This window comes from Fringilla coelebs, assembly GCF_963513975.1.
Source record: "Fringilla coelebs genome assembly, chromosome: 23".
Lineage (NCBI taxonomy): Eukaryota > Metazoa > Chordata > Aves > Passeriformes > Fringillidae > Fringilla > Fringilla coelebs.
This window is the reverse complement of record NC_140049.1, coordinates 2,378,115-2,512,054: the sequence shown is the minus strand read 5'-3', so window position 1 is coordinate 2,512,054 and position 133,940 is coordinate 2,378,115. Positions and strand designations below refer to the sequence as shown.

General features: G+C 56.5%; 11 protein-coding genes across 17 annotated transcripts in view; 7 read left to right on the top strand and 4 right to left on the bottom strand.

Moving 5' to 3' along the window:
- The window catches only part of TAF8 (TATA-box binding protein associated factor 8), an 11,059-nt gene extending 8,110 nt beyond the window's left edge, over positions 1-2,949 (bottom strand). The window contains exons 1-3 of the mRNA XM_084220734.1: positions 2,878-2,949; positions 1,620-1,773; positions 398-496 (exon numbers count right to left, since the gene is read on the bottom strand). Of these exons, the coding sequence (XP_084076860.1) occupies positions 398-496; positions 1,620-1,773; positions 2,878-2,937 (313 nt within the window). The 5' untranslated portion in view covers positions 2,938-2,949. The remainder of the gene's footprint in view (positions 1-397; positions 497-1,619; positions 1,774-2,877) is intronic.
- An 11,555-nt stretch (positions 2,950-14,504) lies between these two features.
- Positions 14,505-27,678, top strand: CCND3 (cyclin D3). Its single transcript, XM_084220534.1, has 5 exons — positions 14,505-14,746; positions 17,248-17,463; positions 21,633-21,792; positions 23,062-23,195; positions 26,220-27,678. The coding sequence occupies exons 1-5, from the start codon at positions 14,549-14,551 to the stop codon at positions 26,379-26,381; spliced, it is 870 nt and encodes a 289-aa protein (XP_084076660.1). The 5' UTR covers positions 14,505-14,548; the 3' UTR covers positions 26,382-27,678.
- A 544-nt stretch (positions 27,679-28,222) lies between these two features.
- BYSL (bystin like) lies at positions 28,223-32,265 on the bottom strand. Its single transcript, XM_084220560.1, has 7 exons — positions 31,922-32,265; positions 31,691-31,847; positions 30,940-31,078; positions 30,697-30,830; positions 30,438-30,598; positions 30,199-30,301; positions 28,223-29,070 (listed from the first exon to the last, which is right to left on the bottom strand). Exons 1-7 carry the CDS (start codon positions 32,199-32,201, stop codon positions 28,722-28,724), a joined length of 1,323 nt encoding a protein of 440 aa, XP_084076686.1. The 5' UTR covers positions 32,202-32,265; the 3' UTR covers positions 28,223-28,721.
- A 10-nt stretch (positions 32,266-32,275) lies between these two features.
- On the top strand, positions 32,276-36,702 carry MED20 (mediator complex subunit 20). The gene is made up of 4 exons (XM_084220561.1): positions 32,276-32,347; positions 32,744-32,895; positions 33,345-33,598; positions 34,939-36,702. The coding sequence occupies exons 1-4, from the start codon at positions 32,334-32,336 to the stop codon at positions 35,152-35,154; spliced, it is 636 nt and encodes a 211-aa protein (XP_084076687.1). The 5' UTR covers positions 32,276-32,333; the 3' UTR covers positions 35,155-36,702.
- Positions 36,703-38,912: 2,210 nt separating this feature from the next.
- USP49 (ubiquitin specific peptidase 49) lies at positions 38,913-58,381 on the top strand (the record flags this gene model as incomplete). 3 transcript variants are annotated; one of them, XM_084220454.1, is made up of 7 exons in its annotated part: positions 38,913-38,958; positions 50,824-50,951; positions 51,815-53,189; positions 54,501-54,705; positions 55,876-55,984; positions 57,200-57,405; positions 58,215-58,381. In XM_084220454.1, exons 3-7 carry the CDS (start codon positions 51,843-51,845, stop codon positions 58,379-58,381), a joined length of 2,034 nt encoding a protein of 677 aa, XP_084076580.1. In that variant the 5' UTR covers positions 38,913-38,958; positions 50,824-50,951; positions 51,815-51,842. The 3 variants fall into 3 exon arrangements, with proteins under 3 accessions (XP_084076580.1, XP_084076582.1, XP_084076581.1); XM_084220456.1 differs by having other exon boundaries at positions 57,200-57,254; positions 58,215-58,337; XM_084220455.1 differs by lacking the exons at positions 38,913-38,958; positions 50,824-50,951 and adding an exon at positions 51,294-51,307.
- Positions 58,382-59,408: 1,027 nt separating this feature from the next.
- On the bottom strand, positions 59,409-61,238 carry TOMM6 (translocase of outer mitochondrial membrane 6). Its single transcript, XM_084220627.1, has 3 exons — positions 61,085-61,238; positions 60,290-60,391; positions 59,409-59,813 (listed from the first exon to the last, which is right to left on the bottom strand). The coding sequence occupies exons 1-2, from the start codon at positions 61,213-61,215 to the stop codon at positions 60,295-60,297; spliced, it is 228 nt and encodes a 75-aa protein (XP_084076753.1). The 5' UTR covers positions 61,216-61,238; the 3' UTR covers positions 59,409-59,813; positions 60,290-60,294.
- Positions 61,239-63,054: 1,816 nt separating this feature from the next.
- LOC311162273 (uncharacterized protein) lies at positions 63,055-71,988 on the top strand. 4 transcript variants are annotated; one of them, XM_084220542.1, is made up of 14 exons: positions 63,409-63,424; positions 63,625-63,697; positions 65,164-65,238; positions 65,810-65,956; positions 67,282-67,440; positions 67,564-67,640; positions 67,765-67,886; positions 67,978-68,108; positions 68,193-68,291; positions 68,659-68,781; positions 69,518-69,718; positions 69,812-69,955; positions 70,391-70,498; positions 71,498-71,988. In XM_084220542.1, exons 2-14 carry the CDS (start codon positions 63,686-63,688, stop codon positions 71,681-71,683), a joined length of 1,584 nt encoding a protein of 527 aa, XP_084076668.1. In that variant the 5' UTR covers positions 63,409-63,424; positions 63,625-63,685; the 3' UTR covers positions 71,684-71,988. The 4 variants fall into 4 exon arrangements, with proteins under 4 accessions (XP_084076666.1, XP_084076668.1, XP_084076667.1 ...); XM_084220540.1 differs by lacking the exon at positions 67,564-67,640 and having other exon boundaries at positions 63,055-63,424; XM_084220541.1 differs by lacking the exon at positions 63,409-63,424 and having other exon boundaries at positions 63,511-63,697.
- Positions 71,989-72,251: 263 nt separating this feature from the next.
- PRICKLE4 (prickle planar cell polarity protein 4) lies at positions 72,252-80,080 on the bottom strand. Its single transcript, XM_084220685.1, has 9 exons — positions 79,745-80,080; positions 78,490-78,641; positions 75,748-75,882; positions 75,545-75,652; positions 74,909-75,046; positions 74,617-74,817; positions 74,221-74,407; positions 73,804-74,109; positions 72,252-73,003 (listed from the first exon to the last, which is right to left on the bottom strand). The coding sequence occupies exons 3-9, from the start codon at positions 75,877-75,879 to the stop codon at positions 72,528-72,530; spliced, it is 1,548 nt and encodes a 515-aa protein (XP_084076811.1). The 5' UTR covers positions 75,880-75,882; positions 78,490-78,641; positions 79,745-80,080; the 3' UTR covers positions 72,252-72,527.
- Positions 80,081-82,541: 2,461 nt separating this feature from the next.
- FRS3 (fibroblast growth factor receptor substrate 3) lies at positions 82,542-94,168 on the top strand. Its single transcript, XM_084220777.1, has 7 exons — positions 82,542-82,664; positions 86,157-86,275; positions 86,443-86,531; positions 88,053-88,239; positions 90,736-90,897; positions 91,431-91,582; positions 92,228-94,168. Exons 3-7 carry the CDS (start codon positions 86,466-86,468, stop codon positions 93,092-93,094), a joined length of 1,434 nt encoding a protein of 477 aa, XP_084076903.1. The 5' UTR covers positions 82,542-82,664; positions 86,157-86,275; positions 86,443-86,465; the 3' UTR covers positions 93,095-94,168.
- Positions 94,169-94,341: 173 nt separating this feature from the next.
- PGC (progastricsin) lies at positions 94,342-107,277 on the top strand (the record flags this gene model as incomplete). The annotated part of the gene is made up of 13 exons (XM_084220854.1): positions 94,342-94,467; positions 95,351-95,481; positions 96,005-96,081; positions 100,269-100,394; positions 100,466-100,535; positions 101,385-101,538; positions 102,032-102,149; positions 103,039-103,157; positions 103,418-103,617; positions 104,514-104,636; positions 104,761-104,905; positions 105,883-105,981; positions 107,125-107,277. 13 exons carry the CDS (start codon positions 94,342-94,344, stop codon positions 107,275-107,277), a joined length of 1,641 nt encoding a protein of 546 aa, XP_084076980.1.
- Positions 107,278-109,966: 2,689 nt separating this feature from the next.
- On the top strand, positions 109,967-126,901 carry TFEB (transcription factor EB). Of its 2 annotated transcripts, none has more exons than XM_084220710.1 (9): positions 109,967-110,104; positions 122,905-123,149; positions 123,606-123,860; positions 124,286-124,366; positions 124,922-125,042; positions 125,168-125,224; positions 125,863-125,938; positions 126,035-126,182; positions 126,454-126,901. In XM_084220710.1, the coding sequence occupies exons 2-9, from the start codon at positions 122,955-122,957 to the stop codon at positions 126,886-126,888; spliced, it is 1,368 nt and encodes a 455-aa protein (XP_084076836.1). In that variant the 5' UTR covers positions 109,967-110,104; positions 122,905-122,954; the 3' UTR covers positions 126,889-126,901. The 2 variants fall into 2 exon arrangements, with proteins under 2 accessions (XP_084076836.1, XP_084076837.1); XM_084220711.1 differs by lacking the exon at positions 109,967-110,104 and adding an exon at positions 114,090-114,189.
- Positions 126,902-133,940: the final 7,039 nt, after the last annotated feature.

Here is a 133,940-nt window from a genome sequence, read left to right as displayed (position 1 = left end):
CCAGAGAGTCCGAGACAGCTGGACTGTGATTAATTAAAAAAAAACATTAATTAAATGGCCATTAATTAAAAAGAACCAATCCCAGATCCACCTGCTGCATCCCACATTGCTGACATTTTGTTCCTGAGGCCTCTCAGGAGAAAAAATCCCCAAGGAAAGGATTTTTCATAAAATATCTTCATAAAATTATGACATTTTACGACAGGATTTTTCACAAAATATCACAAAAAAATATCAGAAAATATCACAAAATAATCAATCAGCCTTCTGAAATATGGGGCCAGACTCCCATCTCTCATCTGGTGTTTCCTTTCCTGGTGAACACCACCCCAATCCCAGATTTTGGGGGTGGATTTCCCATTCCAGAGGGGGAGGAGGGGGAGGAGGAGCTGCTCACCCATCTCCACCAGGGTGACCACGATGTCTGAGAGCGTGGGCTGGGTCCTGGCCGTGTGCTCGCAGTAGGATTTGGCACTCCTCCCGATTTCTGAGATGTCTGAGGGATAAAAAACCCACCAGGGATCCGTGGGGGGCGCCGGGGATGGGGAATTCTCAACGGGTTTAGCAGGGAATTTAAATAAATAAATAAAGAAAGAAAGTTCTGGAATGTTCTGCACAGGGAGGAGGGGGGGCACCATCCCCCCCCGGGGGGGGTTGAATAAAAGATTGGATGTGGGATTGGTGCCTTGGGTTGGGGATGAATTTTGGGATTTGGGGATGAATTTTGGGATTGGTGCCTTGGAATTGGGGCTGAATTTTGGGATTGGTGCCTTGGAATTGGGGCTGAATTTTGGGATTTGGGGATGATTCTGGGATTGGTGCCTTGGCCTGGGGCTCGTTCCAGGGATTTGGGGCTGATTTTGGGGATTGGTGCCTTGGAATTGGGGCTGATTTTTGGGATTGGTGCCTTGGATTTGGGGCTGATTTTTGGGATTGGTGCCTTGGAATTGGGGCTGAATTTTGGGATTGGTGCCTTGGATTTGGGGCTGAATTTTGGGATTTGGGGCTGAATTTGGGGATTGGTGCCTTGGATTGGGGCTGATTTTTGGGATTGGTGCCTTGGATTTGGGGCTGAATTTTGGGGATTTGTGCCTTGGAATTAGGGCTCATTCCAGAGATTTGGGGATGATTTTTGGGATTAGGGCCTTGGATTGGGGCTGATTGTAGAGATTTGTGCCTTGGATTTGGGGCTGATTTTTGGGGATTTGTGCCTTGCATTGAGGGCTGATTTTTGGGATTTGTGCCATAGACTGGGGCTTGTTCCAGGGACTTGGGACTGAATTTGGGGATTGGTGCCTTGGATTGGGGCTGATTTTTGGGATTGGTGCCTTGGATTGGGGCTGATTTTTGGGATTTGGGGCTGAATTTGGGGATTGGTGCCTTGGATTGGGGCTGATTTTTGGGACTGCTTCCATGAACTGGGGCTGATTGCAGGAACTGGGAGCTGATTTTTGGCATTGCTGCCTTGCACTGAGGGCTGACTTTTGGGATTGCTGCCACGAGCTGGGGCTGATTTTTGGGATCCAGCCCCACCAGGCAGGGCTGGGCTGCACCCCAGGGCCTGGCAGCTCTCTCCCCACCCCGTCCCCGTGGAGCAGCGGGCTGCAGGCAGCACTCACAGCTCTGGATCATCTCGGTGAGCGTCTCCACCGCCGCCTTCTCGGCGCTCTCGAAGCCGGCCTCGGTCAGCAGCGAGCTCACAACGACCTGCAGCGTGCGGCGCCGCGCCAGCTGGTAATTGTCAGCGGGGGTGCCCGCCTGCTTGCTGCCCCTCTGGGATGGGAATGGGAACAGTTATCCATGGGAAACACAGCCAGGGATCCGTGGGATCCATGGGAAACACAGCCAGGGATCCATGGGATCCATGGGAAACACAGTCAGTGATCCGTGGGAGCCATGGGATGGGATGGGATGGGATGGGATCCATTGGATGGGATGGGATGGGATCCATGGGATGGGATGGGATGGGATCCATTGGATGGGATCCATTGGATGGGATAGGATGGGATGGGATGGGATCCATGGGATGGGATCCATTGGATGGGATCCATGGGATGGGATCCATTGGATGGGATCCTTTGGATGGGATAGGATGGGATGGGATGGGATCCATGGGATGGGATCCATTGCCATTGGATGGGATCCACGGGATGGGATAGGATGGGACGGGATGGGATCCATGGGACGGGATTTGATTCGTGGGATGGGACCCATGGGATGCGATAGGATGGGACGGGATCCACGGAATAGGATGGGATCTTTGGGATGGGATGGGGCAGGGAGCAGGGAACTGAAGGGTTTGGAAGCAGGGACTGGGAAGGGTCACAGAGCAGGTGGAGGGAACATGGAGCAGGGACTGGGAAGGGTCTGGGAGCAAATAATGGGATGGGGCAGGGAGCAGGGAATGGAAGGGGTCAGGGAGAGGGACTGGGAAGGATTTGGGAGCAGGTAATGGGAAGGGCGACACAGCAGGAACACAGGAATACACACACAGACGTGTGTCCTATGCACATACATGGACATGTATGAATATAAATATAAATATAAATGTGTATATTGACACACGTGTCCTTATAGAACCTCCCAGACACTTTTTGGGACGCGGCCCCTTTAAGGACACCTCCACAAGCCCCGCCCCGTCCCCCACCAGCCAATTGGAGCGCGCCATCCTCAGCCAATCAAACCCCGCCTCCCCATGGCCCCTCCAGCCAATCAGCGCCTCCCTCTCTCCACCCGCCGCCTCCACGCTCCGCGACCTGGCCGCGGCCGCCTCCGCGCCCCGGAGGGATCGGGCGCTGCCGCCCCGCCCGGCCCCGCCGGGAACCCGCCGGGAGCCCGCCCTCACAGCCCCGAGCCCCGGGGATCAGGCGCCGTTACCGTGCCGGAGCCCCCCGACGCTGTGTCAGCCATCTTGGAGCCATATGGAGCTGTGCGCATGCGCCAGGTGGGGGCGGTGGGCGGGCGCGCGGGGCATTGTGGGAGTTGTAGTACAGGCGCAGCGACGCGCGGAGCACTGTGGGAGTTGTAGTGCGGAGGAGGGGCGACATCTGGATGCGCCCACCCTCCCCTCCCCCCGCACATCTGGATATCCCGAGGGGGTGGAACGAGATGGGATCGATGGTCCCGCCCATCCCAGACCGGACAGGACACGAGGAGCGCGAGGATTGTGCCGAGTCAGCAAAGTCTCCATTAAAACCTGATTTATGATCTCCCAATTAATGATCTCCCAGTTAATGATCTCCCAATTAATGATATCCCGAGCTATGATATCTCAATTTATTTATTATTATATATATGTATATGTGTATCTATATAAAATATATTCTTTATTATTATTTATTTATTTTATTTACTTATGACATCCCAATTTATGATATCCTGATTTATGGCATCATAATTTATTTATTATTTATATTTATATATTTATTTATTTATTTATTTATTTATTTATTTATTTATTTATTTATTTATTTATTATATCCCAATTTATTTCTAATTCTTATATAAATATATATTAGTTATTTTATTTATTTATAATATCCCAATTTATTTTATTATTTAAATATAAATACATATAGTTGATTATGGTTTGTTATTTAATCACATTTTGATTGTGATTTATCCCTCATTTTGATCAGGATTTATCGCGATTTTCCCCCCATTTTGATCGTGATTTATCCCCCATTTTCATCGTGATTTTCCCCCCATTTTGATCGTGATTTATCGCGATTTTCCCCCCATTTTGATCGTGATTTATCGCGATTTCCCCCGCATTCTGCGAGGAGCCCCGCTGCCAGCAGAGGGCGCAGCTGCGCGGGTATTTTTCGGTTGGGACCGAGAAATTCGGATTATTTCTTCACTCACAAACCAAATCAGCAGCGCCGAATGAATCCGTGGCCATTTTCACCACCCCTCGGCTGTGAAAAAACTCCCCCCTAAAAATCCATCCCCAAAAATCCACCCCAAAAATCCACCCCCAAAAAATCCATCCTAAAAAATCCACCCAAAAATCCGCCCCAAAAATCCACCCCAAAAAAATCCGCCTCAAAAACATCCACCCCAAAAAAATCCATCCTTAAAAATCCACTCCCAAAAAATCCACCCTAAAAAATCCACCCAAAAAAAATCCACCCCAAAAATCCCCCCAAAAAAACCCTTTTGGGACAAATCCCGCCCCTTTTTGGGACAAATCCCGCCCCTTTTTGAGAAATCCCGCCCCTTTTTGATAAGTCCCGCCCCTTTTTACAATCCCCGCCCCTTTTGGGGACAAGTCCCGCCCCTTTTGGAAATGGAGAGTCGGGAGTGGGGCAGGAGAGGGGACACAGTCCCAATAAAGTCCCCAAGGGAGGGGACACAGTCCCAGTAAAGTCCCCGGGGATGGCAGCAGCCCCAAATGGGGACAGTCCCAATAAAGTCCCCAAGGAGGGACAGCAAAGGAGGGGACAGTCCTTGATAAGGTCCCCAGGGATGGCAGCAGCCCCAAATGGGGACAATCCCTGATAAAGTCCCCAGGGATGGCAGGGATGGACAATCCAGGGATGGACAGTCCCTGATAAAGTCCCCCTGGGTGGCAGCAGCCCCAGAGGAGGGGACAATCCTTGATAAAGTCCCCAGGGATGGCAGCAGTCCCAAATGGGGACAATCCCGATAAAGTCCCCAGGGATGGCAGCCCCGGAGCCACAGCTGGAGCAGCAGCAGCAGCTGGCAGGCCATGATAGCTCCGGTGCTGTCACCCCCTGGGCCATTCTGTCACCTCCCTGTGCCATTCTGTCACCTCTCTGTGCCGTTCTGTCACCCCTCTGTGCCATGCTGTCACCTCCCTGTGCCATGCTGTCACCTCTCTGTGCCATTCTGTCACCCCCCTGTGCCATTCTGTCACCCCCTGTGCCATTCTGCCACCCCCTGTGCCATTCTGTCACCTCTCTGTGCCATTCTGTCACCTCCCTGTGCCATGCTGTCACCTCTCTGTGCCATTCTGTCACCCCCTGTGCCATGCTGTCACCTCCCTGTGCCATTCTGTCGCCTCTCTGTACCATGCTGTCACCTCTCTGTGCCATTCTGTCACCTCTCTGTGCCATTCTGTCACCCCCTGTGCCATGCTGTCACCTCCCTGTGCCATTCTGTCACCCCCCAGGCCATGCTGTCACCCCCTGTGCCATTCTGTCACCCCCTGGGCCATGCTGTCACCTCTCTGTGCCATGCTGTCACCACCCTGTGCCATGCTGTCACCTCTCTATGCTGTTCTGTCACCCCCTGTGCCATGCTGTCACCTCCCTGTGCCATTCTGTCACCCCCCAGGCCATGCTGTCACCTCCTGTGCCATTCTGTCACCCCCCTGTGCCATTCTGTCACCCCCTGGGCCATGCTGTCACCGGGGTGGTGGCAGCCCGGGGGTGGCAGGAGGCCACGCTCGGCGCGCGCAGCTGTCACCTGGTGTCACCTGGGGCTGCCACCACAGCTGGGGCGGCCGTTGGGGCTGGGGGGGGGGGAACAGGGACAGACAGACAGACAGGGGGAGGGGACAGGGACAGAGACAGGGGACAGGGACAGACAGGGGGACAGGGACAGACAGGGGACAGGGACAGACAGGGGGGGACAGGGACAGACAGACAGGGGGAGAGGGACAGACAGGGGACAGGGACAGACAGACAGGGGGAGAGGACAGACAGACAGGGGGATAGGGAGAGACAGGGGGACAGGGACAGGGGACAGGGACAGACAGGGGGAGAGGACAGACAGACAGGGGGATAGGGAGAGACAGGGGGACAGAGACAGGGGACAGGGACAGACAGACAGGGGGAGGGGACAGGGACAGACAGGGGGACAGGGAGAGTCAGACAGGGGACAGGGACAGACACAGGGGACAGGGACAGACAGGGGGACAGACACAGGGGACAGGGACAGACAGACGGGGGGACAGGGAGAGACAGGGGACAGGGACAGACCGGGGGTGACAGGGACAGACAGAGGGACAGGGAGAGACGGGGACAGAGACAGGGGACAGGGACAGACAGGGGGACAGGGAGAGACAGTTCAGAGGGATTTTGGGGGTTCAGAAGGGATTTTAGGGGATTTTGGGGGTGCAGAGGGGATTTGGGGGGTTCAGAAGGAATTTTGGGGGTGTAGAAGGGATTTTAGGGGATTTTGGGGGTTCAGAAGGGATTTTGGGGTGCAGATGTGCTCTGGGGGCACCCGGGGCTGCCAGCTGCGCTCCCAGCCCCGCAGGTGAGCGCAGATCGTTGCTTTGGGGTTTGTTTTTTGTTTTGTTTTGTTTTTCCCGCTCGATTTTTCGCTCCGCAGGAAGCGAAGAGAAAACCGCTCTCGGGTGCTCGGGGTAAAAATAAAATTGTGGGGCACAACGGGTTTGTGGGGACCCCTGAAATCTGTGGGGTGAAGGCAGCCTTGTGGTTTTGAGGCTTTTTTGGGGTTTTTTGTCGTCTCCGTGCCGTCACCATCACGGGGAAAGCCCTGAGGGCTGTTCTGGCTCTGTCAGGGTGGGAATCAGGCGGGATTTTGGTGCAAAAATTGGGATTTTGGGGTGTCCTGGAGCATTTCCCAGCTCTGTTTCACAGGAGAGCCCTGTGGGGTGATGTGCAGTCCCTGGTTTTGGTTTATTCCTTAGGATAGAATTTATTATTTAGGACACAATTTATAATTTATTTCCAGTTTATTAATTAGGATAATGTTCATCTCAAGCAGTGGATCCCCATTCCAGACTCTGCAGGGCTGAGGAAAAATTGTGGGATTTGCATTGAAACCCTGCAGGGCTGAGGGGAAATTTGGAATTTCCATTGAAACCCTGCAGGGGTGAAGAAAAATTTGGGATTTGCATTGAAGCCCTGCAGGGCTGAAGGGAAATTTGGGATTTCCATTCCAAACCCTGCAGGGCTGAGGAAAAATTTGGGATTCCATTCAAAAATTTGGGATTTTCATTCCAAACCCTGTAGGGCTGAGGAAAAATTTGGGATTTTAATTCCAAAACTTACAGGGCCATTGAAACCCTCCAGGGTTGAGGAAAAATTGTGGGATTTCCATTCCAAAATTTGGGATTTCCATTCCAGACCCTGCAGGGGTGAAGAAAAATTTGGAATATCTGTTCCAAACCCTGCAGGGCCGAGGGGAAATTTGGGATTTCCCTTCCAAAATTTGGGATTTCCCTTCCAAAATTTGGGATTTCCATTCCAAAATGTGGGATTTCCATTCCAGACCCTGCAGGGCTGAGGAAAAATTTGGGATTTCCATGGCAGCCCTGCAGTTTGGTGGCACAGCTGCCTCTGGCAGTGCAGGCAGCTCTTCCCCCTCAGCTGCAGGGTGCTGATAGCTCCAGGCAGGGACAGGGACAGGGACAGGGACAGGGACAGGGACAGGGACAGGGACAGGGCCAGCAGTGCTGTCACTCCCTGTCCCCATCCCTGTCTCATTTCTCCTTTTGGGGGGCAGCTGCGTTCTGAGAAACCCAAGGAGCTGCAGGAACACCAAAAAAAAAAAGGACTTTTTGTTTTATCTCTGCCTGGAGCACCCAAAAAAAAGAGAATTTTTTCTTTTATCTCTGCCTGGAGCTGCAGGAACACCAAAAAAAAAAAGGACTTTTTGTTTTATCTCTGCCCTTTCTGCCCTCGATAACTCCAGGCTGGGCTGGCAGGATTAGACACCAAGGTGCCACCTTTGGCTTTGGGGACATCCAGATGTGGCACAGCTTTGGGAGTTGAGGGAGTGAAATATCCAGTAAAGTTTGGGGTTCTAAGAGATGAATTCCCAGTGAAGTTTGGGGGTTCTGGGAGATGAACACTCTGTGAAGTTTTGGGGTTTTGAGAGATGAATATCTGGAGAAGTTTGGGGGTTTTGGAGATGAATACTGAGTAAAGTTTGGGGTTTGGGGAGTTGAGGGAGTGAAGTATCCAGTAAAGTTTGGGGTTTTGGGAGACAAATACCCAGTGAAATTTGGGGGTTCTGGAGGTGAACACCCTGTGAAGTTTGGGGTTTTGGGAGGCAAACATCCTCTGAAGTTTGGGGTTCTAAGAGATGAATTCCCAGTGAAGTTTGGGGTTTTGGAAGATGAGCACCCTGTGAAGTTTTGGGGTTTGGGGAGACAAATGTCCAGTGAAATTTGGGGGTTCTTGAGATGAACACCCTGTGAAGTTTTGGGGTTTTGGGAAACAAATATCCAGTGAAGTTTGGGGGTTTTGGAGATGAACACTCTGTGAAGTTTGGGGTTCTGGGAGATGGACAGCCTGTGAAGTTTTGGGAGATAAATATCTGGAGAAGTTTGGGGGTTTTGGAGATGAACACTGAGTGAAGTTTGGGGTTTTGGGAGACAAACATCCTCTGAAGTTTGGGGTTTTGGGAGGCAAATATCCAGTGAAATTTGGGGGTTCTGGAGATGAACACCCAGTGAAGTTTTGGGGTTTTGGGAGGCAAACATCCTCTGAAGTTTGGGGGTTGGGGAGACAAATATCCAGTGAAGTTTGGGGTTCGAAGAGATGAATTCCCAGTGAAGTTTGGGGTTTTGGAAGATGAGCACCCTGTGAAGTTTTGGGGTTTGGGGAGACAAATGTCCAGTGAAATTTGGGGGTTCTGGAGATGAACTCTCTGTGAAGTTTGGGGGTTTGGGATATGAACTCTCTGTGAAGTTTGGGGTTTGGGATATGAACTCTCTGTGAAGTTTGGGGTTTTGGGATATGAACTCTCTGTGAAGTTTGGGGTTTTGGGATATGAACTCTCTGTGAAGTTTGGGGTTTGGGATATGAACTCTCTGTGAAGTTTGGGGTCCTGCAGACCCCCCGAGCCCCCCCGGGCCGGCAGCGGAGCGGAGGAAGGGGAGCCGGGGGGGCTGAGCCGGGCTGGGGCCGGGGGAGGTTTCCTGGAGACCCCAGCACAGCCCCGGCAATGCCCGAGCCCGCCCCGGGCGCTGCCCCCGCTGCCAGCAGAGCTGGCACCGCCGCTTCCTGCGGGACCTGCCAGCCCCTGGCACCGCCACAGGGACACCGAGCCCGGGCTGTCCCCTGGGGGGGGCTCAGGGACAGGGACACCGAGCCCGGGGTGTCCCCTGGGGGGGGGGCTCAGGGACAGGGACACTCAGTCAGGGGACAGGGACACCGAGCCCGGGGTGTCCCCTGAGGGGGCTCAGGAACAGGGACACTCAGTCAGGGGACAGGGACACTGAGCCCGGGGTGTCCCGGGGGGGGCTCAGGGACAGGGACACCGAGCCCGGGGTGTCCCCTGGGGGCTCTCAGGGACAGGGACACTCAGGGGGTCTCAGGGGACAAGGACACTCAAGGGGTCTCAAAGGACGGGGACACACAGTCAGGGGACAGGGACACTCAGTCTAGGGGTGTCCCCTGGGGGGTCTCAGGGACAGGGACAGCAGCCTGGGGGTCTCAAAGGACAGGGACACTCGGTCAGGGGACAGGGACAGCAGCCTGGGGGGCTGAAAGGACAGGGACACTCAGGGGGTCTCAAAGCTCAAAGGACAGGGACATTCAGGGGGTCTCAATGGACAGGGACACTCAGTCAGGGGACAGGGACACTCAGCCTGGGGGGCTCTCAGGGACAGGGACACTCAGCCCGGGGGTGTCCCCTGGGGGGCTCTCAGGAACAGGGACAGCGGCCTGGGGGCTCAAAGGACAGGGACACACAGTCAGGGGACAGGGACACTCAGCCTGGGGGGCTCTCAGGGACAAGGACACTCAGTCTGGGGGTCTCAAAGGACAGGGACACTCGGTCAGGGGACAGGGACACACAGTATGGGGACAGGGACACTGAGCCTGGGGGTCTCAAAGGACAGGGACACTGAGCCTGGGGGTCTCAAAGGACAGGGACACTCAGTCAGGGGACAGAGACAGTCAGGGGACAGGGACACTCAGCCTGGGTGCCATCCCCTCTCAGGGACAGGGACACTCGGTCTGGGGGTCTCAAAGGACAGGGACACTCAGCCTGGGGGGTGTCCCCTGTCTGCAGAGCCTGGGGGACTCTCAGGGGACAGGGACACAAAGTCTGGAGGTGTCCCCTGGGGGATTTTCTGGGACAGGGACACAGAGCCTGGGGGTGTCCCCTGGGGGGCTCAAAGGACAGGGACATCAGCCTGGGGACAGGGACACTCAGCCTGGGTGCCATCCCCTCTCAGGGACAGGGACACAAAGTCTGGGGGCCGTCCCCTGTCCCTGGGGGCTCTCAGAGCTGAACCCACAACGGTTCTTGCAAATCATCCCCGGGCAGGTCCCGCTCCCCCCACCTCAGCTCTCACCCTTCCAGCAGCAAAGCAATCCCCTATTTTTATTTTTTTTTAATTTATTTTTATTTTTATTTTTTATTTTTTACTTTCCTAAATGAGTTTTTCCCCGAGAAATAGAAATCTACATACAAATATAAAGATACATACAGATACAAATATAAATCTACATATAAATAAAAATCTACATATAAATCTACATATAAATATAAATCTATATATAAATCTACATATAAATCTAAATCTAAAATATAAAATATAAATTATAAATATAAAACAGGGATAAGTAAATGCTCGTTAGTAGAAGAAACACTCAAAGTGAGGCTCCTGCAATTAATTAAAAAGGAGACCAGAGCTGCCTAAATATTGGGTGAGCTAAAAACCAAACTGGTGAGGGAAAAAATAAATAATAAAGTCCAGAACCCCAAATGTCAGCAAATGTTCACCTCCAGATCCCCAAATTCACCAAATTTTCACCTCCAGAACCCCAAAGTCACCAAATGTTCATCTCCAAATAAAAAATATTTATATATATATATTTATTTATTTATTTAAAAACCCAAAAAACCCATAAAAAATAACCTGCAACCCCAAATCCTCCTTCTTTTTATATTTTCAAAATATTTAAATATAGAAAATATTTGAAATATTTGAAGAACCCGAACCCATGGAATCTCCCTGGGCAGGAAGGATGGGCAGGGCAGGGGCGTGGAGAAAAAAGCTGAATTTTAGATGTAAAACATCAGGGCAGTGTTTTTGGGGTTTTTTTTCATAATGTTTGCCTAATTGGTGACCACAGATAATCCCCTGAAATGACCTAAATTTATCCCATGCGGGGGCTTTCCAAGCCTGTCTGAAATTCTGCTTTCAGCTTTGCTTTTGTCTATTTTATTTTATTTTATTTTATTTTATTTTATTTTATTTTATTTTATTTTATTTTATTTTATTTTATTTTATTTTATTTTATTTTATTTTATTTTATTTCATTTCATTTTAATTTTCTTTTCTTTCTTTCTTTCTTTCTTTCTTTCTTTCTTTCTTTCTTTCTTTCTTTCTTTCTTTCTTTCTTTCTTTCTTTCTTTCTTTCTTCCTTCCTTCCTTCCTTCCTTCCTTCCTTCTTTTCTTTCTTTCTTTATTCCTTAATTTTTCTTTTCTTTTCTTTTCTTTTCTTTTCTTTTCTTTTCTTTTCTTTTCTTTTCTTTTCTTTTCTTTTCTTTTCTTTTCTTTTCTTTTCTTTTCTTTTCTTTTCTTTTCTTTTCTTTTCTTTTCTTTTCTTTTCTTTTCTTTTCTTTTCTTTTCTTTTCTTTTCTTTTCTTTTTTCTTTTCCTTTCTTTTCTTTTCTTCCTCCCTTCCCCAGCTGTATTTTGGGTCTCAAACGCTGATTTGGGAGCAAATCAGGAATGACACAGAGGAACAGCAAGAATTCCCTATGGGATAAGGAGAAAATTCCCTATAGGATCAGGAGGAATTTCCTCATGGAATCAGGAATTTCCTTATAGGATCAGGAGGAAATTCCCTATGGGATCAGCAGGAATTTCTTCATGGAATCAGCAGGAATTTCACAGTGGAATTAGGAGGAATTTTCCTATGGGATCAGGAGGAATTTCCTCATTTAATTGGGAGGAATTTTGCTACAGGATCAGGAGAAATTTCCTCATGGAATCAGCGGGAATTTCCTATGGGATCAGGAGGAATTTCCCCATGGAATCAGGAGGATTTTCCTCATGGAATCATGAATTTCCTTATAGGATCAGCAGGAATTTCCTCATGGAATCAGGAAGAATTTCCTATGGGATCAAGAGGAATTTCCCCATGGAATCAGGAGGAATTTCCCGGTGGAAGCAGAAGGAATTTTCCTGTGGGATCAGCAGGAATTTTCCTAAGAGATCAGGAGGAATTTCCTCATCAAATCAGGAGGAATGTTCCTATGGAATCAGCAGGAATTTCTTCATGGAATCAGGAGGAATTTCACTGTGGAATTAGGAGGAATTTCCCTATGGGATCAGCAGGAATTTCCTCATGGAATCAGGATTTTCCTTATAGGATCAGGAGGAATTTCTTCATAGAATCATCAGGAATGTCTTCGTGGGATCAGCAGGAATTTCCCTATGGAATTAGCAGGAATTTTCCTACAGGATCAGGAGAAATTTTCCTCATGGGATCAGCAGGAATTTCCTCATGGAATCAGCATTTTCCTTATAGGATCAGGAGGAATATCCCCATGGAATCAGGAGGAATTTCCCCATGGAATCAGGAAGAATTTTCCTATGGAATCAGGAATTTGCTTTGGAATCAGCAGGAATTTCTTCATAGAATCAGGAGGAATTTTTCCTATGGGATCAGCAGGAATTTCCTCATGGAATCAGCAGGAATTTCCAGTCCCCACTCCCAGAGGAGTCCAAGGAATTCAGGAATTCCCAGACCTGGCACCCAGAGCTCAGGGCTGGGAGATCCTGGAGGGATTTTCCAGCCCCAGCAACTCCAGGAACACCCAGAAATGACCCCGGGCTCCCCCATCCCTTGGAAAATTCCCCCTTTTCCCCCATCCCAACATTCCAGACCAATAAAATCCCAATTTTACCATCAGCCAAGGGCAGCCTCGCCCTGCCCAGCTCCTGGAGGCCTCTGGGGATTTTTATTTTGTCATTTTCACTCCCAAGAATTTCCTTTTTTAACCCTGCCCAAGCCAGGAAGTCGCCTATCTACGGCCAGCAGGGACCAAAATTTGGTTTTCCTGGAATTTTCCCCCATTTCCCTATTGGTATTTTATGTAGTGATATATAAAATAAATATAAATATAGGAAATAAAATAATATATAAAAATAAATAGATAAAATGAAATATTTTCTATATTTTATATACATTTTATATATAAAATAATTTCCTATATAAAATATTTTATTTTGTTTTATTTTGTTTTATTTTATTTTATTTATTTTATTTTATTTTATTTTATTTTATTTTATTTTATTTTATTTTATTTCTATTTTTATTATATTTTATTTTATATATTTATTTGATATTTTTATATTAAACTGTTTTATTTCATATACTTATACGGAATAAGATAGTTTTATATTAAAACTTTATTTTATATATTTTATACTTATATAGAGTAAGATATTTTTACATTAACATTTAATTTATTTTTATATTTATATGGAATATTTTATATTAAAATATTTTATTTCATATACTTATACAGAATAAGATCTTTATCAAAATTATTTGTAAATTTCATATTTATATAGAATAAGATATTTTATATTAAAATTTAAATATATTATATATATAATATTTTATATTAAAATTTTATTCTATATATAAAATGTAAAAAATTTATATGGCTATAAAGATATAGATTTTTAGATATGAAATGTAAATTTTCTGTGCTGATTTCTTATCTCGGCAGCTCCCCCCGCGCTTTTATCTCCCGCAGAGCCGCGCCAGGCTGAGCTTTGGCAGGCAGCAGCTCCAAACGTGCGCACGGCTGATTGTCTGCGCGGCCCTGACAAAAACGCGCTGAAAAAGGAAAATATCAAAGGGAAAAAAGGAGAAAAAGGGAAAAAAGGAGAAAAAGGGAAAAAAGGGGGGAAAAAGGGAAAAAAAGGGGAAAAAAAGGAAAAAAATTATAGGACAAAATATTCAAGTGTCAGGGGTTGACAGACGCCTGGGAGCGGAGGGGTGTCTGTCCCCGTGTCCGTCCCCGGGTCTGTCCCTGTGTCTGTCCCCCTGTCTGTCCCCCTGTCCGTCCCCCCATCCGTCCCCGTGTCCCCGTGTCTGTCCCTATGTCTGTCCCCGGATCTGTCCCCGTGTCTGTCCCCCCGTCTGTCCCCCTGTCCGTCCCCCCGTCCGTCACCGTGTCTGTCCCTCCGTCTGTCCCCCTGTCTGTCCCCCTGTCTGTCCCCATGTCCGTCCCCCCGTCCGTCCCCACGTCCCCCCCCCAAGATGGCAGCAGCGCCCCACGTGCGCCCGTCCCGCCGGCGCGCCCCTGGCCCCGCCCCTCCGCGGCGCTACGCCCTGTGATTGGTGCATTCCCGTTATAACCACGCCCCCCAACTCGGCGGGCGCCGCGGTTCTCCTCTCTGATTGGCTGCGGCGCGGCGGCGCCGCTCGGTGATTGGCCGCGGCGCGGCGCGGGCACGCCCCCCCGGGAGCGCGGCGGTGCTCGGGGCCGGGGCGGGAGCGGCGCCAGTTCCCGGCGCTGCCCGCGGCGCCTCCGCGCGTCCCCTCCGCGTCCCCTCCGCCGTGTCCCCGCCGTGTCCCCGCCGTGTCCCCGCCGTGTCCCCGCAGTGTCCCCGCAGCCCCTGCCCGCCCCCCATGGAGCTGCTGTGCGTGGAATCCGCGCCCCGCGCCCCCCGCGCCGGGCGGGACCCGCATCTGCTGGGGGACCGGCGGGTGCTGCAGAATCTGCTGAGCCTGGAGGAGCGCTACAGCCCCCGCGTGTCCTACTTCCAGTGCGTGCAGCGCGACATCCAGCCCTACATGCGCAGGATGCTGGCCTTCTGGATGCTGGAGGTACCCGGTGCTGCGGGGCGGCCCCGAAAACCCGGGGGACGAGAGAGGGGACAAGCGGGGGAGAGCGGGGGAGAGCCGGGGGGACGAGCGGGGGACAGCCGGGGGACAGTGGGGGACAGCGGGAGAGAGCCGGGGGGAAGAGCGGGGGAAGAGCGGGGGAGAGCTGGGGGGAAGAGCGGGGTACAGCCGGAGGACAGCGGGGGGACAGTGGGGGACAGCCGGGGGACAAGCGGGGAAGAGCGGGGGACGAGAGGGGGACAGCCGGGGGGAAGAGCGGGGGACAGCCGGGGGGAAGAGCGGGGGACAGTGGGGGACAGCCGGGGGACAGCGGGGAAGAGCGGGGTAGAGCCGGGGGGACGAGCGGGGAACAAGCGGGGGACAGCCGGGAGAAAGCCGGGGGACAAGCAAGGGGACAGCCGGGGGACAGCCAGGGGACGAGAGGGGGACAGCCGGGGGGACAGCGGGGGACGAGCCGGGGGGACAAGCGGGGGACAGCCGGGGGACAGTGGGGGACAGCCGGGGGACAAGCGGGGACAGCCGGGAAGAGCGGGGGACAGCCGGGGGGACGAGCGGGGGACAAGCGGAGAAGAGCGGCGGACAGCCGGGATTCGAGCGGGGGACAGCCAGGGGACAGCCGGGGGACGAGCGGGGAAGAGCGGGGGACAAGCGGGGGAGAGCCGGGGGGACGAGCGGGGGACAAGCGGAGAAGAGCGGGGGACAGCCGGGGGACAGCCGGGGGACAGCCGGGGGACAGCGGGGGACAGCCGGGGGACAGCCGGGGGACAGCCGGGGCCGAGCCGGCGCTGCTGGTGTCGGGCTCGGGGCTGATGCCGGTGCGGACGGAGGGTGAAACTCGCTGGCTGCGCTAAAATCGGGATTTCCCCAAAATCAGGCGGGGAGAGACCCCCAAAGCTGCGGGCAGGGCTCGGCTCAGCCCCCGCGGTTCGAGGTTCGGGGGGGAAATGATAACGCTGCTGGTGACTTCCCTAAATTCAAAACGAACCTGCGGGAGGTTCGGGGCAGGGGGGATCCCCGAGTGGCAATAAATGACAATTCCGCCGGGCTCGCTCCTGCCCGTCCCCAGCGGGGAGCGCTGCCAAAGAAATCAGAAATATTTCAATTTTAAATGTCTTTTTTCCCCCCTGCTGCCGCTCCCTTCCCGCAATCCCTTTTCGAGGAAGGGTCGGTGGATAAACCCCGCTGCCCCGAAAGCAGCGAGGTGGCACTGGCGCTGTCACCAGCCGCGTGTCACTGTCCCCAAGGCTGCTGGCAGCAGCAGCAGGGCGGCGTTCGCTGCAGGAGGAGCAGAAACCGCGAGAGATTTTACGGTGGTGTCGAAAGAAGGAAGTTCAGTGTGACAAGTGTCGCCGTGCTGGTGGCAGATAAGAGCAGAGGGCTGAAATTTGGAGCCGCTGGGCTCGGCTGGTGGCCGAGGGAGGGGACTTTGGGTGCTGCCATCGATTCTCCTCCTGTCCCTGGAGAGCTCCAGGTAGAATTGGCAGCCTTGGATCCTCCAGCTGGAGCTGCTGCTTTGCTGCATTTTTTTGCTCCAAAGCTGCCCAGGGCAGGGCTGGCAGCTGGCAGGGGCATCCCCAGCAGGGCACTGCAGAAACGGGGCCAAATAGGGCAAATTCAGATTTTTCACGAGCTCTGTGGAGCTGCAGCTGCTCCCTCCCCGCAGGAAGGTGAAGCCTCAGGGTGACACCGCGGGGGCGCCGCCTGCAGCTCCCGGTGACAAGTGTGAGCAGCTCCTGGTGACAAGTGTGAGCAGCTCCTGGTGACAAGTGTGAGGTGACAAGTGTGAGCAGCTCCCAGTGACGAGTGTGAGGTGACAAGTGTGAGCAGCTCCTGGTGACGAGTGTGAGGTGACGAGTGTGAGCAGCTCCTGGTGACGAGTGTGAGCAGCCCCTGGTGACGAGTGTGAGGTGACAAGTGTGAGCAGCCCCTGGTGACGAGTGTGAGCAGCCCCTGGTGACGAGTGTGAGGTGACAAGTGTGAGCAGCTCCTGGTGACGAGTGTGAGCAGCCCCCGGTGACGAGTGTGAGGTGACAAGTGTGAGCAGCTCCTGGTGACAGGTGTGAGGTGACAAGTGTGAGCAGCTCCTGGTGACGAGTGTGAGGTGACAAGTGTGAGCAGCTCCTGGTGACGAGTGTGAGCAGCTCTTGGTGACGAGTGTGAGCAGCCCCTGGTGACAAGTGTGAGGTGACGAGTGTGAGCAACTCCTGGTGACGAGTGTGAGCAGCTCCTGGTGACGAGTGTGAGCAGCTCCTGGTGACGAGTGTGAGGTGACAAGTGTGAGCAGCCCCTGGTGACAAATGTGAGCAGCCCCTGGTGACAAGTGTGAGCAGCTCCCGGTGACAAGTGTGAGCAGCCCCTGGTGACAAGTGTGAGCAGCCCCTGGTGACAGGTGTGAGCAGCCCCTGGTGACGAGTGTGAGCAGCAGCTCCTCTGGAGCCGTGCTCACTCCCTCCCCTCTCCCTTTCCTCTCGCCGGCCCGGCAGGTGTGCGAGGAGCAGAAGTGTGAGGAGGAGGTGTTCCCGCTGGCCATGAACTACGTGGATCGCTTCCTGGCCTCGGTGGCCGTGCAGAAGAACCACCTGCAGCTGCTGGGGGCTGTGTGCATGCTGCTGGCCTCCAAGCTGAGGGAAACCATGCCCCTGACCGTGGAGAAGCTCTGCATCTACACCGACAACTCCGTCACGCCCCAGGAGCTGCTGGTAAGCACAGGGCCACCTCCCTGTGTCCCCTCCCTGTGCCCAGCTCCTCCTGGCGTCCCCTGGTCCCATCCCTCTGCTTTCCCTTTCTCCTTGCTGAAGGATTTTCCATTCTCTCCATGCTGGGCAGCAGAATTGTCCCCTCCTGGTTGTGCAGGAACTTTCCTGTGCCAGCTCTGGGCTGTCACTCTGGGCTGTCACTCCAGTGACATCTCCAAGGCTCCAGGCTCAGGGTCAGGCAGCTCTGGTGCCCTCCCTGTGTCCCCTCCCTGTGCCCAGCTCCTGCTGGCATCCCCTGGTCCCATCCCTCTGCATTCCCCTTCTCCTTGCTGAAGGATTTTCCATTCTTTCCATGCAGCAGAATTGTCCCCAGTCTGGTTGTGCTGGAAGTTTCCTGTGCCAGCACCAAGCTGTCACTCTGGGCTGTCACTCTGGGCTGTCACTCCTCTGACTCACAGCTCTGGTGCCATCCCAGTGCTCAGGCCCTGCTGAAGGATTTTCCACCCTCCCTGTGCTCATTTGGGGCAGCAGAATTGTCCCCTCAATTGTCCCCTCCTGGTTGTGCTGGAATTTTCCTGTCCCAGCCCTGGGCTGTCACTCTGGGCTGTCACTCCAGTGACATCTCCAAGGCTCACAGCTCTGGTGCCCTCCCAGTGCCCAGGCCCTGCTGAAGGATTTTCCACCCTCCCTGTGCTTATTTGGGGCAGCAGAATTGTCCCCTCAGCTGTCCCATCCTGGTTGTGCAGGAATTTTCCTGTCCCATCCCTGTCCTGTCCCCTCCAGTGACATCTCCAAGGCTCCAGGCTCAGGCAGCTCTGCCTCCCCCAGCTGTAGAATTTGGGGGGAATGTGGCAGATTTCCCTTCCAGAAAAAAGTCAGATTGGAGGTGCAGAGTGAGAGCTGAGGGGATTCACCCTAGCTGAGGGAATTAAATCTGAATTGTCCATGGAGATCCTCCTCCCTGGATTCCCATGGATTTTAACCCATTTTTGGGCACATCCTGCTCCAATAAAGAGAGAATATCCAGGGATCTGAAGGATTTGCCCCAGCTGTGAGAGTTAAATTCAGGTTTCTGGATTTCCATGGATTTTAACCCTTTCTGGAGCTCATCCTGCCCCTTTAAAGAGGGAATGCCCGGGGATCTGAAGGATTCCCCCTGGCTGTGGGGCCCCAGGGGGTTAAATCTGAATTTCCACCCCCAGAGCTGCTCCTTCCCTGCTCTTTCCCAGCCCCCGGAGCAGAGGGAGGGCAGAGCAGGGCCAGGGGAGCCCTGGGGACAAAGGGACATCCTGGTGGCCCGGGGCCATCCCAGCAGGAAGCTGGCTCCGGGTCAGCTCTGCTTCCTCCTCCTCCTCCTCCTCCTCCTCCTCCCGGGCAGGGTGCTTGGCAGCAGCTCAGCCCTGCAGAAAGGACACAGAATCTCTCTGGAGTTATTCTGGGGGAGAAGGAAATGATGCAAGGAGGGATTTGTCCATTTGGAGGAAGTTGGGTTTCCGTCCAGGCCCTTCTCTAACCCACCTTGGGTTTTTTTTTTTTAATGTAATTCTTTATTTTTTAATGTAATTCTTTATTTTATTTTATTTTATTTTATTTTATTTTATTTTATTTTAATTTATTTTATTTTATTTTATTTTATGTTATTTTATTTTATTTTTTTTATTTGTTATTTTCTGTTATTTTATTTCTTATTTTCTGTTATTTTATTTGTTATTGTATTTTTTAATTTTATTATTTTATTTTATGTTATTTTATTTTGTTATGTAATTTTATTTTTAAATTTTATTATTTTATGTTATTTTATTTTGTTATGTTATTATTTTCTTTTATTTTTATTATTTTATTGTATTTTTTATGTTATTTTAAAATTTATTTTGAAATTTAGTTTTGTTATTATTTCATTATTTTATTTTATGTTATGTAATTTTATTTTATTTTATTTTATTTTTATTTTGTTTTATTTTGTTGTTTTATTTTTATTTGTTATTTTATTTTTATTTTATTTCATGTTATTCTTTATTTTACTTTGTAATTTTTATTTCATTTTATTATTTTATTTTTTATTTGTTATTTTATTTTTATTTTATTTTATTTCATGTTATTCTTTATTTTACTTTGTAATTTTTATTTCATTTTATTTTATTTCATTTCATTTTATTTCATTTTATTTTATTTCATTTTATTTTTATAAAGACTTTTCTGGCCTGGCTGAGAGGGGGTTCAGCTGCTCAGAGCTTGGGGAGAGCAGCTGGAAACCCCCTGGGAATGCTCAGGGACAGGAATGGCTCAGGGGGGTACTCAGGGATGACAAACTGGGGCCAGGGTGACAAACTGGGACAGGAGTGGCTCCTGAGGGGACACTGGTGGTGACACATTGGTGGCAGATTGGCCCCGGGGGGGGGTTTGGGGCAGTTGAGCAATTCTGCCCCTTCGAGCTCGGGTTTGTTGTGCAAGGGGAGGGAGGGACAGGGAAATGAAGAACTGAGCTGGGGAGGAGCTGTCCCCTCCAGGAACTGTCCCCTCCAGGAGCTGTCACCTCCTCAGAGCTGTCCCCTCCAGGAGCTGTCCCCTCCTCAGAGCTGTCCCCTCCTCAGAGCTGTCCCTGCTGGGGCTGGTGGCACCCTGAGCTGGGGAAAAGGGGATTTGTGCAGGGTGGGGGAGCAGGAATGAGCCCGGAGCTGAGCCCCGGGGTGACAGCAGGGCCACTGTCACCTGTGCTGCCACTGTCACCAGGGCAGGAGGCACCTGGGGACCCCCTCAGGTGAACCCCCAAACTCACGGAGTGAGGGGGGAGAGGGGCTGGGAAATCCTCCAGGCTGGGACGGGGGGGATTGGGAGGGGGCTGATCCTGGGGGGACACAGTGCCACCCCCCGAGGGGACAGCAGGGACAGCCCAGCTGTGTGTGTGTCCCCCAGCTGCTGCTCCAGCCTTGCCTGAGCTGGGGTTTGAGGGCAGGGATCCCAAATTTCCTGCTGGGGCTCTCCTTGAGCTCACCTTGGCACCTGTCCCTGTCCGTGTCCCTGTCCGTGTCCCTTTCCCTGTCCCTGTCCCTGTCCCTGTCCCTGTCCCTGTCCCTGTCCCTGTCCCAGCCAGGAGGGGCTCAGGGGGTCCTGGAGAGCCCAGCCCAGGCTGGGATGGAGGTGTTGGGGTGCCTGAGCAGTGCTGGGGGTGCTCCCAGCACACCCAGAGCCTTTCTCAGTGGGGAAAAGGGGAATTTTCTGCCAAAATTAAAAAATCACCCATTCCCAGCCTGAGAATTCCCTCCTGCCTTGGGGTTTGTGGGGAGGTGACAGCTCTGTCACCTGGGCTGCATTGTCCTGGACATCAGCCTTGGGAGTGGGGGGGGGATTGGGAATGGTGTCCCTGCTGTGGCTGTCCCTCTGTCCCTATTCTGTTTTTTCCCTCTGTCCCTGGTCTGCCTTTCCCTCTGTCCCTGCTCTGGTTTTTCCGTCTGTCCCTGCTCTGGTTTTCCCTCTGTCCCTGCTGTGGGTGTCCCTCTGTCCCTGCTCTGGTTTTTCCCTCTCTCCCTGCTCTGGTTTCCCCCCTGGGCTCTCCCAGCGCTTTCCAAATCAAGGACTGCCCAGGGCTAATCCCTGGGAGGAAAAATTCATATTTTTTTCTCCCTCCTCCTCCTCCTCTTCCTCACTCTGCTCCCAGCTCTGAGCAGCCCAGGGCTGGAATTGTGCCATGGGGACAGCCTGGGGACATCGTGGGGACAGTCCCTGGGCCCTTCCCCATCCTGCCCTGGCCCTGGCACCTCCAGGGTTGGAATTGTGCCATGGGGACAGTGTGGGGACAACCCCTGTGCCCTGCCCTGTCCTGGCCTTGGAGCCTCCAGGGCTGGCATGGTGGCACAGGGACAGCATGGGGACAGCGTGGGGTCAGCCCCTGTGCCCTGCCCTGTCCTGGGGACAGCCTTGTGCCATGGGGACAGTGTGAGGACAGCCTGAGGACAGCCCCTGTGCCCTTCCCCATCCTGTCCTGGCCTTGGAGCCTCTAGGGCTGGCAGGGTGGCACGGGGACAGCCTGGGGACAGTGTGGGGTCAGCCCCTCTGCCCTGCCCTGGCCCTGGCGCCTCCAAGGCTGGAATTGTGCCATGGTGACACAGGGACAGCGTGGGGACAGCCCCTGTGCCCTGCCCTGCCCCCCTGAGGCGCTGTCCCTGTCCCCCCAGCGCTGGGAGCTGCTGGTGCTGGAGAAGCTCAAGTGGGACCTGGTGTCAGTGACCGCCAGCGATTTCCTGCCCCACATCCTGCACCGGCTGCCGCTGCCCCCCGAGCGGCTGGGGCTGGTCAGGAAGCACGCGCAGACCTTCATCGCCCTCTGCGCCACAGGTGAGCGGGGCGGGCACACCTGGGACACCTGGGCACACCTGGGCACACCCAGCACACCTGGGCACACCCAGCACACCTGGGCACACCTGGGCATGCCGGGCACACCTGGGACACCTGCACACCTGGGACACCTGCACACCTGGGCACGCCTGGGACAGCTGGGCACACCTGCACACCTGGGCATGCCGGGCACACCTGGGCTCACCTGGGCACACCTGCACACCTGGGCACACCTGGGACACCTGGGCATGCCTGGGACACCTGGGGACACCTGGGCATGCCGGGCATACCTGGGACACCTGGGACACCTGGGCACACCCAGCACACCTGGGACACCTGGGCACACCCAGCACACCTGGGCACACCTGGGCATGCTGGGCACGCCTGGAACACCTGGGCTCACCTGAGACACCTGCACACCTGGGACACCTGGGCATGCTGGGCACACCTGGGACACCTGGGCACACCTGGGCACACCTGAGCACACCTTGCACACCTGGGCACACCCAGCACACCTTGTACACCGAGCACACCCGGCACACCTGGACACACCTGGGCACACCTGAGCACACATTGGCACACCTGGCTCACCCAGCACACCTGGGCACACCAGGCACACAGGGCACACCTGGCTCACCCAGCACACCCAGCACACCTGGCGTGGGCCCCGCCTTTTCCGGGGTCTCTCTGCAGTCGGGGTTCCAGGCGGGGCTCAGGGTTCCAGGGGGGGCAGGTGTGTGCCCAGGTGTGCCTGTGGGAGGGGGTGGGGGAGGAGCTGAGGATCTGACTGCATGGCCTGAGAAGGCCGAGTCAGAATTCTGTGACTCTGTGTTTCAGAAGGCTGATCTATTATTTTATGATCTGCATTAATGATGTGTTAAAATAGACCAAAGAATAGAGAAAGGAGACATCAGAGGGCTGGGAAAGGAGGGAATGAGAATAAAACCTGTGACTGCTCAGAGTCCTGGCACAGCTGGACTGGGTTGGCCATTAATTCAAAACAACCACACGAGGCCAATCAGAGCTGCTCCTGCCACATCCCACGGCAGCAGAGGATCCTTGCTCACCTTTCCTTTCTGAGGCCCCTCAGGAGGAAAACCCCAGGGAAAGGAATTTTCATAAAACACACCTGTGCTGCTCCTGCCCCCCCCACGCTGCACAGAGCCCTCTGTGAGCTGTGGGGCCAAACCCGGCCCCAGACCCATCTGGAGCCCCCCTAACGCCCCCTCTGGACCCCCCTAACGCCCCCTGTCCCCGTGCTGCCTGCAGACTGCTCCTTCGTCATGTACCCCCCGTCCATGATCGCCACCGGCAGCATCGGCGCCGCCGCGCACGGCCTGGGGCTGCCGGGCAGCGGGGAGGAGCTGAGCGAGCTGCTGGCCAGGACCACGGGCACCGAGCTGGTGAGTGCCACGGGGAGTGACACTGGGCTGGGGAGTGACACTGGGGAGTGCCACTGGGGCTGGGGAGTGACACTGGGGCTGGCACTGAGCTGGGGATGGACTGGCCGGGGTGCTGGTCAGCCTGGGATGGTCTGGCCATGGTGCTGGTCAGCCTGGGATGGTCTGGCCATGGTGCTGGTCAGCCTGGGATGGTCTGGCCGTGGTGATGGTCAGCCTGGGATGGTCTGGCCGGGGTGATGGTCAGCCTGGGATGGTCTGGCCGTGGTGATGGTCAGCCTGGGATGGACTGGCCAGGGTGATGGTCAGCCTGGGATGGACTGGCCGGGATGATGGTCAGCCTGGGATGGTCTGGCTGGGGTGATGGTCAGCCTGGGATGGTCTGGCTGGGGTGATGGTCAGCCTGGGATGGACTGGCTGGGGTGATGGTCAGCCTGGGATGCAGGGATGGACTCTGGAGGGCCCTTCCAGCCCCAGCTGCTCTGGGATTCTGTGGAATTTTGCCGTTCAGGCGGTGCTGCCGTGGTTTGAGGAGAACCAAGGGCTGTGGGATGACCCCAGACACAGCCTGGGCAGGGCAGGGTGGGCTCAGAGCCTTTGAAATGCCACACAAAGGGCAGGATCTGTTCCCTGCCCGGGCAGGTGCTGGCAGGATCGGGTTCTGGGGCTGGGAGGGGACAGGGACACGCCAGGCTCAGCATCTGCTCCCCTCCGTGTCCGGTTGCAGCTGGGGGGGAAGGGGGGGCTGGGACATGAAACCTTCCAGCCTTGGGGACACCAGCATGGGGGGGTTCTCCAGCCCCCCAGTGCCCTCAGAGCGGGGACAGGGACCCTGTGGGGCTCCAGTCTGAGCTTTCCCTCTCTCCTTTGATCTCCTCCCCTGCCCAGGTCAGTTACAGTCCCCTGCCAGGACCTGGGACAGGGGTGGGGTGGCTTTGTCCAGGGGGAGGCTCCTGCTCTCTTTGTGCAGATGGAATTTGTTTTGTTCTCTGGGGCCTTTTTAAAGAGAGAATCGGTGCAGCCACCTGCTCCCAACTGCTCAGGGAGGTCAGGGCTGGGCAGGGAACAGGTGGGAAGCAGGGAGGGCTCTGTGGAGGGAGAGGAGCTGAAATGGAGCCCAGCACCCTCCTGTCCCCTCCTGTCCCCTCCTGTCCCTCCCCAGCATCTGCTGTGCCCCCTGCCCAGGTGTGGGGTGCCTCACACGCAGCTCCAGCCCAGGCAGGACCGTGGCAGCTCCTCCTGGGATGTGAACACAGAATTTTGGGCTCCTGGGAGAGCACCTGAGCTCAGCTCCCTCATTTGTGGTGCTGCTGCTTCTCCCCCAGCGTGGCCCCAGGCTGTGACTCAGTTTCCCCTTCCTGCAGCTGCCAGGCCCAGCTGGGAATGCAGGGCTGGTGCTGCAGGGCTGGGCCAGCTCCGTGGCCAGCAGGAGCCAGGCTGGGGGTGGCCAGGCTGGCCTTGGCACCCAGAATTGGCACTGGGGAGCTGGGAGGGCCTTGGGGATGGAGAGCCCAGGATGGAGAGGCTGGGATGGAGTGGCCAGCACAGGCTGGGATGGAGTGGCCACTGGGATGGACTGGTTGTGGAGATGGTCAGCCCAGGGATGGACTGGCCATGGTGATGGACAGCTGGGGATGGTGATGGACAGCCAGGGGATGGTGATGGACAGCTGGGGATGGACTGGCCATGGTGATGGACAGCCAGGGGATGGTGATGGACAGCCAGGGGATGGTGATGGACAGCTGGGGATGGTGATGGACAGCCAGGGGATGGTGATGGACAGCTGGGGATGGACTGGCCATGGTGATGGACAGCCAGGGGATGGTGATGGACAGCCCATGTCCGAGGTGACCCCACAGCCAGGTGCCCCAGGGGATGCACAGCCCCTGCCCAGGTGTCTGGAGGGATGCACAGCCCCTGCCCAGGTGCCCATGAGGATGCACAGTCCCTGCCAGGTGTCTGGAGGGATGCACAGCCCCTGCCCAGGTGCCCCAGGGGATGCACAGCCCCTGCCCAGGTGCCCCAGGGGATGCACAGCCCCTGCCCAGGTGTTTGTAGGGATGCACAGCCCCTGCCCAGGTGTCCATGAGGATGCACAGCCCCTGCCCAGGTGTCTGTAGGGATGCACAGCCCCTGCCCAGGTGCCCCTGACACTCGGGGCTGGGGCAGGAGGAGGCTGCACTGACGGGAAGCCGGGGAAGGGGAGCTGGGGAAGGGGAGCTGGGCGTTGCTATTTTCGCTCGCCACATCCTCTGTCAGTTTCTAAGAACTGCTGGTGGATTCCTGGTAAGAGATTTCGGGGTGTGACAGTGTCCCGTGAGGTGCAAACTGTCACCAGGCTGGGCTGTGCCCCCGGGGTGGCCGAGGGGGAATTTCCTCCTGCTTACAGCTCGAGGGGGAAAAACCAGAGCAGGGTTTGCATTTCTGGCAGGTGCTGCTGCTGTTGGCAGCCCCCTGTGCGTGTCCCCCAGCTCTGGGTGGCCTGGGGGTGTCACAGAGGGGACAGGAGGGTGACGAAAGCCTTGTGAGAAGCTGGGTGGGCACAGCGTGGTTCTCCCAGCGGGAATGGAGGTGGTGCAGGGGGGATTTGGGGTCAGGGAGGGTCCTGCTGCTCCAGGGGCAGAATTCTGGAGGAGGGGATTTGGAGGAGGGGATCTGGAGGGGGGAATCTGGAGGAGGGGATCTGGAGGGGGGGATCTGGAGGGGGATCCACGTTCCAAGGGCAGCTGTGTGTGTGTGTGTGTGGGATCTGGCAAGTCTGGCCTGCTCTTGTCACCCAGCTGAAGCCACAGCCTGGCTCCAGGACTCTGCTGGACACAACATTCCTGCAGAACAGGGCTCAGCAGCGAGGTGGGGGGAGAACAACCAGAGCTGGGGCTTTTCCTGGGGAGGGACAAAGATGGAGAAAATCTCCTTTTCCCTGGGTTCGGATGCTGGGGGGGTCAGAGGCGCAGCTGAGCTGTTCCTAAAGGAGGAGGAGGAGGAGGAGGAGCACAGATCTGACGGCCCGTGTGTTTCCCTGTTCAGGACTGCCTGAAGGCCTGTCAGGAGCAGATCGAGGCGGCTTTGGCCGAGAGCCTGAAGCAGGCATCCCAACCCCAGCAGGAATTCAGCGCCAAGGCGGCGGCGCCCTACGGGGGCAGCCAGCCCAGCGGCACCCCCACAGACGTCACCGACATCAACCTGTGACCCCTGTGAGCCACCCCCCTTGCCCAGAGCTCCTGGACACCCCCAGCTCGCTGCATCCCCCCTGCCCACCCAGCTCCTCCGAGGGGCCCCTCCCAGGCTGGGCACGCTCGGAGCTGCTGCGGGTGCCCGGGGTGGTGCCCGGGGTGGTGCCAGGGCAGCCTGGGTGAAGTTGGAATTGTTTCTGTGTTGGTGTTTCCTGGCTCTCCGGGCTGTTCTTGGCCGCTTCCAGCCACGTGAGGGACAAAAATCACAGAGCCAGCCCTGCAGGACCCAAATCCTGGTCAGCCCCAGCTCCTCCCTGCGGGGCTCCTGGAGCAGCTGCTGGTGGCTCCCGATTGCTTCGTGCCACATTCCCACAGCTGGAGCAGCTGCTGGTGGCTCCCGATTGCTTCGTGCCACATTCCCACAGCTGGAGCAGCTGCTGGTGGCTCCTGGCTCCCGATTGCTTCGTGCCACATTCCCACAGCTCCGGGGGGAACCGTGCAGCTGCTTCTGCTTGGAGAGGAGCCCTGGGGCTCGTTGGTTTTTGCTGTTGGATGTGGGATTTTGGGGGGCCTCGGGAGGAGTTCAGGGTCCCCTCGGCTGCTTAATTTATTGTTCACTGCTGGGAAAGGGGAGGGAGGAGAGCTGGCATTCCGGGGTGGCGCCTGGATGCTGCTTTCCTCTCCTTCCCAACAAAGTGCCTTCCCCCTCTGCCCCTTCCCCGGCTCCTGGGCAGTGGCAGGCTCTCCTCGAGAGCCTCTGGTAGCTTAGGCATCAGACTAGGATTTAAGGAGAACCTTTGAACGTGCTGCTATAGTCTGGGATGCATCTCCACTCTTCCAAGGCAGGGATTTCAGATCGTGCTCAGGAGGGAGCTGCGTTCACCCACGTGGATCTGAGCTGCCTCCCGAGAGGGTGGAAAACTTTGCTGCGCACTTGAGTTGGAAAAAAGCAATTACTGCATTTTTGTATTGTTGTTGTTGATCCTTGTTAGTTTTTTATAAAAATTGTTGTAAAACAGGAGAAAAAAAAAGAAAAAAAAAATGCTGCTTTTTTATGAGAAATCCAGAGTGGAATTAACCAGAAGCCAGACTCCACAGGGATGGGAGGCAGACGCTGCTGCTGCTGCTCCCTGGGGACCTCTGGACATGTGGCTGTTGTGGAAAAGGAGGTAGAAATGTAGAAATCTTCCTTTTGGATGCCACCAGCCCCGCAAAAATCCGGCGGAAAAAGGTGGGGCTGCTGCTCCTCCCTGAGCCTGCCTGGTCCGGAAACCCACGGAGCCGCTGCCTCCTGCGAGCAGGAGGGCTGGGACAGAGCCTGGCTGTGCAAAAGGAAATGTGTTTCTTTTTTTTTTTTTTAATATATATATAGATATATATAAAAATATATATGTAAAAGTGAATTTTTAATTTAAGAGTAAACTGGTTTGGTGTTCACTCGCACGAGTCCCGCTGCTGGGAGAGCCAGAGAACCCCGTGATGTTGCAATAAAATAATTTAAACAAAAAAAAACCAAAAAAACCAGTGGCTCGAGGGTTTCCCTGCGCCGTTCTTGGATCTCTGCCTGGTTCTGGGGATCCCTTGGGAGCTCCAGCCCTGCTTTTCCCAGCATGGGGTGGGGAGAGGACAGGCAGGACCCTGAGGGACACCCAGGGATGGTGGTGAAGCCAAAACCCTTCCTGCAGGTGAGGTGCCCCTGGAGCAGAGGCAGCACCTCCTCCCCAGCAGGCTGGAGGGTGCCAGGTGCTCTGTGCCAGCCAGGGCTCCCTCCTGTGCCCATCAGCCTCTGGCTTCTTTAAAATAAGAAAATCAGGAAGTCACAGAAGAGGCTGAGGGGTGTGGGGACCCAGCTCCTGCTACCGGAGGTGACAACAGGGGGCAGCTGCCCTCGGCACAGCTCAGGCTGCAGCAGGGGCTCCTCTCCGTGGCCCAAAGCTGCAGGGCACAGAGCTGGCAGCAGGACAGTGGCAGCAGGGCCCAGGGAGGTGCAGCCTGGTGGAAAAGTCCCCCCAGAGGTGGCACTCAGTGCCAGCAGCAGGCCAGGCAGGTGGCCCTGTGGCTTTAGGAAGCAAACCCTGGGGGGCTTTGTTTGGGAAAATCCCTGGGCAAGGAGCTCCAGAAGCTGGTGGGGACAGGGACAGGCTGGGAGCACATGGGGCAGAGCCAGCCCTGGCTGACCAACACGGCTCTGGTTTTATTTCTGAGCACAGGAACAAGCCAAAGTGTCCCCGTGCTGGTGGCACAGGGTGCTCAGTCCAGTTCTGCTCAGTCCAGTGACAGCCTGGAGCAGCAGGATGCAGGAGGGATGCTCCTGCTGCCGGCTCCCAGCTGCATCCCAGCCCCCAGCCCTTCCCCGTCACTCCATGGCCACCGGCTGCTCCCCCTCCACGTCCCTCGTCCCGGAGTTCATCAGCTCCCGGCGGATCTCGGGCGAGATCTGGGGGTGGCTGTGGAACTTGAGCAGCTCCAGCAGCGCCTCCTTCTGCTCCGAGGACAGGTCCTCCTTGTAGCGCTGCGCCAGGGCCAGCAGGCTCTGGTGCCACAGCACGGGCAGCAGCCGCTGCTCCCTGCGGAAGGCCAGGAAGTGGAAGACCAGGGCGTCCAGCACGCGGAAGGGCAGCGCGTACTTCTTGTCGATGAGCAGGCGCAGGAAGATGCTGTTGGCGCCGCTGTACTGCATCTCGGCCAGCTTCAGCAGGGCTGCGCTGAGGGAGGGACGGGGACAGCTCAGGGGGTGGCACTGGGGACATGGGAGAGGTCAGGGGATGGAGCCATGGGGACATGGGAGCAGCCAGGGGTCAGGGGATGGAGCCATGGGGACACAGGAGAGGTGAGGGGTCAGGGGATGGAGCCATGGGGACACAGGAGAGGTGACGGGTCAGGACACAGGGACATGGGAGAGGTACAGGGACAGGGGACAGGGACATGGACACAGGAATGGTCAGGGGACAGGGACATGGGAGAGGTCAGGGGACAGGGGACAGGAACATGGACACAGGAGAGGTCAGGGGACAGGGACACAGGAGAGGGGCAGGGGCAGGGGATGGAGCCACGGGGACATGGGAGAGGTCAGGGGACAGACAGGATAGGGACAGAGGAGTGGTGAGGGGTCAGGGACACAGGAGAAGTGACGGGTCAGGGGACAGGGACATGGGGACACAGGGGACACAGGGACATGGACACAGGAGTGGTCAGGGGACAGGAACATGGGAGCAGTGAGGGAGTCGGGACTGGGACATGGGGACACAGGAGAGGTCAGAGGACAGGGACACAGGAGAGGTGAGGGGTCAGGGGATGGAGCCATGGGGTTCAGGGAAGGGCTTAGAGTCAGGACACAGAGCCACAAGGACACAGGAGAGCTGAGGGGTCAGGGGACAGAACCACGGGGACACAGGAGAGGTGAGGGGACAGGGGACAGAGCCATGGGGACACAGGAGAGGTGAGGGGTCAGGGGACAGAACCACGGGGACACAGGAGAGGTGAGGGGACAGGAGACAGAGCCACAGGAACAGAAGAAGGGACCAAGGAATGGACATGAAAGGGGCCAGGCTGCAGCCACAGTGACCAAGGATGGAGCAGAGTCACAGGGGCTGGAGCCATGGGGACACAGGTGGGGCCAGGCAGGAGCCGTGGGGACAGAGGAGGGACGACAGGGGGGGAACTGGACTGCACCATGGAGCACCAGGTGCTCAGGCACAAAGCTGAGCCTTGAACCTCAGCCCCGGCGGGAGATGAGAGGCCCAGAGGGGCTGGAGAGGTCGAGGGCTGGATCCAAGGCGCTTCCCAGGGCCCCTGGAGGAGAAGCTCTTTTCCCCAGCCCCTCAGGGCCTCACCTGGAGTGCAGGACGGGGATGGAGCACTTGCTGAGGATGCTGCCGATGATGATGGCCTCCCTGAGCGTGCAGGTGCCAGACTCACACAGCGGGATGAGGATCCCTGGGAATGGGAACAGTCAGGCACGGAGCACCTCCACCCACAGGCAGAACCCTGGGGCTCAGCCCCTTCCCCCTAGGAACCCCCAGCCCCTCAGGTGGCCAGCCAAGCCCCAGAGGAGAGCCTGCAGGACCCCTACCCTTGAACCAGGCTGCTGGCTTGAACAGAGCCTTCTTCAGAGCCATGTACAGGTGGAAGTTGAGCCTCTTGTACTCGGCGATGTCGTCCCGGATCCGGGGCAGCAGCACCAGGTTGTAGAACCTCTGTGCCATCCTCTCCTTCAGGTTGGAGGAAAATATCCTGGGATCAGCAAAGTATAAAGGGATGGATGAGGAAAGGAGGCCAAATGGGCAGGTTGGTGTTTTGTAAACCTGACTCTGGTTATGGGGTGACCTTACCTGGTGGCCTGGTACATGGCCGCAGCTGTCCAGGTCTCTGGCTCAGTGATGTAGAGGATCTGCTCCCAGTTGGACAAGGCAGGAATGATTTTGAAGGCCTTGGGGAGCTTCCCACTCCTGTACTTGGACAGCACCTTCAAAGACAGGGATGGGCCAGGTCATGACTGGGGGAAGTGACAGCAGGGACAAGAGCGCGTTGTCACCTCAGGGTGGTGGCTGTGGGTTCAGCTGCTGTGTCCTCACCTCCCTGACACCCCTGTAGACCTCCAGGACACGGGGGTCGAGCTGGGGCATGGGGCAGCCCGAGAGCTCCGACAGCGCCGTCTCCACCTCCGTCTGCTTCTCCGTGATCTTCTCCATGATGATATCGGCCAGCGTGCGCCTGGGGCGGCAGGGACAGCGTCAGCGGGGACATGGGAGGGCTGGCAGGGACAGGGGGGACATGGCAGGGCTGGCAGGGGGGAACATGGGAGGGCTGGCAGGGGACAGGGGCAGTGGGGACAGGGCAGGGCTGGCAGGGGGGACATGGCAGGGCTGGCAGGGGACAGGGGCAGTGGGGACATGGGAGAGCTGGCAGGGGACAGGGGCAGTGGAGACATGGGAGAGCTGGCAGGGGACAGCATCACTGGGGGACATGGCAGGGCTGGCAGGGGCAGTGGGGACACGGCAGGGCTGGCAGGGGCAGTGGGGGACATGGCAGGGCTGGCAGGGGACAGCATCACTGGGGGACATGGGAAAGCTGGCAGGGGACAGGGATGAGCCAGGAGCTGGCAAGGAAGGGGGGCGGGCCGGGGTCTGCGCATGGACCAGCGGGAGAATCGGGGGTCGCAGGGGGCTGACACGATGGGATCCCATCACACGGGACGGGGGTGAGCTGGGGGCTGACACGGGACAGGGACTGAGACAGGACCGGGGTGACTCGAGGGTCGCATGGGGCTGGCACCGGACAGGGCCCAGCCGGCGCAGGGAGGCGGCCCCTGCCCGGTGCACTCACCTCAGCGGCGGGTTCTTGTTCATGAACATCTCGATGGCTTTCTCGTCCTCGGGGTCCACCTCCACCTCCCCGCCGTAGTCCCCGCTCCGTCCCGCGGCCGCCGCCGCCTTCTCCAGCGAGGGCCATTCCTCATCATCCTCCGAGTCCGAGCCGGGCCCTGCGGGGAGCGGCGCTGGCTCAGCCCGGGGCCGCGCACCCTCGGGGCTTTACCGGGGGTTACCGGGAGCTCACCGAGAACCGCGCTGCGCTGCCGGGGGGCTGCGGGCGCTCCGGGGCCGTGCTCGGCCTCCAGCTCCTCCTGCTGCCGCCTCGCCTGCTCCAGGATGCGCCGGGACAGCCGCGCGTCCACGAAGCCGTCCCCGCCGCCATCCCCGCCCTGCTCCTCCGCCCCGCCGGGGCCCCCGCGCTTCTCCCGCGTCCGGAGCCGCGGGGCCGCGTCCTGCAGGATCTGCTCGGCCAAGGGCAGCGCCGGGGCCGGGCCGGAGCCCCGCGCCCGCCGGGCCTTGGGCATCGCGGCGGAACCGGAGGACAACGGGCCCGGAGCGGGCAGCGACACGTGGGATCAGCCCCCGCCTTTTCCGGGGCGGCTCCGCCTCTTCCCGGGGCCACCGGCCCCGCCCGTTCCGGTGGCGGCACCGGCACCATGGGGGTCACCTGGTGAGAGCGGGGGGCTCCGGGACGGGCTCCGGGATGGGGGGAAGGCACCGGGATAAACTCCTGGAATGGGGGACGGCACCAGGAAGGGCTCCTGGAATGGGGGGGCGGAACCGGGAAGGGCTTCGGGGATGCGGGGCGGCACTGGGATAGACTTCTGGAATAGGGGGACGGCACCGGGAAGGGCTCCTGGAATGGGGAGCGGCACCGGGATAGACTCCTGGAATGGGGGGGCGACACCGGGATAGACTCCTGGAATGGGGGCCGGACCCGAGAGGGCTCCCGGCGCGGACAGCCCCGGGGACACGGGGAGAATCTCCGGGTGCAGGATGCGGAGCAGTGCCGGGGGCGCGGCCGGCGGTGTCCCGGTGGGTCCGTGAGCCCCGCTCCGTGTCGCAGCGTGTCGCAGGTGCCGGTGGCCGAGGGCAAGAGCGTGCAGCAGACGGTGGAGCTGCTGGCGCGGCGGCTGGAGGCGCTGGGCGCGGACAAGCAGGGCACGTTCGGCGTGGACTGCGAGACCTACCACACGGCGGCCGCGCTCGGCACACAGGGTCAGCAGGGCCGGGGACAGCGGGGCAGCCCTTCTCCAAGCTCCTCTTTCCCTTTTCCTTCCCGTCCTTTGCCTCATTCTCTCCTTTTCCTTCCCCACCTTCCCTGGAGGCGCCTGGATCTGATGCTGGTTTGGAGGTTTAGGAGTTACAGTGGCTGGGCTGAGGGTTGGCTGATTTTGAAGGTCTCTTCCAACTTAGTCGATGATTCTTCAATTCCTTCTTTCCTTCTTCCCTTACCACTTTTCCCCTCCTTTTTTCCCTTTCCTTTTTCCTTCTCCCTCCTCCCCTGGATCCCCACATCCCTTCCAGGCACTGATGTGACGTTCACAGTCCCGGCTCTGCTGAGCCGTTGTTCCCAGCCTGATCCATTGGAATCTTCCAGAGCAGCTTTTTCCTGCTTTCAGGCAGGGATTTGGTTTCCCAGCCCCACTCCCTCGCTGTCATTCCAGGGCAGACAGGGAAGCTGATGTACGTCATGCACAACTCCGAGTACCCCCTGAGCTGCTTCGCCCTCTTCGAGAACGGGCCCTGCCTGGTGGCTGATGCCAACTTTGACACCCTCATGGTGAAGCTCAAGGGCTTCTTCCAGAACGCCAAGGCCAACAAGATCGAGAGCCGCGGCACCCGCTACCAGTACTGCGACTTCCTGGTGAAGCTGGGCACGGTCACCATGGGCCCCAGTGCCAGGGGCATCTCCGTGGAGGTGAGAGCCCCTTGGGAATGTGGGGATGGGCAGGGGGATTCCATGGGAGATGATGGAGAAGGTTTCGGGGTGATGGGATTGAGGGTGTCTGAAGCGAGCTGATGGGGAAGATGGAGAGAGGGGATTTAGTTACAAGGGCCTGGAGTTGCAGGGAAAGCTTCACGCTGCCAGGGGTAGATGGGATATTGGGAAGAAGTTCTTCCCTGGAATAGATGTCCCAGAGCAGCTGTGGCTGCCCCCAGATCCCTGGAAATGTCCAAGACCAGGGGATTTGGAGCAGCCTGGAACAGTGGGAGGTGTCCCTGCCCTGGATGAGCTTTAAGGTCCCCATCCCAAACCATTCCATGATTCTGGAATTCCCTGCCCTGTGTCTCAGTTGTGTTGCTGGTGCAGCAGGCAGCTCTGGATCTCCTCTTCTGAGGTTTAATCCTTGGTGCTCCAAGGCTGTTCCTGCAGTGGGAATCTCTGCAGGAATTCCATCCTGATAAAAAACTGATTAAATTCCAGCTGCCTGGTAAAGGGATAAAACCTTTCCAGTGCCAATTCCATGCTGATCCACGGCTTGCTGTCCTTCCCTTCCCTTTGGAAAGGGTCTCTTGCATGTTCCCTGCATATCCTGTCTTGTTCATATTTACCCATCCTTGTTAGATGCTGAATACTTTGAGATGTTTCCATGAAACATCTGCAGGGAGGCTCCAGGGCTCTGGGCTGTGTTCCCAGGTGGAATTCTGCCCTTGCTGTCATCTCCAGGGGGTCTGGGCTGTGTTCCCAGGTGGAATGCTGTCCTTCCTGCCAGCTCCAGGGCTGTGGGGATGTGTTCCCAGGTGGAATATTGTCATTCCTGCCAGCTCCAAGCCTGTGGGGATGTGTTCCCTGGTGGAATTCTGCCCCTGTGAGCAGCTCCAAGCCTGTGGGGATGTGTTCCTGGGTGGAATACTGTTCTTGCTGCCAGCTCCAGGGCTGTGGGGATGTGTTCCCTGGTGGAATAGTGCCCCTGCCATCATCTCCAGGGCTCTGGGCTGTGTTCCCAGGTGGAATATTGTCATTCCTGCCAGCTCCAGGGCTGTGGGGATGTGTTCCCAGGTGGAATTCTGCCCCTGTGAGCAGCTCCAAGCCTGTGGGGATGTGTTCCCAGGTGGAATAGTGCCCCTGCTGTCACCTCCAGGGCTCTGGGCTGTGTTCCCAGGTGGAATATTCTCATTCCTGCCAGCTCCAAGCCTGTGGGGATGTGTTCCCGGGTGGAATAGTGCCCCTGCCACCATCTCCAGGGCTCTGGGCTGTGTTCCCAGGTGGAATGCTGCCCCTATCAGCAGCTCCAGGGCTCTGGGCTGTGTTCCCAGGTGGAATACTGCCCCTGTGTGATCGCCAACGACTGCTGGAACCTGCTGATGGAGTTCATGCAGAGCTTCATGGGCAGCCACACGCCCGGCATCCCGTCGGTGTTCGGCTCCAAGCACGACAGCACCTACAGCCCCGGGGACACCATGGTGCAGTACATGGAGCTCTTCAACAAGATCCGCAAGCAGCAGCAGGTGCCCGTGGCTGGCATCAGGTGAGGAGGATCCCCTGCAGCTCCTGACTGCAGCCTGGGCCTGCCTGCACCAGGAGCTCCTCCGGAATGTGCCACCGGAGTTTCTCCTTCTGGAGCTTTCCCCGTTTCGAAGCCGTGCCGGGTGTTGATTCTGGGTGTCCTCCCAGGTTGGGATTCTTGGATCCATTGGTTCTGTGCTTTTTTGGACAGTGTTTCATGCAGGGAAAAGAGAAATTCCAGAAAGTTACAGGCATCTCTTAAATTTCTGGTTTTTTATGTCCACATCAGTGTTTTGTTGTATTTCACCCCAATAAAAGATTGGATTTTGGGAGGAGCTGTCCTTGCAGTGAGATTTGTGTTGTAAATTTCCAGCCTTCCCTTGGATTTGCTTTAATGCTACCAAAGCAAACATCTTCCTGTGAAAAAAATCCAGGAATTCTCTTGATTTTCCAGTTCCTGGCACGTTCTTACCTTGCCTTCATCCTCTGGGTGATGGGAATGTCAGAATCTGCTGCCTCCCTTGGATCCATTGGTTCTGTGCTTTTTTGGACAGTGTTTTGTGCAGGGAAAAGAGAAATTCCAGAAAGTTACAGGCATCTCTTAAATATCTCATTTTTTATATCCACATCAGTGTTTTGTTGCATTTCACCCCAATAAAAGGTTGGATTTTGGGAAGAATTGTCCTTGCAGTGAGGTTTGTGTTGTAAATTTCCAGCCTTCCCTTGGATTTGCTTTCATGCTACCAAAGCAAACATTTCCCTGTGAAAAAAATCCAGGAATTCTCTAATTTTCCAGTTCCTGGCACATTCTTACCTTGCCTTCCTCCTCTGGGTGATGGGAATGTCAGAATCTGCTGCCTCCCTTGGATCCATTGGTTCTGTGCTTTTTTGGACAGTGTTTCGTGCAGGGAAAAGAAAAATTTCAAAAAGTTACAGGCATCTCTTAAATTTCCATTTTTTTTTATGTCCCCATCAGTGTTTTGTTGTATTTCACCCCAATAAAAGGTTGGATTTTGGGAGGAGTTGTCCTTGCACAGTGAAGTTTGTGTTGTAAATTTCCAGCCTTCCCTTGGATTTGCTTTAATGCTACCAAAGCAAAGATTTCCCTGTGAAAAAAATCCAGGAATTCTCTTAATTTTCCAGTTCCTGGCACGTTGCCTTCATCCTCTGTGGGTGATGGGAATGTCAGAATCTGCTGCTTCCCAATGAAGGCTGTGGATAAATTAAAAAATAAAATAAATCAGCCTGGCAGGAGCTTTGTCTGGCACTGAGAGGATTCCAGCCGCTTTATCCCATTGTTTTTAAGGTTGGTAATAAATATCCTGTCCCTGCTCACCATTTGAGAAGTCCTGATGGCTTCAGATTCAGTGGAATAAGGAAGGATTTGGGCAATAAAAGCCAAAAATTCATTGTAAGACATAATGATATCACTTCAATATATTTTTTTCCTCCACATTCCTGGGAAGGCACCAGCATTCCAGAAAAAATATTGTTGGTTCCTTGCCCATGTGAGTCTGAACAGCAAAGAAAACAGAAATAATTTGTCTTAAACAGGTTTTTTACATGAAGCAAAAATGAAAAAACAGCTGATTTGTGGCTTGATTTTCTGGCTGAGAAGTGTTTTGTTGTTTTTTTTTTAATAAATATGATGCTCTGTTGTTTATACTTGCAAACCTAATTAACTGTTAGAGTGCTCAGAGCTTTTAGTTGTCAAGATTTAATAAATTTAATCAGCACAGGGCCCAGAAAGAGATGGTTCATGAGCCGTAAGAAATGGCACAATGTCCCCTAAGCGAGGTAAAAATTCCAACGTGCTGAATACACCGAATTTTTTGCAGCTCTTAGCCCCAAGTTCACGACTGTTCAGTGGTGAAAATCCACTGTCCTTCCATGTGGTTAAACTGGGAAAACTTAAGGAAACAAACTGGGATTTACAGGGATGCTTATCCCTGTCCTGTTTCCCATTACAAGCCTTAAAGTTTAAAAAAGAAAAAACAACAAAAAACCCTGTTAATGAGCAGATTAGTCACGGTGAATGTCGGGAATGCTTTGTTAATTCCGTAACCAGAGATGGGAAGTGTGTGCTGGAATCCCTGGGATTGGGATGAGGAGGATTTGGTCCTTTATGTCCCAGCAGAGCCTGTTGCTGCTTTCTAGAAATGAGGAATCCTCTTCCTTTCACTCCCTTGATGGCCAAAATTAATCTTTTTCCCTGAAAAAAATCCCAATTTTGGCTGTCAAATCACAATTGGGAAGGTTGGTTGTTTTCTCAGAGGTAGAAGTTGGTTGTTTTCTCAGAGGTAGATCCTGCTCCATTGTGGATCCTTTTTACTTCTGCTTCTGCACCTCTCAAAATCTCTATCAGTGTTGTTTCATTCCCTAAATCAGGAATGAAATTCATTCCCAAGAGGGATTATTTTAAATTTATTTATTTATTTATTTATACAGGTGATGTTACCAGGGTCACAAGTGCTTCAGTGGCAGAGCCAGACCCAAGTCTCGCTGCCACCAGAGGATTTTTGGGGCTTTTGTTCTGTTCTTGTGCTGTGGCATTTTTTTAACCTCACAAAGAGAGCAAGGACTGTGACTCTCCCATTTTAATTTTTAGATGTTGCAGGCTCATTGCAGCTGTGCCAGTGTGGATTTGTGTGCAGGTACGGGGTCAGTGTGGGGACCCTTTGGGGTGTCCCCTCACCACCTCAGGGACCCTTTGGGGTGTCCCCCATCACCTCAGGGACCCTTTGGGGTGTCCCCATCACCTCAGGGACCCTTTGGGGTGTCCCCTCACCACCTCAGGGACCTTTTGGGGTGTCCCCTCACCACCTCAGGTGTCCCCCATCACCTCAGGGACCCTTTGGGGTGTCCCTTCATCACCTCAGGGACCCTTTGGGGTGTCCCCTCACCACCTCAGGGACCCTTTGGGGTGTCCCTTCATCACCTCAGGGACCCTTTGGGGTGTCCCCTCACCACCTCAGGGACCCTTTGGGGTGTCCCCTCACCACCTCAGGGACCCTTTGGGGTGTCCCCTCACCATCTCAGGGACCCTTTGGGGTGTCCCCTCACCACCTAGGGACTCTTTGGGGTGTCCCCTCACCATCTCAGGGACCCTTTGGGATATCTCCCCCATCACCTGAGGGTCTTCATCACCTCAGAACTCTCCTGCCCCCCCCGGGGCGCCCCCTCATCGCCTCAGGATCTCCACCTCAAGGCATCCATCACCTCAAAGCCCTCACGGCCTGCCCCTTGTGCCCCCCATCACCTCAGGGACCCCCGTGGGGCGCGCCCCCGCCATCACCTCCGCACCCCCATCACCTCAGGGCCCCCCTGGGGTACCTCCCACCCCACGCCAGCCCCTCGGGGCCCCCCGCGCCGCCCCTTTCAGAGCCTCTTTGTCTCCGAGACACCCTTATTTACCCTCCCGAGCCTCAACCGAACTTCGGCCCCGCGATTCACAAAGCCCGGTACGTCACGGGCGGGGGCGGGACTCGAGCCCGCGCCGGCCCGCCCCCCCCGGCGCCCATTGAAGAGCGCCCCCTGCCGGCTGCGCAGACTGCGTACGCTCCGACACCGCTCTGCCCGCCGCGGCGTACGCTACGCCGGCGGGGTGCGTACGCTACGCAAGCAGCTTAAACACCCACGGTTTTAGCCTGTGTGCCGCGCTACGAAATCAGCGTAAGCGGCGGAGAGGGAGGCGGGTGTTGGCGTTGAGTGACGCGCGCTTCGGCCAATGGGAGGGCGGGGCGGGGCGCGGCGGCCAATGGGCGGGGAGGGGGCGTGTCCGGCCGGGGCGTCTCGCGCTGGGTGACAGCTCGCGCGTGCTGGTGATGGCGGTAAATAAAGGGGACGGGGGGGGGGGGCGAGGGGAGGTGTGGGGGGGGACACACGGGACGCGACCCCTCCTGAGGGCAGAGAGGGACGGAGGGCTGCGGGGATATGGGGGCTGAGGAGGAGGAGGAGAGGAGGGGTCTTGGGTGCTCCCCCCCTCAAAGGGACCCCCCCCGCTCGTCCTCCGTGGTGGGGCTGAGGCGGACCCCGCTGCGCTCCCCCCTCATCCCTCACGGGGGTCGCCGCCTTTGTGTGCGGGCGGGACCCCCGCGCCGGGCTCGGCGGCTCCGCAACTTTGCCTTTGTTGAGGGAACATCCTCCCCTCTCCGCGTTCCCCCCCTCATCCTCGGGATCCACTCCCACCTCCCCAGGCTCCCCCTTTATCCTCCCCTTCCTAAAACCCCCCCAAATCCCCCCTTCCACCTCCTCCTTGCCGGGACCCTCTCCCCCTTCGCCGGGGCCGTGAGGGGGTGCTGGGGGTCGTGGCTTTGCTGGGAGGGAAAAAAAAAAAAAACAACAAAACCTTAAAAAACTCCCTTTAAACCTCCGTGGTGAGCTGGAACGAGGAAAGGGCACGAAAACGAGGAAATTCGGTGCGGGTTTGTGTTTATTTAGGAAAAAAAACAACACTGAAAAGCCGTGCGTTTGTGTCCCCAAGAGGGGGGAAGAGCTGAACTTAATCCGGGGGAGGGCTTGGCAGCAAAACTGCTCCAAAATCCCCTTTTTTTAAACCTCCAAGGGGGTTCCCTTTTGCCACGAGGGCTCCGGGAGCCAGGGGAATCACGGATCAGGGCTAAGCGAGCCCTTAAAAACGAGAATCCGGCGTAATTTTAGGGAAAAATCGCCCGTTAATCGCTTTACACGTAGGGAAGGAGCCTGATCCTTGTGTCAGAGCAGCTCCGGGTGGAACGGCGTGGGGAGAGCATCCCCTTACCCCGAAATGTTGGAGCCGGGAGAGTGGGAAGTTGTCTTTACTTTGCAGAGTTTGTTTTTGCTGTAGTTTTTAGTCAGGGAGAGATGCCTGGAGTGGCTGGGCTCGTCTGGTGTGAAACGAGGCGAAATTTGGTCCTTTCACGCTCCGCTGCCTCGGGGAAGATGCTCCCGGAGCCCAGGGATGGAGGTGGAGATTCCAGGGAAAACGGATGGATTTTTCCTGGAGTTTTCAGGCGTTCTTGTGAGGAAAAAAAGGCAGAAAGCAGCGGATGATTTGTAGGGCTGGAAGCAAAAAAATAAAGTGTTGTGGAGGGGGTTGAGAGCTGAGGAAATGTGGATGGGATGTGGGAATGAGGATGGGAGAAAGAGCTGGAAGACGAGAAGGGATAAACTAGTGGGATTGTGAATTAAAAACTCCCTGTGGATGAGAGCAGTGTGGATTAAATTTGGATAAAATGAGTGTTGCTGTAACGTGTTGGGAACTGCCCTGTGTGAAATTTTCACCAAAATTTGGCTGCTCTGCCCTGGGGGGCTCCTGTGGTTTATGCAGGGTCAGAGAGGTTGGGTGATGTTTAAAAACCCGAAAAGGAGAAGGCAAGAAAAGCGTTTTGTGTTTTATTTGGTGTTTTTAATTGCCTGGAGAACGGGCTGGGTGCAGATATTTGGGAGCGATGTGCCAAGTGTGAGCAGCATTTGATGTCTCTGTGCTTTCAGCAAACCATAAATGTGCATTTATTCCTCCCCTGATCATTCTCTCTTCTCTGACTCCAAGTGGAAAAGGGTGTTTTGAAGTTGGCAGATCTTTTTTTTTCCAGCGTGGAATAATTCCGGGTTTTGTGCAAGCTGGGTTGGTTAAAAGAGAATTTTGCTTGTTCAGGAGCAAGGCTTGGACAATAGTCACACATGCAACGGGTTAGGGGCTAGAAAAGAGCCAAAAAACCCCAAACTGGGGATTTTTTTTTTGGCTGTTGTGTGGCCAAGGATTGTTAGGAAGGAATTCCTGCCGAGATTCCGGCCCCGTGCGGTCCAAGGCTTGTGAGGATGGAGAAATTTGGGAGCAGCCTCATGTGCTGGGGCTGGGGAGGGAGTGGTGACAACTGCTCAGTGGGGACAGAAAAAAAAGCACATTTGGGTTCTGGGTGTCTTTTTTTGCAGAGGATTTCTCGTGGCTGCTGCAGCTCTGCCCACATCACAGGCTGCAGGTCGTTTTCCTCAGTGCTGAACACACTCACTTGTTAATTATTATTTTTGAGCAGCCCTGTGTTGTCTCAGCACCTCTGAACACGTGACAAGAAGCACTTGCTCAGCACCAAAAGTGGTTTATTCAGTACAAAGGACTGAAAATGCCTTTTAGATCCTGGGTTTTTTTGCCTTTTTTATCCCCTCTTCCTTAACTGTTTTTATACTGAAATGTCACAGGGCTGCTGCTGGGACTCATAAAGCAAAATCTGAGTGTTTTCTCAGCCCTCAGAAGATGTTTATGGATTGATTTAGAGCAGTTAACAAATGGAAATAATTCAAAATAATACAAAATTCTAAAAAATCCTACAAAATGCAGCTGCTGGTGTGTAAGTGTGGATTCCTTGCTGAGTGTTTTTAGCTTTGGGGAAGCCTGGAAGGTTTTCTGAAGTTGACCCTAGCTCTGAGGCAAAACAAAACCGAGGGGCTTGGTTTAAATTTGTTATAAATAAACAGAGAAATAATAAATAAGTTGTCTGACAACTTTGCCTGTAAGTGGGAGCAGTGGTTGAGGTCAGGGGGAATGGGAAGATGGGGTTGTTCCAAAGGTCTCCCCTCCAACCCTTTATTTTCTGCAGGAATCCTCTCCGGTGAGAATGAGAACTTTTCTCTCACTTTGTTTAACAACACTTGTGGTTTTCAGCTTGAATATTTCATCAAGGGTTGGGTTTCTTGCTGGGGTTTTTATTTTTTTTTTCCCCTTTGGGGAATGAAACCTTGGGAGATGTTTTTATCTCAGCAGCTTGATATTCATAAATCCTTTACCTTTCTGAAAATCTTCATCTTTCCCAAACCCCTTTCACCCTTCCCAAACCTCATTCGGGTTCTGGGTGTCCTTTCCCAAACCCCTTCACTTTCCCCAAAATCTTCCCCTTTCCCAAATCCCTTCATCCTTTCTGAAACCCCTTCATCCTTTCCCAAACCCCTTCAGCTTTTCCCAAATCCCTTTCCCAAACCCCTTCACTTTTCCCAAAACCTTCACCTTTCCCAAACTCCTTCATCCTTTCCCAAACCCCTTCATCCTTTCCCAAAATCTTCCCCTTTCCCAAACCCCTTCACTTTTCCCAAAATCTTCCCCTTTCCCTAACCCCCTCCACCTTTCCCAAACCCCTCCACCCTTCCCAAATCCCTTTCCCAAACCCCTTCACCTTTTCCCAAAAATCTCTCCCTTCCCCAAACCTTTCACCCCAGGCTCTTGTCTAGAGAAACCCCCCTTGAATTCCAGTGAAAGAAAGAGGATCCTCATTAGTGTCAAACCCTTAATGAGCCTTTGCTCCTAAGGGTGCTGAGCAAATCCAAATTGTTGAACAGAAATGATTTCAAAATCCCATTCAGAGCTGAGAATGTCTCGGTTGTTGGGTGATGTGATGACTTGATGAGCCACAAATTCTCTTCACTTTGGGGTTTTAGGAGGTTTTAGCTCCAGGATGGATCAGGTGAGGCTTTTGTGGCTCAGGAGCCAGGGAATTCCAGCCCAGAGCAGCAAAAACGCCCCATGAAAACAAAACAGATGAAAAGGGAGAGGAGGTAAAACTGGAGGTGAGGTTCTGCCCTCTGCCAGGGGATTTGGGGTGGAATTTTGGGTGAACTAAAGCTGATTATTTGTCTGTTTGCTGTAATTGACATCCTGGTGCACTGAGGGAAATTCAGATTCAAACCCACTGTTCTGCTGGCTGTGAAAGGAAAAAAAAATTCCCTTTTTGCAACAGCATTGAGGAGTGTCTGTAGTAGGCAGAAAAGAACACAAAGCTGCCAAGTTTATATATTTTTCCTAATTGTTGTTAATGAGCTTTTAGCTTGCAAGATGATAATGAGGAGCACGTAAGCTGTTACACCTCCAGCTGGTGACAAATCAGCTGAAATCCCTCAGAAAACAGCAAATTGTTGGGACCTACCTTGAGATTTTTGAAAGAACACTGGCTAGGTGAGTTCCTTTAATTAGCTAATTATGCTGTAATTCACTGAGAAGTCTGGCTTTGCTGAAGGAGTAAAAAAATATCTGAAAACCAGGAGCTTTTTCTTGTTCCTCCCCACGGTGCTCACACTTCTCTCATCTCTCTGCTGGGCTCTGTAATTCAGATTTCAGCTGCTTTTCCAAATGGAGACAGAGAGCTGCAATCCAGGGATGTGACAGCTCCAAGTTCCTCTGAAATGTGTCTTGTGTAACGTGTCAGTCGTGACAAATGGACTATTTAAAGAAAGATTCTGACTGAGGAGGTGTTTTTGCAGCAGTTTTAAGGAGTTTGCTGACTGAAATGCCAAAGGAAAAAAAAAAGCACATCCTCAGGAATCCCCCCACAAGGCTGGAATCTCTAAAATAAGTTGGATTTTAAAGGAAATAATTGGGTTGGGGGTGGTGGTGTAGACCACAAAAACATTCTAGATTTAAAAGAAAATGGCATTAATTATGCTGAAAAAATGCCATTATTAGAATGGCATTAATTATGCTGAAAAAAAAAATCCATGTAAAACTCTGTTACTCTTTAAAAAACCCCTGAAATCAGCTGTTTATTCCCTGGAGTTGTGAGAAAGAGCCATGAGCTTGGATTTAATGATGTTTAATCATTCTTTCAAAAACACAAAGGAGGCACTAAAAGCTGTTCAGCTGAGCTGGAAAGAACTAATAGCTATAACTCAGATTCAAAAGTGATTTAGTTCCAGAGGTAAATCCATAATCCCACCAGTCAGGAGTTAATCTGTCATCAGACTAAGACTAGAAGCAAATCTATTTAACTAAGAATAGTTAATTCACCTGAAGCAGAGCAGGGATGGAGATCCTGCTCACCAGAGTTTATTTGGAGGAAATATAAAATATTCATGATGGGGAGTGGAAACAGCAAGTGGCTTTCAAAAGGGAGGGGGGAAAAAAAAATCTCCTTTGGAATTTGTTCTGCTCTTTTCCTGCACTTCCCAGGATGGCTGGAGCTGCTGGTTTGGATGATGTGGAAATAAGTCAGAATAAGGAAGGAAATATTCTGTTTATCCTAAAATTAGAAGGGTTTAGGAACAGCTTTTTGTGGCACCAAACCCAAATTCACCTCTCCCTCTTTACTCTCCTTGTCCTGTTGTTGTTTCATCTGAGGACAAATTGAAGGGATGAACTTTAACCTCTTAGGAGGATAATTTATTAAAATAACAGATGCTGCAGGACGGGGGCCTGGCTTGATCTGCAGCTCTTAAGGAAGATTAACAACCTGAGAGTTCACAAATCAGGGTCCTGCTTCCACCTCGCCTTGTGGGCAGGACAAAGGCACCACTCACATCCTGCAATTCACAAATAAAAATAGGATTTCAGCCTAATATGCAAATCAGGAATCATTCCATCAGGGAAAGGTAGATTTGAACAAGTGAAATTCTTCTTTTTGTACCAAAAAATAGAGGCACAAACCTGGGGCCGAAAAGACAAATTTTGGTTTTATTTTATTTTTAACAAATTTGGTTTCAAATTTAGTTTTAGTTTTTACTTTAGATCTCTGTTTGGACTCTGAGGAAGAGCAGGGATTGCTGCCTGGGTTGGATTTTCCCAGCACAAACCAGGCCCAGCAGCTGAGCAGGAGAAGAGGATGTGTAAATCCCTTAATTCTTTGTTGGCAAGAAAACACAGAAGCCCTTGGTGGAGCCCCAGGTCCAAGTGGAGGGCTCAGGGATTTTCTATTTCCAGAGCTGGGCACACAGCAGCTCTCTCCATGTGGGAATTCTTATGGATCCTGTGCAGAAATCCCTTTGAGCACCTTGGGCTTTGCTGGGCAGACAAATCAAACCCCAAAACCCTCCCTGTGCTGGGATAAATTGGATAAATGGCTGTGATTTCCTCATTTTTACCCATTTACAAAACCCACAGAAAAAATTCTGCTGTTGTAAAACCCACAGAAAAATTTCTGCTGTTACACAAACCCACAGAAAATTTTCTGCTCTTCTGCCTCACTCATTTAGGGTGAAAAACCCCAAATAATTCATTGGCAAAACAAATGATGGAGAGGGCTGTGAAAACTTGGTGTTATTTTTGTTTGGGGATCCTGGAAGCATCAGAGGAATGTGGAATTGTGCTCTCCTCTTTAATGCTCTTTTCCTTCTGCCTGGGAAGAGAATCAGGCACGGCCTGCCGGGGCTTTGTGGCCTCTGCCACCTCTCTGTGACCAGCTCTGCTCCCAGGATGAGCTCCTCCCCGATCCAGCAGGGATTGGAGCTGAGTTTTGTTCCAAAAAGAGCAGCAGAGGAGTCCCCAGAAGTCAGGGAGTGCTGGCTGCCTGCTGTAATCCCTCTTTGTGTCTGTCACAAAGGGATCCTGCCAGAGGCTGGGATTCCACTGCTGCCAAACTTCCCCTCCTCCCTGTGCCTCGGGCTGCATTTCGCTGAAATTCCCTCTCTTGAGACAGAATTTGGGAATGCTGAAGGTGCTCGAGGTCAGAACAGAACCAGCTCTGCCATTTCCAGTTTCAATCATTCAATCATGGAATGGTTGAAACTGGAAAAGACCTTGAAGGTGATCAAGTCCAAAATGCTGCTGGGTTTTGTTATAAATAACAAAACTGGGTTTTGTTATAAATAAGAAGCTTGACTAGGCCAAAATTCAAGCAGCAATCAATTTATTAATTAATTATGGTAAAATATGAGCAAAACAGCTCTGGGTACAGTGGAGGCAGTTTTCCCTCCAGCTGCACACCGATATTTGGGCTCACAGGTATTTATAGGGGTACTCAGAAGCTTTCCCAGCAGTTTCTATTTCTACTTGTTTACATCACAATTCTATACACTATTGTGATCTAGTTTTTCTCAGGGTGTGTCCCAAAAAGGAGGATCCCCAGATGGTGGTGGCAGCCTCTGAGATGTTGGTCCAGTTTCCACAAGAATAAAGACAAATCCCACCTGGTGAAGTTCAGCTCCCCAGATGTGGGTCCCCCTTGTTATCACAAGCACTATCAGTGATGTCCAGCTTCCCTTGAAATTGTAAATCCTTCTGAGGATGTCCCTCTTCCCTTCTCAAGCTGTTTTTCTCAGTTTTGTTAAGGAGTGGGATAAGCACATTTCCTTTCTATACAAGCAATATTCTAAAATTATACTTCAAAAAGTTATTATTGCAAAACTCTTTCAGGCTTAGCTACAAGCAGAAAGTTCCTGTCAAAAAGCAGCTTTAATTCAAATGCTCCTAAATCAACTTAAGGCTTATAAAGGTTAATTGCAAACAAAGGATGTGTTCAAAATTCTTCTTCCATGCTTTAATTCCTCAGTTATTTATTAGAATTCATCTTTAGAACTGTCCCATGGTTGGTCTCCACACATATCACAAAAATTGTCTGGATGTACCTGACACAGCTTTGTATTTCACACTCTGAGGGATGTAGAGGCAATATTTCACCTGGAAATGGAGTTCTGAAGCTGAGGTCAAGAGATGGAAATTAAAAATACAGCTCCTTGAGGTTTGAGTCACTTTCATTCATCTCTCCAATGAGAAACTGAGCTTGACTCAACAAGAATATTCAAATTTCATCTTTAAAATACTTTACATTTTAAAAACTTTAAACTCAATACTTTAAATTTTAAAAAAATTTTAAACTCACCTGGCAGTGCAAACACACAACAACCCATCCCTTTGTGGACTGAAGGATTTCACCTCCTCTTTGCCTTTCCCATGATTATTTCCAAACCCTGCCCCATTCCCAGGGATCTTCAGGAATGTGAATAGAAGACACATGTGCAGCCCTTTGTGTGGAGTTGGAATTCCAGCTCTTGGAAGAGGCCAAGGCTTTTGGTGGAGTCATAAATTTCCCTCCCAACCAACCCAAAAGGAGTTTGGTGCCTTCTCTGAGTCCTTGGAATTCACCAGGAAAAGCAGAGGGAGGTGATTTTTTTCCACCAGGAACAGCAAAAAAAGACAGGATTGGGTTATTTTATCCATATTTCCCTACAGTGCTGCAAAAAAATGATTTAAAAAAACCCAAATGTGCTTTATTTAATGTGACACCAATTCCCAATGGTTCTGTGCTTCACTTCTGCCATTCCTAGGAGAGGGATGAAGGAATGAGTGAAAAAATCTGAGCTTCCCACCTGTCCTGGCAGATGATTGCCAGGAGTTTGTGCTCTCTTATTTACTCTGGAATCACCTTTTGGACAAATAAAACAGCATCATTCCAGAGTTGAACACCCAGCACCTCTCCTGGCCCCTGGAGTGGGTTGGTTTAGGTTTTTTTTGGCTTCTTGCAGATTTGTTTAGAAAAAGAAAGTGGCTGCTGTCACCAGATGCCTGCAGATGGCTTTAATCAGGTTCCAAACGTGCAACAATGGCACAAAGGAGCAGAACGAGCTCGGGTGGTTTCTTGTAACTCTCTTTTAGGGGCAGCAGCCAAATTGTTTCTGCTGGTTTGGTTCTGGGAGCTGTTAGAGGAGCTCACTGTGAGGTTTTTTTCCAGGACTCTGAGCCATGCAAGGCAAGACAGTGGGGTTTGCCCCAGTGTTTAAGTGATTTACAAGGTGAGAAGTTTTCAAATAGCCTCTAAAATGTTATTAGCTGAACTAATACCCCTGTTTTGCTTTTATTCCCTGGGGGTTTTTTTCAGTTTTACTCATCTTTAATGGATTGCAGTGCTCCAAGTGATTCCTTCTCCCTCTTTTTATTCTCCACCTCCATGCAGAGCAACCAAGTGGTTCCCTCTCCCTCTTTTTCTCTTCTCCCTTTTTCCTCCCTCTTTCTTTTCCCCTTCTCCCTGTTTCTTTTCCCCTTCTCCCTCTTTTCCCCTTCTCCCTCTTTTCCCCTTCTCCTTCTTTTTCCTCCCCTTTTCTTTTCCCTTCTCCCTCTTTTCCCCTTCTCTCTCTTTCTTTTCCCTTCTCTCTCTTTCTTTCCCCCTCTCCCTCTTTCTTTCCCCCTTCTCCCTCTTTTCCTTTCTCCCTCTTTTCCCCTTCTCCTGCTTTTCCCCTTCTCCCTCTTTCTTTTCCCTTCTCCCTTTTTTCCCTTCTCCCTCTTTCTTTTCCCCTCTCCCTCTTTCTTTCCCCCTTCTCCCTCTTTTCCTTTCTCCCTCTTTTCCCCTTCTCCTGCTTTTCCCCTTCTCCCTCTTTCTTTTCCCTTCTCCCTTTTTTCCCTTCTCCCTCTTTCTTTTCCCCTCTTCCTCTTTTCCCCTTCTCCCTCTTTCTTTTCCCTTCTCCCTCTTTCTTTCCCCTTCTCCCTCTTTTTCTCTTCTCCCTCTTTTTCCCTCCCCATCCCTTCTCTGGAAAAGATCTAAGTAGGTGAGAAAAGGAAGATTTTATAGAGATTCCTTAAAATCAGCTTTTATGGAAAAAAAAAAAAGCACAAACCCACGAGTTGAACCTGATAATTACAAAGAGCAGAGCTCTGAGTGTTTCTTTCCAGAGCTTTGGCAATCCCAGGTGTTCATTCCCCAGCCTTAAATCCTGGTGTTGCTCATGGCTTGTCCCATCCAGTTTGGGATTTCTGGGGCAGCTCCAGTCCTGTGATCTCTGCCAGGTTTGTTTTGAGGTTTGTTTTTCCCTCGTGCCTGTGTTTACAGCTCCTGACTCACAAATCCTGTTCCCCTTTAATCCCGGCCTTGGAATTCCCACTGGGAGCTGCAGCTCTCTGTTCCCAGGGGGAGATTGTCACAAAGTGTTTGTGTGCATGTGGAAAAAAGAGGAAAACTTCTCTCCTTCCTCCTGTGCCAGCTTTTCCAGGGATTTATTTCACACTCTGGTGTGTGGGGGGTGCAGAGCTGGACCTGCAGCTGCTCCAGCTGCCTTTGGAACGTGTAAGAATTTATTCCAATCTTTTTTTTTTTCATGGAAAGAGTCAAAAATCTGAGTCAGCAGGAGAAATGTTGAATGTGGGTGGAGAAGCTTCACTTTCGAGGAAAAACCTCTCATTCAAGTGGTTTGGGGTTAAACAAACACAATTCCTTCCTTCCTTTCAGATGTGGAATTATGGCCTGGATTTGTAAGGGAATTATCTGTGGATACCTAAAGAGGAGAGGGGAATATCAAATGCAGCATCAAAGGTGCTTTTGTGCTGAGAATCCCCGAATTTGGACCTAACAAAGCTGCTTTGTCAGCTGCCTGAGGTGTTTGGAATCCCTTCCCTTTTCCAAGCAGGAAATCTCCTGGTCCAGCACAGGAAAAGCCAGAGCAGTTGACAAAAGGCTGCTGATTTATCTCCTGCATTGTCACACAGGATTCCTTAATCTGGTTTTATTTTATATTTTTTTAATTCCCTGGATCTGCTGTGGGAGTGATTTCCTAAGACAACCCAGCAGCTCTTCCTCCTTGGGAATTGAGGAGAAATTCAATGTTTTTTGAAAATTACACTTCACAGAGACCATGAGCAACCAGCTGTTTGATGAATCCCTAAAAAATTCTGTCTTTCAGGCCTGTTTTTTGTTCCAAATTTCAAATTTGATGTGTTGGGGAGGCTGAAGGGTTAAATTCCCCACGCTGTCGCATATGGCAGTGAGCAGAATCACAGATGTTGATGATACAACATAATTAGTATTCTTTTATGTAAATGAAGGCTGTCAATGTTACCACAGTGTCTGCACTCCTGCAAGCTGGAATTTCTGCCACTTGCTCTCACTGAGGTTAAGGATTCTAAATGAAATTCCAGGATTTTTATATCCACACCTGAGGAGGAAAATTAAGAGGAAAGAGGAGGGAAAAAAAAAGCTCAAGAGGGAAAGAGATTGTTCCAACTTGGAAAAAAGAGACCAAACCAATCCTTTGTTTAGGTGAGGATTTCCAAAATCCTTTCCACATCTTGGGATTTGGGAGGGAATGAGCCTGGCCCAAGGGAAATGTGGGAATTTCTGAGCTGGTTTAAATAAAAACCTCGGTGGTTCTTTGGGTGCTGAAGTGGCCACTTGAGCTTGAGTCCAGGAGAAAGAACTGAAGAGCTTTGATATTTCTCTAAGAGATTCCATCCTCCACAGCGACAGCACTGATAAAGGTGGCAATTAAAGCAAATTTGTGTCATTTGGGGCCACTAAAAATGCATTTCCTTCACCTGGCCAGCTCCATGCAGGTGAGGGCTCAATCCCTGCCTCAAGGCTTTGGCAAGTGTTGGACTTTGCACCTCATAAAATGATGTTTTAACCACATATTCTGTGTGCCAGGCCCCTGTGGAACTAACTTCATTCAGATCTGATTTTCCATTCTCTTCTACCTCTGTTTTTTTCCCCATTTTTCCCATTTTTTTTCTCCTCTCTGATTATTTTGTTGCACTTTGCACCTGCCAGCTCCTCATTGCTTCCTTTTTATTGTTTGAAAAAGCACCTAGAACTGAAATTTAACTGAGCACAGCTTTTCTTTTTTTGATCTTTCCCCCTTCTCCTCCCTCTGTCTCTCACCAGGCAATTGAAGCAGCCAAAAACCCAAGTGATCACAGGAGGGCCACATTTTTTCCTCCTGTTTGTTTCTTTTTTTTGACTCCCATTTTTTCCCTCTGCCATATGTTGGGTCATCTACTACAAAAGCCTCACCATGAAGAGGCTCCATGTGATCAGCAGATTTTTACAGCCTGCTTAAATTTAAAAAAATAAAAAAAATGAAAGCAGGGAATGAAATGGAATGGAATTTTGTGTGTGAGAATTCAGGATCCTGCGGGTAATTCCAGAGAATTCTTTCTGGGATAAACGAGTTCTGCACTCAGGGGTTAATGATGCTCCTACCAGCGTTCCAGGCTTGGTTTCTGTGCATCACCAGGATATTTTCCCCTCTCTTTCCAGTGCTTTGAAGCTGCCTGGCAGTGAGGACTTCCCAATAATTAAATTCTCCAGGACAGTGGGAGGATGATGGGGCTGCTGCACGCCCGGGACACGGCGGGGCCCAGGAGAGGATGTGTGAGCTGCACCCCGTGAGTAGCCTGGGACTGATCCCTCCTTCCTGCTCCAGAGCCTTGGAGGGACTGGGAAAAGGATCCACAATCCACTGGGGATCTTTTGTCAAAATGTTTTAGGATTTTAGGTTTTCATACATTTATAATCCTGTAATTCTTTAGTGGTGGAGGAGAGGATGTGTGAGCTGCACCCCGTGAGTAGCCTGGGACTGAGCCCTCCTTCCTGCCCTCAGAGCCTTGGAGGGACTGGGAAAAGGATCCACAATCCACTGGGGATCTTCTATCAAACTGATGTTTTAGGATTTTAGGTTTTCATACATTTATAATCCTGTAATTCTTTAGTGGTGGAGGAGAGGATGTGTGAGCTGCACCCCGTGAGTAGCCTGGGACTGAGCCCTCCTTCCTGCCCCAGAGCCTTGGAGGGACTGGGAAAAGGATCCACAATCCACTGGGGATCTTTTATCAAACCAATCTTTTATCAAGCCTTAGGATTTTAGGTTTTCATACATTTATAGTCCTGTAATTCTTTAGTGTGTAACTCTAAACTCCATATCCAGAGTCAGCTGCTGCTTTCCCATTTTGACACAATTCCTCTCCAGGCCTGGCAATCAAGGACACCTCACTGCCTCAGGCCAGAGAGATGTGAACAAAACTGAGTTGGGGGAGCAGACTTGGGGTCAGGGACTTCATTACCTGAAGCTGTAATTGGAAGATAAAGATTCAAATGTGGAGAATTTGGGGTGTCCTGTGCAGGGCCAGGAGTCAGATTTGGTGACCCTTTTTGTCTCCTTCCAGCTGGGGTTATCCCATAACCCTACAATGACATTTCAAATCTACATTGCAGCTCTAAAACCCTTTTCCTTGTGTTTTTCCCCACCAAGGTCGGAGCAGCGACTCCTCCTGTGAGACATGGATAGATGCAAACATGTGGGGCGGCTACGACTCGCCCAGGACCACTCGATCCTGAACCCCCAGAAGTGGCAGTGCGTGGACTGCCACACCACCGAGTCCCTCTGGGCCTGCCTCAAGTGCTCGCACGTGGCCTGCGGGCGCTACATCGAGGAGCACGCCCTGAGGCACTTCCAGGAGACCCGGCACCCCCTGGCCATGGAGGTGCACGAGCTCTACGTCTTCTGTTACCTGTGCCAGGATTACGTGCTCAATGACAACCCCGAGGGGGACCTGAAGCTGCTGAGGAGCTCCCTGTCGGCCATCAAGGGGCAGAGGAGTGGGAGGACGCTGCGCTCCATGGCGCTGGCCGAGGACGCCTGGCGGAGGAGGAGCCCCCAGGGCCAGTCCCAGATGCTGACGGCGCTGTGGCACCGGCGCCAGGCCCTGCTGGCGAGGGCTCTGCGCACCTGGTTCCACAAGAGCTCCCGGGGACAGCTCAAACTGAAGGAGAAAAAGCAGATGGAGGAGCTGGAGAAGAAGAAGGAGGCGGCTCGGCAGCGGCGGCAGGAGATGAAGAGGCAGCTCCTGGAGGAGCTGGCCAGCACTCCCCCCAGGAAGAGCGCCAGGCTGCTGTCCCACGTGCACAGGGAGAGCTTGATCCCAAGGAAATTCAGGGAGGTGGCCACGGCTTCCCCTACCTCAAGGCAGGTGCAGAGCAGCAGATTGAAGCAGTTCTACTCCATCCGACCGCAGCCCCTGATGACGCCCGGGGTGACGGGGCTGAGGAACCTGGGCAACACTTGTTACATGAACTCCATCCTGCAGGTGCTCAGCCACCTCCAGAAGTTCCGAGAATGTTTCTTGACTCTTGATCTCTGTGAAACAGAAGAACTTTTAGCTAAAACTGTGAACGGGAGGGCCAGGATGCCCGGCAGGCTGGCCAACGGGACTGCAGCTAACGAGCCGGGGAAGCCTGACAAGGTTCAGAGCTCTCCGGCCGGCTTGAACGGCGGCTCCTCCATCAGCCGCAGCTTGGAGCTGATCCAGCCCAAGGAGCCCAGCTCCAAGCACATCTCCCTGTGCCACGAGCTGCACACCCTGTTCAGGGTGATGTGGTCTGGCAGGTGGGCCCTGGTGTCCCCGTTTGCCATGCTGCACTCCGTGTGGAGCCTGATCCCGGCCTTCCGCGGCTACGACCAGCAGGACGCCCAGGAGTTCCTGTGCGAGCTCCTGGACAAGGTGCAGCAGGAGCTGGAGTCCGAGGGCAGCAGGCGCAGGATCCTCATCCCCTTCTCGCAGAGGAAGCTCACCAAGCAGGTCCTCAAGGTGGTCAACACCATCTTCCACGGGCAGTTGCTCAGCCAGGTATGGAATTGCTTTTCCACAGGGATCCGTTGGAGCTGTTCACACCGAGGAGTAAAAGCTCTGCACGTTGAGGATCCCATTTAGGAGCCTCCTAGGAATTCCCAATTCCTGAGGAAAAAAATCCCTTGAATTGCCACCATTTCCATCCTTGTCACATTTAGCACAAATTTACTTCAGTTGTGCCGCTTGTGGATGAAACCTGCACAAGCACAGAAGTCCTGAGCCCCTCGATTTAGGCTTTGAATGTGTTTGGTCCTGAGGTTTTAGGCTTTGAATGTGTTTGGTCCTGAGGTTTTAGGCTTTGAATGTGTTTAGTCCTGAGGTTTTAGGCTTTGAATGTGTTTTTAAGGTGCCTTTGGTTTTTTTGGGGTTTTTTTTGTCCCTTTCTGATGTTGTTTCTGTGCCTGAGAAGAACATGATGAGGCTGGACCAAAAAAAATCTATATATAAAAGCTAAAACCTGAGGCATCATTTCCTCCCTTTAAAACACTGCTAACAATGATAATTATGCTTTTGACCCAATCTTTAAATATTTTGTTTTATGGCCTCGTGCTCAGTGTGAGCTTTCTGAGCCAATCATGTTATGACACACAAACCTACAGTACTGTACTCTAAAACTCTAAACTTTCTCCTACTTAACCTGTCTCTGCTTTAAACTATAAATCCACATTCTTGCTTCTAGCACCTTTTCCATGGTCTCAGATCAAATCCTGGGTTTAATTCTAAATTTTTTTGCCTCCCAAGGTTGGAGCAGTGACACCTCCTGTGAGATATGGATGTAAATGTGGGGAATTTGGGGTGTGCTGTGCAGGGCCAGGAGCCAGATCTGACGATCCTAACCCTTCCAATGACCCTGCAAGGAGATTTCAAATCCATGTCACAGCACGAAATCCTTTTCCTCGTGTTTTTTGTCCCCCAAGGTTGGAGCAATGACACCTCCTGTGAGACATGGTTGGATGCAGATGTGGGGAATTTGGGGTGTGCTGTGCAGGGCCAGGAGTCAGATCTGATGATCCTAACCCTAACCCATCCAATCAAGCTCTCTTCCAATGGAGATTTCAAATCCATGTCACAGCATTAAATCCTTTTCCTCGTGTTTTTTGTCCCCTAAGATTGGAGCAGTGACACTTCCTGTAAGACGTGGTTGGATGCAGATGTGGGGAATTTGGGGTGTGCTGTGCAGGGCCAGGAGCCAGATCTGATGACCCTTTTGGCCTCCTTCCAACTGGGGAAGGTCCAGAGTTGTGAGAATTCCCCGCGTTTCAGATTCCAACCCCAAGCCGGCTGTGTGTCCCTTTGTCCCTGTCCCAGGTCACCTGCAGGACGTGCAACTACAAATCCAACACGGTGGAGCCCTTCTGGGACCTGTCCCTGGAGTTCCCAGAGCGGTACCACGCCCTGGAGAAGGGCATCCTGCCCGTGCCCCAGGCTGAGTGCCTGCTCACCGAGATGTTGGCCAAATTCACCGAGACTGAAGCCCTGGAGGGGAGGATCTACGCCTGTGACCAGTGCAACAGTGAGTGCCACCAGCCCTGGCACTGTCCCCTGCCAGGGACACCGCTTCCCAGAGTGGTGGGAGATCATTCCTTAGTTGGGTGTGCCTGGAACAGAGCCTGGAATAAATCCTGCCCCAGAAATTGGGAGAGTTTCAGCTTCGCCTTAACTCGGTTTGCTTTGATTCTCTGAGAGGGAAAAGAAATGAAATTCATTTTAATGCTTGGGAATGAAATAGCTGAGGAATTCTGAATGGCTTTTAAAGAATTCTGAATGATTTGTAAGGAATTCTGAATGGCTTTTAAGGAATTCTGAATGATTTCTAAGGAATTCTGAATGATTTGTAAAGCATTCTAAATGGCTTTTAAGGAATTCTGAATGGCTTTTAAGGAATTCTGAATGGCTTTTAAGGAATTCTGAATGGCTTTTAAGGTATTCTAAATGTCTTTTAAGGCATTCTGAATGATTTTTAAGGAATTCTGAATGATTTTTAAGGCATTCTGAATTGCTTTTAAGGAATTCTAAATGGCTCAGGAATTCTATATCACTAAGAGATTTAAAATGGCTTTTGATGAATGCTGAATGACTTTTAAGGAATTCTAAATGATTTTTTAGGAATTCTGAATGATTTGAAAGGAAATCTGTGTGGCTTTTAAGGAATTCTGAATGATTTTAAAGGAATTCTGAGTGGCTTTTAAGGAATTCTGAATGGTTCAGGAAGCATTTTCCAGCTGGAAAGAGTCAGGAAAAAGGCCCCAAGTGCCAGGAGCAGTGGGGGCACTGCTGCAGGAGCTGGGGCTGCACAAATCCAATTAACAGGTGCAGGGCTAATTGGGATCTCTGACAGCCACCTGGCCCCTTCTGCTCCAGCCTGTCCTGGGAAGAGGAGGGAGGAATTCTTCCTCTTTTCCAGCTTTGCTGTTGCTGGGAGCATTTTTTTAAATGCTTCTCTGAGAAGCTCAAAGTAGCAGAGAGAATAAAATATCGAATATTTGTGAGCTGGAATTCTTCTGCTGGAACTGCTGCAGCCCAGGAAATCTTTGTGTGATCAGGAGAAAGAAATTCTGAAATGTTTATTCCTGTGCTGGAAAAAAAAAAATATTTCACCCTGTGCTGGTTTTTCTCTTTGGGGAATTAACAGGATCCTGATAATCTTTGCCTTTGGGGGGTTTTGGGGTGTTTTTTTTGGCAGGCAAACGGCGAAAATCTTCTCCCAAACCTCTTGTTCTGAGTGAAGCTAAAAAGCAGTTGCTGATCTACAGACTACCTCAGGTCCTCCGGCTGCACCTTAAACGCTTCAGGTGAGGCACTGAGCCCTGGATTTTGGGGGAAAAATGACCAAAAATGGGACTTTAAATACCCTGAGTTCCTGCTGGAAGCAGCTGTGTAACTTCTGAGCCATCACATTTGTGAAACCCTCTCGTGTTGCCTCTTTGCAGGGTTTTTATCTCTGTCACAATTTAATATTTTGTGCATTTAATCCTCAGTTTCTTTGGGTTTTACTGGAGTTTGCAGGCAGCTTGGAAGGAGAAGTCAGTAAGCTGAGTGGAAGGTGGGAGACTGAGGGAATTCAGGGCCAATATTGGCTGTTGGAACAGAAAGCAGAAAAAGCTCAAAAATGAGGAAAACTCTCTGAAGTGGTTAGGGTGGGTGTTGGGGGGTTTATTGGCAGCACTGAGGATTTTAAAGGGGGTCAGAGGAGAAATGTGGCTCAAAATTACCCCCCCTAAAGCAAGAAATATCAATGGCAGGGGGAGACCCCACCTAAAATAAAAGATTTTAATGGCAAAGGGAGATTTTGGGGTGAAACCCCCAGATTTGGTGACACTGAGCACCCTGAATGTGAGATTTGTGTGTTTGGGGGGTTCCTGCAGGGGATTTTGGGGTAAAACCCCTGGATTTGGTTATGCTGAGCACCCTGAATGTGAGATTTGTGTGTTTGGGGGGTTCCTTCTGGAGATTTTGGGGCAAAACCCCTGGATTTGGTGGCATTGAGCAGCCTGAGTGTGGGATGTGTGTGTTTGGGGCATCCCTTCAGGAGATTCTGGTTCAAAACCCCCAGATTTGGTTCTGCTGACCACCCTGAGTATGAGATTTGTGTGTTTGGGGGGTTTTTGCAGAGGATTTTGGTTCAAACTTCCCAGCTTTGGTTCTGCTGAGCACCCTGAGTGCAGGATTTGTGTATTTGGGGGTTTCCTGCAGAGGATTTTGGTTCAAACCCCTCAGCTTTGGTTCTGCTGAGCCCCCTGAGTGCAGGATTTGTGTATTTGGGGGTTTCCTGCAGGGGATTTTGGCTCAAATCCCTCAGATTTGGTTCTGCTGAGCCCCCTGAGTGCAGGATTTGTGTATTTGGGGGTTTCCTGCAGAGGATTTTGGTTCAAACCCCCCAGCTTTGGTTCTGCTGAGCCCCCTGAGTGCAGGATTTGTGTGTTTGGTGGGATTTTCAGAGGATTTTGGTTCAAAACCCCCAGATTTGGTTCTGCTGAGCCCCCTGAGTGCAGGATTTGTGTTTGCAGGTGGTCTGAGCGCAATCACCGCGAGAAGATCGGGGTCCATGTCCTCTTTGAGCAGGTATTAAACATGGAACCTTACTGCTGCAGGGACTCTCTGCCCTCCCTTGCCACAGGCTCCTGTGTCTATGACCTCTCAGCTGTGGTGATGCATCACGGGAAGGGGTTTGGCTCAGGACACTACACAGCCTATTGCTACAACACGGAGGGAGGTGCGTGAGCTGGCCCGGGCAAATCCCCTCCCAACCCTCTCCCCTTCCTCACATTCCTCTGCTTTTCCCTCCTCTGGAATCCTTTCCCAGGATTGCAGCTCCTTGGGATCCCTTCAGTAGTTTGTTTTCCCCACTGTATTCTTTTTTTTTTTTTTTTTTTTCCCCCATAAATTTCTTGTCATTTATTTTTTTTTTAATTTTTTTTTTCCCTGGGAATGGTGGGAATTCTTCATTCTGCCAAAGCTGCTGCAGCTGGGTTTGCTCAGGATCCTGGGGATTGAGGAGATGAACAGAAAGTGTTTTGAGGCTGGAAAAACAGGAACTATTCATGAGCAACATCCGCAGGGGGCTGGGAGATCCCAGCAGCTGGATCAGGACAGGCTCTGCCTTCCTGGCTGCACAAATTGGGAATTTTGGGCTGCCTGATTCAGCTTTTGGGCTGATTAAATGATGATTTGATATTTCTAAAGCACCCCAATAAATTATATTTTAAAAATTATATTACAATTATATTTTTTAAATTATATTTAAAACTATATTTAAGAATTCTATTCAAAACTATATTTTAAATTTATATAAAATTATATTCAATAATATTTATAATATTTATGTAATAATATAATATATTTAAACAACTCTATAACAATTATATTGATACAGTAATGATATTAAAAACTCTGTTAAAACCATTTTCCAGCTTACAGGAAAAGACAGAGTTGCCTTTTCTCCTGTGGATGTTTCCTGTGAGCAGTTCCAGAGTCCAAAGGGATCCTGCCTCAGCTAAGAGGGTTTTTTTCCCTTTTCCCCAGGTTTTTGGGTGCACTGCAATGACTCCAAACTGAATGTATGTAGCGTGGAGGAGGTGTGCAAGACCCAGGCCTACATCCTCTTCTACACTCAGAGAACGCTGCAGGACAAAGCAGGAATCCCGGAAAAACAACTCCCAACTCAGGTGTTTGCCACCCAAAACCAGTGACAAGGACACAAAAGTGACATTCCCACCAGGGGAAACACTCCCAGCTGCTTTTGGGAACTTCTGGGGTTCATCTTCCCCTCATCTGGGGGGAAACTGCAGGAATGGGATCAGGGATGGGATGGGATCGGGGCAGGGATGGGATCAGGGCAGGGATGGGGTCAGGGCAGGGATGGGATCAGGGATGGGATAGGATCAGGGATGGGATCAGGGATGGGATTGGGGCAGGGATGGGATCAGAGCAGGGATGGGATCGGGGCAGGGATGGGATCAGGGATGGGATCAGAGCAGGGATGGGATCGGCGATGGGATTGGGGAAGGGATGGGGTCAGGGCAGGAATGGGATCAGGGATGGGATTGGGGCAGGGATGGGATCAGGGCAGGAATGGGTTTGGAAAGGGATGGGATCAAGCAGGAATGGGATCAGGGCAAGAGTGGGATCACAGCAGGAATGGGATCGGGGCAGGAATGGGATCAGAGCAGGGATGGGATTGGGGCAAGGATGGGATTGGGCAGGAATGGGATTGGGGCAGGGATTGGATCAGGGCAGGAGTGGGATCACAGCAGGAATAGGATTGGAAAGGGATGGGATCACAGCTGGAATGGGATCAAGCAGGAATGGGATTGGGGCAGGGATGGGATCAGGGCAGGAATGGGATCAGGGCAGGAGTGGGATTGGAAAGGGATGGGATGAGAGCAGAAATGGGAGAGCAGGATGGGATCAGAGCACAGCCTGGATTTCCATCCCAAGCTGGCTTTCAGCTCCATCCCAGGCTGGATTTTCCCTGGAATTCCATCCCAGGCTGGATTTTCCCTGGCAGCAGCAGCAGCTGCTGGGTGCCAGGGCTGGGCTCGTCCCTGTCTCTCTCTCGGGTGTGAAATAGAAATCATGTTTTTATGATTTTGTTTTGTTTTTTATTTTGTAAATCTTTACTCTTTTTACACCTTGTTTTTTGTAAGCTGAAATTTCTTATTAAGAAAAAAAGAAAGGAAAAACAAAGAGAAAAAAAAAGAAAGAAATTCCAGTGGGTTGTGTTGTTATTCCATAAAATTTAATAAACATCTGGGGGTGGGGGGTACAGCAGGAAATTCCATGAACATCCTCGAGGAAACAATTCCCAAAGGAAAGAATGGGAAAACAATTCTTCCTCTCACCATTAAACCTTTTGTCCTTGTCACTGCTCCAGGCAGGACAGGGGGGACCAGAGCAGCTCCAGGGGGATCAGAGCATCTCCAGGTGGGATCTGAGCATCTCCAGGGGGATCAGAGCAGCTCCAGGTGGGATTTGAACAGCTCCAAGGGAACCAGAGCAGCTCCAGGTGGGATCTGAGCAGCTTGAAGGGAACCAGAGCAGCTCCAGGTGGGATCAGAGCAGCTCCACAGCTCCAGTCCTGGTGGGAGGGCGAGTTCTGCTCCCGGCAGCTCCGGCTCCTTCCTAGGACAGGAGTCAGCACTGTCAGGGGAGCTGGTTCTGCTTTAGGATGTGGGTAGAAAGGGGGTTCTGTGGGGTTTGGGCAGGCTCACCCCTGATTTGTGTCACCTCAGGTGGTGACAGCACTGTCCTGGAGGAGGCAGGGTGAATTTGGGGGGTTTGTTCAGCCTCGGGGGGCTGCAGCGTCAAACTCTGCTGAGCAGGGACAGCAGCCAGGGAAGGGCCGGATTTGGGAGATTGAGGGTGGATTTTGGGAAAGGTTCCTCCCCCAGAGGGTTTGGGGCACTGTCCAGGCTCCCCAGGGAATGAGAACAGCCCCCAGGCTGCCAGGGCTCCCCAGGGTGGGATTTGGGCTCTCAGGGATGCCCAGGTGGGATTCTGGGGTGTCTGTGCCGGGCATGGGCTGGATTTGGTCCCCGCGGGTCCCTCCCAGCTCAGGATATTCCCGATCCGCCCCTCGGTGCCTCCCCCGGGCTGACCGGAGCTACGGCACGGGCTGCGGGGCCATCAGGTCGATGTCGGTCAGGTTCCGGGCCACCCAGACCCCGGCGGCAAACAGCCCCAGGTTCAGCAGCAGGTTCCTGCAACCACAGAATGCCAGAAGCGCTGAGCTTGGGAAACATTTTGGGAGAGTTCATCCGAGTGCAGCCGTGCCCGATCCCCACGCTGAGCCCCCAGTGCCACCTCCAGGGATGGGCACTCCAAACCCCCCTGGGCAGCCCCTTCCAGCCCTTTCCATCAGCAAATTCCTGCTGATGTCCAACCTGAGCCTCCCCAGCCCAGCCTGAGGCCGTTCCCTCTCCTCCTGTCCCCGTTCCCTGGGATAAGATCCCAAATCCCCCCCGGCTGTCCCCTCCTGGCAGGGAATTGTGCAGAGCCAGAAATTCCCCCTGAGCCTCCTTTGCTCCAGGCTGAGCCCCTTCCCAGCTCCCTCAGGACTCTCCAGACCCTTCCCAGCTCCCTCAGGACCCTCCAGACCCTTCCCAGCTCCCTCAGGACTCTCCAAATCCTTTCCAGATTTCTCCAAACTCTTCCCCAGCTCCCTCAGGACCCTCCAGGCCCTCCCCAGCTCCGCTCCCTTCCCCGGACACGCTCCGGCCCCAGAATGTCCACCCTGAGGCGAGGGGCCCGAACGGGACGCAGGGACCGAGGGACGATCCCTGCCCTGCTCCTGAGGCAGGCCGGGGACGGACACCGAGCTCCCGACCCCTACTCCGGGCCCGGCCTCGATCCCGACCCCATCCCTGACCCCGATACCCGGGCCCGGCGCCGACCTGCGGAAGTCGTTGCGGTCGGTGGCGAAGCGGAAGGCGCTCCGCAGCCAGGCGCGGATGCCCCGCGGCGGGGCCGCCACCGCCCCGGCTGCTCCCGCCGCTCCCGCTCCTGCCGCCGCCACCGCCGCCATTGCTGCCGCCCGCCCGCGCCGCGGCGTCACTGCCGCGCGTGACGTCACCGGCGCGGCGTGACGTCACCAGTGGCGCGCGGGGCGCTGCGTGAAGGCGGGAACGGGATCGGGACTGGGAACGGGATCAGGATCCAGACCGGGATCGGGACTGGGATTGGGAACGGGATCGGGATTCGGAACGGGAACGGGATCGGGACCGGGATTGGGAACGGGATCGGGACTGGGATTGGGAACGGGATCGGGATCCAGACCGGGAACGGGACTGGGAACGGGAACGGGACCGGGAACGGGATCGGGATCCAGACCAGGATCGGGACTGGGAATGGGAACGGGAGCGGGACTGGAATTGGGAACGGGATCGGGACCGGGATTGGGAACGGGAACGGAATCAGGATCCAGACCGGGATCGGGACTGGAATTGGGAACGGGATCGGGATCCAGACGAGGATCGGGACTGGGATCATCCCTCCATCCACACATCCGTCTATCCATCCATTCCTCCTCCATCCATCCATTCCTCCATCGTCCGTCCATCCATCCATCCATCCATCCATCCATTCCTCCTCCATCCATCCATTCCTCCATCGTCCATCCATCCATCATCCATCCATCCATTGTCCATCCATCCATCCGTCCGTCCGTCCCTCCATCCATTCATCTGTCATAAATGAGAATCGTACCATGTAAATCTCTCCTTTTTAATAAGAATTTATTAGATTAAATGAAAAGCAAGCCGTGGCAAGCAGAGCACAGTGCTGGGTGGCCGAGAGTCTCCGCTCTCCTACGGCACATGCCATCCCACCCCCAAGGTTCGCCTTTTATTGCTTCCTTTATTGCTCAGGTTCATGGGTGCCGTGTTCTGTCCTTGCACTTGCTCCTCTGGTTGCTAGGGGGTCTTTTTCTGCCTTCTGGTGGTCGTGGGATGAAGGCTCCAAGTCTTCCTCTTTGACTGCTGGGTGAACCTTCCCTTATAAGGCATATCTATAACATGAGAATTCTCCAAGGCTCTGTACATTTCCTGCAAGCTAGGCAATCCTTGAGGCCAGTGATTGTTACCATATGGGGCTGTGTGGCTGCACAGTTACCTATTGTATCCTGCTGAGCAGGCGGCTTTAACTGTGCAGCTCCTGCTTTTGTGTGGTAAAGTTATTCAGCTATTGACCTAATTAATGAACAAACATATTGCTGCTTATTACACATCCATCTGTCTGCCCATCGTCCGTCCGTCCATCATCCATGCATTCGTCCATTGTCCATCCATCCGTCTGTCTGCCCATCATCCATCCATCCATGCATCCATCCATGCATCCATCCATCCATGCATCCATCCATCCATCCATCCATCCCTCCATTGTCCATCCATCCATCAGTCTGCCCATCATCCATCCATCCATGCATCCATCCATCCATCCATCCATCCATCCATCCATCAGTCTGCCCATCATCCATCCATCCATGCATCCATGCATCCATCCATCCATCCATCCATCTGTCTGCCCATCATCCATTCATCCGTTCATCCATCATCCATCCATCCATCCATCCATCCATCCATCCATCCATCCATTCCTCCATTGTCCATCCATCCATCCATCCATCCATCCATCCGTCTGCCCATCATCCATCCATCCATCCATCCATCATCCATCCATCCATCCATCCGCCCATCATCCATCCATCCATCCATCCGCCCATCATCCATCCATCCATCCATCCATCCATCCATCCATCCATCCATCCATTCCTCCATCCATCCATCCTCTTCTGTCCTGGCTGCTGCATTCTCTCCCCAAATCCCACTAATTGATCCGCCCAGCCAGCAAATTGATTTATGGCAATTAGGGGCTCTCATTACGGGACCGGCTGGAGAACCCTGGTGTCATGCCCTGGGCTGCCCCACACCCTGTTTGGGGTTTGGAAGGTTTGACTCCATTGGGTTCTCCCCTTCCCTTTCCTTTGGGATCAGCGAGTTCCCCCCGGGCTCGCTCTTCTCCCCTCCTTTATTTACATTCGGACTCGGAGCTGAGCCGGAGCCTCCCTTTCCTCCCGGATCCCCTCCCACGTTCCTGGAAGGTCAGGCCGTGTCCCCACCTCCGTGCGGATCCGCATGGCCGGCCCGACCAGTTCGCACCAGTTCAGACCAGTTCCTTATCAGCGCGTCCCAGCCAAACCCCCCGCGGCTGCCGGGGATGTTCCGGGGCACGGGAAGGTGATAAATAAATCCTCCGGGGCAGGGCGGGATGGCCGTGCCTGGAACCAGCCCCGCAGCCCCTGGAGCGCCGTTCCCAGCGGGAATGCCGGGGGATGGGGGGGAGGAGAGGCCGGAGGCGCCGGGCTGGCTCGGGAGGGGATGAACTGGGTGGGCAGCGGCTTTGGGAGACCCTCTGAGCCGCGTCCCCGCGGCTGCAGTGCCAGGAGGTGACAGACGGACAAACGGACGCGCTGGGACGGTGACAGCAGCTCCCCCGGCATGGCAGCAAAGGTGGGTGCCGTGCAGCCCTGTCCTGCCAGGGCTCTGCAAACCCTCCCACCCTTCCCTGGCCCCTCCTCAGTTCTGCTCCAGCCTCGGGAATGGGGGGGATCCCGCTCCCCGAAATGTCCCGGCGCGAGTTTGGGGGGCACCGAGCGGTCGGTGCTGGAGCTGGGTGGTGGCGGGGGCTGGGGGGTTCGTGCCCTGAGGGACCCCGGGATCCCCTCTTCCGTGGGTATTCCATGTTCTGGGGGTGCAGGATCCCCTCTTCCATGGATATTCCGTACCCCGGGATCCCCTCTTCCGTGGACATTCCATACCCCGGGATATTCCATACCCCGGGATCCCCTCTTCCGTGGGTATTCCATGTTTTGGGGGTGCAGGATCCCCTCTTCCATGGATATTCCGTACCCCGGGATCCCCTCTTCCGTGGACATTCCGTACCCCGGGATATTCCGTACCCCGGGATCCCCTCTTCCATGGATATTCCGTACCCCGGGATCCCCTCTTCCGTGGGTATTCCGTGCCCTGGGGGTGCAGGGACCCCCATTTCGGGGGGTGCGGGTGCCGAGGGGGGGCAGTTTGCGGGTCTTTGCTCCCACCCCGCTGACGGCCCCGAGATTCCCGGAGGGATTTGCAGCCCCGGGGGTCGGGAAGCGGCGCTGCCCGGGCTCTGCGCGCTCCCGTTCTCCTCGGGGGCGGAATCGGCGCCGGGAGCGGGATGGGAAGAGGAAGGGAAACTCCGGAGGGGAGGGACGGAGAGCTCGGGGAGGGCTCCGGGAGGGATCGGCTCCCGCCGCACATTGGTGTGGAACGAGACCGGGGTGCGGGCTGGGAGGATTGGGGTGCAGGGTTGGGATTCAGGGAAGGAGGACTGGGATGCAGGGAAGGGCTGGGATACAGGATTGGGGTGCAGAGGTGCAGGGTTGGGATGCAGGGAAGCAGGATTGGGATGCGGGGAAGAGTTGGGATTCAGGATTGGGGTGCAGGGAAGGGTTGGGATTCATGATTGGGATGCAGGGAAGAGTTGGGATTCAGGATTGGGGTGCAGGGCTCTCCATCCCACCCCTCCTCCGTGCTCCAGTGCTGCTTTGCAGGACCTGAGGCTGACACCCCGCAATTTTGGGACAAAAATGGGGTTTCAGGCTGGCGGGGGGCTGACCCAAGCCCCCTGTGTCCCAACCCGGATCCCTTGGGGACATCCCGGGGTTGACGACGACACGTGGCAGGGACAGACAGAGCCTCGGGCAGGCAAAGGGGGTGCCAAGTCCCGTGTCACCCCCAGGGGACAGCGAGCGGGTCTCGGTGTCCTGGCTGGTGCCCGTGCCAGTGGCTCTGGAGCTGTCGCGGTGACCCTGGAGCTGTCGCAGCGCTCCGGACGCGGGGCTGGCAGCAGCACGGGTGGCACCTGGCTGGCAGCGTCCCCAAGCCGGCAGTGACGTCCCGGGGGACGTGCTGAGCCGGCCTCTCCCTTCCAGCGGATCCCGCAGCTCCTGGGCCCCTCGGGCAGGATGTTCCCCCCGCCGGGCTGCAGGAGGAGCTTCCCCAGGGAGGTACGTGCGGCCGGGAAAAGAGCTGGGGCTCTCCTGGGGCTGACCTGGAGCACTCTTGGAGTTCTCCTGGGGCTCTCCTGGAACTCTCCTGGGGCTCTCCTGGGGCTCTCCTGGAGCTGGAGCTCTCCTGGGACTGTCCTGGGGCTCTCCTGGAGCTCTCCAGGAGCTCTCCTGGGACTGGGGCTCTCCTGGGGCTCTCCTGGGGCTCTCCTGGAGCTCTCCTGGAACTCTCCTGGAACTCTCCTGGGGCTCTCCTGGGGCTCTCTTGGGGCTCTCCTGGGACTGGGGCTGGGGCTCTCCTGGAGCTCTCCTGGGGCTCTCCTGGGGCTCTCCTGGAGCTCTCCTGGGCTGGGGTGGGAGCCCAGCAGCGCCCCGGAGCCACCCTGGGTACCCACTGCTCCATCCCCATCCCGGGGGATGCCGAGGCGCCGGGATAACATCCGTGCCGCAGCTTTTGGGGAGGAACCCGGCGCGGTCCGGGCTCTCCCGGGGCGGCCGGGTGGGATCCGGGCTCCCCATCCCTGCCGGGACCGGGCTGCTCGGGGCTCTGACGGCTCTGCTCTGTCCACAGCCCGCACCGTGGTGGGACGGGCCGTGGCCGTGTCCCCCTGCTGGCCCCGAGGACGCCTGGGACGAGCCACCCTGGGACGGGCCACCAGCTTGGGATGAGCCGCCCTGGGAGCAGCAGCCCTGGAGAGGCCGGCGCAGGAGGGGCCCGGTAAGGGACAGGGCCGGGGGGAGATGTCCCAGGGATGGTCGGAGTTTGGCAGGGAGACCCTCCCAAGTGCCAGCCAGGCTCACCAAACCCAGTCTGGGATGCACTCGTGCTGCCCCAGGCACAGACAGGAGTTTGTGGCTTTCTAAAGGAGTCTGGAAATGTTGGGATTTCCAGCAGTTTGTGTCTAAAGGATTCCACGGCCTCACCCCCCACCCAGGATTAAGAATGGCAAAATAGATACATTTACATAGGTTAAATAAATAATTTATTGCCATGATTGGACTAAAGGATCTCCACAGTGCAGTGGGGGTGGTGTTCTGAATGAGGTCCTGGATGTTGAATTGAATAAACCACAAAATTAGAACTTAGCAGCAGTTTTAATTGAGCAGCGTTTTGATATAAAATGAATGCAATCGGGTAAGCGTGTACAGAGTAAATTTAGCAGTGATTTCAAGGCTGATTCCTTAATTATGCCAAGGCCTATTCTGTTTTGGGATGTTCCTTATCTCAAACTACATCCTGTGTCCTGTTTTCTCATGAACATCTGAAAACATCTGTTTTGTGACACTAATTGCATTTCCTTTTCCTCTATTGCTTTTTAACAAATGTTTTCTGAAATATCAATATATTTACAATTGTTAGCACGAATCAGATTCATTTATCACAATGGTTATACCAGGGCACTGCTAATTAAATCAATAGTTTCACAGTTAATTAGCAGTTACAGCTTAGATTGCTGTTGCTCACCCAGACCCACACAAATCTTTGGCTCACTCCAGGAGTGACCTTGAAGGGCTCCAGGGATGAATCCACGCTCACCTGGGGGGACTGTGCTGGAAATTCCCCTTTTCCAAAGTGGGGTTCAGCTTTTCCAGCATGGAATGATGGATGTCAGGAGGGTTTGGGGAGCATTTGTCCTTCAAAAAGCAAATTGCTGCCCTCTGGGTCCTGCCAGGAAACATCTGCCCCTGCTCCCTGCCAGTGCCTTTTGCTCTCGGGGTTTCACATCCTCCTGGGGTTTCGTTTCAGGGTTTTTGAGTCAGGGTTCTCCAGGCAGCCTGGTCCCCGCCTCCACTGTGCTGATTTTCACAGTCAGGTCAAATCTGAGCTGCTGAAATCACCCCCAAAGGGGATTCACCCACAAACCCAGGGCAGCCCCACACAGGGAGCAGGAGGGGCACAAAGAGCCGAGGGGCACAGCGGGGAGGGGGAGCGGCAGGAAACCCCAAAAATCCCGGGGGGCTCATGGGGAAAAAACCCCAAAATCCCACGGTGAGTGTCCTCAGCACTCCCTAACCCCTAACCCCTAACCCTTCCCGTTGCAGCCCAGCCCCAGAGCCTTCCCTGGCCCTCGGGACGGCCCCTGGCACGAGGAGGAGGGGGACAGGAGGTGGGCACCCCCCGAGTGTCCCCTGCCACCCCCCTGGGATGACAGAGAAGCCAACGCAGGAGCCGAGGATGACTTTGGGGAGTGCTGGTACCAGGTGAGCGCTCCTGGCCGGGGGGTGAAGCGGGGCAGGGGCCACTCGCTGCCCTGGTGACAAGGACAGTGTGACAAGGACACGCTGTGGCCCGTGCCGATCCCTAAAGCCAGCCTGTCCCTGCAGGATCCGCCGCCCGACCCCTGGCCCGAGTACCCCGAGGAGGAGCAGCCCCCGCCCTGTCCCCCCTTCTGCCCTCCAGGGTGGGTGCCACGCCCGGGGAGGTGACAATGAGCGACACCAGCGCCGCTGGGAGCTGTCCCTGTCCCAGCACAGCGACCCCTCCCAAGCCAACCCCCCTGGCCGGGGCTGTGCTCCTTCCTGCAGGAATCCCGGGAATTTCCACCCGCACCGCCCGCCCTGGAGCCACCGCCCGGCCGGGAGGCGGCGGAGCCACCCCCGGCAGCTGGTCCTGGTCCCCCGGGCGTGGTGTCCCCGAGCCTCCCGAGGTCTGTGCTGCCCCCCGTGCTCTTCCTCGCTGCTCTTCATCCCCTCGCAGGGCGGGTTGAGGATTCTCTGCCGCTGTTTCCCTCCCTGCAGGGCACAAGCCGCGCTCCAAGCCCTCCTGTCCTGCCCCCTCCAGGAGGAGCCAGCCCGCGGCCAGGAAGGAGCCGCAGCCCCCGGAGCCTCCCCAGCCCCCGGGAGCTGCAGAGAGGCCGGAACAGCCGCAGGTGAGGGGTTTTACCTGTCCCATCCCATCCCACTGCAGGACTCTGCTCACCCTGAGCCTGGCACGCTGTCCTGGTTCCCTCCAGGATGTGCCAGTGGGGACTGGGAATGTTCTGGAGCCCCCCAGTCCGGCCAGGAGCCCTCTGGAGAGCCCAGCTGCTGATCCTGGCGCTGCAGAGCTGCAGGTAGGAGATTCCCCTGTCCCAGGGGTGCTCCCACCTCTGGAGCTGGGGTTCAGCCTGGCTCAGGGGTCACCTCGGCTGCTGGGACATGTCCCTCCTCCCTGATCCAGCCCTTCCCCTCTCCACCTCGCTGTCTCTTTGCCGGGCAGGGAGTTTTTCCAGGCTTTTCTCCGTGGTTTCCTGTGGGATTTAGTGTCCTGTCCTTCCCATCCCCCTTTCCAATCCCCCTTTCCCATCCCCATTTCCCATCCCCATTTCCCACCTCCATTTCCCATTCCATACCATCCCCATTTTCCATCCCTATTTCCCATCCCCATTTCCCATTCCCACCCCACCCCACACATCTCCTCCCACCCTCACCTGTCCCCAGGTGGAGCTGGAAGCTGGGCACACCCCTGTGGGCAGCCGGGATCAGGATCCCTGTGCTCCAGGAACAGATCCAGCCCCTCCAGAGGAGACCTCCATGAATCCTGATGTCCAGGAGCACCTTGAGGTATGGGGGCTGCTGGGGGGGGGCACAGGATCAGCTCCAGGCTCCCCAAATCCTCCCCACCAGCAGCTCACAGCTTCCCCTGAGGATTTTTTCCCTATTTTTCCTATTTTCTATTCCCACCCTAAAGCAGAGCCGGCAGGGAGGTACAGCCCCTTCCCAAACCCCCTGTCCCCTCACTCCTCTGAAATTCAGGAGTTTAATAAGAGATAATAAACCAGTATTGCAGAGGTGGCAGTGCTGGGTGCCTGGCTGTAGCCAGGGGCACAGATGAGTCTGCAGCTCCACAACTTCCTCAAATTTCTTGGCACATTCTCGGGGCAAGTTTGCCCCAGCTCCACCCTGGATTGCTGAGTCCACTGTGCAGGGTCTGGGGGTCCCTCCAGGCACCCCAGGGTGCTCCCCTGGTGCTCTCCTGATGCCAATTCAGACCTGCCATTCTCTTTCTGTGGTATTTTGCTCTCTGCTCGTGCTGTCTTGGTTCTGCATTTTGCACGAGCGGTTCTCTCTTGTGGCAGCCTTGCTTTGTGCACATTTTCAGTTACACAGCCCACAAAAGCGATTGCAAGTTTGCCTTCTGCCTGAAAGCAGTTACAATCGACAAGAAAATAATAATAATAATAATAATAATAATAATAATAATAATAATAATAATAATAATAATAATAATAATAATAATAATAATTTGCCAAAGCATTGCAGTGAAAGCCAAACTTCCTTGGCTCTCTGTGACACACAGGTAGAGCCCTGCAGTGTCCCCAAGGCTGGCAGCAGTCACGGGTCACCTCCCCAGAGCCCAGCAGCCCCTCCAGACCCTGCCAGGAGGGAGCTCCTGGAGTCCCCCTGCTCTGGAGGGGCCGGGGCTGAGCTCAGCCCGCATTCCTGGCAGCAGCAGCCCCGTGGAGCTGCAGAAGCCGAGGCAGGAGCTGCCCAGCCTGGGGTGAGTTTGGGATGTGGGTCAGCTCTGTGTCCCCTCCCCTGCTGGCAGCAGTGTCCCCCTGTCCCAGCACAGCCACTCTCTGTCCCTCTGCAGAGCCTTCAGCCTCCTGAAAACCCTCAGCTTCCTCCAGGACCTGCAGCAGAACCTGAAGCCCAGCCCAGCCAGGCTGCTCCTGGTACCCCACCAGAGACCGCCCCGGAGCCCCAGCACCCACCTGGGGCAGGTGACACCAGTCTGGTATGGGGTCTGGGTGTCCCCCAGGGCTTGGGGACACTGCCCTGGCCCGGGGGGTCCCTGTGCCCTGCAGGGTCTGGGGTTAAGGGGCGGCTTTGTCCGGAGGCAGAGCCCGTGTCGGCCCCGCTGCGGAGCTGACGGACGGGACAAGGCTGGGAAAGGAGCCAGGGCAGGAACCCAAAGCTCAGGAGTGTGAGCAGCCCTGGAGCTCGGAGGAAGCTGAGGAGAACCCTCCAGAGCAGCTTAATTACTGCTAATGAGGGAGAGGAGTCGGGGCAAAGGGAGAGAAAGGGAGAGTGGGGGCAGCTCTGTCACCTGAGGGACGGGTGACAAACCCGGGGCTCCCTCTGCAGGGTGCCCAGCCCTGGGCTGGTGCCAGCCCCGCTGGGGCTCAGTCCCTGTCCCCTCTGAGCCCTGCTTGCCTTTCCCACCTGCCAGGCTGTGTGTGGCCAGCAGCAGCTCTGCTCAGAGCTCCCCACGCCCCTCCCGGCCGGCCTCGATTCCCGCTCGGCTGCCGTGCTCAGGAGGAAGGCAAAGATCGAGCTGGTGAGTCTGGGGGAGCCCTGAGGGTCTGGGAGCAGCTCCAGGGTGGGGGGATCTCACCTGAGGGGCTTTGGGAGCGATGCTGGGGGGTGGGGGGTGGGAATTTGGCGTTTTGGGGGGCTACCAGGGGAAGGTGCTGTGGGTGTGCAGGGGTTTGTGGGTTCATGGGCTAAAAGCAGGGGTGGTTTGGGGCTGGTTTTGGGGCGCTGACCCCATGGCCCTGCCCTGCAGTCGGTTTGCAGGGGCGTGGAGGGGCTTGCAGGGGAAGGTGCTGTGGGTTTGCAGGGGTTTGGGGGTTCATGGGCCAAAAGCAGAGGTGATTTGGTACTGGTTTTGGGGTGCTGACCCTGTGGCCCTGCCCTGCAGTCGGTTTGCAGGGGTTTGCAGGGGAAGGTGCAGTCGGTTTGCAGGGGTTTGGGGGATGTTTGGGGGTTCGTGGGCCAAAAGCAGGTGCTGGTTTTGGGGTGCTGACCCCACAGCCCTGCCCTGCAGTCGGTTTGCCGGGACTTCCAGGGGTTTGGGTGATGTTTGGGGGTTCATGGGCTTAAAGCAGGGGTGTTTTGGTGCTGGTTTTGGGGTGCTGACCCTGCCCTTCAGTTGGTTTGCAGGGGTTTGGGTGATGTTTGGGGGTTCGTGGGTTAAGAGCAGGGGTGTTTTGGTGCTGGTTTTGGGGTGCTGACCCTGCCCTGCAGTCGGTTTGCAGGGGTTTGGGTGATGTTTGGGGGGTCATGGGCCAAAAGCAGGGCTGGTTTGGTACTGGTTTTGGGGTGCTGATCCTGCCCTGCAGTCGGTTTGCAGGGACTTCCAGGGGTTTGGGTGATGTTTGGGGGTTCATGGGTTAAGAGCAGGGGTGTTTTGGTGCTGGTTTTGGGTGCTGACCCTGTGGCCCTGCCCTGCAGTTGGTTTGCAGGGGTTTGGGTGATGTTTGGGGGTTCATGGGCTAAAAGCAGGGGTGTTTTGGTGCTGGTTTTGGGGTGCTGACCCCGCAGCCCTGCCCTGCAGTCGTACCAGCAGTTCAGCCTGAGCGTGGCCGTGGTGGCCACCATGCTGCTGCAGAAGGAGCCCTCGATGGAGGCGGCGCTGGCGCTGGCGCTCAGGGCCAACCTGCGCCAGGGCCGCCTGCACCACCTGCAGCAGCTGGAGGAGTTCATCGACAGCCTCGACTCCGTGGGCTCCTCCAGCCTCTGAGGGCGGCCACCCCCTCCTGCCAGCGGGCTGGGGGTGACAGGGGCTGTCACAGGGCTGTGACGGCGCTTTGGGGTGCTCAGGAGGGGGCTGAGCCCGCGGGACGGGGTGGGGGATGCTGGCAGCCCCGCTCTGTCTTGAGGAGGAGGAGGGTGAGCAGGGTGTGTTTGGTTTTAGCCCTGCCCAAAGCCCTGTGGGCAGTGAAAGTGTTACTGGTTTTACTGGAGGGAGGGCAGCAGTCCCTGTCCTCCATCCCTGATTGCCAGGAATGTGTCTCCAAACCACAGTGAGTGCTTTTGGGTTTAAATCTGCAAATAAACTGTGTCCTTTTTGCAGCCATTGTTCTGTTCCGGCAAGGGAGGGGTCCCACAGTGAACCCTGGCTGTGGCAGAGGGCACAGATCACCCCTGGGCACCTCCCAGCCCTGGTGACATTGTCACAATGGGCTGGGAAGGAACAGGGCAGATGTTGAGTTCAGATTTCAGCCAGATTTTATTGGAGCTTCGTCATCATCAGCAGCAGAGCTGCACCCTGGTGCCCTCCCCGTGGTGGCAGTGGGGACACGGTGCCACCAGGGATGGAGAGCGGGTGGCAGTGGGGCACAGGGCAGCCCAGGGAAGGATCCCACCGGGGGGATGCAGGCAGCCGCCCCTGTCCGGAGCTCCGGCCGCTCTCCCCGGCGCTGCCGCCTTGTGGGAGGCGCTGGGGGCCGGCCCCGCTCCCTTCCAGCTTTACCTGTTCCTAATTGCGGGAGAGGCCGGCAGGAATTGCAGGCTCTGCTCTGCCAGGACGCGCTGGGGACGCGCTGGGGCCGCGGCAGGAGCTGGCAGTGCCCCCCGAGCCCGCGTTAGGACACGCTGCAGTGCTTGGCCGTCCTGCCCCTGCCCCTCGCCGCGGGCTCCCTGCCCAGGGAATTCATCCCGGGCTTGGGGATGGGCTTCCCGAAAAAGAAACCCTCCTCCTCCGAGTCTGAGTCCGAAGATGAGGAGCAGGTGGGGCACCAGGAGTCCTCCTCCTCCTCCTCCTCCTCTGTGCCGAGCTCTGCGCGGGGGCTGTGTCGGGGAGGGGAGCTGCCCGCCTGCAGCTGGGGGTTCCCATTGCTTGTTCGGGGTTCAGGGGCCCCCAAAAGCGGATGGCCCGAAGCTCTGGGCTCGTCGGGTGGCTCTGGGCCGGGCTGGGGGGCCGAGGGGGGGCTGGTTGGGGGTCCCAGCACCCCTGGGTGCTCCTTGGCAGCGTCGCTGCTCCGCTCCCGTGCGGCTGCTCCGAGATCCTCGGGGCTCCTGAAGGCGGGGTGCACTGGGGGGGCCTGCTCTGGAAACGCCTCTGGAAGAGGGAGCGGGGTGTAAGGGAGGAGGAGAGGCTGAGCCTGCCCTCCCACAGCTCTCCCACAGCGAGAGTTGTCTCAAGACACCCCGGGATGGCACCCACCCACCCCCAGCTCCCACCGTGGGGAGTTTATCATCAATTCCCACCCTGTGACATTCCCAGTAAAGTCCCCAGAAGCCTGGATTTGCTCTTGGTCCCCTCCCATCCCATGGCAGCAGGATCCCACCAGCCCCAAAGTTCCCAGAGTGTGGATTTCTCCTCCCCACCCCATGGCAATAGGATCCTACCAGCCCCAAAGTCCCCAGAGCCTGGATTTGCTCCCACTCCCATCTCCCACCCCATGGGAATAGGATCCTATCAGCCCCAAAGTCCCCAGAGTGTGGATTTCTCCCCTCCCACCCCATGGCAGTAGAATCAATCCTACCAGCCCCAAAGTCCCCAGAGCCTGGATTTGCTCCCACTCCCAGTTCCCACCCCACGGCAATAGGATCCCACCAGCCCCAAAGTTCCCAGAGTGTGGATTTCTCCCCCCCACCCCATGGCAGGAGGGTCCTGCCAGCCCCAAAATCCCTTGGATTTGCTCCCATCTCCCACCCCATGGCAGCAGGATCCCACCAGCCCCAAAGCCCCCTGGACTTGCTCTTGGTCCCCTCCCACCCCATGGCAGCAGGATCCCACCAGCCCCAAAGCCCCATGGATTTGCTCCCATCTCCCACCCCATAGCAGGGGGCTCCTACCAGCCCCAAAGTCCCCTGGATTTGGCTCCCATCTCCCACCCCATAGCAGGGGGCTCCTACCAGCCCCTTCCCCCCGCTGCCTGCAGGGCCCCGCTGCCGCTGCCGAGCTCCTGCCGCCCGCTCCGGCCCGGGGCAGGGGCGTGCACTCGGGGGACGGAGCGGAGGCGAAAGCCGAGTCCGAGGAGGAGTCGGAGGCGCTGGAGGAGGCGTCCTGGCCGCGGCTGCAGGTGTCGGAGCAGAAGAGGCGGCCGCGGCGGCAGGTGAGGGGCTGTCCCCGCAGCGGCGCCCGGCACAGGCTGCAGCAGAAGCAGGAGGCTCGGGCGTGCCAGTGCAGCCCCTGGTGCGACACCTCCTCGCTGTCAGCACCTGCGGGGCAGCCGCAGCTGAGGGAAAGGTTCTTCCAGACCAAAACAACCAAAAAAAGCCCAAATCCACGCTCTGGAGGGTGGGGGAGCCCCGCGGGGGTGGCGGCCGTACCGATGGGGTCCCCGCACGCCTGGCAGGGCTCGGCAAAGAGGCTCTCGAAGCAGCCCCGGCAGCAGGGCCGGCCGCTGCGCATCACGTAGCGCTGCCCCCGCAGCGGCTCGTCGCATTCCAGGCAGCAGAAGTGCTCCAGGTGCCAGCGCCGGCCCTCGGCCTCGATGCACTCCTCCATGAAGATCAGCTGGAACGGGAAAACAAGCCCAGGCTCTCAGCACCTCACGGTGCTTTGCTGTGCTGGGCGGTGAGGAGGAGCCCCCAGCCCGTGGGGGTCTCAGGGAGGAATATTCCTCCAGCCCATCGGTGGTTTTGATGGATTTGGAGCCCCCAGCCGAGCTCGGGGGCATTTAAGAGCCAAAGGGAGGTCAAAGCCTGTCCCTGCCCGGCGCCCACCTGGTCACAGGAGGCACAGCGGGGTCGGAAGAGCTCGGCGTGGTGCCGGCCGCAGTAGATCCTCCCATCCTGCTGGAAGTAGATGAGATCCACCAGCTGCTGGTGGCAGAAGTGGCAGGAGAAGCAGGACGGGTGCCAGAACTGGTCGCCCAGGCGAGACGCTGAAATCCCCGGGTCCCCTTTGTTCAGCCTCCGGCCGCACTGCAAGGCAGGGGGACACCAGGTTTGGGGCAGGGCTGGCTTTTGGGGACGGGGCCCTGGCGGGGAATGGGAGCTGGAGGGGACAGCTCACCTTCCTGCAGGGACAGCCGTGGCAGGGACCGGGCACGGGGCACGCCAGGCCCTGTCCCAGAGCCTCCTGCCGGCGGCGGGCGCTGAAGGCGCGGAGCTGGCGCCGCTCCTCCTCGGCGAGGCCGGGGCAGTAGCGCTCCTGTGGGGCACGGGGGTCAGGGCTGGGCTCTGCTGCCTCAGGAGTTTGGCTTTTATCTTTTCCAAACAGTTATAGTCCTGTAAATCTTTAGTGTGTAGCTCTAAACTCCGCACACAGAGTCAGCTGCTGCTTTCCCATTTTGACACAATTCCTCTCCAGGCCTGGCAATCAAGGACACCTCAGTGCCTCAGGCCAGAGAGATGTGAACAAAACTGAGTTGGGGGAGCAAACTTGGGGTCAGTGACTTCATTACCTGAAGGTGTAATTGGAAAATTAATCCCCAATAATCAAATGGCCCAAATTTATAAAAGTGTGAAAACCTGCAACCCCGTGCTCCATTTTTGGGTGGGCTCCATCTGCCCTAAATGCACCTGCAGACCCTTCAATCAATAAAACTGCTTTCTATTCCCTTCATCTGGCCTGGCCTCTGTTTTTGGGCAGTGTCAGCAGCAGGTGAGGCTGGGGAGGGGAGCGGCAGCCAAGGAAGAGGGGTCTCACATCGCAGTCCTGGGGCGGCAGCTGCTGCAGGAGCGCTCGGGCGCGGAGCCGCGTCCGGTCCGGGGCCGAGCCCGGCGGGGGCGAGCGGGGCCCGAAGCACGGCGGCACCTTGGGAGAGACAGCGAGTTCAGAGGGGAGTTAAACTCTTTAAAAGGCGTGTTTAACCCCAGGAACGGGGCGGGGGGAGAGGCGGTGCCGCCCACCTCGGGGGGCTCCAGGTACTCCTCCAGGGCACAGCCGGAGTCGCTGTCGGACGAGGCCGGGGGCAGCGCCCCGGTGGTGCCGCAGGGCGGGGGCTCGTCCTGCCGGGGCCATGCAGGGCTCGGCAGGGACATCAGCTGGGGACAGACAGAGACACAGGTGTCAGAGACGGGGCAGGGAGCGGGGATCCCTCCCCGGACACGGATCCTGTGTCCCTGTGGCGGCAGGACGAGCTCCTCGTCCCTCAGAGGGATCCGGGGCATGGGGTGGTGCTCCAAGGCACCACGACCTCGAGACCTGCAGCTGAACCACTGCAGGAGCCCCAGGGATGTTCTGGGGGGCTCCTTTCTCTTTGGGGGTTACAGCAAACCCACACCCAGGATACGGGCACCTGGCAGGGCTGGGGGCTTTGTCTGCTGGGCAGGAAGGGGTGGGATGGGATGGGAAATGGGGATGGGATGGGAAATGGGGATGGGAAATGGGAAATGGGGATGGGGATGGGAAATGAGGATGGGATGGGAAATGAGGATGGGATGGGAATGGGGATGGGATGGGAAATGGGGATGGGATGGGATGGGAAATGGGAATGGGATGGGATGGGATGAGAATGCGGATGGGGATGGGAAATGGGGATGGGATGGGAAATGTGGATGGGGATGGGATGGGATCTTCTGGGATGGAATGGGGATGGGGATGGGGATGAAGCTAGGCAGAGAAATGCCCAAAATGCCCAAGCTCAAGCTGGAACATGTTTTGGAAAACAGCAACACCCCCAGCAGGAGTTTTTCCCCAGCTGCCACAGCTAATCCTGGGCCTAGTGCTCCATCCCTGAGCGGGAACGGACCGAGGTTGAGCCCAACTCAGTGGAAAATAATTCCTTCCCCTCGGGCTGCCATTGTTCTGCCCAGGGCTGTCCCAGCCCGCAGCACACGCCTGGCTCGGGGTCAGGCAGTGAAACCCATCCGGAGCCCTCCCCTCCTCCCCACGTGGGCTCTTTCCACCACCGCGCTTCCTTCCTGCCCCGGCTTCCCAAAACAAAGGCGAGATGCCGATGTGCTGGTGGCTCCCGGGGTTCCCTGGATGCCAGCCCAGAGCCTGACGCCCTCAGCCCGCGCTTCCCGCCCTGCCACGGGGAGCCAGGCTGGGATGGGGGGGAGATCACGGGGCTGTGACCCGACACACCCCGGGATTCACGCCTGCAACGCCCACCACGGGTGGATCAGCCCCTCTGGAAAATGTTCCACGCATAAAACCATCTCAGAGATGAGGGGTGAGAACCCCCAGATCACGAAATTTTGGTGCTCCTCCACCTGTGCCACCACGAGGAACCGTTCCCTGCTCCACACTGGGACGGTGCCGGTGTGTCCCCAATGTCAGGGACATCCCAGTGTCCCCAGTGCTCCCAGCAAACACCTGGGGCTGCTGGTGTGTGGCAGGGGCAGCTCTGGGGCCGGGAGCCGGTGGGATCGGCCGGGGCAGCTCAGGTTTCCCTGCCCTGCTGCCGGGTCAATGATTAACGCTGCACACCGGCTAATCAGAGAGATAAAACAAAAGGGCTCCTGGCTTTTTCCTGCCGTTTGGGGTCTGGAACCCTGGGGGGGCGCAGGGCTGGTTGTAGGGTGCTGTTCAAAGCTGTGCTTTGGGATAGGGATGAAATAATCTGCCCAAAAAGAGCCCTGGCCTTGCTGGCTTGGTGAGGGACCACAGCTGGGCCAGGGAGACCCTGGGATGCTGAGTGAGGACCCTCGTGTCCAGCCCCAGCTCTGCTGCTGCCTGCTTTGGGCAAAGTGCCCCCATTTCTCCACCCCCCGGGCTCTGCTGGGCTCATTAAGCCTCCAAGCTGCATTTGTGTAATCTCTTGGAACTTGGCTGTTCATTAGACCCCTGCGATGCTCTGGGGGCTCGGGGGGGCTGGCGGTGCCGGCCTGGCCGCAGCCCCGAGAGGGACAGGGACCCCGTGCCAGGGCCACCAGCACGGCGGGGTGACCCTGGGGGAGGGCGGCTTGGGCAGGGCTCCCGGCTGCTGGGAACGCGCGGGGATGTGCCGGAGAGCCCAGCCCAGCCCAGTTTGATGTGATTACGCCGGCTGGCAGCCGTCTGGGCTGTAAACAAGTCCCTGTAATTAGCCCCAGACGGGGACAGAGGTACGCGCCTCCCATGCTAAAGAGCCAGGCAGCCCCGACAGGTCTGGCTCCTCCGCTCCCCGGCCCTGTCCCCTCTTCCTTCCTGCCCTCCCTCGCTGCCTCGGGGCGCTGCTGTCCTTCCCTTCCCTGCCGAGGGATGCAGGGATGCTCCCAGCCTGCCTCAAACCCGCGGGGGAGGTGGCACCGTGGTGGCACTTTGGGGCAGCTGCCTCTCCCTGCCAGCGAGTCCCCGAGAAGGGACGTGTGACAGACCAGTCGGGCAGGCTGGGTGGCACTGGCTGTCATTTGCCTTGGCTGCAAATCCTCCGTCCTGCCTGTGGGAGCTCCTCCGGATGCGTTTGCCCGAGCTCCTCTCGCTCTCCAAAGGATCGGAAGCCGCGGCGGCTCCCTGGGTACGAGAGGCTGAAATTCCTGGGAATGCTAATCTGATTTGGCTCGCCGGGAGCAGCCCCCGTCTCCAGCTGGCTGTGGGAGCCCGTGTGGGCTCCCAGCCCTCTCCTGCCAAGGTCACACATTAACTTGGAGCTCAGCCACCCCTGCCTGCTCGGAATTCAGCACGGGCTCCTTGTTCCCAGCCCGCCCAGGGAGCCGCATCCCTACCTCAGCTTTGCTCTTGCAGAGTCCCCAGGGAAACACAACATCTCCAAAAAGCCCCTCAAAGCAGCGCTGGCGGCTCCCAGGGGCGCAGCTCCGCGCTGGCCTCACCCACGGGATAACCTGTTTGTGCTTGAGCTGCCGTCAACACAGCTGGGCTGCAGGAGCAGGAATAAAGATGCAGAGAAATCAAGATGCAGGGCAACAAAGGTGCAGAGCAACAAAGGTGCAGAGCAATAAAGGTGCAGAGCAACAAAGATGCCGAGCAACAAAGATGCAGAGCAATAAAAATGCATCTTTTGGGGTGAGATAAGCTGAGGTCTGGCAGGGAGAGCCGGAGCAGCAAGTCCTGCCCGACCTGGAGCCGGTCCCACCGAGGAGCCCACGGTGCCTTTTGGACCTGGGGTGGCACCGGCTGGAGCAGCCCTTGGTGCCACTCTGGGCACAGCAAAGTCGTGGCCCTCGCTTTAAAAACGCCTTTGCAGCCCCCCCCCAAATGATGGGAGGGGGTCTCAGCATCCTGCTCTGCCACACTGCGCGGTGGCACCGGGGGGACCGTGGCCTGGTGGCTCACCAGGGATGTGCCAGCTCTGACAAAGCTTTTCCTGCTGTTTCCCTCAGTTCCGCGGGCACGGCAGGCAGCAGTAACCCATTAACCCACCCTGGCTCAGCCATTCGTGCACCCGCAGCTACGGACCGACACCCCCTCCCCCTTCTCTCCCTGCAGCCCCCGGGATGAAGATTCGCGACCCCTCCTCTCCCCGCGGCCCCTGGGGTGAAGCCCCTCACTCCACCCCTCCCTGCGGCCACGGGGGTGGAGATTCGCGACCACTCGTCTCCCCGCGGCCCCCAGAACGAAGCCCCCCACCCCTCCTCGTGACCACCAGACTTCACCCCGGCAGGTCCGAGGGGTCCAGCTCCATCCCCAATCCCGACTCATCCCGTTCCCGGCCGATCCCAGCTGGAGCAGGGATGGTGGAAGCAGCGCTGCCCGCGCACCTGGCAGAGCCTGGCACGATGGAACGGGCGTCACCTCCTGCTCTAGGGGACAATTCCCGAAAACAAAGACCGCGGGGACAGCGATATTATCGCCCCCACCCCACCCAAGAGAAATCTCAAACAACCAAAATCCCCCTGCTCTGCCTCATCCCTTCGCATCAGGACCCTTCCATGCTCTCAATGTCCCTCTCCCCCAGCTCCATCTCGCCTGGGAGCGGAGGAGCCGAGCCCGGCAGTCCCTTCCAGCCGCACGTACCCGTACCTGCCCTTTCCCGGCGCTCCGGGGCCCGCGCTCCGCCGCTCCGGGCTCGGCCGCCCGCTCCAGCCGCGCTCCGGCCGCCGCCGTCCCGCCCTGCTCCGGAGCACGCCAGGGAATGGAGCCTGGGCTGGGAAAACTTTGCAAAGCGAAAGGAAAACATCCAAGCTCAGGCAGGGAAACGCTTTTTTTTTTTTTTCCTTTCTTTCCTCTCTCTCTTTTTTTTTCCCTGCCTGCCCAGGCACTGGCTCCGCGGCAGCCGGGGTCCTAATTAGAGGCTTTTTAGCCTAAACCTCGGGAGCCAGCCAATGGCTGGAATTCCAGGGCAGGCAGGGAGGGGAAGGGGGGGGGGACATTAACCCTACAGGGGAAAGAGCTGCCGATGACATCTGGCTCGCTCCTGCCTCTCATTTTCCGAGCGCCCGCGCCCTTCCCTCCATCTGCGGCTCGGTTCACCCCAGGTTGCCGTTTGATGACTTTTATGATCCCGCGCGGTGATTTATTTCCCTGCCGAGATCAGAAAGAGTTGAAGCTTCATGAAAGAGGGGGAAGTGTCATTACACCCCAATTTAGAGGTGGAGAAACTTTGGCTGGGCTCTCACAAAGGAGTTAGCCAGCGGCAAGTCAGGATGTCCCAGTTTCCACAAGCCCTGCACACCTGACGAGGCTCCTCCAGACCGGCTCCGGCTGCGGCAATTCCACCCGGGCAGGAGGCAGGGGAAAAATTTCTGCGAGCCTGACGCGAGGCACAGCGTCCTGCCGGTGTTTCTGTGCATCTCTCAGCACGCTGTAAGATTTTCCTGCCCGCTGGTGTGGCTTTGGGATGAGAATCGACGCAGCATCCCCAAAAAAACCCCCCACATCTGCGGGGACCAGGCTGGATTCTCTGTCCCCCGTGTGCTGTGGCGGGGTTTGGGAGCCCCGAGGGGTGCAGATGGCTCGTGTTGGTGCAGGATCAGGGCTGGGAGTGCAGCCAGAGGGCACGGGGGTGGTGGTTTGGCAGAGTCGGTGCCAGGCTCCGTGACGAGCCCGTGGCGGGGCTGGGTGAGGCCGGGCAGGGCGGCGCCGGGCTCAGGGGATGGTGCTGCTGCTTTATGGAAGGGGTTGCTCCATCCCTGGAAGTGTCCAAGGCCGGGCTGGATGGGGTTTGTGATGCCTTTTTAGGATTTTAGCTTTTATCCTTTCCATGCATTTCTAACCCTGCAGTTCTTTAGTGTATAACTCTAAACTCCGCACACAGTGTCAGCTGCTGCTTTCCCATTTTGACACAATTCCTCTCCAGGCCTGGGAATCAACAACACCTCACTGTCCCAGGCCCTGAGAGATGGAAACAAAAGTGATTTATGTGGGGGGAGCAAACTTGGGGTCAGGGACTTCATTACCTGAAGCTGTAATTGGAAGATTAACCCCCACCATGCAAATGAACCAAACTTACAAAAGTGTGAAAACCCCGTGCTCCATTTTTGGGTGGGCTCCACCTGCCCTAAATGCACCTGAAGGCCCTTCAATAAATAAAACTGCTCTTTATTCTCTTAATTTTATTTGATCTCTATTTTTAGGAAGAGGCATCACTTGGAGCAACCTGGGACAGTGGAAATTATCCCTGTCCACGGCAGGAAAGGGATTTTTAAAGTCCCTTCTGACCCAAACCATCGAGGATCCTCTGCACAACCGCCCGAGCAGGGGGAGAAGCAGCAGCAGGAGGAGGAGGAGGAGGAGGAGGGGGAGGAGGGGGAGCCCCTCCACGCTTTTCTGCTCTCCCCCCCGTGCAGGGCTCCCAGCGGGGCTGTCACTGCCCAGGTCCCCGTGATGTCCCCGATGTCCCCACGCCGTTTTTGAGCGGTTTGGCCTCGAGGTCCCTGCGGCTTTATCTCGGCCCCGGTGCTGTTGGACTTTGTCCCCGCGGGTGGTGACAGGGCCCCCCCTCGTCCCCTGCTGCCCCCACGCTCCTCCATCCCTCCCCAGGGCCGAAAGATTCCCGGGCAAAGTCCTCCTTGGGCACGGGGGGGTCAGACGGGTCACCGGGGCTTTCCCGAGGTGACATCGGCCCCGCGCCATGGCAACAGCCGGGTGGCCGCAGGGTCCCCTCGGAGGGCGGGACACGGCTCGGTGGCTCTGGGGTGAGGAGCTGGCAGCTCCCCCAAGGCCCCTCTAGGGTCTGCCTCTACTCCAGACCCCCCAAATCCCCCTCCAGGGACCCCCCGAGGGCTCCCTTCCATCCCTTCCATCCCAGACCCCCCAAATCCCCCTCCAGTGACTCTTCCTTGAGCAATCCCCTGGCCCTGATCCCCCCAATCCCCCTGCACCGACCCCCAGCCCCTCTCCCTCCCCAAATCCCCTCCACTGCTCCCCCACGAGCATCCCCCCAACCCCAAATCTGCTTCAACTGACCCCCAGCCTCTCTCTATCCCCAGAACCCCCCAACCCTCCACTGACCCCAAAACCCTCTCACTGACCTCTAAACCCTCTCACTGACCCCAAAATCCTCCACTGACCCCCCCTAAACCCTCTCACTGACCCCCAAACCCTCTCACTGACCCCAAACCCTCTCACTGACCCCCCAAACCCCCCGGTTCATCCCCTTCACCCTGACCACGCCCACCAGACCACGCCCACCAAAGCCCCGCCCCCGCGGCCCCGCCCCTCGGCGCCGCCGCGCCCCCCTGGCGCCCCCTGGCGGCCGCGCGGCGCTCGCGCGGTGTCGCTGCTCCGGCGGGCCCGGCCCGGCCCCGATCGCTCCGGGCCCGACCGGGGACCCCCGGACCCGCCGGGCCGGCCAGGGCCAGGGCCGGGCCGGGGGCCCCGACACGCTGCGGGCCCCGGGAAGGGCCGGGCCGGGGGCCCCGACGCGCTCCGAGCTCCGGGAAGGGCCGGGCCGGGGGCTCCGGGCCGCAGGTCCCGGACGGCGGAGCCGGGAGCGCCTCAGGTACCGAGCGGCGCCCGGAGCGGGGCCGCGGCATCGCCCCCGTCCCCCTCCCCTCGTGCCCTCCCCGGGCTGCCCCGGCCGCCCCTCGCAGCCAATTCCCCGGGAGCCCCCGGGACTCGCCCCTTCCTCAGGCCCCTCGTTCCCACGGGCTCTGCAGGCCCGTCCTCATCCCTCCATCCTCTTCCCCATCCCTCCATCCCCTTCCTCATCCCTCCATCCCCTTCCTCTTCTCTCCATCCTTTTCCTCATCCCTCCATCCCCTTCCTCATCCCTCCATCCCCTTCCTCATCACTCCATCCCCTTCCTCCTCCCTCCATCCCCTTCCTCCTCCCTCCATCCTCTTCCCCATCCCTTCATCCCCTTCCTCTTCTCTCCATCCTCTTCCTCCTCCCTCCATCCCCTTCCTCATCCCTCCATCCCCTTCCTCATCACTCCATCCCCTTCCCCCTCCCTCTATCTCCTTCCTCATCCCTCCATCCCCTTCCTCATCCCTCCATCCCCTTCCTCATCCCTCCATCCCCTTCCTCCTCCCTCCGTCCCCTCCGATGTCCCTGCAGCCTCTTCCACCTTCCTCCATCCTTTTCCCCCTCCCTGCATCCCTTTCCCCATCCCTGCATCCCCTTCCCCATCCCTGCATCCCTTTCCCCATCCCTGCATCCCCTTCCCCATCCCTGCATCCCTTTCCTCCTCTCTCCATCCCCTTCTCCCTCCCTGCAGCCCCTCCTCAGCCCCCCTCTCTCTCCTCTTTCCTCCCTCCCCTTTTTGCCTCTCCTGCCCCCAGAGCTGCCCCCCCTGCTCCCTCCTTCTCCTGGGGGGACGTGTTGGCTCTGTCCCTGCCTGTCCTGGAGGGGTTGATGTGGGACCAGGTGCTGGTGTCTGTCTGTCTGTCTGTCCATCCCTGTGCAGGGGGTGTCAGGGTGCCCCCCTGACCCTTTGGGATTAGGGGAACCTCCTTCTCCAGCTCTGCCTTTAAGGAGGGTGAAGGCACGAGGGGCTTCTGCAGCCTGGGGGGTTTGGGAGGGTGGGAACAGCCGGGAATTCGGGAGAGCCTGGTGCAGGCAGGGCTGGGGAGGGGTTGGGTTGGGGTCCTGGGGGTCTGGACGGGGCTGGTGGCCTTAGGAGGGACCCAGTCCTGCTGTGGGGTGGTTTTGGGGACTGGCTGGGCTCTGAACTGGCAAGCAGGGGTGGGCAGGTGAGCTGGAAGTGCAGAGCAGGAGCCTGGAGAGTTGGGAATCTCAGTGGCTGTGTGGAAGGGATGCTGCTGAAATATTCACCAGGGAGGAGCAGGGGGAAGCACCCAGGGAGTGCTCAGGGAGCTCCTGGTGGGTTTAGAGTTCATTTGTTCAGTTCTCAGCGTAAAAACTGTCCTTGGTAAGCCACAGCACTTCAGGCTGACCCCTCACAGATGGGGAGAGGAGTGAAGTAAGACGGGAAAAGGCAGAATGTTTTCTCCCAGCTCTTATTCCCAAGGGAATTGCTGAGGTGGGAGTGGGAGAGCCCAGCCAGAGAGGAGCCAGCCCCCAGTGCCCAGATCAGCTGGAGCAGGATCAGTGCTAATTCCTGAGAGGGGAATGAATGCCTGCAGAGCCCAGGAAAAGCAGCAGGGTGTGTGGGGCAGGGCGTGGGGAAGGGCTGGTGCTGCTCTAGGGCTGGCAGCTGTGTGCAGGAGGGCAGCTGGCACCGCCTTTGTTTGTTCTCAGCTCACACAGAAGGAAACTTTCCTCTCCTGGGCACTTGGCAGGGCTGGGGCGTGGTGGGGAATTCTCCAAGGGCCGAGGGGGAGGCACAGAGGTGCAGTGGGAGGTGATTTATGGAGCTGTTTTTGATGTAAAAGTGGAATGGGACCCTTGGGCAGCTCCAGTGGGGCTCTGCCCCCTCTCTCCACACTGGAAGGGCCCCAGGGCAGCTCTGGCACTCTGTGAGCTGTGGTTTCACTGGGAGGAGGGGGAGGCTGGCAGAGGGAGAGACTTGAAATGGAAAGAGATTTCCAGTGGAAAGAGATTTCCAGTGGAAAGAGATTTCCAATGGAAAGAGGTTCCCAATGGGACGAGATTCCCAATGGGAAGAGGGTCCAAATGGTAAGAGGTTCCCAATGGGAAGAGGTTCCCAGTGGAAAGAGGGTCCCAATGGCAAGAGGTTCCCAATGGCAAGAGGGTCCCAATGGGAAGAGGTTTCCAGTAGACAGAGGTTTCCAATGGAAAAAAGTTTCCTATGGAAGGAGGTTTCCAATGGAAGGAGGTTCCAAATGGAAAGTGTCCCAAATAAAGAGGTTCCCAATGGAAGGAGGTTTCCAAGGAAAGAGGTTCCTAATGAAAAAAGGTTTCCAAGAGAAAGAGGTTCCCAATGGAAAGAGGTTTCCAATGGAAGGAGGTTCCCAATGGAAAGAGGTTCCCAATGGAAAGAGGTTTCCAATGGAAAGAGGTTTCCAGTAGAAAGAGGTTTCCAATGGAAAAAAGTTTCCAATGGAAAGAGATTTCCAATGGAAAGAGGGTCCTGAATAAAGAGGTTCCCAATGGAAGGAGGTATCCAAAAAAAGAGGTTCCTAATAAAAAAAGTTTCCAAGAGAAAGAGGTTCCTAATGGGAAGAGGTTTCCAATGGGAAGAGGTTTCCCATGGAAGGAGGTTTCCCATGGAAGGAGTTTCTAGTGGAAGAAGGTTTCCAATGGGAAGAGGTTTCCCATGGAAGGAGTTTCCCATGGAAGGAGGTTTCCCATGGAAGGAGTTTCCCGTGGAAGACGCTCCCAAATTGCCATTTCCTGCCCCGGTGCCGGGCTGGGGATGATCCCGGTGGGTCGGGTGCAGACACTGAGCTGCCCTCAGGGCACACCTGGCATCATCCCCTGTCCCCTGCCCAGGGTGCCATCAGGGACAGCAGAATTTCCCATTTCTCACTACAATAAAAAAGAAACCCAGGAGTATTTCTGTGAGTGCAAAACACAGGAGTGCTCCTCACTGCCTCCTTCCTGTCTGACCCTCACCCTGACTGGTCAGGTACCAGAATTTTTGTGCTTTCTGGGTCAGGTACCAGAATTTTTGTGCTTTCTGGGTCACATATCAGAGTTTTTGTGTTTTCTGGCCTTTTTTGTTTTGCTTCTCCTCCTCCAGAGCAGAGCAGCTGCTGTTCTCTGACCCTGAAGGACCTTCCCTGCACTGAAGGCACCTTCACATTCCTCAGCAGCAGCAGCAGCAGCTGCCTCACCACCCCTGGCTGCTCAGTTTTATTTCCTTCACCCTGGTAAACCCCACTCCTCTCTAGGATCCCAAAGCCAGGAAATAAAATATCTCTGATTTAAATTTTTTAAAAAATTATTTTTAGCTGTGTATTTTTCATTGCTGTGCAGAGTTTTCTGTGTTGATATAAATGTAATTAATGAAACACAAAATGCACCTGCTTTCCTTGGGTTCTCTGAAGGGAAGTTCAGTCACTCTCCCACCCCCTGCTTTTTATTTTTCTCTGCTTTTATCATTGTTTAATTGTGTTCTCCTTGCCAGGTGGAAGATGGGAGTGTTCCCCTCCTGTTTTAGGTGAAACCTGCTTGCCATGAAATCCCGAGGGAGATAGAGGGAATTCCTTCTCACTCCTCCACAACAAATCCAACAACTGCCTAATGGTAAGAATTGGTTTTAATTAACGTTTATGACATTAATCAAGGAGCAGAGCAGGGAGGTGGAGCTCCAGACCCACTGGGATGGGGAGGGCACAGCTGGAGGTGCTGGCAGAGGGTGGCAGGGGTGGATTTGGGATCTGACTGTGCCAAATTCTGTGTCCTGTCCCCAGGGATTGCCTCTCTGCCTGGAGTCATGGGGAGCTGCTGCAGCTGTCTGTGCCCAGACAGCATCCCAGACAACCATCCCACCAAGTTCAAGGTAAATTTGTGCCCTTCCAAGCCCATCAGAGGGTCTGGGGCAGCTCTGACTGCACAAGGGGAGAGCAAACTCCTGCCCCTGCACACCAACATCCCTCCAGAGGATTTGCAAATTCACCACTTCTGGTTTGGGGTTTTTTTTTGGTTGTTTTTCTCCTTTCCTTAAGAAATTCCTGCTGAAAATGTGTTTGTATTTGCTGCTAAATTGCTCCTGCTTGGGAAATGCAAGGAAATGGAGAGAAAAACCTTTTAGTGCTCAGGGCTGTGTTCCAGAGCCTGGGCTCAGCCACAGCAGCTGAGCTGCCAAGGGCTGCCAGCTCCTGCCAGCCACGGATCCCTGCTGTCAGCTGGGAGAAAGGCAGCAGGAAATGGGGGGAATCCATGGATTGCAGCACTTGGAGCTGCTCAGGGACACCTGGGAGCCCTGTCCAGCTCTGGGTGCTCCCAGCAAGGCAGACGTGGAGGGGATGGAGGGAAGGGAATGGAGCTGGGGGCTGGGAAGGGGCTGAGCCTGGAGAAAAGGAGGCTCAGGGGGAGTTTGGAATGTCTGGCCCTGCCAGGAGGGGACAGCCAGGGGGATTTGGGATCTGATCCCTGGGAATGGGGACAGGAGGAGAGGGAGCGGCCTCAGGCTGGGCCAGGGGGTATCAGTGATGATGAGAGACTCTGAGAGGTGGTCAGAAGAATCCAAATGTATTGTGGGCTAAAAATCCAAATTTATTGTGCACAACCTATGCTCTTATACTATTTTGGGGAGGCTAGAAATGTTTTATTACAACGATTGGGTTAATCATCACATAAACAGACTTCAGCATTTTACAACATCTCTCACTTGCAGAAATCTTGATGTAATTTTCTTACCCACTAAGCCAGCCTGGTTTAATCTTCTTGCAATCTTCAAGAACAGTGTTTGTTCTTGCCAGGGCATCCTGAGTATCACATCTCTTATGCTAATCAGTCTTGTGTGTCCCAAAAAGGGGAGGCTTAGGCTGGAAATCGGCAGGAATTTCTTCTTGAAAGGGTGGTGATACCTTGGAAGTGCCCGGGGAGTTCCCCACAGCTTCCCCAGGCTTTGTTCTTGGAAAGGCTGTGAGAAAATCAGAAAAAAGAATGGAAAACAATTCTGATCTTATCTTATACACCTGTCACTGTGAACACACTGTGGCTGTGGAACACCAAAGAGCACAGGCACTCAAGGTTCTCAAGGTGAAGAGAAAAAGGGAAGTTTATTTTCTGACTCCAACATTTACAGATTTCCAAAAGTGACAGTGGGTTGGAGGGTGACAGTGCCACCTCTGCAATGACACTGGACAAACCAACAGCCTATCAAAGTTCTCCTCTTCTATAAAAGAATGCAAAACAATGAGTTATTTACAGAAAGTGTGTGAGAAAGTTCTTTACAGGAATGTCAACATCAGAACGCTGAGAAAATCTTTAAAAATCAGGGTGACAACACACGAATGTGCTGTGGAGGTAACAAATTTCTTCATTAATTTGTTAATTACCACTGGTCACCCCGCAGGTGACCAACGTGGACGACGAGGGGCACGAGCTGGGCTCGGGGGTGATGGAGCTGACGCCGCGGGAGCTGATCCTGCACACGCACAAGCGCGACGCCGTGCGGTGGCCGTACCTGTGCCTGCGGCGCTACGGCTTCGACTCCAACCTGTTCTCCTTCGAGAGCGGGCGCCGCTGCCACACCGGGCAGGGTCAGTGCCTGGGACAGGGACGGGGACAGGGATGGGGACAGGGGGACAGGGATGGGGACAGGGACAGGGACAGGGACAGGGACAGGGACAGGGACAGGGGGGCTTCGACTCCAACCTGTTCTCCTTCGAGAGCGGGCGCCGCTGCCACACCGGGCAGGGTCAGTGCCTGGGACAGGGACGGGGACAGTGCCTGAGGGGACAGGGACAGCTAGGGACAGGGACAGGGACAGGGACAGGGATGGGGACAGGGACAGGGACAGGGACAGGGACAGGGACAAGGACGGGGACGGGGACAGGGACAGGGGGGCTCTGACTCCAACCTGTTCTCCTTCGAGAGCGGGCGCCGCTGCCACACCGGGCAGGGTCAGTGCCTGGGACAGGGATGGGGACAGTGCCTGAGGGGACAGGGACAGGGGGACAGGGATGGGGACAGGGATAGCCAGGGGCAGGGACAGGGACAGGGACAGGGGCAGGGATGGGACAGGGACACAGACAGGGACACAGACAGGGACAGGGGGGCTTCGACTCCAACCTGTTCTCCTTTGAGAGCGGGCGCCGCTGCCACACCAGGCAGGGTCAGTGCCTGGGACAGGGGCAGGGACAGGGACAGGGGGACAGGGATGGGGACAGGGACAGGGACAGGGACAGGGCCAGTGCCTAGGGATAGGGACAGGGACGGGGACAGGAACAGGGACAGGGACAGGGACGGGGACAGGGTCAGTGCCTCGGGGACAGGGACAGGGACAGAGCCTGGGGGCTCCCTGGGGACAGTGTCAGTCCCTGGGGGCTCTCTGGGGACACAGGGCCAGTCCCTGGGGGCTCTCTGGGCACAGGGTCAGTCCCTGGGGGCTCTCTGGGCACAGGGTCAGTCCCTGGGGGCTCCCTGGGGGCAGTAATGCTGAGATTTCTCTCCCCTGTTCTCTACCTGGAGCAGAGGCTAGGCAGAGTTAAAGGAGTAAAGTAGGGATTTATTAAAATATAGCGACAGTGACCCCTGTTTATTCAAATACAGTGCCAGAGCTGCTGGGGAAGGGCTGTCCCTGTCCCCTCACCTGCCCAAGGTGAATCTTCAAGGACACACCTTGGGCAGTGCAAGAGCCCGGCCATGGCCCCACCCCAGATGGACTCAGAGTCAGGAGTTCTCACACTTTTATGAGTTTTGGTGCATTTCCATTCTGGGGTTCATTGTCCAGTTCCAGCTCCAGGTTCTGCAGTCCCATCCTCCCAGTTTGCTCCCCTCAGTCCTGCTCAGAGCTCTGATTTTGGCACTTGGTGGCAGAGGAAAAGGTTTCCCAGCACGTTTCCCTGATGCTGTGAGCTCGGGGAGGGAAGTGACTCACCCAGGAGCTGATGCCAAGTCACAGCAGCACTGGGAATAGTCTGGGAATAGAGGAATTACAGTTTTACAGTGGTGCCTCTTGGTTCCTTCACCAGTCTGGCTCTGTTGCTTTTTAAAAAAGAGCTTAACATATCCTTGGCATCTGCATCCCCTGGGAGAAAAGGAGAAGTTGTTTCCTGGTTCTGTTAATGTGTTTGTAAACTCCAAAAGGGCTCCCGTGAGTGCTCGGGGTCTGTGTGGATCTGCACTGGCATCTGCTGCTCTTTAATGTTTATTTCAGTGGGGTTTTCCTCTCCCAGCAGGGAATTTCTCCTTTGGTTTCTTTTTTTTTTTTTTGCCTTTTGCAGGGTGAGGATCAGTGGTGAAAATTCAGTCCAGGGATAGAAGTTCTGCCCTCTGTGTTTGGTTCTGTTCAGGTCCAGGCAGAGGGGGTGAAGCAGAGCTCTCACATCCTGCAGAGTTCACTCTTCAGGCAGAAATGAGAGGGATGATGTGTTTTGCTGAGTTTTCTCCCTCCCTTGCAGCATTTTATCCTGCTTATTAATTTTACCTGGAGCCCTCCTTGCTGATGCTGCTCCCCACCTGATGCAAGGCAGATCCAGCTGGGTTTTTTTTTGGCTAGAGGGTGGAAAATGAGGATCTTTGGGAGCAGCCCTTGTTGCCAGGCTGTTCCTGTTGCCATGGCTGTGGTGTGTGTGTGTGTGTGCCAGCCTGGCATTGGCTCCTGGGCTGGGCTGCTCCTTTGGGGACAGACTCTTCAATCCCAGGGATTTTTAAAAATGTGACATTTCATCCCTCCCTCCTGTGCACAGGGCCCAGCCAAGCTTTGAGAAGTCACTGCCTGGATTTTCCCCTGGAAAAGGATGGAGGGGGTGCCAGGGGGGTTCAGGTAGGAGAGGGGAGCAGTTCACCTGGCCCCCCACACCTGTGTGGGGTGAGCTAGCACAGCACTGAGGGGGTTTGAAGCCAGCCTGGGCTTGTGGCAGGTTGGGAATGGAACTGGAAGATCTTTAAGATCCAACCCAAACCATTCTGAATTCCATGATTTCTGCTGTTATTTCCTGAAGTCAGAATTCATTTAGAAATGGAAACAACACGTATTTTTAAAGCAGGATCGCTTCCTTGCTGTTCTAACCGTCCTCTCTTGTCCCTGGCAGGGATTTTTGCCTTCAAATGCTCCAGAGCAGAGGAGATCTTCAACCTGCTGCAGGACCTGATGCAGTGCAACAGCATCAACGTGGTGGAGGAGCCCGTGGTGATCACCAGGAACAGCCACCCCTCGGAGAGGGAGCTGGCCCACAGCCCCCAGGGCCCCCCCAGTAAGGGGACAGCGCAGGGGACACAGGGCTGGGCTGTGCCTTGGTCTGAAAAGTCTGCTGAGGAAGGCAGGAACCTGCCTTGAAATGGAGAACGTGAACCCCTTCCCTCCTAATTGTTGTAATTTTGAAATTAAGGGGTTCTCAGGGGGAAGGTGTGGGAGGAGGAATAACGGTTCTTTATTAGGGGAAAAAATGAAATAAAAATGCAATACCCTGAGAGAGTCAGAGCAGGAGCTGAGCCCCTGTGGGTCAGGGTGGTGGCAGCAGTGCCATTCCAGGGTGGCTCAGCCCTCCTGCAGCCCCAGCTGTGGCTCTGCTGGAGCGTTGGAATGGCTCCATTCCTGTCTCCACCAGGAATTCCTGAGATTTAAAGGAGGGCCTGGCCCCTGTGTGTGTGTGCTGCAGCTCTGGGATGGCCCTTGGACAGGCTGGTTTTACCTTCCAGGGTGTCCCCAAGAGCCCAGCTCGCTCTGAAAGTGTAATAATTCTATTTTGTACCAATTTAATGCGTCTCTGCCTTGATTCCCTCCCAGGTCTGGGCTACACTGGACTTCCCAATGGATTTCACAGCTTCCCTGGAGAATCCCTGTCCTACCCTGCAGCCCAGCACCCCTCAGTGAGCAGCCTGAGACATTCCTCTGTGGGGGAAGACTCTACCCACCCCCTCCTGGGGCCTGAGGAGCAGGTAAACCCCTCCTAAACTCTGCTGGGTGCAGTTCTGGGTTTCCCTCTCTCAAACCTCAGGGGATCCTCACACCTTGTCACTCTTTTTATTCTCTTTACTTCATTTCTGCTCCTGGAGGCTCCTGCTCTTTGATACACAGTCACGAGAATGATTCTATGCAGGTGCTTTTATTGAAGATGTCAGGGGTACAAACCCAAATCTGACTCCGACCATACGGTCGGGATGAACATGTTTTTATACTCTATAGTTATATAACTTTCATGGTAATTATTAAACTTATATTGTTCTATTGTATACATAGATTTCAGCTAAGCAAAGCCCCCCTTAAATTTCCAACATAGTTCCTCATGATCCTTCTTATGGCTATATAATAATGACATTTAATTACTAAACAATCATCACATCTAACGATTATATAATTTATCATATCGCTTACGCGGGTGCAGTTGAAAAGCCTAACATTTTCAGATTCCATCTTTAACGTTAGGCAGTTGAAAAGCCTAACATTTTCAGATTCCATCTTTAACATTAGGCAGTTGAAAAGCATAACATTTTCAGATTCCATCTCTAACATTTTCCAGGGCTCCACCATCATGGCCTGTGCTGTCTCCTCCTTTCACTGTCCCTCTGCTTCTCTCCTTGCAGTCCCACACCTACGTCAACACCGGCGAGCCGGAGCCGAGGGGCCGGCACTGTTTGCACTCCTTGCCTGAAGCCCACCCTCCTTTCCCCCCTAGGAACCACAGCTGCTCCCTGGAAGACCGAAACCCCCAGGTCTTCCTGCAGCCGGGCGAGGTGAAATTCGTGCTGGCTCCCACCTCCGGCTACCGCCGGCTGTGCCGGCAGCCCCGCCAGTGCCGGCCTCACCTCTGCCCGCCCAACAACAACAACAACGAGTGCCAGCAGGGCTGTCCCTCCCCACAGTGTGTCTATGAGAACCTCAACGGGCTGCTGGCCCCCAGCACCTCGTCCCTGTGCCGGCCTGCCGGCTCCAAGGCGTCCCCGGAGGACGGGAGCTGCTCCCAGCGCCGCTCGGCGCTGCTGCACTACGAGAACCTTCCGGCGCTGCCGCCGGTGTGGGAGCTGCAGCCGGCCCAGCACAGGGACGAGGACGCTGCCACGGCGCCCACGCCGTCCCCAAATGGCTTCTCCGAGGCCGGCGAGGAGGAGCCCCTGCAGAACCCCGCGGGCTCGGAGCCGCGCCGCGCTCTCCTGCCCCGGCCCCGGCGCGGCCGCCTGCCCAACGTCTTCAGCTTCGACTTCCCCCGGCCCTGCCCGGAGCCTCCGCGGCAGCTCAACTACATCCAGGTGGAGCTGGAGCCCGAGGCCTGCAAGGCGCAGCCGGAGCCCAGGGTGGCGGCCCCCGCCAGCCCCGCCGCCCGCCGCACCGACTCCTACGCCGTCATCGACCTCAAGAAGACGGCGGCCATGTCCAGCCTGCAGCGGGCCCTGCCCAGGGACGACGGCACCTCGAGGAAAACGCGGCACAACAGCACCGACCTGCCCCTCTGAGGGCCCCGAGTGCCATCCCCACCGACCTGCCCCGGGTGCCGGCCCTGCCGACCTGCCCCTCTGAGGGCCCCGGGTGCCGGCCCCACCGACCTGCCCCTCTGAGGGCCCCGGGTGCCATCCCCACCGAGCGTGGCTTTGGTCCCAGTCCCTCGCCGTGTCCTGTCCCCGCCCTGAGTGTGGCTCCCCCCGTTCGCCATCCCCCGGGGCCCAGCGTGGCTCCTGCGGCTGCTGCTCTTGAGGCTCGTCTGTCTGTCGGTCTGTCTGTCTGTCCGTCCTGCCCTCTGTGTGTTGCTCGTTTTTTCAAGCCTTGTGGGATGTTTGGTGACTCTGAGGGTTGAATTGTGGGCCGGAGGAAGGTGGCAGGGCCCGGGGTGGGGCAGGGCAGGGCCCGGGGCAGGGCAGGGCCGGCAGGGCAGTGCCTCAGGGCAGTGCTCCCCAAGCTGAGCTGCCTCAGGAGCTCTGTGCAGTGTCTCTGTGCAGTGTTTTGGGGCAGTGCTCCCCAAGCTGAGCTGCTTCAGGAGCTCTGTGCAGTGTCTCTGTGCAGTGTTTCTGTGCAGTGTTTTGGGGCACTGCTCCCCAAGCTGAGCTGCTTCAGGAGCTCTGCACAAACTGAGCCCTTTCCCCGCGGATTTCCCACCTCTGTGGTGAGGCCGCTCCAGAGCTGGGGTTTGCCTTGCGGTGCCTGGAGAGGAGGGAGCTCACGCCGTGGCCTTTCCCCCCTCAGCTCACTGTTTGTTCCTGAAGCTTTTTATCCTTCTGTCCCTGTCTCAGATCCAATTTCAATTGGGCAGCTGCAATGAAACCAGGAGGACACAGAGCCATGGGCACACACTGTGATCACAGAAACCTGATTGCCTAAATCCTTAAATTCCCTCCCCTGCTTTAAAAGAGGAGGGAAAGGCCACAACCATGAGGGAGATTGGAAGTTTGGTCCAGAAAACTTCACTTGTGCCATACCCTGCTTTGTTTTTTTTTTAACGAGGGTTCTATTTGGCAGCTGCTGAGAAAGTGCTGTGGGATTATTTATTTGTTTACTTATTTATTTATGAACTGCTCCTTTGCATCCCAGTTCCTTGCCAAACCTGCAAGGAGCAGCCCGCGCTCGCCGGGGCTCGCTCCTGCCCAGGGTGGGACAGGTCCCAAAGAGCTTGGTGGCTTTGCTGAGCCACCAACGGGGGGAAAAGGCTTTGGAGAGGAGCAGCTGGGAGCGAGGGGCGCAGGGACTGAGTGTGAGGGGTGGGTGGGAGATGGGCTGGGGGCCGTGGGACGGCAGCAGGGCTGCCCAGCTTGGAGCGGCATCAAAGGCGCCGCTGCGCCCACGGGCCCGGCTGGGGCTGGGAGCAGCTCGGCCCCGTGTCAGCAGGGAATGTGCCGTTTGTGTCAGCAGGGAATGTGCAGTTTGTTCTCCCGGCTGTGGACCTGGAAGGGCTCAAATTCTGCCTGCGTTCGTGGCCTTTTGCTGTGGGTGTTTGTCTCCGTGCCGGGGTGGCGCTGAGCCGCCCCGGGATGTCCCCCCATCCCTCCCCGTGGGACACACGGCGCTTTCCCTGGATTTCTGTGCCTGTCCCGATGGAGAGCAGTGCTCTGGGATCCCCTGGGATGCTCTGGGCGCCTCTGAAATCCTCTGAGATCCCCTGGGATGCTCTGGGGTGCTCTGGGATGTTCTGGGGTGCTCTGCGATCCTCTGGGAGCCTCTGAGATCCTCTGGGATCCCCTGGGGTTCTCTGGGATCCTCTGGGGTGCTCTGGGATCCTCTAGGATATTCTGGGATTCTCTAGAATGTTCTGGGATGCTCTGGGATCCTCTGGGATGCTCTGGGGTGCTCTGGGATGTTCTGAGATGCCCTGGGATTCCCTGGGATTCTCTGGGGTGCTCTGGGATTCTCTGGGATGCTCTGGGATCTTCTGGGATGCTCTGGGATCTTTTGGGACCCTCTGGGATTCTCTGAGATGCCTTGGGACCCTCTGGGATTCTCTGGAACCCTCTGGGGTGCTCTGGGACCCTCTGGGGTGCTCTGGGATCCTCTGAGATGCCCTGGAATCCTCTGGGATTCTCTGGAGCCCTCTGGATTTCTCTGGGTTTCTCTGGGACCCTCTGGGATGCCCTGGGGTGCTCTGGGACCCTCTGGGATCCCCTGGGATGCCCTGGGGTGCTCTGGGACCCTCTGGGATGCTCTGGGATGCCCTGGGGTGCCCTGGATGCCCTGGGTTTCTCTGGATCCCCCCCTCCCAGCGGGCTGTGTCCGTGTTCCTGCAGGGACAGGAGCTGGCCGCAGTGCCAGGCCTCGTGTCCCCCCTGTCCTTCGATGTGTCCCGCTGGTCGCACCCCTGGAAAGAGGAAGGAGCCCCATCCCCCAGCTCCCAGGGCCAGCAGCTCGAGTCCCAGCTGTTGGAATTTCAGCCTTTTTTTGGTTTTTGGTGCTGTCATGTCCTGTTGAGCCGTGACCCTGTCGGGAGCAAGGCCACGTGTCCCCAGTCCGAGTGGTGCCATGTTTGTGTCGCAGAGCGTGGAGTTCTTGGCTTGCTGTTGCACTATAAATTCCAGTTGTGCCACATGCTTCAATCCACTGGTTTTTCTTTTCGTTTTGGAAGTCTCTGTGCTCGTCTTCCATCCTTTCATCTGTCCCTTGTGTCACCTGTAACTGAAAGGAGACCCGAGTAATATATTTTTATATGTATAACAAATGACTTTATTTGAAGGAAAAAAAAAATAAAAAAACCAACACCCACCCCAAGTAATGTATCCCCCTAAATCCAGCTTTCATTTAGGGAAGTGAGAGAAGAAATTGTTTATATCTATCTCTCTCTCTCTCTCTCTATATATATATATATAAAAGTTAACTGCGTTAAGCTTTAAATAAAGTATTTAAATAAAGAGTTTCTAAGCTGTCAATGTCACCCTCTGGGACAGCACAACTCCCTCTGGAGCCTCTGCTGTGGGGGCTGCACACCTGGCCCTGACCAAGCAACCAAACACCCTCACCGTGGGTAAATAATCTCCACATTGCATTCTGCTTTGGCACAGCAAATGATAAGGATTGTTTTCCCTTTCTCTGAGCTTCAGAGAGTGTGAAATTCCCCAGAAATATTCTTGGGCAGAATTGTGCCTTGCTCCGCTCTGTGAAGGGAGATGTGGCGACTCTGTCCTGGTGATTTTCCCTCTTTTTTGCAAAACTTCCCCAGAGCTGTGCCCTCACTGAGCCACCAGCACCCTCTGAGAAATCCATAATATTCCTTTTTCCAGTGGAGTGGGAGCAGCGTGTTTGGGGACAGGTGACACATTTGAGACCCTCCTGGGGTTTTTTGGGGCTGTCCCCAGGGCTCGGGTGACACATTTGGGGTTCTCCCGGGGGTGTTTAGGGACAGGTGAGACATTTGGGGCTCTCCCGAGGGTGTTTGGGGACAGGTGACACATTCGGGACTCTCCCGGAGCAGTGTTTGGGGACAGGTGAGACATTTGGGGTTCTCCCGGAGGTGTTTGGGGACAGGTGACACATTTGGGGTTCTCCCGGGGCTGTTTGGGGACAGGTGACACATTTGAGACCCTCCCGGGGTTGTTTGGGGCTGTCCCCAGAGCTCAGGTGACACATTTGGGACTCTCCTAGGGGTGTTTGGGGACAGGTGACACATTCGGGACTCTCCCGGAGCAGTGTCGCAGCTTCCTCTAGTGGCCGTGGGGGAAACGCTTCCAGAGGAGGATCCGAGCTGGGATTGGGAAGCGAGGAGGGAATTCCCGTCCGCGCTCTCTCATCCCTTCGGATCTGCGATCTGGGCTCTGTTGATCTGGGCTCTGTTTTCCCCCGGGGCTGTTTTATTCGGGCTGGGAGTGTTCCCCCAGCCCGTTGTATCCTTGTGGAACCCTGTAAAAGTGGATTTTTGTGGATTTTCCTTTGGGTCTGGCTCCTTCTGCCGGGCTTTGCTGGATTGGGGATCCCTCCAGCCATGGAATATCCTCCCACTCCCCAGCAGAATCCTCACCTTGGATGCATCCCTAAATCTGCCTTTGGCTCTCAGGGACCCATCCTGGGCTCTGTGCTGGAACAGCTGGGTGGGAAAACCCTCCCAGACCTGCTTGGAGTCTGTCCCTGGAGCTGAGGGGGGCTCTGAGCTCTGCTCCTCCCCGTCCCAAGCTCAGCTTGGTGTTTTGGCAGCTGGAAAATTGAGGCAGGAGCTGCTCCAGTGAGAAGTTTGCTGAGATTTTGGCTCCCAGAAAGGGTTTAGGCAGCAAAACGAGGTGAATTTGGGTGGTGCTGAGCCCTGGGGGTGGGAGCTGGGCTGGAGCTGGCTCTGTGTGACCCCACTGAGGAGCTGTCCTGGCCTTGCTGGGCTCCTTCTCCACCTGGAATTGGGATTTTGGGATGTCTCGTGAGCAGCCGTGGGCTGAGCAGAGGGAACATCACCGCCTTGACATTTGTAAGAGGTTCTTGTTTGAGTCTGGGTGAACCCATCAGATTTCTCCCCCTGCTGTTTCCTCCCAGGTGAATGCACAGACAGATCTTCCCCTTCCCAAGAACCCTCAGAGCTTCTCCCAGTGCTCCATGGCCTCACCTGGGAGGGTTTTTTCCCTTCTAACCCATTTCTGGCACCTGCTTTTCCCTCAGGGAAGGAGGCTGGAATCCCTGGGAGCTGTGCCTGCCTCACAGGGAGGGGACAGGGGAAAGAGGATCCTTATTTCTGCAGAGACTCAAATGTGTTTGCTGTTTCTGAGGAATTCTTGTTTTTCTCACCTCAGCTGTGCTTTTTACTGGCAGCAAAACCAAACCAGGGGTGGCATTTCCAGCTCCCTGTTTTCTCATTGTCTCTCTGTGTGGAGGATCATTAAAGAATGATTGTTAATGAACTCATTTCCATGGGAGGGCTGCCCTCAGTCTCTCTGGGAATTCTGTCTTTTCCCCAAACTTGGCTGCTCTGGAAGCGCTGCTCAGAGGCAGCAGAACAGGTTTGGGTTCCTGCTGCTGGAGGTGAATTCATTACCGAGAGCCCTGGCAGCTTTGAAGTTGGCAATTACAGGCCAGGGGATGGAAAAGGCTCCTTGCAAAGATGGGATCTAATTCGTTTTCCTTCCCTGAGTGAATGGGATTTTGCCAGCTGAAAGGCCCAGGTGCTTCAGTGTCACCTGAGTTGTCACCTGAGCTCCTTGGCCACGGAGCAAAGGCGCTCTGGGGGCTGCTCTGAGCCAGGGTTTGCTGTGCAATTGTTCCTTTGGGTCACTCCCAGGAAAATCCAGGCTGTGCCCCTCTGAGGGACAGCTCTGTCACCTGGGGAGGGCTCCTGGTCTGCCTTGAGGAGTGGAACTGAGCCTTGAGGTGTGGAACTGTGTAATTGTTCCTTTGGGTCATTCCCAGGGACAGCTCTGGGACCTGGGGAGGGCTCCTGGTCTGCCTTGAGGAGTGGAACTGAGCAGAATGAATGAAAGGGGTGGCTGTCCCCGCTGGTGACCCGTGGGGAGACCTTTGCAAGACAATTCCTGGTGCTGCTTCCCGTTTCCTTTGTCCTGTCTCTCCATTCCCTTGCCCAAAATCCCTCTCCAGCTCCCTTAGGGCCCCTGTAGGTTTTGATCATCAAGAAGTGGCTGATCCTCACCTGGTTTGGGAATTTAAATGCCTGACCTGGAGCCCAGCCATGTATTTGCAGTTTATTTGCCCATCTTTTGCTCACAGGAAGAAGAGGAATCTTTATTTTGGTGTGATGGAAGCTGTTCCTGTGTACTGTGACCTCTGCTTTGGAAACAAAACCCTAAAGGCAGCTGGTGAAGGCTCCCGGAGCCTGTGTGGGCTCACAAACACAGCTGCTCCGGGGGCAGAGAGTCCCAGCCTGGTTTGGCTTGGAAGAAACTTAAAAATCATCTCATTCCACCCCTGCCATGGGCTGGGACACCTCCCACGATCCCAGGTGGCTCCAAGCCCCATCCAGCCTGGCCTGGGACACTTCCAGGGATCCAGGGGCAGCCGCAGCTTCCCTGGGAATTCCACCAGCCCCTCCCCATCCTCACGGGGAAGAATTCCTTCCTAACACCCAACTGGAATTTCCTCTCTTTCAGCCTGAACCCCTTGTCCCTTGTGCCTCACTCCATTCCTGGTGAGCAGCCTCTCTCCAGGTCCTTGCAGCCCCTCTCCAGGTCCTGGAAGGGGCCCTGAGGTCTCCCCAGGACCTCCCCTGCTACAGGTGCCAGGGGTGCTGGGCTCACCCCCTGCTGAATCCCGGGAAATCTCCTGCTGGAGAGGAGGAATTCCCTGAGCTGGAGCGGGGCCACCAAGCCAACACAGAAGAGAAACTGAAAGCAAAGCAGGGGGAATGCCCAGAGCCGGCCCAGAGGGAAATCCTGGGCACATCCCCTGTGGGATCACCAGGTCTCTGCTGCTGGGAACCCCAAATCCTGCTGGAAACCCCAAATCCTGCTGGAAACCCTAAATACTGCTGGAAACCCCAAATCCCGCTGGGAACCCCAAATCCTGCTGGGAACGCCAAATCCTGCTGGGAACCCCAAATCCTGCTGGAAATCCTAAACCCTGCTAGAAACCCTAAATCCCGCTGGAAACCCCAAATCCTGGAGACCACCCTGGAGTCAATTAGAGGAGGAACCTGGGGAGCATCCTGGAGAAAAAGAGAGAAGGAACCTGGGACCACCTTGGAGGAAATGAGAGAAAGAACCTGGGGACCATCCTGGAGGAAATGAGAGAAAGAACCGGGGGCCACCCTGGAGGAAATGAGAGAAAGAACTGGGGACCATCCTGGAGGAAATGAGAGAAAGAACCAGGGACCATCCTGGAGGAAATGAGAGAAAGAACTGGGGACCATCCTGGAGGAAATGAGAGAAAGAACCGGGGACCATCCTGGAGGAGATGAGAGAAAGATCTGGGGACCATCCTGGAGGAAATGAGAGAAAGAACTGGGGACCATCCTGGAGGAAATGAGAGAAAGATCTGGGGACCATCCTGGAGGAAACCAGCGGGACCCTGCCGGGCTCCATCTCCTTGCCCGTGTCCTCCCCGCCTCCATCCCGCTCTCCAGCGGCGGAAGGAGCGCAGACCAAAGCCTTTCCCATAACCGGACTCCCTTTGTCCCGGGACAGGGTTTGGCGAGCAGCTCCCGGGTTTTTGGCGAGCAGCTCCGGGGTTTTTGGCGAGCGCAGCCCCGGACCCAGCGGTGACGTCGGGTCCCCGGTCCCCGATAAGAGCTGCCCCTTATCGCTCGGCCGCGCTGTGATGTGGCCGCCGAGGGCCGATCCCGCCGGGTCCCCGCGGCCCGGGGCACAAAGCCGCCCTTGAGGCCGGGCCCGGAGGTGCCCGCGGCCGGCGGAGGTCGGCGGATCAGAGCCGGCGCTGCCTCCCGGGATAAAAGCGGCCGTGCCCGGCCTCTGCCTCCTCTCCAGGGCTGCGAGGCACCATGAAGTGGCTCCCGGTGGTGCTGGCGTGTCTGCAGCTGGCGGAGGGGGCGGTCAGGTGGGTGAGAGGGCGGAGGAGGGAGAGCGGGGATGCGGAGCCGCCGGGACCGCGGAGGATGCGCGGGGGGCACGGAGCAGGGCAGGACCGGGGGATGGAGAGACCCTGGAGAGCATGGAGAGACCCTGGAGAGCATGGAGAGACCCTGGGATGTGGAGAGATGCTGGGAGAGCATGGAGAGATCCTGGGAGGGCATGGAGAGACCCTGGAGAGCATGGAGAGACCCTGGAGAGCATGGAGGGACCCGGGGATGTGGAGAGATCCTGGGAGAGCATGGAGAGATCCTGGGAGGGCATGGAGAGATCCTGGGGCATGGAGAGACCCTGGGATGTGGAGAGATTCTGGGAGGGCATGGAGAGATCCTGGGATGTGGAGAGACCCTGGGATGTGGAGAACAGGTCCTGGGATGTGGAGAGCAGATCCTGGGATGTGGAGAGCAGATCCTGGCCATGGAAAGATCCTGGGAGGGCATGGAGAGGTCCTGGGATGTGGAGAGCAGATCCTGGGCATGGAGAGATCCTGGGATGTGGAGAGCAGATCCTGGGGTGTGGAGAGATTCTGGGATGTGGAGAGCAGATCCAGGGTTGTGGAGAGCAGGTCCTGGCCATGGAGAGATCCTGGGATGTGAAGAGCAGATCCTGGGATGTGGAGAGCAGATCCTGGCCATGGAGAGCGGTTTTTGGGGTCATGGAGAGCTCCTGGGATGTGAAGAGCAGTTCCTGAGGTTCTGCAGAGCCCCTGGGATGGGCATGGAGAGCTCCTGTCATGTCTCAGACGAGCCCAGAGAACCTTTGCAAACACTGAAATCTTCTCCCTTCCTGCTGTGTTCTGCTGTGTCTGTCTGTGCAGGATCAGTCTGAGGAAAGGCCTGTCCATCCGGGACAGGATGAGGGCAGCTGGGCTGCTGGACGATTTCCTGAGGCACATTAAATATGATCCAGTGAAGAAATACCAGCCCAGCCAGGGCTCCGTGGTGAGGGAGCCCATAACCAACCACCTGGATGTGAGTGCCTCCCTGCCTGTCCCTGCTCCTCCCAGCTGCCACAGCAATCCAGACACCCCTGAGCCTCCAGCAGCGAGAAACTGCTTTTTCCTCCACCCTTAAATTGCTTTTCCCCCCACCCTTAAACTGCTTTTCCCCCCACCCTTAAATTGCTTTTCCCCCCACCCTTAAATTGCTTTTTCCCCCACCCTAAAATTGTTTTCCCCCCACTCTTAAATTGTTTTCCCCCCACTCTTAAATTGCTTTTTTACCCACTATTAAATTGCATTTCTCCCCACTCTTAAATTGCTTTTTTCCCTGCTCTTTTCCCTTCTGTTTTGAAACTCAAGGAAGTTTACCCCCAGCCAGGCTTTTCTATCTGAAACAAACCCACAATAATTATTCAATATTTCATTTTTTGGGGAGTAGAGGCAGAGTGAGAGCTCCTGCCAGGGGGGAGCCTGGTCTGTCCCTGAGCCCTGACCAATAAAAATTCCCTTTTTTTTTCCCCCAGTCCTCCTACTTTGGGGAGATCAGCATCGGGGAGCCCCCCCAAAAGTTTCTGGTGCTTTTTGACACTGGCTCCTCCAACCTGTGGGTGCCCTCCACGGACTGCACGAGTCCTGCTTGCTGTGAGTAGCCCAGGGTGCTGTGGGCAGAGCCATCCCTGCTCCTAGGAGTGATTAGTCCTCGTTAATCAGTACCTCACTAATTAGGGCTCGAGGCTGGATGCGTTTCAGAGCACCCCAGGATGGGTTTGGGTGCCCAAAGCCACGTCCTTGTCCCTGTTCTTCCCCTGTCACCTTGGGGACAGCACAATGCCAAAATCATGACCCTGGGATGCTGATCTGGGGTTGCTGGTGCCTTCCTTGGGAAGCTCAGAGCCCTGAGATCCTCACAGCCACCCCAGGAATCTTCTGGGTGCTCCCTGGCCATCCCAGCAATCTCAGGGGTGCTCCTTGGCCACCCCAATAATCTCAGGGATGCTCCCTGGCCACCCCAGGAATCTCAGGGGTGCTCCCTCTCACTGATGGAGCACCCAGCAGTGAAATCCCACTGCAGAACAGGCCCTGATCCTCAGGAATTGTCCCAGGGAGCACCCAGCAGTGAAATCCATTGCAAAACAGGACCTGATCCCTGGGGATTATCCCATTGGAGCACCCAGCAGTGAAATCCCACTGATGGAGAATCCAGCAGTGAAATCCCACTGCAGAACAGGACCTGTTCCTTGGGGATTATCCCAATGGAGCACCCAGCAGTGAAATCCCACTGATAGAGAATCCAGCAGTGAAATCCCACTGCAGAACAGAAGCTGATCCCTGGGGATTGTCCCAGGGAGGTTCCAGCAGTGAAATCCCACTGATGGAGCACCCAGCAGTGAAATCCCACTGATGGAGCACCCAGCAGTGAAATCCCACTGCAGAACAGGACCTGCTCCTTTGGGATTATCCCAATGGAGCACCCAGCAGTGAAATCCCACTGCAGCCCATGCCCAGGGCTTTCCCTCCTCTCCCTCCCCAGTCAACCACGCCAAGTTCATGCCCAGTGCCTCGGCCACCTTCACCCCCCGGGGCCAGTCCTACAACGTGTCCTACGGCAGCGGCTCCGTCACCCTGGTGCTGGGCTCCGACACGCTCAGGGTGAGTGTCCCCCGTGCCCCCTGTGCCACCCTGGGGGCTGTCCCCACCAGGAGCAGCCTAAGGCTGATCTCTCCTGTCTTGGATTTGGACAAACCCTGGCCAAACGGATAAAAAGTGTTTTCTGCCACCCTCGGTCACCCAGCTGGCCTTTGGCTGGATTTTAACCCAAATCCTGGGGGTTTTTCCCAGTTTTCCCCTCTGCCCGGTGCTGTTGGCACCTTTGGAGCAGCAGCCCAGCCCGGGATCCCCTTCCCCTGCAGATCCAGAGCATCACGGTGACGGAGCAGGAGCTGGGGCTGAGCCAGGAGGAGCCCACGCAGCCCTTCTACTTCGCAGCCTTCGACGGCATCCTGGGCATGGCCTTCCCCTCGCTGGCCACCGGGGGCACGGCCACGGCCCTGCGGGGCATGCTGCAGCAGAACCAGCTGGCCCAGCCCGTCTTCAGCTTCCACTTCGCACGGTGACACCCTCAGGGCGCTCTGTCCGTCCCGGTGTGCTCTGTCTGTCCGTCCTGATGTGCCCTGTCTGTCCATCCCTGTGTGCCCTGTCTGTCCGTCCTGGAGTGCCCTGCATGTCCTGGTGTGCCCTGTCTGTCCCTCCTGCTGTGCCCTGTCTGTCCGTGCTGGTGTGCCTTGTCTGCCTGTCCTGGTGTCCCCTACCTTCACAACCTGGTGTTTCCTGTCCTCACATCCTGGTGTCCCCATCCCTCACATCCTGGTGTCCCCATCCCTCACATCCTGATGTCCCCTGCCCTCACATCCTGGTGTCCCCATCCCTCACATCCTGGTGTCCCCTCTCTCCACATCCTGGTGTCCCCATCCCTCACATCCTGGTGTCCCCTCTCTCCACATCCTGGTGTCCCCTCTCTCCACATCCTGGTGTCCCCATCCCTCACATCCTGGTGTCCCCATCCCTCACATCCTGGTGTTCCCTCTCTGCACATCCTGCTGTCCCCATCCCTCACATCCTGGTGTCCCCATCCCTCACATCCTGGTGTCCCCATCCCTCACATCCTGGTGTCCCCATCCCTCACATCCTGGTGTTCCCTCTCTGCACATCCTGCTGTCCCCATCCCTCACATCCTGGTGTCCCCATCCCTCACATCCTGGTGTCCCCATCCCTCACATCCTAGTGTCCCCATCCCTCACATCCTGGTGTCTCCATCCCTCACATCCTGGTGTCCCCTCTCTGCACATCCTGCTGTCCCCATCCCTCACATCCTGGTGTCCCCATCCCTCACATCCTGGTGTCCCCTGCCTGTCCCCTGAGGGTCCCTCATGGATTCCTCCCTCTCCAGCCCACCTTCCCCACGTGGCTCTCCTGATCTCTGCTGCTCTGGCTCTGTTTTTCCCACAGCCAGCCCACCTACGAGTACGGGGGAGAGCTGCTCCTCGGGGGCGTGGACCCTCAGCTCTTCCAGGGGGACATCACCTGGGCACCGGTGACACAGAAGCTCTACTGGCAGGTGGCACTTGAGGAGTGAGTGGTGTTTGCACCTCTGGCCATCCCCCCTGCTCCAGCTGCTGCTTTGCAGGGCTCCAGGCTCCATGCTTTGGGTTTAGGGGTGCCCAAAGCCCCCTCCTTGTCCCCGTTGTCCCCCCAGGGTTGCCATCGGGCAGTCGGTGACCAGCTGGTGCAGCCAGGGCTGCCAGGCCATCGTGGACACGGGGACATTCCTGCTGACCGTGCCCCAGGAGTACACAGAGAGCATCCTGGAGGCCCTGGGAGCCCAGGAGACCAGCTATGGGGTGAGGGTGGGGATTTGGGGGGTCTGGAGCACTGGGGAGCCCGCATGGGAATCGGGTCCCACGAAACTCAGGTGGCACCTGCAGGAATAGGGACTGCAGGGGTGGCAGGAGCACGAGGGGACATCAGGGGACACCCCTGCAGGGAAAGGGACTGCAGGGGTGACAGGAGCACGAGGGGACATCAGGCTGGGAAAGGTGGGGATGCTCAGCCTGGGGAAGAGAGCGTTGTGTGGAAACCTCACAGCCCGTTCCAGGGTCAGAAGGGGCGACAGGGACGCCAGAGAGGGACGTGGGACAAGGGCCTGGAGTGACAGGACAAGGGGGAGTGGGTTCAGATTGACAGAGAGGGAATTTAGGGTTGGTTCGGGGAAGGAATTCCTCCCTGTGAGGGTGGGGAGGGGCTGGGGTGGCTGTCCCTGAGCAGCTGTGGCTGTGCCACCCCTGGCAGTGCCCCAGGGATGGCACTCCCTCCGACCCAAACCATCCCAGGCTTCCATGGGCAGGTTTGGATGGGATTTTGGGAAGAAACACTGGGAGAGGGGCTGGGATGGGATTCCCAGAGCAGCTGTGGCTGTGCCACCCCTGGCAGTGCCCCAGGCCAGGCTGGAGCCCCCTGGGGCAGTGGGAGCTGTGGGACCCACGGTGGGGCTGGATGAGCTTTGGGGTCCCTCCGACCCAAACCATCCCAGGCTTCCATGGGCAGGTTTGGATGGGATTTTGGGAAGAAACACTGGGCGAGGGGCTGGGGTGGCTGTCCCAGAGCAGCTGTGGCTGTGCCACCCCTGGCAGTGTCCCAGTGCTGCAGCACCTGGGGCAGTGGGAGCTGTCCCTGCCATGGCACTGCGTGATTCCCATCCCCTCCCCACCCGAACCTTGCCGTGATCCCGTGGCGTGGCTCCGCCAGGGGTGGGGCGTTCGTCCCCCCGTGTCCCCCTGTGTCCCCTGGCTGCCGTGACACCGTGTCCCTGTGCCCTCAGTACGCTGTGGACTGCGGTGACACCCAGAGCATGCCCTCCCTCACCTTCGGCATCGGCGGCGCTCGGCTCGCGCTCCCCCCGTCCGCCTACGTGCTGAACGTACGTCTGGGGACAGCGGGAATTCCAGGGGGTCCAGGGACATCCCCAGGGTTCCCAGGGTTCCATGGGCACCGGGGACATCCCCAGGGTTCCCCAGGGTTCCATGGGCACTGGGGACATCCCCAGGGTTCCTGAGAGTTCCACAGGGTTCCACGGGCACCAGGGACATCCCCAGGGTTCCTGAGGGTTCCCCAGGGTTCCCAAGAGTTCCCGAGGGTTCCATGGGTACCAGGGACATCCCCAGGGTTCCCAGGGTTCCATGGGCACCAGGGACATCCCCATGGTTCCTGAGAATTCCCCAGGGCTCCACGGGTACCGGGAACATCCCCAGGGTTCCCCAGGGTTCCTGAGAATTCCTGAGAGTTCCATGGGCACCGGGGACATCCCCAGGGTTCCCCAGGGTTCCTGAGGCACCAGGAACATCCCCAGAGTTCCTGAGAATTCCCCAGGGTTCCACGGGTACTGGGGACATCACCAGGATTCCTGAGAGTTCCTGAGGCACCAGGAACATCCTGAGAGTTCCTGAGAATTCCCCAGGGTTCCACGGGCACTGGGAACATCCCCAGGGTTCCCCTGGGTTCCTGAGGCACCGGGAACATCCCAAGAGTTCCCGAGGGTTCCCTGGGTACCAGGAACATCCTGAGATTTCCTGAGAATTCCTGAAGCACTGGGAACATCCCGAGAGTTCCCCAGGCTTCCAGGGGTACCAGGAACATCCCCAGGGTTCCCCAGGGTTCCTGAGGCACCGGGAACAACCCCAGAGTTCCCGAGGGTTCCCTGGGTACCAGGAACATCCCAAGAGTTCCTGAGACTTCCCAAGGCACTGGGAACATCCTGAGAGTTCCTGAGGCATTGGGAACATCCTGAAAATTCCTGAGAGTTCCTGAGGCACTGGGAACATCCCCAGGCACCAGGAACATCCTGAGAGTTCCCCAGGGTTCCCCAGGTACCAGGAACATCCCCAGGGTTCCTGAGACTTCCTGAGGCACTGGGAACATCCTGAGAGTTCTGGAGAGTTCCTGAGGCCCTGGGAACATCCCGAGCATTCCCCAGGCACCGGGAAGAGCCCGTGGCCCCGTGGCCAGCAGCGATGCTCCCCCGGTGCTGCTGGAGGTGCTGACCCCCCGTTTTTCCCCCCTCCAGAGCAATGGCTACTGCACCCTGGCCATCGAGGTCACCTACCTGCCCTCCCAGGACGGGCAGCCCCTCTGGATCCTGGGGAACGTTTTCCTGAAGGAATATTACACCGTCTTCGACATGGCCAACAACCGCGTGGGCTTCGCCCTCTCGGCCTAGAGGGAGCAAATTCCAGCCCCTCTCCCGGCCCAGAGCATTCCCAGGGACATTCCTGCTCCTTTCCATCCCCATCCCTCGGGATTTGCGCGTCTGTGCGCGCCCACGGATCCTGTCACAAATAAACCCTGCCACCCCAAACGGTCTCTGGGTTTGTTGGGAGCAGCCTGAGGGGTTCCCTGGCTCACAATTCCCTTCTCCAGCAAGGTAAGTGCTGGGATGAGCTCTGAGCCCTGGGATGAAGCCCCAGGGATGGGCAGTGCCCACCTCCAACCCTCGGGAAACCTGAGAGGGGAAGGTCTTGAGCCTCCCTGCGGCTGGGAAGGCTTTGCCAAAGCCCTGTGGTGTGTCCAGGGGGGATCCTGAGGTGAGTCAGGACACCCAAATGACCCCTGAGCCCTGAAATGGGGCTGGAAAACTGCTCTGGAATATCGGGAATTGAGGGGAGGTGTGGCCCAAGGGGATGGGGAGCACCCTGGGCAGGGGGAGGTTGGGTGACCCCGGTGTTTCCCAGAGCTTCTGAGAAGTTCTTTATCACCAGAGCTGAGTCACGACACCCAAATGCCCTGAAATGGAGCTGTTCAGCCTGGGAAAACTGCTCTGGAATATCGGGAATGGCAGGGTGTGGCCCAAGGGGATGGGGAGCACCCCGGGCAGGGGGAGGTTGGGTGACCCGGCTCTTTCCCAGCACCCAGAGTCGTTTTTGAGTTTTTTAGCAGTTCTTTATCACCGGAGCTCGCTCTCAGATGCGTTCACGGCTCTGTCACCTCCCGGGGGAAGGACACAAAGGGCTTTGAGTCAAAATATTGACACAGGCTGAGCTCCCTGAGACCGAGATTCGACAGCAGGGAAGGGCATTCCTCCTCCTCCTCCTCCTCCTCCCTCTGGAATGGGAATTTTCTGCTGGGAAGGGGGTAGTGGTGGTCAGAAAAGGCTGGCCACGTCCCTGCTGCTCTTTGCTGTCCCCTTTGCTCCCTGCAGGACCTGCCCAAGCCAAGGCAGACCCGTCAGGAACCTCGTGGGGATTTCCCGAGCTTCTGAAGATTCCCAGCATCATTCCACGGCCAAAAGCTTGGATGGGAGCTGCCAGCAGGTCTGCGGGCACCTGGAACACTCCTGCCCATTCCCAGAAGAGCAGCAGCAGGAATTTCCACTTGCTGGAAGGGGTGGGTGTGTGTGGCTGTGCCCTTGTTTTCCCGAAAGCTGGAGCTGGGGCTGAAGAAAAATCCTTTAATTGGGTGATAACGACGGCGTTTGGCTTTTTATCGGCGTCCCGTGTTTGGTCTGGGGGTCAGGAGGGAAAGCAGGGAGGATGGTGGGGCAAGGAGTGGTGCAAGGAGATCCGTGAGCCCCCTGTGGTCCCAGTCCAAAGGGATTTAGGATCGTGGCCCAAAGGGATTTAGGACAGTGGTCCAAAGGGATTTAGGATCGTGGTCCAAAGGGATTTAGGATCGTGGTGCTAAGGGATTTAGGACCATGGTCCAAAGGGATTTAGGATCGTGGTGCTAAGGGATGCAGGACCGTAGTCGAAAGGGATGCAGGATCGTGGTCCAAAGGGATTTAGGATCGTGGTCCAAAGGGATGCAGGATCATGGTCTAAAGGGATTTAGGACCGTGGCCCAAAGGGATTTATGATCGTGGTCCAAAGGGGTTTAGGATCGTGGTCCAAAGGGATGCTGGATCGTGGTGCAAGGAGCTCCATGAGCCCCCTGTGGTCCCAGTCCAAAGGGATGCAGGATCGTGGCCCAAAGGGATTTAGGACCGTGGTCCAAAGGGGTTTAGGATCGTGGTCCAAAGGGATGCAGGATCATGGTGCTAAGGGATGCAGGATCCCGGTGCAAGGAGCTCCAGGATCCCCCTGTGATCCCAATCCAAAGAGATGTAGGATCGTGGTGCTAAGGGATTTAGGATCACGGTGCTAAGGGATTTAGGATCATGGTGCTAAGGGATTTAGGATCATGGTGCTAAGGGATGCAGGCTCCCGGTGCAAGGAGCTCCACGATCCCCCTGTGTTCCCATCAGAAAGGGATGCACCATCCTGGTTCATGGGACTGCACAACCCCAACACAGCGCTGCCTTCACCTCCCACCCCTCCCCTCCTCTTCCGACCCCTTTTTGGGGTGGAAACGTCCACTTTAGAGGAGCAAACAAACATTTTTGGGGAGGACGCCCCCCCCGTTTCAGGGCAGGAAAGCGCCCAGCCCAAACTCCCGCCGTGGCCGGGCGGGGACTACAAGTCCCGGCAGGCGCGGCCGCAGCTCCCGGCGTGCCCGGGGCCGGGGAGCGCAGCGAGGGCAGCGGAACGGGCCGCGCCGGGCCGGGCGGGCGCTGCTGCTGCCCTCCCTCGGCACGGGGCCGAGCCGGGCCGAGCCGAGCCCAGCCGGGCCGGACCGCGCCGAGCCGAGCGGAGGAGCCCGACAGAACCGAGCGGAGCCGAACTGAGCCGAGGAGTCGAATCGAGCGCAGCCGAACCGAGCCGAGCGGGGCCGAACGGAGCTGAGCCGAGCCGAGGAGCCGAACCGAGCCGGGCCGAGAGGAGCCGAGTGAGCCCGAACAGACCCAAACCGACCCGAGCGCAGCCGAACGGGGCCGAACCGAGCCGAACCGAGCCGAGGGGCCGAACCGAGGCGTGCCGAGCGCAGCCGAGCGAGGCCGAGCAGAGCCGAACCGAGCCGAGGGGCAGAACAGAACCGTGCCGAGAGCAGCCGAGCGAGGCCGAGCAGAGCCGAGCGGAGCCGAACCGAGCCGAGGGGCAGAACAGAACGGTGCCGAGAGCAGCCGAGCGAGGCCGAGCGGACCCGAGCGGAGCCGAACCACTTCGTTCCCTCGGGTGAGTGCGGGGCCGGGGGTCCCGGGGGTCCCCGCGGTCGGGGGGGGCTCGGCAGCCGCGCAGCGGGGCCCCCTCGGCTCGGAGCGCATCTTGTGCGGGTGCTGGGGGGTTTTGGGGTGCTCCCCCCTGTCCTGCGCCATCCCGGGGCGCTTTGAACTCGGAGTTGCTTTTTTTCCCCTTATTTTGATGTAAATAATCGCCCCCCCCCCGCCCTTCCGTGCCTCCCTCGCCCCCGGGAGCGGCTCTCGGGAGGTTCCAGCCCGGCTGCTGCGGGGCGCGGGGGTGTCGGGGGTCTCCAGCAGCGCGTCCCGGTGCCCTCTCCCAAAAAGCGGCGCTGTGAGACCCCCGGCAGCTCGGGGGGACCTGCCCGGATCGCCTTTCCCATCGGGAACCCCCCCGAACACGGTGCTCCACGCCTGGGGAAACTGAGGCACGGATGCTCCGGGACAGCCGGGGGGTCGCCGGCACCCCCCGGTTTGGGGGACGCAAAGTGGGGACCCCCCTTGGGGTCTGAAAAGATGGGAAAATTGAGATACCTCGTGTCACTCAGCTTTTAGGGGGTCACCAAGGGGACACACAGCGTGTCCCCCCCTCCCTCCCGGGGAAATTTAGGGGGGAATAGAGGGGGCAGCCCCGGACCGATGAATTAATTACATTCATGACTTAATTACGAGGCAGGAAAGGATTACGCAGCCCCCAGAGCTTGGGGCAGTCAGATGATGGGGGAAATTTCCTTAAAAAAAAAAAAAAAAAGCCGAAAAAAAAAAAAAAAGAATAGAAACACGAAGAAAATCTGGCGGTTATTGTGCTGGTGTAAGATAAATAAATAAAGCGGTGCGAGTCCGGGGAAAGCAGGGCGCGTTTCCAGGAATCCCGGCGTGTTCCCCCCCTTGGGGCACGGGGGGAGTTGGTGTTTTTTATATAACAGAGTCCGGCAGGCAGCGAAGGGAGCCTTTGGGGGGTTATTTTTTCTTTCCCCCCCCTCCTCTGTGCTTCCCTGCCATGTTTGCTTGGCTTCATGCACGGCTGCTCCGGGCCGAGCTGGGAACGGGGCTGGTTTATCCCAGCCTGCCCCGGCTCACCTGCGGCGGGAGGGTGGGAAACGCAGCTGGGCAAGGGGGGAGTTTGGGATTGTTGGGGGGGCTGGGTTTGGGGGGGACACACAGGTTTGGGGTGGCTGGGTTTGGGGGGAACACCCAGGTTTAGGGCTTTGGGTTTGGGGGAGACACCCAGATTTGGAGGAGAACACCCAGATTTGGGGTGTCTGGGTTTGGGAGGGAGCACCCAGGTTTGGGGGAAGAACACCCAGGTTTGGGGTGGCTGGGTTTGGGGGGGGAGCACCCAGGTTTAGGGCTTTGGGTTTGGGGGAGACACCCAGATTTGGGGTGGCTGGGTTTGGGGGGAACACCCAGATTTGGGGGGGAACACCCCGGTTTGGAGTGGCTGGGTTTGGGGGGGACACACAGGTTTAGGGCTTTGGGTTTAGGGGAGACACCCAGATTTGGAGGAGAACACCCAGATTTGGGGTGTCTGGGTTTGGGAGGGAGCACCCAGGTTTAGGGCTTTGGGTTTGGGGGAGAACAGCCAGGTTTGGGGTGGCTGGGTTTGGGGGGAACACCCCGGTTTGGGGTGGCTGTGTTTGGGGCAGAACACCCACATTTGGGATGGCACACCCAGTTTTGGTGCCGCTGAGCCGTGGATGCATCCCGCTGTTTTCCGAGGGATGCTGGGTTTGTTTCCTGATGGATTCCGGGTTGGCTTCCCGAGGGATGCCGGCCGCGCGTGTTTTGTGTTTTCCGAGGGATCTGCCCGCCCTTATCAGGAGGAAACTGCGAACTGCCAGCCGGGGTGGAGCTGCGGGCTGGGGCCGTGCAGCATCCGGGTGTTTGGGATGGAGCCGTGAGCCCGGCCGGGGCTTTGGGATTTTATCGCTTTTTCCACGCTGCACGTGTGTGTGTCTGTGTGTGTGTGTGCCCTGCCCTGTTTTCCTGGAAGTGCTGGAAAGGGAATGGGAAGAGTCCCTTGGGATGATGTGAGGGGTCACCAGAGCGAGGGGGGCCTGAGAAAACAGGGAAATCAATGGTGTCCTCTTCCAAAAATCCACAGTGCTGAGGGTAAAAACATCCTGGTGCTGTGGGGTGTGGGGATGGGGAGCTGGGGGTCAGCTGTGATGGGAGCTCATCCTGGATTTGGTGTTTTCCCTCCCTGTGACAGGGCTGTCACAGCCCTGTCCTCTCTGCGGGGACAGAAAATCCCATCTGGAGTTTTTTGGGGCGGTTTTAGGGTTTTTGGGGCGGTTTTAGGGTTTTTGGGGTGGTTTTAGAGGGCGCCTCAAGCTGGGCTTGCCTCAGGGCAGCTGCTTTGTCAGTGTGGGGTTATCCCACATCCCAGACAAAGGGGACAGCAGCACTGTCCTGTGCTGGTGGTGGCAGCTCTGTGACAACTTCCCAGACCCCTGTTTGCTGTGAGGGACCCCAGGGGTATCCCAGGAGGATCCCAGGAGGATCCCAGGAGGATCCCAGGGAGCCAGCACCATGTGTTTGACAGCCCCACCAAAGAGCAGAGGGTGCTCAGAGGTGCCAGCCGTGCTGTCACCTCCCTGTGGTGGCACCACCTCCCTGAGCTTTCCCGAGCTGTGTGGAGGCAGCTGGGGTCGCTCTGGTGGCCGCTGTCACCAGCTCTGTGACACTTTGGGGGGGTCAGTCCCTGACCACGCAGGGATTTTGGGCTCCTCTTTCTTTCCTCTCGCTGGCACACCCAGGAGGAGCCCCCGTGGCTCTTCCCCCATCCCTCCCAAATTCCTGTCCCTCCTCCTGGCAGCTGCCTGGCGCTTGGAGCAGGTTTTCCCTGTGGATTTGCCTGCACATCAGGGGTCCCCCGAGGTGGAGTTCCCAGGAATTCCCAGGAATGTGGGAGTCCAGGATGAGCTCTGGATGCTGCTCCTCACCTTCCTGGCAGGCTGAGGAAACCAGGAATGGGGGATTGTCCATCTCTGAGGGCTGAGGAAACCAGGAATGGGGGATTCTCCATCTCTGGGGGTGAGGAAATCAGGAATGGGGGATTCTCCATCTCTGGGGATTGAGGAAACCAGGAATGGGGGATTGTCCATCTGTGGGGGCTGAGGAAACCAGGAATGGGGGATTCTCCATCTCTGGGGGTGAGGAAAGCAGGAATGGGGGATTGTCCATCTGTGGGGGCTGAGGAAATCAGGAATGGGGGATTCTCCATCTCTGGGGATTGAGGAAACCAGGAATGGGGGATTGTCCATCTGTGGGGGCTGAGGAAAGCAGGAATGGGGGATTTCCCATCTCTGGGGGCTGAGGAAACCAGGAATGGGGGATTGTCCATCTGTGGGGGCTGAGGAAATCAGGAATGGGGGATTCTCCATCTCTGGGAATTCCTGGGGCGGTTCTGGGGGGGATTTGGGGAGGGCTGTGCTGCAGGAGCGTTGGGATGGGCCCCGTGGGATGATCTGGGGGGGATCACCTGGCTGGGCTCACCTGGGGAGGGCTCAGGGTCTCCCCCATGTCCCTACAGGTTGTGCCACCTCTCCTTGAAAGCCTCTTCTAGGAACTGCCCCCGGCGTTTTGTCACCTTTCCTCGGAGCACTTTTGGCTCCAGACGAACTCCCCACACCCTGAGCTCCCCTCCTTTGCTTAAATGGGTGCAAATTCCGGATAAACCTGAAATTCCCAGTGTGGGCACGGCCAGGGGGGTTCTTGGAGCCTCAGGGACCAGCAGAGCTGGCTCCTGCCCAGCTGTGCCCTCGGGATTTTGGGTGGGAGGTGGGAATATTTTGTAGGAAATGAGGAGGGGGCTGCATCCACCTGGCACACCCAGATTGCTGCCAGCAGCTTTGCCTGAGCATTTCAGAGAAACTCAGGGAGAAAAGGAGAAATCCCAGCTGGGTGGGGGAAAAAAAACCCTCGGGGAGCTCCTGCACGGCTCCAACCGGGAGAGAGGGCACCGTGCCAGGCCAGGGGCTGGGCTGGCAGCAGGGGCTCGGGTTTGACCTTGAGGGAGCGGGGACAGCTCCGGGCAGAGCCTGGCACCGAGGAGGGCACGGTGCAAACCCCTCGGAGCGGGTGAGCGGCACCGGGTGGGCGCGGGGGGTGATGCCAGGGGGGCACGGGTGGGCTGGCAGGGCAGGGCAGGGGCTGTCCCCGAATCGGTGATTTATTCCTGGGGCCCGGTTCCACCAGCTCTGCCTCCCCCGAGCCTCCGGGATGGGTGCTGGGCGTATTTATAAATATTACATCCCTGCAGCAGCGCGGGGATGGAGGGATGGAGGGAGGGAGGGATGGAGGCGGTGCTGGGAGCGCCTCTGGCGCTGGAGGGGGACAGGGGGTGGCCGCTGTCACCTTGTGCTGGTGGCAGGTGACAGCTCGGGGCGCCTGGAGATCCTGGGGTGGTTTTGTCGAGCGTCGCCACTTTGTGGGTGGTTTTTTCCTCACTTTTTAGGATGGTTTCTTTCCACTTTCTGGGTGATTTCTCCTCACTTTTGGGGAAGATTTCTCCCCATTTTCTGTAGTGATTTCTCCCCCCTTTTCTGGGCTGATTTCTCCCCCCTTTTCTGGGCTGATTTCTCCCCCCTTTTCTGGGCTGATTTCTCCTCCCTTTTCTGGGATGATTTCTCCCCCCTTTCTGGAATGATTTCTCCCCCCTTTCTGGGATGATTTCTCCTCCCTTTTCTGGGATGATTTCTCCCCCTTTCTAGGTGATTTCTCCCCCCTTTTTTGGGCTGATTTCTTCCCTTTTCTGGGATGATTTCTCCCATTTTCTGGGATGATTTCTCTTCCCTTTTCTGGGATGATTTCTTCCCCCTTTTCTGGGACGATTTCTCCCCCTTTTCTGGGACGATTTCTCCCCCTTTTTTAGGATGATTTCTCCCCCTTTTCTGGGTGATTTCTCCCCACCTTTCTCGGATGATTTCTCCCCACTTTCTGTAGTGATTTCTCCCCACTCTCTGGGCTGATTTCTCCCCTTTTCTGGGTGATTCCTCCCCCCTTTTTTAGGATGATTTCTCCCATTTTCTGGGATGATTTCTCCCCTTTTCTTGGTGATTTCTCCCCCTTTCTAGGATGGTTTCTGGGATTTTGGGGCGGCTGGCAGTGCTGTCCCAGCCCCCTGGAGCTGTGTCTGGGGCTGGGGGCCAGCAGGGATCATTTCTGTGCCGATTCCCCCAGTTCATTTCTGCTCTAATTTCAAAAGGCCAACACCCAACTCGCCCGGAGTGACCCCGGGCCGGGCTTTTCCTTCGGGAAAAGCTTCCCAACTCTCCTTTCCCTCCTTTCCCGGGATGTGCAGCAGGACCTGCAGCCTGCCCGTCCCTCCCAAGGTCACCGCGGTCCCCTCCTCTGTCCTGATTAATCACCGGGGCGGTGGCTCAGCCCATCCTCCTGCCTGTTCACACTTTTATTTTTAATTGCTGCCCCGGAGGGGGCAGGGGCTGTGAATTCCCAGCCCGCTCGGTCGGGCAGTGATGTTTCCATCGTTTTGGGGGGTCTGGCCCCTCTTTTCGGGGGTCCCTTTGCCTCTCCCTGCCCCCCAAACCCGGCCAGGAGTTGCCCACCTCCCCCTGCCGTGCCCAGCCGGGTGATGCTCAGCGGCCATCCCCGGGCTCTGTGGGGTTTTTTTGGGGGAAAAGAGCTGATTTTTGGGATGGAGAGACACCAGAGCAAGGCTGTGTGTGTGCTATTAACCCCTTAATGGCTGCCAAGCCCGGCTGGGCTCTCCTCCCCACACCTTGGCACCACCAAGGGGTTTTTATATTTTTTTTTTTTTTAATTCAGTGACACAAAGGACGCTGGTGCTTCTCCCTCCACCACCTCCCTGACCCCTCCGGGGTGTGACAGGCTTACCTGGCTGTTTGGGGCCAGCCCTATCATGGTTTTTGTTGGTTTTTTTTTTTCCTGTGGGATCCCTCAGCCCTTTCCAGGGAACAGGGGGCAGGGAAAACATTTGGCCTCTGACCCAGCGCCTGTTAACAACGTCCAGCTCCACGTTGCTGACATGCCGGGGCTAAAAACAGTCCTGGTGACTCAGAGCCTCCCTGCTGCTGTCAACTGACCCCGGGCTGGCTCTGCCAAGCCCCTCCTCTGCCGGCTCCTCCTGCCGTCTGCAGGGCTGGAGTGTGGGGAAGGAGCCCCTGGATGGGGCTGGGATGGTTCCCACAGATCCCAGAACTCTTCTCCTGGGGGGAAGGAGCCCTTGGATGGGGCTGGGATGGATCCTGGGGTCACAGGAACTCTGATCCTGGGGGGAAGGAGTCTGTAGATGGGGCTGGGATGGCTCCTGGGGTCACAGGAACTCTGATCCCATGGGGAGGAACCTCTGGATGGGGCTGGGATGGTTTCCAGGGGTCACAGGAACTCTGATCCTGGGGGGAAGGAACCTCTGGATGGGGCTGGGATGGTTCCCAGGGATCCCACACAGCTCCTGGGATGGTTCCTGGGGTCACAGGAACTCTGATCCTGGGGGGAAGGAACCTCTGGATAGGGCTGGGATGGTTCCCAGGGATCTCAGGAACTCTGATCCTGGGTGGAAGGAGTCTGTAGATGGGGCTGGGATGGTTCCCAGGGATCCCACACAGCTCCTGGGGTCACAGGAATCCTGATCCTGGGTGGAAGGAGCCCCTGGATGGGGCTGGGATGGCTCCCAGGGATCTCAGGAACTCTGATCGTGGGTGGAAGGAGTCTGTAGATGGGGCTGGGATGGTTCCCACAGATCCCAGAACTCTTCTCCTGGGTGGAAGGAGCCTCTGGATGAGGCTGGGATGGTTCCTGGGGTCACAGGAACTCTGATCCTGGAGGGAGGAACCTCTGGATGGGGCTGGGATGGTTCCCAGGGATCCTGCACAGCTTTTGGGGTGGTTCCTGGGGTCACAGGAACTCTGATCCTGGAGGGAGGAACCTCTGGATAGGGCTGGGATGGTTCCCAGGGATCTCAGGAACTCTGATCCTGGGTGGAAGGAGTCTGTAGATGGGGCTGGGATGGTTCCCAGGGATCACAGGAGCTCTGCCCCACACAGCTCCTCTCAAGAACCCTCCTCCTGCATGGAAAGAGCCTCTGGGTTGGGCTGGGATGGTTCCCAGGGATCTCAGGAACTCTGATCCTGGGTGGAAAGAGCCTCTGGATGGGGCTGGGATGGCTCCCAGGGATCCCCCACAGCTCCTGGGTGGGTGATTGCCTCCCCCCCAGCATTGCTGCTCTCTGGGGTTGGAAATGGGGTTATCCTCCTGTTTTCCCTCCCATCCCCATCCCCATCCCAGAGGCTGGATGGGCTCTCTGGAGCCTCTGGCTGCCTTGGGGCTGGCTCAGGGTTCCCAAGGATGGCCCTGCTGCCAGCTTTGTGGGGAGGAATCCTTTCCTGAGCCCTGTCCTGCACCCTGAGCGCTCCCAGGAGGATTCTGGCCGAGCCCTGGCGCTGGGGGGGCCCTGCCTGGCCGTGCCTCACCCCGTGGGGGCCTTGCCAGGTGTGGCTGGGTGCCCCAGGGCTGGTCCAGCTGGGCAGGGCTGCAGCTGCACCCCTGGCCTGGCTGCAGGGACGGGGTGCAGAGTGTCCCCAGGCAGGTGTCCCTGTGGCACTGCCCCTCTGGGGACAGCTGGGAGGGCTGGAGGGCACCCAGGTGCTGCTGAGCTGTGTGATCCCACTGCTGGGGCACCTCAGAGCTCAGCTCATCCCACGGGCAGGGACACCAGGGTTGCTCCAAACCCTGGCCTGGGGCATCCCAGGGAGCCAGGGCAGGCACAGCTTCTCTGGGAATCCCATCCCTGCTCCCCCCACCCTCCCAGGGAGCAATTCCCCTCCAAAATCCCATCTATCCCTGCCCTCTGGCAGTTTGAAGCCATTCCCCCCTGTCCTGCCACTCCAGGCCCTTTTCTCTCTCTGTTTTTCTTGTCAGCTCCCCAAACTTTGCCTTTTCCAGCCTCTTTCCCCCCCCCAGTCCAGGTGCCTGCTCTGCCCCCACTCTGGGCACACGGAGGGTGAGGGATCCCTGCAGTGACCAGGGACAGAGGTGTCCCTGCCACACACCAGCCCTGTCCCCTGTCCCCTGTCCCCAGTGGCTACATCAGTTTTTCCAGGGTTTTTCTCAGCCCTGTGTCTCACTCCTGGGCTGCAGGGACAGAAAACAAACAAGCAGCGTTGGGGGAGGTTTCTCTGCAACTTCCCCCCCTGCACCCCACGTGGCTGCTGAAAATGAGGAACAGGGGCTGGCCTGGGGTGAGGGGGAGCTGTGACCTGCTGGCCCTGCAGGGTCCCCAAACCCCTCTGTGACCTGCTGGCCCTGGCAGGGTCCCCAAGGTTCTCTGTGACCTGCTGGCCCTGCAGGGTCCCCAAACCCCTCTGGGACCTGCTGGCCCTGCAGGGTCCCCAAACCCCTCTGGGACCTGCTGGCCCTGGCAGGGTCCCCAATCCTCTCTGGGACCTGCTGGCCCTGCAGGGTCCCCAAGCACCTCTGTGACCTGCTGTCCCTTCAGGGTCCCCAAGGTTCTCTGTGACCTGCTGGCCCTGCCACCTGCAGGGTCCCCAATCCCCTCTGGGTCCCCAATCCTCTTTGTGACCTGCTGTCCCTGCAGGGTCCCCAATCCTCTCTGTGACCTGCTGGCACCTTCAGGGTCCCCAAACCCCTCTGTCACCTGCTGGCCCTGGCCCTGGCAGGGTCCCCAGTCCCCTTTGTGACCTGCAGCATCCCCCAGCCCATCAGTGACCTGCTGGCACCTGTAGGGTCCCCAAACCCCTCTGGGTCCCCAATCCCCTCTCTGACCTGCTGTCCCTGCAGGGTCCCCTACGCTCTCTGTGACCTGCTGGCACCTTCAGGGTCCCCAAGGCTCTCTGTGACCTGCTGGCCCTGCCACCTGCAGGGTCCCCAATCCCTTCTGGGTCCCCAATCCCCTCCATGACCTGCTGGCACCTTCAGGGTCCCCAAGGCTCTCTGGGTCCCCAGTCCCCTCAGTGTCCTGCTGGCCCTGCCACCTTCAGGGTCCCCAGTCCCCTCTGTGTCCCCAATCCCCTCAGTGACTTGCTGGCACTTCAGGGTCCCCAAGCCCCTCTGGGTCCCCCAATCCCCTCAGTGACCTGCTGTCACCTTCAGGGTCCCCAATCCCCTCTGTGTCCCCAGTCCCCTCCGTGCCCTGCTGTCCCTGCAGGGTCCCCCAGCCCCCCTGTTGTGTAACCCCAGCCAGGTTGTCCCCTGTCCCCTGTCCCAGCAGGGTGACAGCAGAGCCCGTCCCCAGGCTGGGGCACGCTTGGGGTGGTTTGGATGCATGGCAGGGTGACAGCCTGGTGACATCAGAACAAACCCTGGCCTCGGGGGGCTGCCGTGGGGCTGGGGTCCCTCGTGCTCCCTCCCTGCCACCCCTGGGTTTGAAAACTGAAAAGGAGGAAGGAAAGAAGGAAGGAAGGAAGGAAGGGAAGGCTGGGCCGGCCCCTGGTGAGCAGCAAAGCTGTTCTCACTTCTTTCTTCTCCTTTTCCCTCTGGCTGCCCCTCAGCTCCCAGCCCAGCTGGGCTCTGGGTGGTCCCTGCCCTGTCCCCCTGCTGTCCCCTGCTGTCCCTGCTCCCTCCCGGAGCTGCTCATCGATTTTTCCACTGGGGGATCGACTGGGAAGTGAAGCACAGCAGGGCCTGGTGCAGTGGCTTTGGGGCTTCTCAGAGGGGTGGCAGGAGGTGTGTGGCACCCGCCAGGGCTGGCAGGCACCCGGTGCCACCTCCCCCGGTGCCACCTCCCCCGGTGCCACCTCCCCCGGTGCCACCTCCCCTGGCAGGGTAACGCGATCCCCGCGGCTAAATCTGGAAAATGCCTCGGGGGCAGCTTGGGTTTCTCAGCCACACCTGAGCCTGGGGACGCTGCTGTGCCTCCTGCAGGTGCCCTGTCCCTTCGGGTGGCACTGCCAGCTGGGGCAGGGGCTCTGTCACCAGCCGGGTTGCGGGGCAGCGCCCGATGTCCCCTCCAGCACGTCCCGGTGGTTGCTGAGCAGCCACCCCTGTGTCACCACTGCTGTCACCCAGGGCTGAGGGACAGCTCGGGGCTCTGTCACCTCCTGGAGTGGCTCTGGGCATCCTCCAGCTGGAGCCACCCCCGAGTGCCAGTGGGAGAGCGAGGAAGGGCCAGGAATAACCAGGAATAACCAGGAATAAATAACCAGAATTTAATAACCAGGAATAACTAACCAGAATTAAATAACCAGAATGTAATAACCAGGAATAACCAGAATTAAATAACCAGGAATAATCAGAAATAAATAACCAGGAATAACGAGGAATAACCAGGAATAAATAACCAGGAATAAATAACCAGAATTAAATAACCAGGAATAAATAACCAGGAATAACCAGAAATAAATAACCAGGAATAATCAGAAAGAAATAACCAGAATTAAATAACCAGGAGTAACCAGAATTAAATAACCGGAATTAAATAACCGGGAATAACCAGGAATAAATAACCAGAATTAAATAACCAGGAATAACCAGAATTAAATAATCAGAATTAAATAACCAGGAATAACCAGAATGAAATAACCAGAATGAAATAACCACGAGTAACCGTGCTGCTGAGCAGCACAGGCACATTTGGAAGGCAGATGCAGTCCCTGGCCTGGACAGCCCCTGTCCTGCCCTCCCCCAGGCTGGAAAAGGGGAGTTGGGCTGTGGAGAGGGGCTGGGATCATCCAGATTTTCCCTCCCTTGTGACCCCTCCATCCCCTTCCCAACTGCTCCATCTCCCACTCCAGCGGTGCCTCCCTGTGCAGAAATCAGGGAAATCTCTCCTGACTTTTCCATCTCCCCCCTTGCTCTCTCTCCAGCCTCTCCAGCTTTTTCAAAGGGTTCCCAACTGTTCTCCAAAAAAGCTGGGGAGTTGATCTTGGTGGGTGTTGCAGCCTGCAGGGACAAAGCTGGCTCGGGCTCTCCCAGTGGGACCAGTCTGGGGCCGGTGCTGGGGTGGCTCTGGCTCAGTGGGAGAACCCTCCCGGGAATGCCGGGGTGGAGCTGCGTTCCCTGTGCTGTCCCCATGGCCAGGGGAGGCTGGGGTGTGTCCCCAGGGTGGGACGTGGGCCCCCTGTCCCCATCCTGTCCCTCCTGCCGGGGCTGACTCACAGTGAAAGCAGAAGCTGCTCGGCGTTTTGGGGGCTGGGGGGGAAGCCAAGCAGAACCAAAGGGGTTATTTTAAACCTGACCTAATTTCCCCACCTCTCCTCAAGCCACACCAAGCCCTGGCCACCCTTCCCCATCCTCATCCTCATCCTCTGCAGCTCCTCTTGGCAGTTTTGACTCTCCCAGCCCTGTTTAGTGTGAGGGGGTCCTGCAGCCGGGCTGGGGGTGGCACCAGGGCCAGCAGGGCTCAGAGGGTGCTGTGCTGTGGGTGGCTTCCCGTGACACCCACGAGTGCCAGCCCTTCTTGAGAAAAGCCTCTCTCCCTTCCCTTTGTGTCTGGGGTTTTACATCCCCCGTGGGGTTCCCCCCATTGCTTCAGCCTTGGTTTGGGGTTCTCCATCCCCCATGTGTTCCCCCTTTATCTCAGCCTTGCTTTGGGGTTGTCCATCCCCCATGGGTTCCCCATTAATTCAGCCTTGCTTTGGGGTTCTCCATCCCCCGTGGGTTCCCCTCTTAATTCAGCCTTGGTTTGGGGTTGTCCATCCCTGGTGGGGTTCCCCCCTTTATCTCAGCCTTGGTTTGGGATTGTCCATCCCCCGTGGGTTCTCCCCTTTAACTCAGCCTTGTTCCATCCTCTCTGGGGTCTTTTCCAGGGTTCTGTTTCTCACCCCAAAGCCCCCCTGTGCCCTCCTCCAGGGCTGTTCACGCCTCCCCCTTCACGCAGCTCCCGTGGCTCGCTGTCCCCGGCTCAGGGCTCCCTCGGGCCAGGCCACCTTGGCTGATTCATTCCCCTCCCTGTGTCATCCTCCGCGGCGCTGCCTTGATTTCATTTCCCCTCCGGGTACCGCGTGCCGCCGGCTCGGGGTGGCTTTCACCGCCGAGGCCCTTCCATCTCTGAACTTGCATTTAAACAGCAAAACCCTGCAGCAAAACCCTGCAGATTCCTCTGCTTTCCCCTCGCAGCTTTCCCCCTGCCTCCCGTGCTCCGCTTCCCCGCGATGCTGCTGCCCCGCAGCATCTCCCGCCTCCCAGCCCCGCCTGGGGAAGCAGCCCCGTGGGGTGCCCGGGGTGGCTCCCCGAGCCCCGGCCGGCATCCCCCGCCCTGCGGGGCCGCTGTCCCCTTTGTCCCGGGGAACAAGGGCCGCTCTGTGCCGGGCGGGGGCCGCTGCGGTCCCCCCCGTCCCCGCGCTCGCGTGCGGCTCCCGCACAGAGCCCGCCTTGTCCGGAGCCGGGCTTTGCCTGGACCTGCCCCCAGCTCCTGGCACCCGCCGGCCTTTTCTTGCTGCTCTTGCCTCGCTTTCTCTTTCCCTTTCGCTGCCGGGCTCGCTCTGGGCTCTGCTGGCGCTGCGCTGTTTTTGGGAAGTGGCTCCGGGGTGAGTGCACGGCGCGGGCTCCCGGCTGCTCCGTCGGGGTTCCCTTCCTGCCAGACCCTAATTCCCCCCTCTCCTTGCCAATCCCAGCTCTGGCCACCCTTCCCCATCCTCATCCTCAGCAGTTTCCCTTCTCTGGAGCTTCCTGGGCGTGCTTTTGACTTCCTCAGCCTTATTTTCTGTAAGGAGACAGCTCTGGGGTGGCGGCGCCAGGTTCCTCATCCAGCCCTGGGATGCTCCTCCTGGTTTAGTCACAACGCACTGGGGTGTCTCTCGGTGCCTCAGTTTCCCCGCTGTGCCGTGCCGTGGGTGATGTGCCGTGTCCTCCCGGCAGGGTGAGCTGTGTGCCGGGCGGGCCGGTGGCCGCCAGCCCCCGGTGTCGCCATGGCGTCGCGCATCGGGCTGCGTATGGAGCTGATGAAGCAGCAGGCGCAGCAGGAAGCCGAGCGGGAGCGGGTGCAGCAGCAGATGATGATGAGCTACATGCAGCAGCAGCGCATGCCCGTGGCCTCCAGCCCCGCCATCAACACCCCCGTCCACTTCCAGTCCCCGCCGCCCGTGCCCGGAGAGGTCCTCAAGGTAGCGTGGGGGTGGTGGGGTTCACAGGGAGCAGGGGAGTGGTGAGGGTCTGGCTCCATGTTTCAGCAGGCTGATTGATTATTGTGTGATATATAGTATATTGAAAGAAAATTATATACTAAAACTTACTAAAAGAATAGAAGGAAGGATTTCATCAGAAGGCCGGCAAGGAATGGAATGGATGGTAATAAAATCTTGTGACTCTCAGAGAGTCTGAGACAGCTGGACTGTGATTGGCAATGAATTAAAAACAACCACATGAGATTAATCCCAGATCCACCTGTTGCATTCCACAGCAGCAGAGAATCATTGTTCACATTTCATTTCTGAGGCCTCTCAGCTTCTCAGGAGAAAAGATCCTAACAAAACCATTTTTCATAAAACACATCCGTGACACCTCCACCCGGCTGTGTCACAGCCCACGGGGTCCCTGATGGCTTTTGTCCCACGCTGCAGGTCCAGTCCTACCTGGAGAACCCCACCACCTACCACCTGCAGAAGTCTCGGGACAAGAAGGTGCAGGCTTATCTCTCCGAAACCTACGGGAACAAGTTTGCCGCCCACGTCAGCCCCGCCAGCCACTCTCCCAAGCCACCCCCGGCCGCGTCCCCCGGCGTCCGGCCCGGCCACGTGCTGTCCTCCTCGGCGGGGAACAGCGCTCCCAACAGCCCCATGGCCATGCTCAACATCGGCTCCAACCCCGAGCGCGAGGTGAGGAGCGTCACCGAGAGACGGAGCGGGAATTTTCCGGAGCAGAAATCCGTTTTGGTTTAGGCGAAATGTTAATTTTTGAGTTCAGGCTGGTGGGGGCAGAGAGAGAGGCAGAGAGAGTGCTATGAGAGCAGGTCAACCTGACCTAAGAATTCTTTCTGATAAAGAGGAATTAGTGGTAAAAGTCACGTGAAATCTGTGAAAATGCGTGTGAACCTGCTGTGAAATGGCATGGTTTGTATTTGAGGGGGGGTCTGCAGTTCCCAGAGGTGCACACATTATTCAGAGAGAGGAATCCCCACATGCATCCAGCTTTACGGCTTTCACAGAGTTGTAGAGTTTGAGTTTGTTTGCTCCCCCAAAGCACCCTGGGGGTGCTGGGGAGGGCAGAGGAGCCCACGGGCGCTTGTCCTGCTCCCTTTCAGTTTGATGAGGTCATCGATGACATCATGCGCCTGGATGATGTTTTGGGCTACATGAACCCTGAAGTCCACATGCCCAACACGGTGAGTGGGGGTGTCAGGGAGGGGCTGGGGGTGTCACAGCTCTGTCCTTGCAGGCACAGAGGTGGCACAGAGGGACCTTCTGCCACGTCCCCGCAGCGGTGCCTCGGTGGCAGCCCACGCCAGCCTTGTTCCTGGCGACAGCAGCACCCACAATAATCAATTCTGCAGCTTTTTTCCCCCTTGAGGATGGTTTGAAGCCTTTGGAAAAGCTGGAGAGAGGCATGGGCAGGGAGTGAGGGTGGGGAGATGGGAGAGCCAGGAGAGGTTTCCCTGCCAGGAGCCTCCCCAGAGCAGCGCCGTGTCCGGGGCAGATCCGTGTGGCAGCTCCCAGTGGGATTCATCCTGCCCAGCCCTTCTCAGGTGTGATTCACCTGCCCTATTTTAGATGCTGCCCATGGGAGGGGATCAGCTGTGCCCTTTGAAGTCCTGTTTTCTTTTCTGCTCTGGTGAAAGCTGCTTTAAGCACCTGGGAGGACAATGCCACCTGCCCAGCTTGGTGTGATCCTGGTGCCCAGGCCTGCATGGAGCCAACCCAGCTGTCCCTCTGCTTTCCAGCTGCCCATGTCCAGCAGTCACATGAATGTCTACAGTGGGGACCCTCAGGTGACGGCGTCGCTCGTTGGTGTCACCAGCAGCTCCTGCCCCGCCGACCTCACCCAGAAGAGAGAGCTCACAGGTGCGTGCTGGCCCCAGAGGGAGGCACAGAAATGGGGCTGCCGTGTCCCTGTGGGGGTGCAGGGGCTCCAGTGCCAGCCCAGTCCAGCTTTGTCCCCTCTGGGTGACACCGTGGGTCCCTTGCAGATGCCGAGAGCCGAGCGCTGGCCAAAGAGCGCCAGAAGAAAGACAATCACAACCTGAGTGAGTTCAGCTCTGCCTTTCCCCAGTGCTCTTCATCCTCATTCCCACTTCCTCTGAGCTGGGGCCCCTTTCCCATCCCCATTTCCCATTTCCCATTCCCATCTCCATCCCATCCCCATTTCCCATCCCCATTTCCCATCCCCATTTCCCATCCCCATTTCCCATCCCCATTTCCCATCCCCATTTCCCATCCCCATTTCCCATCCCCATCCCCATTTCCCATCCCCATTCCCATCCCATTCCCATCCCCATCCCCATCCCCATCCCCATCCCCATCCCCATCCCCATCCCCATCCCCATCCCCATCCCCATTTCCCATCCCATCCCCATTTCCCATCCCATCCCATCCCCATTTCCCATCCCCATCCCCATCCCATCCCATCCCATCCCACCCCCAGAGCCCCTCCTTCCTGGCTGTGCACAGTGGGGTACAGGGGACACCCCAGTGCCCTCCCAGGGCAGGTCAGACCTGGCCAGGGATGGAGCAGGGTTGGCTCCTGACCTTCCTCATCCTGGGCTCCCCAGTTCCCCTGGGGGGATGTGGGACATGAGGGACAGGAAGGGACACGTGGGAGGGACACGGAGCCTTCCCTGCTCCTGCTGCCTCCTCACTTCCCTCCCTCTCCTCCCGCCTGCAGTCGAGAGGAGGCGAAGGTTCAACATCAACGACCGCATCAAGGAGCTGGGAATGCTGATCCCCAAAGCCAACGACCTGTAAGTGCTCCTGCAGGCCGGGCTCACCAGGGGCTTTTGGTGGAGCAGGGCTGAGTGGGCAGCCAGCTCCATGCCTTTGTCCATCCTGGGTGACAGGGACGTGCGCTGGAACAAAGGGACGATCCTGAAGGCGTCCGTGGACTACATCAAGAGGATGCAGAAGGACCTGCAGCGGTCCCGGGACCTGGAGAATCACTCGCGGCGCCTGGAGATGGCCAACAAGCAGCTGCTGCTCCGCATCCAGGTGAGCTCCCCTGAGCCTGCCCCGCCCCAGCCCCACCCCAGCCACACCCAGGGCGTGGCCAGGGCACCTCCTGCCTTTTTTTTTGGCTGGGCAGTCAGCAGGAGCAAGGTGTTGATTCAAAGCTGATGGCTGAGGCTCACTGCAGCGTGCTGAGCTTCACGTGGATCCTCCAGGGGCTCCTTCCCTGGGGGGTTTTCCCCTCTGCAAACGTCCCTGTGCCGTGTCCCCGAGTGTGACACCCCCTCAGAGCCCCTCTGTGTCCCCTTGGCAGGAGCTGGAGATGCAGGCACGCGTCCACGGGCTGCCCACCTCCTCGCCCTCGGGCGTCAATGTGGCCGAGCTGGCTCAGCAGGTGGTGAAGCAAGAAGCCAGCGGGGACGAGGGGACCCTGGAGCCGCTGCTGCCACCCCCAGAGCCCGAATCACAGCCCCAGCCGGCGCTGCCCGTGCCCCCCCAGTCCCCCTACCACCAGCTGGACTTCACCCACAGCCTGAGCTTCGATGACGGCTCCTTCCCAGACAGCCTGGAGCCCGGCCACAGCTCCTCCTTCCCATCCCTATCCAAGAAGGAGCTGGACTTGATGCTGATGCAGGACACGATGCTGCCCCTGGCCTCTGACCCCTTGTTCTCAGCCATGTCCCCCGAGGCCTCCAAGGCCAGCAGCCGCCGCAGCAGCTTCAGCATGGAGGATGCAGACATGCTGTGACCCACCCGGGGCAGGGCACGTCCCCAGGGGGACACTCCTGGCGGGAGGAGCCCGTCCCACCACGCACTTGGATCTCCCCAGGAGTTCCTTTCTATGGATCTCCCCAGGAGTTCCTTTGTCTTGGATCTCCCAGGAGTTCCTTTGTCTTGGATCTCCCCAGGAGTTCCTTTCTCCTGGATCTCCCCAGGAGTTCCTTTCTCTATGCAAGCGGGGCTCGCCGTGTCTTTCGCAGCTTCTTTGTGCCAGCAGGAGGGGAGGGGACCTCCCTGGCATGGCCTGACTGCAGATGCCACAGCCTGGCAGTGACATCCAGGCTGCTTTGCCTTTCAGCAGAAGCCTCCCTTCCCCAGGAGCCCCCCGGGAGCTTTGTGTCCTGTCTGGTGTCTCCTCACTTTGCTCTGGGGTCCTTCATCCCCACCGGAGTCTTCCCCAGCCCCTGGATGCTTCCCAGTCCATCCAGCTCCTCCCTGCTGGGAGCACCCACTGCCTCTGGGGTGACAAGGTGTTAATTAGGGTGTGTTCATTAAGGGGGTACCGTCTGCAGGTGGGTGTGGAAGATTCCAGAACACCTGGAATAGGGCTGGGTGGGGTTTGATGCTCCACCAACCCCCTGGTGTCACCCCCAGCACCCCAAAACCTCTGGGCAAGGCTGCCAGGTGACCCTGAGTGTCCTGGAGGTGTCCCCACCCAGTGTCCGTGCCCTGTGACACCCCCAGCTCTGTCCTGGGAGGATAAAAAGGTTTTCCTGGGAGGATAAAAAGGTTTTCCTGGGAGGATGAAAGGGTTTTCCTGGGAGGATGAAAGGGTTTTCCTGGGAGGATGAAAAGGTTTTCCTGGGAGTATGAAAGGGTTTTCCTGGGAGGATGAAAAGGGTTTTCCTGGGAGGATGAAAGGGTTTTCCTGGGAGGATGAAAAGGTTTTCCTGGGAGTATGAAAGGGTTTTCCTGGGAGGATGAAAAGGGTTTTCCTGGGAGGGTAAAAGGGTTTTCCTGGGAGTATGAAAGGGTTTTCCTGGGAGGATGAAAAGGTTTTCCTGGGAGGATGAAAGGGTTTTCCTGGGAGGATAAAAAAGTTTTCCTGGGAGGATAAAAAGGTTTTCCTGGGAGGATAAAAGGGTTTTCCTGGGAGTATGAAAGGGTTTTCCTGGGAGTATGAAAGGGTTTTCCTGGGAGGATGAAAAGGTTTTCCTGGGAAGGTAAAAGGGTTTTCCTGGGAGGGTAAAAGGGTTTTTCACTTCTTTTTTTGGGGATACTCCTGGAAAGTCCTGCCCTCGTGGGTGTGAGGCTCCGGGCTGTGAGCAGGGAGGGGTTTGTGCCAGCTGCCAGAGCTGAGCTGCTGCTCCCAGCTGGAATTGCAGGGGTTGGTTCTTTCTCCTCCCAGTGTCACCAGTTTGTGCCGCAGCTCCGTACTGGGGAGCTGCTCTGGGCTCTGCCTCAGCTCTTGGCGTCCCCAAATCCAGCTGGGAGGGAGCTGGGAAGGGCAGGGCAAGGCTGGAAAATCCTCCAGGGGTTGTTGAGGGACAGAGAGGAGAGGAGAAGAGAGGAGAAGAGAGCCTTGGGGATCGTCCCCCCTGGGCTGTGGGGTCACTCAGTGCCCCCATCCTGGAGCTGGCTGTGCTTGGGGGACACAGGGGACAGGGTTTGGGGGACACAGGGGACTGGGTTTGGGGGACACAGGGGACAGGGTTTGGGGGACACAGGGGACTGGGTTTGGGGGACACAGGGGACTGGGTTTGGGGGACACAGGGGACAGGGTTTGGGGGACACAGGGCTGTCCTGGGGGACACAGGGGACAGAGTTTGAGGGACACAGGGGAGACAGGGTTTGGGGGACACAGGGCTGTCCTTAAGGAACACAGAGGACACAGGGTTTGGGGGACACAGGGCTGTCCTGGGGAGACACAGGTGACAGGGTTTGGGGGACACAGGTGACAGGGTTTGGGGGACACAGGGCTGTCCTGGGGGACACAGGGGACTGGGTCTGGGGGACACAGGGGACAGGATTTGGGGGACACAGGGTTGTCCTGGGGGACACAGGGCTGTCCTGGGGGGACACAGGGGACTGGGTTTGGGGATCACAGGTGACACAGTCTGGGGGACACAGGGCTGTCCTGGGGGACACAGGGGACAGAGTTTGAGGGACACAGGGGAGACAGGGTTTGGGGGACACAGGGCTGTCCTGGAAGGACTCAGGGCTGTCCTGGGGGGGACACAGGTGACAGGGTTTGGGGGACACAGGTGACAGGGTTTGAGGGACACAGGTGACAGGGTTTGGGGACAGCCCCACAGAGGGCCCGTGGGACGTGAGGGTGCGGGGAAGTGCAGAGGGAGGAGGAGCTGGAGCAGGAGGGGACCCCAGGGGACCCGGGTTGCCCCGGGCTGGGCTCTGGGGGTGCTCACAGGAGGCCTTGGCACCCTTGGTGTGCTGCCATCAGTGCCTGCAAGGGGAATTGTCCCCACCTGTGCCCTGCAGAGGGGCTGGCTGGGTGCTCAGGGCACCAAATCCACAGGAAATGTGGATTATTGTGGCTTTAGGGACAAAACCCGCTCAGCACGAGATGTCTCCCCTGGCTGTGAGTAAACAGTTGTGGATTATCATTACAGTTATTTTTTTTTTTTAATCTTTTTGGGAGTTTTGTTTGTTTTTTTCTTTTTTTTTTTTTTTTTTTTAATGCACTGTGCTCTGATTAAAAAATTTTACTACTGTTTTATAAATAAATGTATAAAAGAATGAACTGGAATGGAAGAAGAATCATTAAAAATATATTTATTTACAACACCCTGGAGCGTGGCAGCTTCTTCTTTGGTTCTGCAGGACTCCTGGGCCAGGCAGGTTTTGGGAACTCCCCTGCTCAGTGCAAGGGGAAAAAAAATCTACTTTTAAAGTGGATTTTTAAAATCTGTGCCTGGCAAAACTTATCCCAAGCCACGTCTGCAGCCCCTCAGCCACGTGCCAGGTTCCCACTCCCCTCGGTGCTGGTGTTAAACACACACACAGGAGGGGAAAAAAGCAAGAAAATCCACCTTAAATTAGACTTCCCATGCTGGAAAATCACAGAGGTTTATCTTGGAAACTTTATTAAAAGGAGAAGGAGGGGAAAAAAGAGCGAGAAGAGGCTGAAGGTGGTGAAAGGGGGGGAAGGAGGAACGAGTAGTTCCAGACAGTTTGGAGAAAAAAAGAATTAAAAAAAAATAATTAAAAAAAAAATCTCTGGTTTGATTTATCAGGGGAGCACGAGCACTAAATAGAGAACAACGCCTGAAGTGTGAATTATTTCCTATATTAACAGAGAGAAAAACTGATAGCCTTTTCATGTCGGGAGAGCAGCGAGCGGGGAGGGAGGGCAGCCAATGACATCGCTCCAGCTCCCTCCTTATCAGCCCCAGATCAAAATTTATTCCCAGGATGAGCCCCGCGGCCCGGCTGAGCCCCTCGGAGATTTTTAAGGGCCTAATTAAGAAAACAGGATGAAAATGGCGAAATAAGAGGGCAATTTACTTCTCGCGGAATGGGGAGATCAAATCAACTTAGGAGCAATTAATGCGCACAAGGAGAGAATAAAGGGAGGCCGGGATGTGGGAGAGGGGCCTCGTTTAATGACACGCTCCGGTGTTGGCACGGAGGATTTACTCTGAAGGTCAGCCGGAGATTGGAACGACCTTGCGGATCCTTAACCCTCCTTCCAATTAACAGAACCAACGCAGAAATGCAAAAAAAGCCGGCTCGGAGCGCGGCCGGTCCTTGATGTGCTGCGGGAGGATGGGGGATGGAGTGAGGAAGGGGAGAGGGAGGAGGGAAGGGGCTTTGCGGGGCTGGCACAGCCCCGAGGGGACGGGACGGGGCGGGAGCGCTCGGGGACAGGCGCCGGACAGGGGCGAGAAATGGGGAAAATCCTGGGAAATGGGGAAAATCCTGGGAAAGGGGGAAAATCCTGGGAAAGGGAGAAGGGAGCGCGGGAGGGGATGGGGAGGAGGCGGGGATGGGGTCTGTGAGCTGGGAGGGACTGGGATGGACTGGGAGGGATTGGGAGGAACTGGGAGGGACTGGGAATGGACTGGGATGGATTGGGATGGATTGGGATGGACTGGGAGGGACTGGGATGGACTGGGAGGGAATGGGATGGATTGGGATGGACTGGGATGGACTGGGATGGACTGGAACAGACTGTGAAGGACTGGGATGGACTGGGAGGGACTGGGAGGGACTGGGAAGGATTGGGATGGACTGGGATGGAACTGGGATGGATTGGGATGGACTGGGATGGACTGTGAGGGACTGGGATGGACTGGGAGGGACTGGGATGGATTGGGAATGGACTGGGATGGACTGGGATGGACTGGAACAGACTGTGAAGGACTGGGATGGACTGGGTGGGACTGGGAGGGACTGGGATGGATTGGGAGGGATTGGGATGGAGTGGGATGGACTGGGAGGGACTGGGATGGACTGGGATAAACTGGGATGGACCGGGGTAGACTGGGACACACTGGGACACACTGGGATGGACTGCGATGGACTGGGAATGGACTGGGAGGGACTGGGATGGGACTGGGATGGATTGGGATGGACTGGGATGGACTGGAACAGACTGGGAGGGACTGGGAGGGAGTGGGATGGACTGGGAGGGTCTGGGATGGAACTGGGATGGATTGGGATGGACTGGGATGGACTGGGAGGGATTGGGACACACTGGGACGGACTGGGAGGGACTGGGATGGACCGGGATGGACTGGGAGGGATTGGGATGGACTGGGAGGGATTGGGATGGACTGGGAGGGACTGGGAGGGATTGGGATGGACTGGGATCAAACTGGGATGCACTGGGATGGACTGGAAGGGATTGGGATGGACTGGGACACACTGGGAGGGACTGGGAGGGACTGGGATGGACTGGGACACACTGGGATGGACAGGGAGGGATTGGGATGGACTGGGACACACTGGGAGGGACTGTGATGGACTGGGATGGACTGGGATGGACTGGGAGGGACGGACGGAGCCGCGGGCTGGGGTCGGCTCGGGAGGGTCCCGCTCCCCCCTGCCCCCGGCGCTTTCCCAGTTTCGGGGCTGCTCCCGCGGCAAGGAGGGGGGATGGGGGGGATGGGGGGGATGGGGGGATGGGGGGATGGGGGGGATGGGGGGGATGGGGGGGATGGGGGGATGGGGGATGGGGGGATGGGGGGGATGGGGGGGATGGGGGGATGGGGGGATGGGGACCCCGGGAGCGGCCGGAGGGGACCCCGGGAGGGGCGGGCGGGGCCGGGCGGGCCGGGGCGGCCGCGGCGAGGCTGCAGCGGGGCTGAGCAGCCACAAGAGAGAGCCCGAAGGTTGCGGAGAGCCGGGGCCGGGCGGGATAACGGGAACGGGGATCCGGGGGCACCCGGGACCGGGCCGGGAGCCCGAATCCCCCAGGACCCAAATCCCGGATGATCTGGGCTCCCAGCCCCTCCTGCAGAACCGGCCCAGCCCTGGCTCCCGCAGCAGCAGCGCCTGGAGGGGGCACCGGGGGATGCTGGAGCCCCTCTGGAGCCAGGTGGGGCACCTGGGGGGCTCACCTGGACAGGAGGAGGATCCAGGGACACCTGGTGGGGCTCACCTGGACAGGAGGAGGGTCCAGGGACACCTGGGGGGGCTCACCTGGACGGGAGAGGATCCAGAAACACCTGGGGGGCTCACCTGGGCAGGAGGAGGGTCCAGGGGCACCTGGGGGGCCTCACCTGGACGGGAGGAGGGTCCAGGGACACCTGGGGGGCTCACCTGGACAGGAGGAGGATCCAGGGGCACCTGGGGGGCTCACCTGGACAGGAGGAGGATCCAGGGACACCTGGGGGGGCTCACCTGGACGGGAGAGGATCCAGGGACACCTGGGGGGGCTCACCTGGACAGGAGGGCTGTTCCAAGCCACCTTGGCACTGCCCATGACAATGTGGTGCCTCCACAGCGGGGTTGAAGCTGATGCCAGGATGGTTTTTGGAGGTGCAGGTGCCTCAGTTTCCCCAGCACACAGGTGAGGGTGGCACGGGGCACTGGCCTGGCCCTTTCCTGGGCTGCAGCCCTGTTCCACATTTCCAAGTGGGAGGAAAATCGCAGGATGGGGATTCAGGGTGGCTCCCAGTCAGCAGGAGTAGATTGCCAGGATTTGGGGTGCAGTGGGATGAGGAATTCCACATTTCCAGGGTCACCCAGCTGGGAAGAAAATCCCAGGATGGGGATTTGGGTAGAGGGAGCTGATAGCCAGGATCTGTGGTGCAGTGGGATGAGGAATCCCGCATTCCCAAATGCAGCAGGGAATCCTGCCACTTGGGAATGTGGAATTCCTCATCCCAGTGCACCCCAAATCCTGGCTATCAGCTTCCTCTGTCTGAACCTCAGTCCTGGGATTTTCCTCCCATGTGGGAAGGTGGAATTCCCACCCCAGCCCCTTTAGGCTGCACCCCAAATCCTGGCAATCTACTCCTGCTGACTGGGAGCCACCCTGAATCCCCATTCTGGGATTCTCCTGCCATTTGGAAATGTGGAATTCCTCATCCCACTGCACCCCAAATCCTGGCAATCAGCTCCCACTGCCTTGGAGCCACCCTGAATCCCAGTCCTGGCATTCTCCTGCCATTTGGAAATGTGGAATTCCTCATCCCAGTGCACCCCAAAGTCTGGCAATCAGATCCCACTGCCTTGGAGCCACCCTGAATCCCAGTACTGGGATTTTCCTCCCACCTGGGTGACCCTGGAAATGTGGAATTCCTCATCCCAGTGCACCCCAGATCCTGGCTATCAGCTCCTGCTGACTTGGAGCCACCCTGAACCCCAATCCTGGGATTTTTCTCCCACCTGGAAATATGGAATTCCTCATCCCACTGCACCCCAAAGTTTGGCTCTCAGCTCCCACTGCCTGGCAGCCACCCTGAATCCCCATCCTGGGATTCTCCTGCCTTTTGGAAATGTGGAATTCCTCATCCCACTGTGCCCCAATCCTGGCTATCAGCTCCCTCTGTCTGAACCCCAATCCTGGGATTTTCCTGCCATTTGGGAATGTGGAATTCCTCATCCCAGTGC

Bases quoted from the DNA above. Each gene is read 5' to 3' on its own strand.
- MED20 (XM_084220561.1), top strand. The intron at 32,896-33,344 runs GTCAGCAGGGCC...CTGTCATTCCAG, and splicing joins GGCCGCGCTCGGCACACAGG to GGCAGACAGGGAAGCTGATG. The intron at 33,599-34,938 runs GTGAGAGCCCCT...CTGTGTTCCCAG, and splicing joins CCAGGGGCATCTCCGTGGAG to GTGGAATACTGCCCCTGTGT.
- FRS3 (XM_084220777.1), top strand. From the start codon at position 86,466: ATGGGGAGCTGCTGCAGCTGTCTGTGCCCAGACAGCATCCCAGACAAC. The intron at 88,240-90,735 runs GTCAGTGCCTGG...TGTCCCTGGCAG, and splicing joins CCGCTGCCACACCGGGCAGG to GGATTTTTGCCTTCAAATGC. The intron at 91,583-92,227 runs GTAAACCCCTCC...CTCTCCTTGCAG, and splicing joins TCCTGGGGCCTGAGGAGCAG to TCCCACACCTACGTCAACAC.
- TOMM6 (XM_084220627.1), bottom strand. From the start codon at position 61,215: ATGGCGGCGGTGGCGGCGGCAGGAGCGGGAGCGGCGGGAGCAGCCGGG. The intron at 60,392-61,084 runs GTCGGCGCCGGG...CTGTGGTTGCAG, and splicing joins GACCGCAACGACTTCCGCAG to GAACCTGCTGCTGAACCTGG.
- PRICKLE4 (XM_084220685.1), bottom strand. From the start codon at position 75,879: ATGTCCCTGCCGAGCCCTGCATGGCCCCGGCAGGACGAGCCCCCGCCC. The intron at 75,047-75,544 runs GTGAGACCCCTC...CGTGCCCCACAG, and splicing joins TGCCGCCCCAGGACTGCGAT to GAGCGCTACTGCCCCGGCCT. The intron at 74,110-74,220 runs GTACGGCCGCCA...GCTGCCCCGCAG, and splicing joins GGCGTGCGGGGACCCCATCG to GTGCTGACAGCGAGGAGGTG.
- LOC311162273 (XM_084220540.1), top strand. From the start codon at position 63,097: ATGCCCTGGGCTGCCCCACACCCTGTTTGGGGTTTGGAAGGTTTGACT. The intron at 63,425-63,624 runs GTGATAAATAAA...CCGCGGCTGCAG, and splicing joins ATGTTCCGGGGCACGGGAAG to TGCCAGGAGGTGACAGACGG. The intron at 68,109-68,192 runs GTGAGGGGTTTT...GGTTCCCTCCAG, and splicing joins AGAGGCCGGAACAGCCGCAG to GATGTGCCAGTGGGGACTGG.
- BYSL (XM_084220560.1), bottom strand. From the start codon at position 32,201: ATGCCCAAGGCCCGGCGGGCGCGGGGCTCCGGCCCGGCCCCGGCGCTG. The intron at 31,079-31,690 runs GTGAGTGCACCG...CTGCCGCCCCAG, and splicing joins AACAAGAACCCGCCGCTGAG to GCGCACGCTGGCCGATATCA. The intron at 29,071-30,198 runs GTGAGGCCCTGA...TCCCTCCCTCAG, and splicing joins ATCCCCGTCCTGCACTCCAG to CGCAGCCCTGCTGAAGCTGG.
- TFEB (XM_084220710.1), top strand. From the start codon at position 122,955: ATGGCGTCGCGCATCGGGCTGCGTATGGAGCTGATGAAGCAGCAGGCG. The intron at 125,043-125,167 runs GTGCGTGCTGGC...GGTCCCTTGCAG, and splicing joins CCAGAAGAGAGAGCTCACAG to ATGCCGAGAGCCGAGCGCTG. The intron at 126,183-126,453 runs GTGAGCTCCCCT...TCCCCTTGGCAG, and splicing joins AGCTGCTGCTCCGCATCCAG to GAGCTGGAGATGCAGGCACG.
- CCND3 (XM_084220534.1), top strand. From the start codon at position 14,549: ATGGAGCTGCTGTGCGTGGAATCCGCGCCCCGCGCCCCCCGCGCCGGG. The intron at 14,747-17,247 runs GTACCCGGTGCT...CCGGCCCGGCAG, and splicing joins TGGCCTTCTGGATGCTGGAG to GTGTGCGAGGAGCAGAAGTG. The intron at 17,464-21,632 runs GTAAGCACAGGG...CTGTCCCCCCAG, and splicing joins TCACGCCCCAGGAGCTGCTG to CGCTGGGAGCTGCTGGTGCT.